At 49.6% G+C, this 125,705-nt stretch overlaps 1 protein-coding gene across 1 annotated transcript; it reads left to right on the forward strand.

Annotated features, from left to right (window-relative positions):
* Positions 1–19,717: 19,717 nt before the first annotated feature.
* On the forward strand, positions 19,718–97,178 carry DENND1B (DENN domain containing 1B; the record flags this gene model as incomplete). The annotated part of the gene is made up of 21 exons (XM_081114509.1): positions 19,718–19,740; positions 42,527–42,646; positions 42,966–43,022; positions 45,398–45,467; positions 47,661–47,741; positions 48,732–48,791; positions 50,264–50,317; positions 52,285–52,395; positions 60,173–60,273; positions 63,505–63,550; positions 66,329–66,430; positions 73,011–73,136; positions 73,720–73,821; positions 80,485–80,575; positions 84,451–84,491; positions 85,235–85,303; positions 86,028–86,084; positions 87,546–87,653; positions 93,817–93,899; positions 95,042–95,258; positions 96,009–97,178. 21 exons carry the CDS (start codon positions 19,718–19,720, stop codon positions 96,555–96,557), a joined length of 2,268 nt encoding a protein of 755 aa, XP_080970635.1. The 3' UTR covers positions 96,558–97,178.
* Between the last annotated feature and the right edge of the window lie 28,527 nt (positions 97,179–125,705).

Consider the following 125,705-nt stretch of genomic DNA (forward strand, 5'->3'; position numbering starts at 1 on the left):
TGTCTGGCACGTCCCAGGAGCAGGCAGCCCCAGCTCGGCTCCTCTCTCACTGCTGATAAGGTATCACTCCCCTGGCATTGCAGCGGGGCTCCTCGTGTTTAAAATACAGTCAGGATATATTTCATGTTTGCTTCCCTGTTTTCCTTCCTTCCTCCTCCTCTAAAGAAACATTTGTATAAAACTTCCAGCCCATAAAAGAAGCAGCAAGGATCTTCTTCCCTCTGGACCTCTGCCCACTCCCCCGGCCCCCAGGTCCCCCGGGAATGGAAGTCCCAGGCGCCCCATCCCGCCTCCACACGTTTTCTCAGCCCCGATGTCTAAAAGGTAAAAAATGATGAATGATCCCATGATTATTAACTCACCGAAATAATTACCAGTCATCCCTTCATGTCCCTGACCATCCATTCAGTCTTCAGAATGTCCCGTTGGTTAAAATGATTTTCACAGTTTGTTTGCATCAGAATCAAGGTCATGGTCTATACATCGCCACCGATGGACACACCTCCCCTCTCTCTTTCTTAGGCTGAGATGCCTGGTCCCTGTCTGTCCTCTTTCTTGGAATGTATAGGGTGTCCCCAAAATTCACGCAAGATTTGAATTTTGCATGAGTATTAACAACAACAACAACAAAAAATAAAAGCCTAATTTTACTTGGTTGATTGAATCAGATTCTCATATCTGTGGCCCTTTGATGTCAATCCCTTCCATTTGATCAGCATGACCAAGTCCCAATGCTGGCCCAGGAGCAGGGACAAGGAAGACCAATTAAGACCACGGCTTTGTGTCTGTGCCAGCAAAGCCGTGGAGGCCATGGACCCGCTGTGCTATTCCATACATAACCCTAGACTGTATATTTTATGAATCAATAAGAAATTTACAATTTTTAATTATAAACCTGTGTTTTCTATCAAAATTACTTCTTGCGTGAATTTTGGGACACCCTATATTTGATGAAAAAAACCCCGCACTCTAGATTTTGCTGCTTGCACCCCAGTGGCTCCCCCTACCATATTAATGTGTCCCCCGTTTTTCAGTCATTGGGAATCAGACCTAGGCAGTTAAGCAGATGCAAGTTCTCTTCTCCTAGCAGGAGATTTTCATGGGGGTCCCGCATATACGTCCACCAGGCGCACATGAGGTGGGATTGTCCTGCTTTTACGATTATTGCTCAGCTCATCACCTTCTCCTTCAAGAAAAAACGGTCCCACCCCGCCCCGGTCTCTCCCCTCCGGAGTCACGGCCATCCTGCACCTCGAGCTTCATGGTCACTCAGACCTTCACCCCTTCCCGATCTCTGCGTCTCTTTACCAGCCAGATTTTAAATGCATGTGTGGGTTTACACGCTGACACAGTCAGATGCAAACCGCTTGAAGGTGTCTGCAGCCTTCTCTGTGGGTTGATCTCTATTGAGCTAGGACAGTGGTCGGCAAACTGCGGCTCGCGAGCCACCTGCGGCTCTCTGGCCCCTTGAGTGTGGCTCTTCCTAAGCCTTAGGAGGACCCTAATTAAGTGAATAACAATGTACCTACCTATAGAGTTTCAGTTTAAAAAATTTGGCTCTCAAAAGAAATGTCAACCGTCGTCCTGTTGATATTGGGCTCTGTTGACGGATGAGTTTGCCGACCACTGATCCTAGGAGAACAATGTCGGGGACTGGTTTTCAGACACAGACGCTATTCATGACGACATGATGTGCACTTATAACAATAAATTATGTGACACACACAAGTACCAAATGCCGCACGTTCACCGCGTGCTAATTATCCGGCTGTGATTTACTGGGCCCTCACTGGACGCGCCACGGCTATCCGTGCCCCCGCGGGTTATTTATACCCGTGTTATCTCCACGGAGGAAACGCTGCCCAAGAGTGGGGTCCCCTTATCTCCTCTGGGCTCTGCGCCGAGCGGCACCACTCGGGCAGCGCGAAGCCAGCCGCGGGGGGAGCGCTCCCACCCCGAACCCGGGCACGACCACAAATCAGGCCTTAATTTATCGTTTGGTTCAAGGTCCTGACGAGGGGAAGGGAGGGGGAAAGAGTGTTGATAAGCAGAATAAAAGTGAATCCCGCGTACAGCCCCCAAAGGGAGGAGACAGCCTACAGTCACACACTGTGGCCCAAGAGTACACCCCAGGTCGCCCTCAACGGTCACATGGACATTCCTGGGAAGTGATGGTGGGACAAGGGGGAGGCCTAACCCACACCACACGCAACAGTAAATGCATTTCGGATGTAAGACCTCAATACGCAAGCAGTTTGCTTTTGAAGAATTTTAAAAAAAGGGGGTGCCTTTGGGACAAGAGGAGTCACCTGAGCCAGATGCCTTTTCAGGGAAGGAAGGTTGGTTAGTTATAAGCAGTTCGGAGAGCTGTCTGCCTCCAGTTGTTAGCTTTGTCTGCATTCAACTCAGCTTCTATTTTTGTTTGTTTGTTTATTTACTTTAAGGATAGGAGTTTTCTTCTTTATTTTTTTTTTCCAGTATCATTTTATTGATTTCAGAGAGGAAGGGAGAGGGAGAGAGAAATAGAAACATCCATGAGGAGAGAGAATCATGGCTCGGCGGCCTCCTGCGCGCCCCCAACTGGGGATCGAGCCCGCAACCCGGGCATGTGCCCTGACCAGGCATTGAACCTCAACCTCCTGGTGCATAGGTCGAAGCTCAACCACTGAGCCACACCGGCCAGGCTGGATTCAACTCAGCTTTAGTCCACTGTTCTCAGGGAGGCCATGGTTCGAGTCCCGGTCAGGGCACAGGCCCGGGTTGCGGGCTCAATCCCCCATGGGGGGTGTGCAGGAGGCAGCCTATCCATGATTCTCTTTCTCCCTCTCCCTTCCTCTCTGAAATCAATAAAAAAGAATATTATTTTTTTTTTTAAAAAAAGAGAGCTCAGCACACAGTGGGCTGGGTGTGGGCACAGGGTGGTTTTCTGTGTAACCTGCCAGGGCCGTGGTCTCGGAATTGAGTCTTTCCAAGCAGAGAAAAGACCGGATTGTTTCCCGTGTAGACCTATCCCACCCCTGGCAACGTCCCGGAAACTCTGTTTATTCTCTCGGGTCCCAGGCAAAGGAGAGAAGAGCTTTTCTCATGGTCCCTCGGAGGAAATGGAGTAAAAACCTTGGCAGCTGCAGTCCAAGAGGAAACAAACAGACAAACAAGCCCTCGAAGATTCAGACAGTGATGCCATGTGCCCTGGGCTCGTGTGGAATTTAAAGGGGAGAAGCCGGAGGAGGTGCACATGATGAAAGAGACCCTACACACCCTGGATTCATGTCGGTGCGTGTCGTCGAGCCTGGGATGGCCAGATGTCGGGAAGAAAGCGGGAACCCCGCAAAGCCTGGGGTTCGCAGCCGCTTCTGCGGGGCTTAGGGGAATGACTGGGGTGTGTTCTCCCACACCCAGGCTCGGCATCTGACAGTTTGGCCTGAAACCCTGACACGCCCAGGGCCCGCCCTTCCGACGCCCTCCACTCACCCTCCACCTCCCAAACCACAGTGCCTCCCCCCCCCCACCACCACTCCCGGAGACGAGCTATTTCGTGATCTCTCGCTTTGCAAAGTGAGTATTTTTCATCTATTTTAAGGAACACTTGCTTCACCTCTTGGTCTGAAAAACAGTGTCCCTCAGGGTGATGGCCCCCCCATCTGTAAGGGGCAGGGCGCCTTTCCGTCCTGGTGGCAAATGAGAGATAACGGCCCATTTCCGAGTAAGGAGGTTATGGGAAATCCAACCGCAATAATCGCATCAGCTCCCTTCGCCAGGACCCTCTCGTGGGCTTTGCGACGAGTCCTGCGTGTCCTGTCACCTTCATGAAAAGGCATGAAGATGAGCCTCATGGCACAGGTTAGAAAACAGACCGGAGACCCGAACGTGGGAGAAGTAAGGCCTTCCGGACGCGGGCCTAGCTGATTTCACACTCCATTCTCTTTCTTCCCTTTTTTTAAAGAATATTTTTATTGGCGTCAGAGAGGAAGGGAGAGGGAGAGATAGAAACATCCATGAGGAGAGAGACTCATTGACTGGCTGCCTCCTGCACGCCCCCCACTGGGGATGGAGCCTGCAACGCGGGCCTGTGCCCTGACCGGGAATTGAACCTGCGATCTCTTGGTTCATAGGTCAATGCTCAACCTCTGAGTCAGTCTGGCCGGGCTCTATTCTCTTTCCACTCTGTTTCATTTCCTCTCATGATAATCACAGTTGCCTCTCTGTACACAACTCTAATAATAATAATAATAATAATAATAATAACAAAACAGCATCATGATAATACAAAAGCCTGGCAGCTGTACACTCCATGTGTACTCACTTATTTAATACAACCTACCTATACAACAGGTACCATTGCCCGGCCGGTGTGGCTCAGTGGTTGAGCACCGACCTATGAACCAGGAGGTCAGGGTTCGATTCCCAGTCAGGGCACAGGCCCGGGTTGCAGGCTCGATCCCCAGTGTGGGGCGTGCAGGAGGCAGCTGATCCATGATTCTCTCTCCTCATGGATGTTTCTCTCTCTCTCTCCCTCTCCCTTCCTCTCTGACATCAATATAAATATATTTAAAGTAAAATAAAATGAAACAGGTACCATTCACCATGATCATTACCCTGACTTCACAGCGGAGGAGACGAAGCAGACGCATTGCCCAGGGGCCCTCAGCGTGTGGGGTGGCAGAGCCAGTGCTGTCCCAGGCACCCAGTGTGGCTGCAGAGTCTGGACTAACCCACCTGCTCCCCCACTAGGACTAGAGATGAACGATGAACAGGGAGGGACCTCTGCTCCCAGCAGGAGCTGGGGGCCCAGTGTCCTCAGGCCTGGCCGCCACTCACTCATCGCCTGGAGGAAGCGGACCTATTTATAGCGCCGTGTGGAATGTTTTCCCTGAGGCCCTAGACGCCTGATGTACAGAGCAGGCCTTTCGAAGGTTGCACAAGACATGTATACCCTGCCCCTCCCTCAGGGGGCTTTGTGGAAGTATCAGGATTTAGCCACAGGAGAAATGAAATGGTGCCCGGCCGGTGTGGCTCAGTGGTTGAGCGTCAACTGATGAACCAGGAGGTCACGGTTTGAGTCCCGGTCAGGGCACATGCCCGGGGTGCGGGCTCGATCCCCAGTATGGGGGCATGCAGGAGGCAGCCGGTCCATGATTCTCTCTCCTCATGGATGTTTCCATCTCTCTTTCCCTCTCCCTTCCTCTCTGAAATCAATAAAACTATATTTAAGAAAATTGAGAGATTTAGGATATCTTGTGTTACGGCAGTCACCTGTAAAATTAAGGAACCAAAACAGCTCAGCCGGCGTGGCTCAGTGGTTGAGCGTCGATCTATGAACCAGGAGGTCAGGGTTCAATTCCCGGTCAGGGCACAGGCCCGGGTTGCAGGCTCCATCCCCAGGGTGGGGCGTGCAGGAGGCAGCCGATCCACGATTCTCTCTCATCATGGATGTTTCCATCTCTCTCTTCCTCTCTAACATCAATAAAAATATATTTTAAAAAAGAAACCAAAACGAAGTAAAGAAGGAAGTTGCTTCCGGAGGGAAGCGTTATTAGTCAGATGTGAAGCCAGCACTACAGCTGTGTGGATCCGGCTGGCCCTGGTTTCAGGGAACAGTGGAGAGCTGAGGGGAAACGGCCAAAGGAAGACGGGGGTGGGAGTGGGAAGAAAACAGCAGCCCCTGGAGAACGAGGGGAAAATAAAGCTGAAATAGAAAAATCTGAAAAAGAGCACTTTGTTTCGCTCCTGTTCATTTAGAGTGGCTGACAATGCTTCGGCGAAAATTTCCATGAAAATCCAATCTTTGGGTGAGGTGTCCTTTTTGTTGTGTGTGTGTGTGTGTGTGTGCGCGTGTGTGTGTTTAAATGAAAATGCAAATTCTGATCAATCAAAAGTCCATCAGATCAGAACCTGGAAGGAGTCACTTCACAGGATGGAAAAGTAGAATCGAGACTCAAAAAATTGTACAGGTTGGAGAACTAGATCCAAACAAAGGATATAGAATGTAAAATCGATTGATTAAAAGGGGACATTCGGGGACTCAATCGAACGACCCAGGTCCTGCCCGACTTGGCACTTGGCTGCATTCAGAGCCCACGATGGCGACACCCACAGGCTCTGCTTACTCCCTAACTCCTCTCGGGTGTTAGGGTCGCCGAAGGAGGAACGCACGAGGCCAAAAGTGGTAAAGAATTATAAATGTACTCGTGGCCCGGTGCACAGATTCGTGCACATTGAAAGGAAACTAATTAGAAGGTGGCTGGTGGGGCGCAACTGGGAAAGATGGGCCAGACACGCCCTGGAGCCGACCTCCCATGGTCCCTCCCCAGCCGGCTGCACCTGGGGCAGCACCAGGGTTCAAAGGGTATCTGCGGAGTGAGTGGGGTCCCTCCGGCAGGTGGGGTCCCTCGGCCTGGCCAGCGGGGAATTGGGCCGAAACCGATATCCCCCGAGGGGTCCCAGGGTTCGAGAGGGCACTCTGCAAAGTTGCTGTCGCTTGGCAGCTCCTGCGTTGAGCGTCTGCCCCCTGGTGGTCAGTGCGCGTCATAGCGACTGGTTGAACGGTTGAACGGTCACTTAGGGTTTTATATATACAGATTAGGTCATCTGTAAACCAGATGGGTGGAGCCCCCAAAAGGCACCAACACCCAGGGACGGGGAGTCAGACATTTTAAAGGACCCTAGACAGGGGGAGGGGGGAATTCTCTGGGTGTTTCTGGACCCCAGGCAAGTCCGGAGGGGAAAGTTACTGGTTCTTGCAAATGGAATGTGGTCTAAGCGAAAGGGAATATCAGATGGGAAATGATCTAAAGGTCCTTTTGCCGGGGGGGAGGGGTTATCGATGGATTATTTGATCAGACCTGACGCCGGGCTAATGAAAACAGGACCTGTCCATGTACTGTAGCTCCCTCCTTACCACCTGAACTCAGCACAGGCCAACCTCCCCGGGGGAGAGAGCACGTTATCATCGTCAAGAGGGTGGGCTTCGTTGCTGAAAGGCCTTTTCTCTGAGCCCAGGCGCTCCAACCCGACCTTGGCTGTAAGACCTGGAGACGATCACTTCACCTGTCTGCGTTTCCGTTCCCGCGTCTAGAACGTGGGGACAATCACAGCAGCTCACTGAGAGGGCTGCTGGGAAGGTTCCGGGCGGCGACGTAGGACAGGACAGCCGCCGCCAGGCTTTGGGGCCAGGGGGCCTGCGTTGGAGTTCTGACCCTTGGAACTGAGGTCCAGGTCATTTCAGGTGAGCTGCCCACCTTCTCCGGGTAGGTTGGCTCCCATGCACGGCTGGGGGGATGGGCAGGATCCAGCTCGGACACAAGGAAGGCCCGGAGAACAGCGCCTGGCATGGAGAACGCATCCAGTAAGATACCACTAGCTATGGAATTGAGGAGTACACATTAGCTACTATCACGTGTCTTCACTTTTCATAGGGTTACAACATACACCCCCTCCCTGAGCTCTCCCAGAGACCCAGAGCCTGCTTGTCGATTGACCACTCGATGTAGCCGATCCCTAAAACTCTCGGCCTTGTTTCTGATTTAAATTCGGGTCGCTTCCGGCCCAGGAGCCTCGCTAAAAACCCCGGTGCCGTCTCTTCCCACGTGGCCATGTTCTGCTTCTGTTTTGCAGGAGGCGGCGAAGTTATCCCCGCAGGCCGGTTTTTGTCTTCGCCAGCAAGTTACTGAGCGCCGTTTCGCTGTGGGAATTCTAGTAATTTCACCAGCCAACGCCTGCAGAACGATCTATCTCTCTTCCTAACGCCAACTAGAGAGAGAACGGCCCCAAACAGACGACGGGTCAGTCGCACTACTGCTCCAGGCAGCGGGAGAGGGCGCCCTAGCTGGTGTGGCTCAGTGGATAGAGCATCGATCGGCCTGCGGACTGAAGGGTCTCGGGTTCGATTCCGGTCAAGGGCACAGGCCCGGGTTGTGGGCTAGGTCCCCAGTTGGGGGGCATGCAGGAGGCAGCCGATCCATGATTCTCTCTCATCATGGATGTTTCTATCTCAATATCCCTCTGCCTTCCTCTCTGAAATCAATAAAAATATATTTTAAAAAAAGAGAGAGAGGGGGGGGGGGAGGATGAAGTCCTAATTCAACAAAGGGGAAGGTTGGGAGGCACATTGACCAACCCGGGGCTGATTTCCAGCTGCCGGCACAGAAGTAAAAGTCCCCTGTTGCTAGGGCACGTTGCTAGGGAACGAAGACACCAGTGGTGGCTGGTGGGCGGGCTGAGGGGTGGTTTCCTCCCTGTGGTTTCTCACCTCTGTCTGCAAAGAGTCTCCCCGCTCAGACAGGAGCTAATGGCCCCCAGGGTCTCTTCGGAGAGCTTTTGGGGTGACCTCAGTGTCCCCTGGCCTAAACGAAACCCTTGAATGGCCCTCAAGACTCCATATTCACCATCTAACGGTCCCCTGGCCAGAGCTGCCTCCCTGTGTCCATATGCCCTTATGGGTCAGCACCTCCCATCCTCCCTCCTCCCCACCCCTTCAGGGCCCCTCAAGTAGCTGGGCTGCAGCCTGCTTGTTGAGGGCAGAAGATGACAAAGAAGATGCCTTCGGACAACTCACTTCCTTTTAAAATCAAACCAACTATCTTTTCGGGGGAGGGTGGCAGGGTTGGGGGAAGGGTCATAAAGAAGTAGGTTTAACTTCATTCACTTTCACAACTTGAGTGGGAACTGAAAAGCTGGACTCAGGCTCCCTTACACCCGCCCCGGCCTGGATACCCCTCGGAGAACGTTCCCGTAGAGAGACACGGCTCCTTAGGAGAGAAACTCTGCATTGAGACTTGTGTTCCCGCCCTGGCTGGGTTGGTTCAGTGGACAGAGCGTTGGCCTGCGGACTGAAGGGTCCCAGGTTCGATTCCCGGTCAGGGCACATGCCCGGGTTGCAGGCTCGATCCCCAGTGTGGGGCGTGCAGGAGGCCGCCGATCCATGATTCTCTCTCATCATGGATGTTTCTATCTCCCTTCCTCTCCGAAATCAATAAAATAATGATAATTTTTTAAAAAAAGACTTGTGTTCACGACGCACACGGTGGAAGCTACTCCCTAACTGGGGTCAGTTCTCAGGATTCTGAACTCTTCCATTTGCCCCTCACACCACTCCCTGCCCTCCCCCACCCTGCCCTGCTGTCTGCTGTGGGAGGCTGGGCTTCAGTGGGTTAAATCCATAAGCACCTCCATCCTCTGGCTTCTTGCGGGGTTTGGTCCATGGGAATCCCTTAGCAGAGACCAGGGGAGGAGCTGGGTGTGGATACCCTGACTCCTCCCCCGTGCGATACCTCGAGCTGCCTGGGTCCCTCTCCTGAAGGTCAAAGCTCTCTCTAGACACTCTCTCCTGAGTTCGGATCACCCCAGTCTTCATCCTTTGGGACCTAGAGGGGGGATAGTTTTTGCTGCCTCTCTCGTTGAGCTGTTTCATCTTGTAACTAGAGGCCCGGTGCACGAATTCTTGCACCGGTGGGGTCCTTTGATCTGGTCTGCACCCTCTCACAATCCAGGACCCCTCAGGGGATGTCAGAGAGCCAGTTGCAGCCCGATCCCTGCAGGCCAGGCTGAGGGACCCCACTGGTGCACGATTGGGGCCGGGGAGGGGCCGAGGGAAGTCTCCAGGGTGTGTCCAGCCCGTCTTGCCCAGTCCCGATCGGCCAGACCCCAGCAGCAAGCTATCCTACAGGTTGGAGCGTCTGCCCCCCGGTGGTCAGTGCGCGTCATAGCGACTGGTCGAACGGTCGGACACTTGGCATATTAGGCTTTTATTATATAGGATAGCTACCAACGTCTAAACATTAGGCTTTGCCTGACATTTCTGGATTTGCCTTTTAGAGTATGGAATTTTAGATTAGGAATCATTTCCTTGGAATTTTTCCCCCATGGTCTTCCAACTTCCAGGGACGCCGGCTGGAGGATCCTATTTTACGCGGTTTGATTTTGTTTGTTTGTTTTTGTTTGTCTGTTGATCCCTGAAAGCTTCCAGGCTCTTCACGGTAACCCGGGTGTTCCGAATCACCGTGACAACGTGGCACGCGTCTCTTTCCGCTCTGTGACTTGGGAGGGGCCCTTTCAGCTCTGAGCCTCTGAACCAGGTCCTTTCGTTCCAGGAAACCTCCTCTTGCTATTCCTTTGATGGTATCTTCTCTCTGCCCCTTTGCTCTCTCCTTCACAGGCTGCAGCTCCTGGCTTGACAGTCCAGTTTTTTTGGTCTATTCTCTTTCTCTTTTCATTTCTGACTCTTTATGCTAATTATACATGTTTTTTCAATATATTATATATTTAAATGTATTTGTGTTGATCTCAGAGAGGAAGGGAGAGGGAGAGAGAGAAACATCCATGATGAGAGAGAATCATGGATCGGCTGCCTCCTGCACGCCCCCCACTGGGGATCCAGCCTGCAACCCGGGCCTGTGCCCTTGACTGGAATCGACCGCGGGGACCCTTTGGTCCGCAGGCCGACGCTCTATCCCCTGAGCCAAACAGCCAGGGCACCTTCTCTGTTTCAATGACAGTCTCCCTCATGCCCCCCTTCCTTCCTTGCGAGGTGACAGTCGGAGGGAAAGAGTGGCGTCATGCTTTCAGCTCCAGGGACATTACAGAGAGAACCGTTTCCATGGAAGAGAGGGGGGCACCGAGGGCCGGAGGCCAGGCTGGGGACACAGTCCCATTGTCTCATTGTCACCCCGGAGGAGAGGAAGCGCGGAGAGCCGGGGGGCAGCCGGGCGTCTGGCCGGGGTGCTCTAGGTGAGTCAGATGGAGTGTGTGGGAGGCAGGGCTGCAGAAAGAGGAAGGACGGCCTCCCCCTCACCCAGGGGCGGCCCGGCAGGAGCAGCATGTGAGTCAGCACACACCAGGGTGTTCCGCCTTTTCATGTTGCCCCTCCAGGCCCGCCGTGAAGCCGAGGGGCAGAGGAGGGAGCCCAGGAAGTCACCGGGGGGTGGGGCGGGGGCTCCTGCTCCCCTGTGCCTGCTCCGAGTTTAGGACTGCTAGCTGGTCCGCTTGAAGGGGTCAGAGGGCGTGGAGCATGTTGCAAACACCCGAGGCACCAGGGGCTGAGTGTCCGTGTGGCTCCTTCAGGCCACGTGTCCGCCTTCCTCTCTGCTGTCTGCCCCCGGGGAGCCACGTGGACGGGCCGCACCAGCTCAGCCTCGGGGCCCGGCGGGCTTTGTGTGGTGACTCGAACCCTGGGTCCCGCAGCAGGAGGTGGAAGGAAGGAAGGAAGGAGAAGGAAATCGGGGTGTACCTGCCCCCGACTCCTCTTTGCAATAGGTTCCCCGGCCTCTCAGCAAAGGGGACTGGCTGGCCTCAGGCACCAACACGACGGGGGACTCTCTCTCCTGCCCACACGCCCCTCTTCCTGGATGTGCAATTGGGGTGCCCTCCTGCTCTGTCATTTGACAGGGGAGCACCGCCGTGACTAGCCCTGAACCTCCAAACAGAAGCATAATGTCGAAATTCTGAGCAGTTTTAACGACTTGAGCCGCACTGGGTGGTAAGGGCACAGGCTTTGCTTCCTGGGACTTCTTTGGTTCTTCTGGGTCCCTGGCTGACCAGGGCCCCAGTTGCGGCATATGTGGGTTCAGTGAGTGTCTTTTTTAAAAAAAAAATAGATGTTTTTATTGATTTCAGAGAGGAAGGGAGAGGGAGAGAGCGCGAGAGAGAAACATCAATGATGAGAGAGAATTATGGAATCAGCTGCCTCCTGCACGCCCCCCCCCACTGGGGATCGAGCCCATAACTCGGGCATGTGCCCTGAGCGGGACTCGAACTGTAACCTCCTTGTTCATCGGTTGACGCTCAACCACTGAGCCACGCCGGCAGGGCTACAAAGGACTTTTGAAGAAAGGGATGACTACAGAAATACCTAACACGATTGTAATTTGGATATTTTAAATATATCAACGAGGGAGAGGCCATATGACAATTAATCATTGGAATTGAAACAGGGACCCACTTTCAGTCCGCAGGCTGACGCTCTATCCACTGAGCCAAACCGGTTAGGGCTAAGGGACCCACTTGAGTCTTGTTCACATTTGTTGAGCGAGAAAGAGAGAGAGAGAGAAAGAGAGAGAGAGAGACACTCACTTAAGGGCTTTATGAAGATAATGGCTTTGATGTCTCAGTAGAATTTCGCAGGCTGACCTGTTCCCTAGGGCCTGTGGCACACACGGGGCTGGGGGTGGGGTGGGGGTGGGGGGCGTGTGCATTCTTGGGATAAGATATCCCTAGAGAATTAGCTTCCTGCTTTGCCAGGTATGGTACCTGTTTCACCTACTAATCTATACGTCACGGACGACGGAAACCCAGCTTATAAAACACGATCGTAAAGCGCTTGACAACATCGCGGCCACGAAAAGGCCACACGCCAACGAGGCCAGGCCTGTCTTTCTGGTTTGAACGTGAGGCCTGCGTGCATGGGTGACAGAGCGACGCAAACACTGAGACTCTTTCCTGTTCTCTGTGCTCACAGCCTGGCTTTGCCAGCTGGCTGGCTGGGGTCGGCTGTTTCACCCTCCAAGTAGCCCACTTGATTTAAAAACCTTCCTTCCACCCTGGCCGGTTCGGCTCAGTGGATAGAGCGTCGGCCTGCGGCCTGAAGGGTCCCGGGTTCGATTCCGGTCACGGGCACATACCTGGGTTGCAGGCTCCACTGAGCCACACCAGCCAGGCATCCCTCCAATACATTCTGACGTCACTGCGAATTGGACGTGATGACTCACTCTCCAGAGAGGATGGATGGGTGTGAGCCGAGCTGGCTTACCGTGGAGATGTTTTTAATTTACGGGAGTGTCTGGTGGGTGGGGTTGGGAGGTTCTGTCCCAGGCGGTGACACAGGGGACACACACACACACACTCCGCCCTGTGCCTGGGGCCCAGGTGAGCCTCCTCAAGGTGTCCGGGAAGAGAACCGGACTTCTCTGATACAGTCCGCCCGAGCTACTCTGCTTCTGACAGTTTTGTTTAACTCAGGACTGTCTTAAGCTTCCCGATGTCTGGCAGGTTGGGGAGCAGGGAGCAAGGCCGACCAGGAGATGCCGGTCAGAGGTAAGAGCTTTGATTCCTTAATTTTGGGGCAAGTCACCTGGAAAGGTGGGGGGTGGGGGTGGGGGGACAGGACATCGCGGCTGGGTTGTCTTTGAGAACTGGGCTATCCTTTTTCACGGAAAGTTTAGCAGCCAAAGACACAGATATTATTTCCCCTTGAATTTTAGAAAGAGTTGGATATATTCAGGGGAGAAAGATGTTGAGAGGGATCTCAGCCCTTTTGTCTTCAAACTGGAAGACTACCTTTTTAAACAGGTTTTATTGAATTTGAGAGAGAGAGAGAGAGAGAGAGAGAGAGAGAGAGAGAGAGAGAGAAAGAGAGAGAAACATCGATGTGAGAGGGAAACATGGATCGGCTGCCTCCTGCATGCCCCCTACTGGGGATCGAGCCCAAAACCCCGGCTTGTGCCCTGACCTGGAATCGAACTGTGACCTCCTGGTTCATAGGTTGACGCTCAGTGACTGAGCCTCACTGGCCGGGCCAGGCTAATTTTAAGTTGATAATTTGGTATGGCCCAGGAATGATGTTATAAATATGCAGATGGACTTTGGCAGAAAAAAGGTTCCCCACCCCTGGTATAAATAGACATGTCCCCAAGATCAGTGTCTACAGAATTCTCTTTTTCGGTAACGTTTAAGAAATCATGCAATTATGTCCTTAAATGTTTGTGTCCCTTTTATCTCAGTCATACCAGAATAGATAAAGGAATCTCGCGTATGGTCAGCTTCAACGCTGGTTTAAATAGATTTGTTTTGGGCCCAGCCGGCATGGCTCAGTGGTTGAGTGTTGACCTATGAACCAGGAGGTCAGGGTTCGATTCCCGGTCAGGGCACATCACATGCCTGGGTTGTGGGCTGGATCCTTTGTGTGGGGCGTGCAGGAGGCAGCTGATCCATGATTCTCTCTCATCATGGATGTTTCTATCTCTTGCTCCCTCTCCCTTTCTCTCTGAAATATATATAGGTTTGTTTGGTGTGTGCATATATAGTGTTTTCCTTTCATATACTTAAATAAATTTTAAAAAATAACCATGATTCTGCAGAGGTATAACTGTCGCTCACATCCCAGCACGCAGGCGGGAGAAACCTATATATTAACATTTCCGCACCATAGATAAAAAAAAAAAAAAACCCTCATGCAGGCATCCCAGGTAGGGTTCCGTCTTTGGGGAGGAGAATTCATTATAATGAAAGGAGAAGTTCTAGCCATTTAGTAACCCCGGGAGCAGAAGTGGTTTTTCAGTTCGCAGAATTTGTCTGCAGTACGGTAACTCTTTGGGTAGAAAGGAGTTTTATTTGGGGGGGAAATGTGTGCGGTACCGTTGGCCTAACTGAAACTGAAATCCACAGAATCGTTTCTGAAAAGATCAGATAAAATCGGCAGCCCTTTCTGACTCGCACGGCGCTGTGCGCGTGACAGACATGTCATTATTCCCTTTCTACCAGCGCAGGAACCGAGAAGCTGAAATGTCTGGGTGTGACGAGCTATGACAACATGTTAGGCTAATGTATACACCCCCCCCACACCCCCCAGCCCCCCGGTTCCTCATGATGTCCTACCCGCATTGTGGACGATTAAGTCCCTGGCGACACACTAGACTTGGTTGCCTTGCCCAAGGACCCCCCCACTTTGGGCAGGAACATTCAACGCGGGCGTAACCCAGTTTCCTTTCAGGCTCTTGAGCCTAAATTCTGCTGTGAGTTCCTGAGGGTTGGCCTTGGGCTTGGACCTGTCATGACTCACCCTTTTGCAAACCACATTCGGCTTCCTCCCCTCCTACCTTTTGTGAGAATCGAGTCGGAAGCAACTGCCCTGTCCGGGTGACAAACAGCAGCCAGGCGTCCTGGGTGGTAATCCCGGTGGGAGAAGCCTCCAGAAGGTGTCCGTACAGGTGTCCGGCCCCGAACAGTCCGTGGAAGGTTCTCCCGGACACGCTTCCTCGTGTCTTCTCCCCGGAGCCTGGGGAGGAAGGCGCAGAACAGAGAGAGGGGCCTGTGAGGTGGCCTCACTCGCCGGCACCAGGCGGGCCTGTCATGCCCCCCCCCCCGCACCCCCCTTGGCTGGCTTGCTGCCTCTCCATCTAGAAAGTGCTGGTCAGTGGCCATCACCTGGCATATGACAGGTCCCCAGGGTGCCATCACCCGCTCCCCTCCTGCCCCAGCTCTGACATGTTGGCCGTATCTCGTGGTCCCCAGGCCTCTGGCCTCGTGGCTCCCCAGGCCCCCCGTGCACCCGCTGCTGTGAGTGTGTCCAAAGCGTGGTCCTCGCCCTGGCTGGTGTGGCTCAGTGGATAGAGCGCCGGCCTGCTGACTGAAGGGCCCCGGGTTCGATTCTGGCCAATGGCACCTGCCCGGGTAGCGGGCTTGATCCCCAGCAGGGGGCGTGCAGGAGGCAGCCGACCCATGATCCTCTCTCCTCATTGATGTTTCTCTCTCTCTCTCCCTCTCCTTTCCTCTCTGACATCAATGAAAACAACAAAAACAAGCAGAGGCAGTAGCCTGAACACATTCAAAAACCAAAACCAAAAAACCCAAAATAACAACAAAACGCGGTCCTTGCTGGCGCTGCGCGTGCAGGCGGGCCTGCGAAGACACCCCGTGTGCACCCAGGGGCGCCCCCACCCGTGGGCCCTGGGTGGCCTACTTGGCAGGTGCACGTGGGTGAATGAGGAGGGGGCGCCCTGCGTTTCGCACTGGGGTCCCCAGGCCCTGGTCAGAGGCGCAGGGGTGGGGGGCCAGGCTGCCCAGGTGCGGCCTCCCACGGTTTCCACCTCCAGCTCCAAGCAAAGCACCTGCTTGGCCTAAAGGGTGAAGTGGGGACCCGCCCGGTGGAGGGGGCGCCCCCCAAAGGCGCGCGGGGGGTGAGGGGGGCGCAGCGCACGGGACCTCCGCCGCGGGGAGCCCGCTCCGCGCGCCCAACGCCTCCGATCTGGGGGCGCCGCTCGCTCGGAGGTCGCGCGGGGACGCGCCGGGGCGGCGGGCGGTCAGGTGCCAGGTGCGCCCCGGCCCCGCCCCCTCCCGAGGCCCCGCCCACTTCCTGGTCGGCGGCGGCGGCGGCGCAGGAACCGAGGCCGCGGGCGGGAGGGCGGCGGGGACACGGGCGGCGCCCGCTGCTGTCACAGAGGCCGCGGCCGGGCGGGCGGGCGCGCGCGGCGACACGGGCCCCCCGAGCGCCGCCGCCGCCGCCCCGCGCGCCCCCCGAGCGCGCCCGCGACATGTGAGCATGGACAGCAGGACGCGGTGAGTGCGCGCTAGGCCCGGGCCCGGCCTCGCCCCGGGGTCCCCGCGATCCGGCCGCCCCTCCCCCCCCCCACGCTCGGCTTCCCGGCGGCTCCCAGCGGGTCTTCTCCCCCAGGGGGTGCCCCTCCTCCCGCCGCTTCTGCGGGCGAACGCGCGCCCCCCCCCCACCATGATCGGGGCAGGGCGCCTGCAAACCGGCGTCCACTTGGGCAGGGTTTGCAGGCGTCGGGTCCCCCAGCCGCCCCGGGGGCGCTCCGGGACCTTCAGAACCTTCAGGAGGTCGGAGGCGACTTGCATGGATGCGGGGATTTGGTTTTCTCTCTCTCTCTCTCTCTCTCTCTCTCTCTCTCTCTCTCTCTCGCCCCCCATTCCTAAACTTACTTGGCAAAGAATTCCTTCTTGTTTCTCTCTCTCTCTCCACCCCCCTCTTTTTTAGCCACCCCCTCCTGTCCCAGACTTTAAAGCCATGAACATCGAGTGTATTTGTGCGGCTGGGAAAGGGTTCTTAAATGTCACAGGTGTCAGTAGCTGGGCCGATGTCAGGTCTGCCCCCAAGGGGCACAGGCAGGGATATTAGGGACGTTCTGCAGTTGAAATGGATTTTCTGCCCTCCTGGACAGCGGGCGGGGAAGGGGGGGGAGATGGGAAAAATCCCCTTTTTGCCATTTGGCTAGATGGTGCGGGATGAGGTCACCGGCTCGGAGTGTGACCATTGGAACCGGTGCACAGCGGCCGGACCGAGGGACTGTGCCTCTACTTGCAGGTGAATGGATGTGGCCGGTCACTTCCTGTTTCTGGCTTCTCGTCTTTGATCATAAAATTTGAAAAGAAAAAGAGTGTTTACCCGGGAGCCCAGCGGCGGAGTCTGGTCAGACGCGAAGGCCTCCTTGCCGGGGCCTTGCTGGGGCCTTGCCGGGGGAGCCTGACATGTATCTGAGCACTTTGGTCATGTGGCCACTGTGGTATCAGACTCGCATCTCTTATCTTCTGGCAGAAAGAGGTGAAAACAGGACCCTGTTTTGAAAAAAAAAAAGTGTCTGCCTAGATTGCAATTCAGTTTTTGAACCGAAGCCCATGAGTCGGTGGCATGTCTGAGAAGTTGGTACAGAAGGGAATGTCTGAGCGAGGCAGCTCCCCACTCCACCCCCACCCCCTGTCCAGCTCCTGGTGGGAAAGTGGAACCAGCAGGCAGGTGTGTCCTTCCCCCCGAGATAATGGACGGAAAGCGAGGCTGGTGGTGGTGGCCTTGCCGTCCGTGTGTGTGGTCTGCTGCTTCGAACGTGCCCAAGTCGAGTAATTACGTGTGGAGAGAAGTAGGGGCCACGCATGTCACTGAAGGAGCGTGATCCGTGGCTGCTGGTGGCCTGGAAGGGGCGGGCAGAGCTAGGTGGTTCATAATATTGCGAGGCCTGCTCTGTGCATAGGACCATGCGGCTTTCGTGTAGATTCTATACAATAAAGATGATGCATTTAAAAAATATATATTTAAAAATATATATTAAAAATTTATATTTAAAATACATTTTTTATTGATTTCAGAGAGGAAGGGAGAGGGAGAAAGAGAGAGAGAGAAACATCAGTGATGAGAGAGAATCATGGATGGGCTGCCTCCTGCACGCCCCCCCATTGGGGATCAAGCCTGCAACCCGGGCATGTGTCCTGACGGGGGATCGAACTTTAACCTCCTGGTTCCTAGGCCAGTGCTCAACCACTGAGCCACACCGGCCGGGCAAGATGATGCTTTTCATGGAGGCATCACTGAATTCTTTATAAGGTACTTCCAGATGTACTATTCAGTTTACCTAATCCTCACAATTTTATTTACTGGATCCTCACAATTGCACTGTGATGCGAAGTAGGCCCTTTACAGGGGGAAGCTCAGGGGTGAAATGTTTTGCCCGGCGTCTCAGGCCTCCTGGGCCTCCCCCTCGCTCTCAAGTTGCTGACGTGGGAAAATGGCAACAACAAAACTGTATTTGCGCCGCACTGCGGCCATGTCGTCCCCGGCACCAACTGAGACCAGCGCACGTTCCTTTTCTGAGCGATGAGAATACCGGCTTTTCGGAGATGCGTACGCATGTCACGGGACAGGAATATAACCACGCTCTTTTTTTTTCGTTTAGGGAAAACCCAGAAAGAACCTTTGACCTGGTATTGAACGTGAAATGTCACTCCTCTGAAGGCGAAGGTACGTGCGTTCTGTCCATTCCTCAGACGGCTGAGTCCGTCCCAGCGCGTGTCCGCGTGGAGGACGCGTGAGGGTTCTCGCTGCGTGACTCTCTGCGCCTCCTGCCGCCTCACGTTCGCTGCTGGGAATGAAATCGCTGCGGGTCTCGGCCCTGCGCTGGCAGGAACCGTGGATGTTGTCTGTGCAGCTTCGGTGTCAGGTGTGGGAGACACACAGCTTCCAGCGCGGCCGTCCCGTGGGGCCGTCACGTTTCACTTCCTTTCACTCCTCTTCGGAAAGGTGGCTCCTTTTCAAAACGCCAGTGAGGCCCGGCCGGTGTGGCTCAGTGGTCGGGCACCAACCTAGGAACCGGGAGGTCACGGCTCGATTCCCTGTCAGGGCACATGCCCGGGTTGGGGGCTCCATCCCCAGTGGGGGGCGTGCGGGAGGCAGCCGATCGATGATTCTCTCTCATCATGGATGTTTCTGTCTCTCTCTTCCTCTTTCTCTCAACTCAATAAAAAAAAATATAAAAAATAATAAATAGATCAAACACCAGTGAAATTCTCCGCCAGTCCAGGGGGAGCCACACCGGTTCCCTCCTGACGGTCCTGGAATTGCCCCTTCTGTTGGAATGACCTCGCTTGCCCCGCCCTGGTGGGGGGAGGGAGGCAGGGAAGGAGGAGGGAGGGAAGCAGGCGTGGGACATGCCTGGGAGGGGTTTCAGCTGTCAGTTCTGTGCGTTTTCCTGAAAAGACAGAGCCCTTTGCGAGGGTGGTTTTTGTTCGTTTTCCCCACTTTTGTTGTGTGTGTGTGTGTGTGTGTGTGTGTGTGTGTGTGTGTGTGTGTGAGAGAGAGAGAGAGAGAGAGAATGAGGGTTATCTTCCTGATTCTTTCCTTTTCAGCGTGTCCTGTGTGATGTTTTCACGGCTGTGGCTGGTGTGATTTCCCTGGTGGTGCGCTCGGACCCTGGTCACCTGATGCTTAGGTGTGGGTCTGGGGAGCTGAGGCCTCTATTCTTGGTGCAAAGGCGGCCGACACTCTCAGCGTCAGAAACTGGCCAGCAATTATATGCCTTCTTTTTTTAAAGCAATTATATGCCTTTATTTTTTTTAAAAAAAGCAATTCTATGCTCTTAAGCAATTTGGAGCTGCACACCTTAAAATAGAGGTGCCCACCCCGGCTGTGGCGACAGGGGCGTGGCTGACGTCGGCCAGGAAGTTGAAGTCGCACACGGTCCGAGCTCGGCCGGCCCTGGCTGCTGCACGCTGGCCGGCTGGGACCATGGCGGCGCTCTTTCTGCCATGGTTTGTACATTTTAATTTCTGGGCGTCTACAGACAGACATCAGAAGTGCAAAACTATGAATAGTTTTTTTAAACATAGTTTGAAACCTCAATGTTGAGAGGGAGGGCAGCCTCTTATAACCTATTGTTGATGGAAGACAGCCTCTTATAGTCATGAGTGCGTGCAGGCTAAAGTCATCGCGATGAAAGGACCAGGTCCCTGCCTGGGGCAGGCGGGCCGTGACCTTTCCCTGGAGACTTGCGAGTGGCCGGCTCCGTCCTCACTCCCTCTGCCCTCGCCCATCTTTTAGGAACTGGTCTGTCCAGTTGCTTTTCCCACTTTGGTCTTCTCTTCTTGCCCTTTGGCTGTTGCTGTGGAAACTGCTGCTTTTTAGAAACATCGTCACTTGTATTTTTTTTAAATATATTTTTATTGATGTCAGAGAGGAAGGGAGAGGGAGAGAGAGATGGAAACATCAATGATGAGAGAGAATCACGGATCGGCTGCCTCCTGCACGCCCCCCACTGGGGATGGAGTCCACAACCCAGGCATGTGCCCTTGACCGGAATCGAACCCGGACCCTTCAGTCCACAGGCCGACGCTCTATCCACTGAGCCAAACCAGCTAAGGCGGTCAGACGTTTAATGAACTCACCCCTGAGGCCTGGGCAGGGCCAGACCAGATGTTTTCCCGGGGCAGTTACGGCCCGAGGGCCGGACGTTCCCCACCCCTGGACGTTAAAGGCACCCGGAGGCCCTACTTATGTAGGAATTTACCTGAAAAACCACCCGTGTGAATCAGGATGCTTTAGGGCCCAGATTCCAAATCAGTTTGGATAATAAGGAAGCTTGCCGGTTGTTTCACAGAAGAGGAAGTGTAAAAGTAGGTCATGGGAGATCCGGCCAGGAACTTTCTTTCCCAGAATCCCCCAGCACCTCGGATCCCAGGGACCCACGCTGCCCTGGGGCCCAACCATCCCTAAAATAGTCATTGGTGGGTGTCAAGGCGGAGGGGGGAGTGGGAAGACGATTTACTAAGCACCTGGCAAGGAGTCAAAGTTGGAAAATCAATCAGAATGCTCTCTGCATGTCTGGGAATAGCGGTTTGTATTTCTGATGGCCACGGGATCCAGTAGAACGTAGGACGCCGGGGGTCAAGTGGGTGTTGGCGAAGGTTGGGGACATTACGGTAAGGTACTCGGCAGGCTTCCCTCGCCCACTTCTCCATGGGGACGTTTTAAATCCTTTCGTGCGTCCCCGGCAGTTCAGGTCGGAAACCTCTTTGGAGACACGTGATTGTTAACCGGGTTTTGGTTAGTGATCTGCCAGGGTCTTGCTCGTTGACGTAGAACTCAGTCACCTTCCTCGGATCCGAATTTGGACGCGCGTGTCGTGTCAGAGATGTTGCGTGGGAATTGGGGGAAAGGATTGCATAGAGCCCCATGGCCCTGGCCCGCGTGCCCGCCAGCTTCCTCTGCGATGTTTTGGCGATGGCTTCTCCGAAGCGGGTGTTTCTTTCCTGGACGGATCGGGGAGGAGATAGGAGCCGCCCGTCTCCCGTCTGGCAGGTGGAGAAGCCGGTGCGGCACAGAGACGCGAGGAAATGTGCCCCGAGGCCCAGCTCCTGCGTCTGGGTTGCTTGGCAAGCAGATCCGATCTGTTGTTTTAATCACCTGGCCCGTGGCCTCTCCTAACCTCGCAGGAGTTCACGGTCGGCTGCTCTGGGATCATGGGAGGCAATCTGAAAGAACAAGCTGAGGGGGGTACACGTATTTATTAATATTTATTTTTAATTTTTTTATTGATTGAGTTATTACATAAGTGTCCTTATCCCCATGTCATCCCCTATCCCCCCCACTCATGCCCTCACCCCCGTTGTCAGTGTCCATTGGTTAGGCCTGTATGCTTGCATATAAGTCCTTTGGTTGATCTCTCCCCCTATTTATTATTATTTATTATTATTTTTAAAAATGTTTTTATTGATTTCAGAGAGGAAGGGGAAGGGAGAGGGAGAGAGGGAGGGAGGGAGGGAGAGAGAGAAAGAGAGAGAGAGAGAGAGCAATGATGAAGAAGAATAATTATGGATCGGCTGCCTTCTGCACACCCCACACTGGGGATCGAGCCCATAATCCTGGCATGTGCCCTGACCGGGAATCGAACCGTGACCTCCTGGTTCCTAGGTCGACACTCAACCACTGAGCCACACCAGCTGGTCCCTCTGTCTCTTTTCTGACATCAGAAGCCGAGGCCAGCTGATCCTGACCCAGCCCGCGTCCCCACGCCCCGTGCACAAAGGCGTTCCCGAACCCACTTCGCCTGGGGTGCATCTCGCCTGTGGGGTTCCTGTTGGCCCAGGACGCGCCCGTACTTGGCACTCACTGTGTCCGGACAGGAATGGGGGTGAACATGCAGACGGAGACTGTGTCTGAGTGTCTGTTGGTCCTGCTTCAGGGAAGCTCCTGGGGGGCCTGCCCCGCTTCCTCCTTTGCGTCTGGAAGGAAGAGCTCAGCGAGGTCCGGCCCGCGTGGGGAGCGGGTCCCGGGTGGCTCCAGGTGATCGGACGAGGCTCCGTGCCCAGCCACGGGCATGTGAGCGCGGATCCGTCACTTCGGAGAGCTGCTGGTCACGGAAGCAACCTGGGGCGTGAGTCGCTGTGACTGGAGCAGGGACGTTCGACGTGTGGGACCGTGTGGGTCTCGGGCTAGGCTGGGTCGGGACGCCCTCTGCTCAGCCCTTCCCATTCAGGACCCGTGTCTTTCCTCTGAACCACAGACTCACCGGGACCCGCACTGTCTATATATTTCGTTGTTGTTATTGATCATCCTCACCCAAGGATATTTTTTCCTTTGATTTTTAGAGAGAGTGGAAGGGAGAGTGAGAGACAGAGAGAAACATCGATGTGAGAGAGACACACCAATTGGTTGCCTCCTGCACGCACCCAGACCAGGGCCGGGGAACCTGCAACCGAGGTGCGTGCCCTTGACCGAAATCGAACCCAGGGCCCTTCAGTCCACGGGCCGACGACGCTCTATCCACTGAGCCACACCGGCTAGGGGTAGATGTATGTTTTTTTGGAGGCCACTTTGAAACCTGTGTGCACCCACCCACACAGCCCCAAACCCAGGGGAACCCTGACATTTAGAAAGTAGGGCTTTGGTGAATCACACGTTGCAATGAAGTGGTTTAGGACACTTTGCATATCTCCCCACGTGGAAAAAAAAAAAAAAAACACCACCTGTGAGTGAAATGTGGTCACCAGGGTTTGCCTTTGGCGATGCGCTCATTCGAGAACTCTCTCTGGCTCCCTGTCCATCCGCACACACTGGATGGATTAGGGTCACGCGGACCCGAAAGGGTTCCCTTTATCCTCGGGTCGCTGACGTGAACCAAACTCCCCTTTTCTCCCACCTGCCAGCGGGGGCCACAGCGAGCCTGGCTCTGTAGAGCCGTGTCTGTGAGAGGCGCTGCCTTTGTTTCACGTAGAAGATCTTTGAGTCCAGCTGGACTTTTAGATGTGGCTTCGGTCAGCACATCCTCCTTCATAGAGCCGCCTCGCCTGCAGGTGTGAAAGCCTAACCCCATTTCAGCCTGGCCGGTGTGGCTCAGTGGTTGAGCATCGACCTAGGAACCAGGAGGTCACGGTTCGACTCCCGGTCAAGGGCACATGCCCGGGTTGCAGGCTCGATCCCCAGGGGTTGCCCATGCAGGAGGCAGCCAGTCCATGATTCTCTCTCATCATCGGTGTTTCTATATCTCTCTCCCTCCCCCTTCCTCTCTGAAATAAAAAAATATACGTATTTAAAAATCTCATGTCAACACTCAGTATCTGTTGGTTCTTACTTCGATAAGGATGCTGTGGAGTTTATGTAGGGCGTCCCCCCAAAATGTACACGCACGCTGTGAATAATTATAAAGGCGTTGTGTATTAACAGGCATTGCATTTGCAAAATGGAGCTCTCCGCTGTTCAAGTGTGTATACGTTCTTTTTTGGGACACCCTGTATTTTTTTTAACAGTTTGATTGTAACTGGTCTCGGTAGCTATGCCTGTGGGTCACCTGTTCTTTATTTTTGCTGCTGGCGTCCAATGTGACTTCTGGGTTTTTCGGGTGAATGATCTCACCCCTACCCCCTCCCTTTACCTGGGGGGTGGGGTGCCTGATTCCTGGCCAGGGCGCAGGCCCGGGTTGCTGGCTCGATCCCCAGTGGGGGGCGTGCAGGAGGCAGCCCATCCATGATTCTCTGTCATCATGGATGTTTCCACCTCTCCCCTCCTCGCTGACATCAATAAAAATATATTAAAAGTAAACGAAGTGAAGAAAAGGCGGTGCTGTATCTCCAACACCCGTATTTCGGATTTTAATAAAAACATGATCAAAAGCTTTCTTGCCAAGAGCCCTGAAAGGCTGTAGATTTTTATCATCACAAGCAAGGGTGCTTTCTTTAAAAAGAATTTTTTTTAAAAAAAAGAAGGACGTTGACGATGAACCACAGGCTCTGTCACTGAGTTGGCAGAACCGGTGAAGATCAGATAGGGCCCTTTCCTCTTTCACTTCCTCCTCCCTTATCGGTCGGATCTGGAAATACAGCGCCGAGCTATCGGTCTGGTGCATCTGAGCGTGTTCTGCAGCCGGGGAAGCGTCCAGAAATTAGTCATTTCAGAAACCGTTTCGTCTTGGTCCGGTGGCAGACGTGCAACGGAGGACGGGTGCCTTCGGCGTTCAAACGGAGCGTGCATTCACCTGAAGCAGCCCTTTCACATTGAACTCTGGTAAAAGTTAACCTCGCCGAGGATCGGAAGTAACGGACGATATATGTGCAGAAAACATTGGTTGAGACAGAACCGATGGCGTGAGGGCAGGGGTGCCTTCAGCCACGGGGACACGGGAAGGCCCCGGGGTCTGCGAATTTAAATATCTGTTGGTCGTTGAGTTTCTTTTGGATGTGGTGTTTAGAAGAGGGAGTTGCCGTACTTGGGGAATTTTCTTCAAGGTCTTGGGCACTGTTGTTCTTTTATATCCGTGGAAGCGGTCGTTTCTGTTTAATCATGACAGTCCATGGAGGAGGTTGATTTCCTTCTTTAGAAAAATGGTGTGTTCTCTCTTTGTATTTTGTCCTAGTTGCTCCAGGGGACTAGCCCTGTCTCAGAGTGGTCGCTTTGCTGTGAAATGTGTGGTTTTGGGGAGGAGTATCTCTGCAGGATAATCGTTGACAATAAGAGCAACACAGTTTCATGCAGATTACGTGTTGGCTGTGTTCACTGTGTCCAGGGTTAGACATGTTCTAGAAGAAACAGGAAGCGAAGACGTGTGTACAGAAACACTAGTTTGTGCCTTAGCCAGTTTGGCTCAGTGGCTAGAGCGTAGGCCTGCGGCCTGAAGGGTCCCAGCTTCTATTCCATTCAAGGGCACATGCCTGGGTTGTGGGCTCTATCCCTGGGGGTGCGGGAGGAGGTGTGCAGGAGGCAGCCAATCAATGATTCTCTCTCATCATGGATGTTTCCATCTTTCCCTTCCCTTCCTCTCTGAAATCAATAAAAAAGTATTTTTAAAAAAAGACATTATAAAACAATAACAAAAATCCCTCCCCCCAAAAAACAAGAATACTGGTTTCCAAGTGTTTCATACTAACTACAGGGCTGGGCACAAATCGGTTTGCAGTCATGAGGATGAGAAACACAGTTTATTCTTGTGTGATTATGTAGTGATTCTTGCGTTACTTGCCATACGAACAACTGTACACCTACTCTTGCCAACCCCTGTCTTGTGTTGATTAGTGACAACGCTTAACAAACTGACGTATTAAAAGGGAATGCGCGATGAAAATCACAATTTTCATTTGTAAATGTTTTTTTCCGTTGAAAGCTTACGTGCAATGGGAACTGTGAATATAAACGCAGTCCTTCGTATTTCATCGTATACTTGCAGAGAGAATACACACACTGAACAGTTTCCAATGCTAATCTGAGAGCTAATTTTTAAAAAATGTATTTTTGTTGATTTCAGAGAGGAAGGGAGAGGGAGAGAGAGAAACATCAATGATGAGAGAGAATCGTGGATCGGCCGCCTCCTGCACGTCCCCTGCTGGGGATCGAGCCTGCAACTCGGGCACGTGCCCTTGACCGGGAATCGAAACAGGGACCCTTCAGTCCACAATCCGAACTCTGTCCACTGAGCCAAACCAGCCAGGGCTCTGAGAGCTCATTTACAGCATAGCCTGTTGTCTGTTCGCCTTCTAAAAGGAATCATAAGAAAAGCTATTACTTTGGGACAGTGGTTCTCAACCTTCCGGCCCTTTCAATACAGTTCCTCATGTTGTGACCCAACCATACAATTATTTTCGTGGCTACGTCATCACTGTCATGTTGCTACTGTGATGAATTGTCATGTAAATATCTGATCTGCAGGATGGTCTTAGGCGACCCCTGTGAGAGGGTCGTTCGACCGCCAAAGGGGTCGCGACCCCCAGGTTGAGAACCGCTGCTTTAGGATATGATGAACAGCTCAGGTGACCAAAAAGTATTTCCTTTGAAAGACCATCTTTCTATAAGCAGCCCATTCACTCCCCCTCTCCATCCCCCGCCCCCCACCCCCCGTGTACTTGTAAAAAACTTTTGTGTTGGCTTTTAATGATTGGTATCTGAAAAACGTCAAAACATTGATTCTCAGTTGTAAGTTTCTTGTCATAGATTAATCAAGATTGAACATCTGTGGTTCAGTGTGGCTTTCTTTTTTTTTGTTGTTGTTGTTAATTTAAAATTAAAAAAAAAAACACAACACAAAAAAACGAACTCTCATGAATGGCCCTTGGGACAGATGGCCCCTCGCTGTTGATGGTTCGATGACCGCGGTCACCCACAGCTTCAGAGGAGTGCGAGAAAAGAAATTGCTTTCCCTGTCAAGGTGTTTTCAATTCAATTCTCACCCATTAGCCCCGTTGGGTTAAGTTTGGACTGACGCGATCGGCTCGGAATTACTCGATCAGGTGATTGATGAAGGTTTTCATTTTATGATAATAGGTCTTTGCTTTAAAGGGCCCGGAAGAAGCCAAGTGATACATTAACCTGCTACGAATTAAGAGTTTAAAGTTCTTTGACGTTCCATGGTCATTACCTGAGCTGGGATTCACTTACCTCTGAGCAAAAAGAGCCTGCGTTGTTTTGAGGCGGGAAGCTAATGTGAGATCATTCTGGGAGGAAACATCTAGAAAGGCCGGAGTTCTCGGTTACATTGCTTTTATGGTTTGAGAGTCTGAAGGACCAAAATAATTTGACAGTCGGAGTGGTTTGATTCTCTGAATGATTCTTCCCGGGGAAGACAGTCACAGAGGGGCCATTATAGTAGATGCGTTTGCACCCCTTGCTTGTATACGTTTTCAGAGGTGAAACTAACGGACAAAGTTTCCCAAATAGCCTGCCTTTTTGTTCTAAATGTGTGCATTTATGTAAAGTAGTCGGTAGACGTGCGCCTCTGCCATTTTGTAGCTGGATCTAAAGTAACACATCTTAAAATACTAATTTCACTTCCTTAAGGGTTTTGTATCTGTAAGTCAAACTCAAAGACGAATTATTTTATTTATTTTTAATATGTTTTTATTGATTTCGGAGAGGAAGAGAGAGGGAGAGAGAGAGAAACATCCATGATGAGAGAGAATCATGGGTCGGCTGCCTCCTGCACACCCCACACGGGGGATCGAGCCCATAACCCGGCCTGTGCCCTTGACCAGGAATCCAACCATGACCTCCTGGTTCCTAGGTCGACGCTCAACCCCTGAGCCACGCCGGCCGGGCAAATAAGAATGATTTTAGATCTAGAATGAGAGGGTAGTTGATTTGAACCTATGAGCAATTAATATCTTTTTCCAGGTTTCTTCACATACAAATGTCTAAGTATTGTTCAGAGCAAGTCTCTAAGCGTTTAGGCCGTTATTTACAAAAACAAAAAGTTACATAGTTGGTTATTCATGAATGTAGGAGGAGAACTTGAGCTGCCTCATCCCGTCATTCCAAATCCTCCATTTATTTATATGAGGCCTTATTTCTCAGCCCCGCGGTCTTCAGATGTCGGCGGCGGGTTGTCTACTCAGCATACGGTGCTCAAATGGTGTAGCACTGAGCAGTCATGGGTTGGAAGAAAAAAGTAACCTCACTCCCTTTGTATGAGCTTCAGATCAGCACACATTTCTGTTTAAATTCTCCTCCCATCACCCGTGACTGACAGCAACCTCCAACCCTGACGGGACTTGCCAGTGCTTTCCTGCTCCTCGGCGGTCGGACGGTCGGACGGTCGGGGGGAAATACCACAGCATGGCCATTCAGGGCTGGGCTGGGCATTTTTAAAAAGGCGCTTTGACCGTGTTCGGAGGATTTTTAATAACCGTGGCTGTAAAAGTGTTTTGTGTGTGTGTGTGTGTGTGTGTGTATGTGTGTGTGTTTGCCTCTGTTTAACACCATGTATCAATTCTTTACAGATCCCGTGGTTTTGTGGAAATTCCCAGAGGACTTTGGAGACCAGGTAGGAATCCTGACCCTTTTTTTAAAAAAAACACATTTAAAATCCGAGGACTGTGATTCTGATCTCGGTCTCGGCCGCCGCTAGGACCCATGCGTTGCTCTCAGTATTTCTCGGATTAACTCAGAACAAAGGCCATGAGGGCATGATGGACGGGGAACGTCTTGGAAAGTTACCCGGAGGTGGGTGAGGAAGAAGCCCTGAGCAGGAGGCAAATAGGACCAGAATATTCCGTGTTACCACAGTTTTACACTCTCTAAAAATCTAGCTATGGGAACGATACTTCGAACCACTTACAAATTTCCCCATCAGAAAAATGACACCACACCCTGTTGAACACCCTTCTATACTATGTCTGTCTACGTAGAAGTGAGTAGTGACTGCTATCACCAAGGGATCGGTTCGCTCCTGTTACAGTAATAGCCGAATCACTTACGTCTGTAAATGGAATTGCCAGTGTTTTCTCGTCCTGGCCCGTGCGGCTCAGTTGGTTGAGCATCTGAGGGTTGCCGGTGGAATTCCTGGTCAGGGCACATGTCCGGGTGGCGGGCTCCATCCCGTGGAGGGTGTGCAGGAGGCAGCCCATGGATGTTTCCCTCTCACATGGATGTTTCTCTCTCTCTCCCTCTCCTTTCCTTTCTCTCTCTACATCACTGGGAAGAAGAGTATTTTCTTACTGTTAAGGAATTCTCTTTTATAGCTTTGTTTTCTTAAAAGGAAACGAGAGGCTTCAGAATGCATTTTCTCCGTTTGTATTTCAGATCATGGCCTTCAGTAATTCCTTACGTGTTGTGTGTGACCAAACTGATGAATTACTTTGACGACGTGATGTGTGTAAATAGAAAGAACTTTTAAAATTTACAGTGTAGGTTGATCATTCTGAAATGAATCATATAATATGTGGTTAAAAATACAAATTTACACTTTGATAGAAATGAGCCCTTTTTACGGAAAATGAGGAGCAGGTTCCTTTTCATTATCTGCCAAGAAATGGGCTAAAATGTTCCTCGTCGCTATTAAAATGATAAAAGTGTAATACTGCCCATGTAACCGGAAGTGACATGCACAGATGTGATTTTCGTAGTTCTCATCATTGACAGACATGAACGCTGACACACGTCTCTGTCTGAAGCAGTTCATTCAGAAACGATTTTAGCGCTAGCCGCTTTGGCTCAGCGGATAGAGCATCGGCCTATAGACTGAAGGGTCCCGGGTTCGATTCCGGTCTATGGCACGGACCTGGGTTGCGGGCTCTATCCCTGGCTCTAGTCAGGGCATGTGCTGGAGTCAACCAATTGATGGGTCTCTCTCACATGGATGTTTCTCTCTCTGTGTCTCCCTCTCCCTTCTACTCTCTCTAAAAACCAATGGAAAAATGTCCTCTGTGAGGATTAACAACAACAACAAAAGAAACCATTATAGGCACGTGGTTTTGAGACCAGCATTTAAGACCAGGAAATTGCACTGAAAATGCAGGCACCTGGGCGTGCAGACGGTTAATCAGTCTAGAGCAATCCATGGCTGTTCTTTCACAAAACAAGAGGGTGTGCACCCTTAACTTGGGTTCAGCCCTTTAGAGAAACAACAGATTTGTCAATAGTTCACATCGGTGAAAAAAAGTCCTTACAGTGAGAACATGGTTGGACATAGAAAGTTAAATTGGGTTTGTCCCCAAGTCATGGGCAGTCATCTTAGAGCCTTCCTGACTCATTTTGCCATTTAAAAAATAATGTTCTCTCTTTTTAAAAATATATTTTCATTGATTTCAGAGAGGAAGGGAGAAGGAGAGAGAGATAGAAATAGCAATGATGAGAGAGAATCATGGATCGGCTGCCTTCTGCACGCCCCCCACTGGGGATGGAGCCCGCAACCCGGGCATGTGCCCTGCCCGGGAATCGAACCGTGACCTCCTGGTTCTTAGGTCGACGCTCAACCACCGAGCCACACCGGCCGGGTGGTTCTTCTCTTTGTCTTCTCAATTCTCTCTTGTCCACTGACCTCCTGTCCAGGTCTCTGGGGGGGGGGGGGGAGTGTGTGTGTGTGTTCCATCTTGTAAACCCCGAGAATTCTAGGGGATCCGAAGACCCCCTAACTTGGGTTTCCCGTCAGGGCGACCGTGTCCTTTCTCAGGGACACCCTTTTCATTCTGCTGACCCTCTCTGTGACCTCTCCACTGGTGACGGGGATTGCTCCGTCGGGCTGAACGGTTGCTTTGTGCTCCATACGTGTGAGGTCAGCCCTCACATACTCAGTAAAATACGAAGGCAGGCAGCTATGTAGTGGTGACGAACTTCATCGCCCCGGATCCCAGTCCACAGCCGTTCTTGGAGCCCTTTGCGAGGGCGGTTGGAGCGGAAAGAGGCCTTAGAATTCAGTGGTTCTCAACCTTCTGGCCCTTCAAATACAGTTCCTCATGCTGTGACCCAACCATACAATTATTTCCGTGGCTACTTCATCACTGTCATGTTGCTACTGTGATGAATCGTCATGGAAATATCTGATCTGCAGGATGGTCTTAGGCGACCCCTGTGCAAGGGTCGTTCGACCGCCAAAGGGGTCGCGACCCACAGGTTCAGAACCGCTGCCTTAGATACTGCTGCGTCTCATGACTTTGACTTTATGACTAAAGAAGCCCAAACTTGCCTGGTTGGTGTGGTCCACTGGTTAAGCGTCGACCTATGAACCAGGAGGTCGTGGTTCGATGCCCGGTCAGGGCACAGGCCTGGGTTGCCGGCTCGATCCCCAGTGTGGGGTGTGTACGGGGCAGGTGATCCACGATTCTCTCTCATCATGGATGTTTTCTATCTCTCCCTCTCCCTTCCTCTCTGATACCAATAACATTAAAAATAAATAAAAATAAAAGAAGCCCAAACTTTATATGGGAATCTGGCCAAGGGCCCTGGAGGCTGGGTTTTTGCTAAGTTCTTTCATAAAGAAGATCTAAACTATTTGAAAATAAGTGATTCAATTTTCATACTTTCATAAATATTTAAACAGTTGTTGGATATGTGTTTTTTAAAAGTGTTTTGCTTTTCTTTTGCTTGTTTGGACTCGGTTTTGTCATTTTTAACTCCAAGTTGATCCCATACACAGAAAAAAAATAATTTCGTTGCATCCTATACTGACTATTGTTTTTCTAAATGAAAGGAATTCAATGTCTTGAGCCAGTTTTTGAGGTGTGGTGGTTAATTTTCATTTCACTACCCCTGTGAGTATAGACATTACAAACCGTATTTGTAAGGCACATCGAGTTTTAATTTTTAACGAAATAAAATTGTGCAAAGAGAGATGATAGTATGAGAATTATAATCATCTCATGACATCATTCTTTGTTTCATACTTAAATATTGTATCAGTGATCTATCTTAGTCACCCTCCGATAGCCATTATTTCTTACCCCTGTTTTATGACACAGAATATTACCTGTTTTGTACATTTTTGTGTCTGCAAAAGAAGAATCAGAATAAAACAAAAGTGCTTACGATTAAATCTACGATTATTGTTATAATTATATTCTTTTCTCTAGCCACCTTTCTGCATAGAGGCAAGACTGGTTTCTCTTGTCGATGCAGTTTTATGAAGCTCAAGGCAAAATGTAGTTACATTCTGATTTTACCTGCCTGCTGCCTTATAGTTACTACTTTTAAATTTAAAAAATTTTCATTGCAGACAGGGAAACTAATTTGGGAAAAACAGCGATCTTTTAGAAGTTTTGCTGCATTTTAGACATTTTACTGGAAAAGAGGGCTGTGGAGTGTCGCAAACTCTCATTGCAAAGAAGATTCCCGCATACATTGCAGATCATAAAATGTGAGAGGCCCTGGAAAATTGACCTTGTTTTTCCTGCCGAAGGGGTGAACAGGTTTTATTTTAATAAGCTCTCAGAAGCGAGGCCTTTGTTTATTTTTATGGCAGTGACATTATAATAACTACGCAAATGCTCCCATCATTCCCAGAAGGTCTGGCATTGCTCAGTAGCCTATAGAAATCAAATGATAATAGATGCTGCGGATTTAAAGAGATAACTGCGGTTTCACAGAAAGTTACTTTCTGTTGAGCGGTGACTATTTGGCACGTAAATTTGCAAATTGGTCCTAGAAAGTTCTGAGTCCTTGAGAGAAAAAAATAAATTTTTTTCAAGGTGACATAACACGGGCCGATGAATCAGAAGCAGTTTCCCCCGAGTCAGGAGGGAAAAAAAATTAACTCGACGATTGGGCCCTAAAGTCTCTTCAAAAAAGAAGGGAACGTCAGTTCTCGATGAAACAGAGGGTGGAAACAAGAACGACATCGTCAGATGGCACGCGACGAAAACATTGACGTCTTTCAAAATGGGCATCGAGTCAGTAGGAAGTCCTAGGAAATACGCTCCTTTGGCATCATTTTACGTATTGTTTCTTTTTAGGAATAGGGGTGAGTCGGGTGAGGTTTGTGGGTGACCAGGATGAGGCGATGACCCAGAAAATGCCACCTCTCTGACCCTTCCCTTCGGTTATCCCCGTGAACATTGTTCAGGGGTGAGCCCTGTGAAAGCCACAGCGCCCGCTGTTTACTAAGGCAATTGGGGAGGATACGTAGCTGGGAAGGCGCTGCCCTCCTCACATTTTGAAGTTTAAAAAAACACATCCCCTGCGACCTGAGTGTGTTGAACTTGGTCAACATATGGTACCAGCTAGCCTCCTCCCCACCCGGTTCTTTTGTTGTCTTGCGATTGTTACCCGGCTTACTGGCCGTTGTAACACCCCCCCTCCCACCCCCCCCGCTCCGGAGGTGGGGGTCCCTCCACCCTGGGGAGGCCCCGAGGAAACAGCGGCGTGGATTATGGAAATATGGACGGATCTCAAAGGGGACCCCGGTGAAAGGACGGGGCTCAGAGGGGAGCCAGGCACACCCCTGAAAAGATGATGGAAGATGATGCCAAAGGGATCGTTTGAAATCTTTCAGGCCAGCTGCCGTGTCGTGGAGAAAGGCAGGGTGTGTGTGTGTGTGTGTGTGTGTGTGTGTGTGTGTGTGCAGGGAGAGCGCAAGGGGGCCAGATTAGCAGTATTATTTATTCGATCCGTTTTCATTTTTTTCAGGGAGGTAAGATATGTGCATTTTAATAGGCTGCGCCTCGGTGAGACTTGTTAAATCTCCAAGACGTGATCGTGTTGGGGGAGGAGACGTCACAGGACTCTTGCAAGAAGTACACGCGATGCGATGCGTGTTTAACCTTTACGCGGGCGTAATTTCAAAAATTAACTTCGTGTAGGTGGTCTGTTAAGTACTTTCTCGGGTACTGATGGGGGCTGTTATTATCTGTGAACTCCGCGTCGTTTTCTGTAGCTTTTAGGGGCCAGTTATTCGAACACATAGTGACAGGTTTATTCACGTGTGTTGTTCCAGACAAGCGATAAGATTGCAGCTTCTCTTGGTAAACTTACTAATTGGTAACGTGCATCTTTTTAAAAAATATATATTTTATTGATTTTTTACAGAGAGGAAGGGAGAGGGATAGAGAGTTAGAAACATCGATGAGAGAGAAACATCGATCAGCTGCCTCCTGTACACCCCCCACTGGGGATGTGCCCGTAACCAAGGTACATGCCCTTGACCGGAATCGAACCTGGGACCCTTCAGTCCACAGGCCGACGCTCTATCCACTGAGCCAAACCAGTTAGGACACGTACATCTTTTTAAAAATATATTTTTTTTATTGATTTCAGAGAGGAAGGAAGAGGGAGAGAGAGATAGAAGCATCCATGATGAGAGAGAATCACTGATCGGCTGCCTCCCACACCCCTCCTATTTGGGATCGAGCCTGCAACCTGGGCATGTGCCCTGACTGGGAATCGAACCCTGACCTCCTGGTTCATAGGTCGACATTCAGCCACCGAGCCACGCCGGCCGGGCAGCATATGTCTTTACCCTTAGCCTGTGCGGTCTCTAGTGGGCGTGCTCGCGATTGCAGACACAGGTGCAGACACGAGGCTCGGACTCCTTTCGGAGGCTCTTGTGTGCAATGCGAGTCCCTTGCCCGACTCTGAAGTTTGGAAAGAGCTTGGGAAAGAGTTAGCCTGACAGCCTGGCTGGCGTGGCTCAGTGCTCTCACATCCATGTTCCTCTCTCGCCCTCTCCCTTCCCCTCTCTCTCAAATCAATAAAAAGATATTTTTCTAAAAGGTAGAAATTCGAAATCACCGCAGACTGAGAAGACTCCAGAAGGGAGAGACTGGAAGGCCGGCCATCCCGTCAAAGTGTTTAGCGAAAGGAAGAACTATTTTGGTTTTACTTTGGAGCTGAACAAAGGTTGACTCTTTACAGGATTCCACCTAGTCTGCTGCTACACAGGAGTCGCCCCTGTTTTTAAAAATGACTCCCTGTTTTCCCATCTCTCCCAATAAAAGCACAGAAAGAATGAGCAGGGGGTAAGAGATGGTTTATTCAAGGGGAGTGTCCGCTCTTCCCTGAGAAAGTTTATCCACTCGCTGTCTAGACCTCCTTTCTGGTTTATGGCATGAAACCCTTCGCAAGAGGCCCCGTTGTGCTTTGTTCTTTAAGGTCATTCAGGCCAGAGCGGACGGACTAGAACGGGAGTGACACACGCCTGTCGCTATTCGGTGAGACCTGTTTGGTGGCTTTCTCGCTGTGAAAAGAACCAGTGTTTGCGGCTCAGGTTCTCAGAGAAAAGAGTTCGGCGTTACAAGAACCGAGACCCAAATCGGCACCTTTGTTTAGAGGCTCAGCCAGAGGCCCCAGGTGCCGTCAGCAGGGAGGGTGGGACTCCATGTGTAGTCCAGCAGGTGGAGGGCTGTCCTGCAGTGGGTGGGGCAGAAGACGTCTGTAAGATAATAGCTCCCAGTAGTTCTAGTTAGAATTTCCAGACACACTCCTTAAAAAAACCAAACAAAACACTGAGGACTTCAGATTTCATTGTCGTTGGACATTTTCAACGTCTTGGGCGTGGACACTTTTTTTATAAAAGGCGGAGCTTGTGTAATTTGAGAGAACCTCAAACAAAAAAACAGGAAGACCAGTGTCGATCGTCCACAGAAGTGGAGGGTGAAACCGTGGTCTCTCTGGTCGCTCTGTGCCTTTGACTCGGTGCCACGTCCTCTCTCTGTCTCCCCCGCGGCCAGAGCCGGTCCCTGGGGCGCCAGATGTGGAGCCGCCACCTCCTGGATGTCTCCGCGGTGACTCTCACATTTATCTTAGTCTTGTGCCCTCCTCGGCATTCCGGGAGCAGCTGTCACTGGTGACTCCAGGCCACCCGTCCCCTGGATTATTGCAGAAGCCTCCTGGCATCGGACTTCCCAGCCTTGAGTCTTACCCTGTGCAAATCCATGCTACACGTGAGACCAGGCGGATCTGTCTAAAATTCAAGTGCAGTCATGCCCTCTCTCCCCCGACTTTAAACCCTTCAAAGCTTCCCTATTTCTCTTAGGTAGGGTGACTTTAATTTATTATCCAAATGGGGATACTTATTAACTTACTAGAGGTCCGATGCATAAAATTTGTGCACTCGGGGGTGGGGGGAATCCCTCAGTGTGGCCTGCGCTCTCTCGCAGTCTGGGAGCCCTCGGGGAATGTCCGACTGACGGCTTAGGCCTGCTCCCCACCATCAGTCAGACATCCTTAGTGCTGCCGCGGAGGCGGAAGAGGCTGTGATCCCGGCTTCTGACTGAGCGGCGCTCCCCCTGAGGAGTGCACTGACCACCAGGGGGCAGCTCCTGCATTAAGCGTCTGCCCCCTGGTGGTCAGTGCATGTCATAGCGACCGGTCATTTCGTCACTTGGTCGATTTGCATATTAGCCTTTTATTATATAGGATATTTGACCAATGACTTTGATATGGTGCAGTGCCGATCCCAAGTGCACAGTGAAATGAGTTTTGACTGATGCCGACACCTGTGTAACCCACATTCCTTTAAAGATATAGACTGTTTCCTATCATTCCAGAAAGTTCCCTCGTGCTGATTCCTGGTTACTTCCTGTGCCCCCTACCCCACCCCTACAGCCCCAGACTACCACTGTTCTGAGTTCCTTCACAATAAATGATAACAGTCTATTTGTGGGTGTCGAACCATCCTTGCCTCCCTGGGGAATAAATCCCACTTGGTCGTGTTGAATGATCCTTTTCATGTATTGTTGAATTCAGTTGGCTAATATGATTTTTGCATCGGGGGTACTGGCCTGTAATTTTCTTTTTTTTGTGTTGCCTTTGTCTGGTTTTGGTACTAAGGTCAGTCATGCTGGCCTCATAAAATTCGTTTGGAAGCATTTGCTATTCATTTTTTGGGGGGGAAGAATTCGGGAAGGAATATTTGTAGACTGCAGGGTCTTATCGTGTAGGACTGATACACCCATGCAAGCAAAACTCTTGAAATTTACATGTCACCAGCACAGTTGTTTTTGTGGGTTTTTTTTTTTTTTTATAGCACAATGTGTTGGCTTCATGGCCGCTATTTGCATCTTCCAACCATAAAAAAATTCCCTTTAAAATGTCGATAGAGAGAAATACCTTGACCGAAGTCAGCAACCTCCACAGTTTCTCGTGTCGGCTTTCGCGGTGTCCTGCCGTGACCTCCCTAATTTAAGGGGGAAGGAGGAAAGAGAACTGTGTTTCCCCTGGGAAGATGACAGGAAAGTGAAAACCAAGAGAGAGGTCCCACCGTGGGCTCTGCATCTCCGACGGTCATTCTTTGGTTTAGGAGTGGCATTGACCTTCGGCGGATCAGACAGAATGAGAAAGCCAGCAGGGGGGTCCTGGAGAGGGTTCCCCCACCGATGAACACACTCCTGGCCAGAGATGCTTCTAGGGGCTCCGCTGTGACGGCAGGTCACGTGTGGAAGTCCGGCCGCTCATTTTGTGGCCCTGCGTCGAGGTAGCCGAGGGCACGGCCAACCCACTGGGGACAGCAGAGCAGGAGGACGAAGACTCCCGAGCCCTCAAGGAGGATGCGGGGTCAGTCCGTCCCCAAGAACAAGTCTGTCTGCCTTGTCATTGGGCCGACGTTGTGGAGTCCAGACCCTGATGGCTGTCCGGTGCTTATAGATGATACGGACGCTCAAGTGTGTTTTGAAAAACCCTCCCAATGGATGGTTATGCTTTCTTTTTATTTTATTTTTTAATTGACTTCAGAGAAGAAGGGAGAGGGAGAGACAGATTTAGGACCTTTGTCGTTATTGAGCTAGAATTAGGAGATACACTTGACATTTTCAGCTTAAAAAAAAAGTAGATTCTTAAATGCTTGTTTCCCCTGTCAGTGGATCGATTTATAATGCCGGATGGTAACCTCAGAGGAGAAAGATTGAATCCACCGGGGCCACGCCCACAGTTGACTCTCTTTTTCTCTCCCAAGATCCACTTGATCCTCATCCTGACGGGGACGGGGACGGGATTGAGGCCCCAAGAGGCAGCGTTTGCTTTTTGTCAGCCCTGGGCTCGCTTACCCGATCGTGGGGGTGTTGTTTGTGGGATGCATGCTGGTAGACGTGTTACTGCCCGTTCCATTTTGCTGTTCGTTCATAATGGACGTTCCCTTTCCTCCTTTTCGGTAGCTTGATTTTTCACGTCGTCCATGTGTTCTTTCCGCATAAAAATAAAATAGTCCAGAGAGCTAAGAGGATTTTGCAAACCCAAATCGTTTTTCTCGGTTAAGGAAATTGGGTGTATTGTAAAAAAACAAACAAACAAAACCAACAACAACCAAACAAAAACCTGTAGAAAACGGGGGGGAAACTAACGTTTGAAGAGTATTACCTTAAACCTTTACATCATCTGTGGGTGCCGGCCTGGAAGTGTGTGTGTGTGTGTGTGTGTGTGCGTGTGTGTGTGTGTGACCCAAAACACTGTGGGGTGGAAAGATCAGACTGTATGAACACTTCCAATCAACGCAGAAGTACAACTTTTAATTAACAGTATTGTTAAAAGCATCCCCCCAAAACGAATTGCATGTGTCTTATTTCTCCCTCCCTCTACCTTTTTCTCCCTCTCTCTCCTTCTCCCTTCCCCTCTCCCCCCCCTCGTTTTTTTTTTTAACTTCAGTGTGAATAGCACCTGTAATTAAGGCAGAAACAGGAGCCCAGGGAGCTAGGGAGGACTCCCATCTATTGATCTGTGTGAGCCTGGCTTCCCCTGTCAAGGGAGACACAGGCCACTGCTGGGCGGCTTTGTCACCGACAGAAGCCGAGAGGGGCTTTTTTTGTCTGGGCTGTTTATGCGCTGGGCCGGGGGCCTGCTGGCTGGTTGAATTTTAAAGAGCGCGGAGGTTTAAAGGCTTGTCCCCCGAGGCGCGCTTCTGCCAGTTGGGAAGCGAGCTGAGGCTGTGTTGCAGCAGGGCCTGCGTGTGTGTGCCTGTGTGTGCCTGTGTGCGTGTGTGTGCGTGTGTGTGTGTGTGAGAGAGAGAGAGAGAGTTGCTGGTGGAAGGAGGGGGGTGGGTGTGAAAGATGAAACCTCTAAGGGGAGAACCTTCTTAATTTGAGCCTTAAAATTGATGTGAAAAAAAAATGGATGTGAAATTGATTCCTAATTTTGGTATATTTAGAAGCAGACAATGAATTTGTATCTGTCATCTATCTATCTATCCATCCTCTATCTATCTATCCTCTATCTAACCTATCTTACCTATCTTATCTTATCTATCTATCGTCTATCTATTTTTCTATCTATCTATCTATCTATCTATTTTTCTATCTACCATCTATCTTTTTCTATCTATCTATTTTTCTATCTATACCTATCTATCATCTATCATCTATTTTTCTATCTACCGTCTGTCTGTCTATCTAACTATCTATAATCTAGCTATTTTTCTATCTATCTATCTATCATCTATCTATCTATTTTTCTATCTACCGTCTATTTTTCTATCAATCTATTTTTCTATCTATCATCTGTCATTATCTATTTTCTTTTTATCTATCTATCATCTATCTATCTATCTATCTATCTATCTATCTATCTATCTATCTCTCTATCTACCTACCTATCTTCACAGAAAGGATAGGGCCCTTTTGCAGGGAAGGGTCTCGATCGATGGTGTTAACGGGGCAGTAAGTGTGGTCAGTGGCTTCACTGTCACAGCACAAGCTGAGGATGCGCGAGGGCCCCCTGAACTGCTCTCATTGGCCACGATCCGGGTTCCGGCTCAGTCACTTAAATGGTTTCAGATTAGCCGCGCTTCTCATTGCACTTGGCAGAACGTTGCCAGGAGTAAAACCGTTCGCTTCCCCCAGATGCGGGTCCCGCTTTCCCAGGCCCACCTTCCTGCGAGGGCCAGGGGCCCCGCCCTGAGGAGAGAGGCTGATATTCTACCGGATGCTCTTCTCTCGGCCTCGGGGACCGGGGTGCTGGGAGCTCTCTTAGGCCCCAGCGTTGGGGTTTCACAATGTTTTGTTTCTCAGGGGAACCCGACCGCCCTCCACATTTTAACAGAACGTGAGAGGTTCTACTTTAGAACACGCTCTCCCCAGTTCGGTATAGGGTTTAGCTGCTGGGAGATCGATGGTTTCTCGGGGTGTAGGTTTTAAGGGTAAAGAGGTCACAGGGAAGGTATTTTTTTGGGGGTGCAGGGGCTGTGGCTACTGCATGAAGATATTGGCCCTTTTTTAACAGGAAAAGGCTCACGAATCTCTCGCAACAGCCCCTGGCTTCGAACTTGTCAGATGTTCTCTCTTCCATTCGGAAGTTTAAGCGAAGGACTCAGACTTCATCTGAAGCTGGTTTTCAGATGTGACAAAAACAGGCCTTTTTTCCTATTTGGGGCCGAACGGCCGAGCATTTAAATATTTGCATTCTGTCCTAACTGCGCGTGTGCGTGTATGATTTCTGAGCGCCTGGAACATTATTTTAGAACGAATGGAAGCTCACGGCAGGGTCCGGCCTGCATCAGGCTGCTCTCTACGCTTACTGAGAACATTGGTTTTCACAGGTGCCGCCTCGAAGCTGTGCTGCTTTAGGCGGAAAGGCTGGGTTTTAGACACGGGAGGGTTTCATTCGAGATATAACTCGGGGCGCCTGCCGCCCAGTTTCCCAGGGGTTGGGTCCCATCAGCGTGTTTCTTTGGCTGCAAAGTCTCTCTCTAAACCGCTCTCCTGTGGGACAGGCGGCCCTACCTCCCAGTAATTCATTCTGCTCCCCCCCCCCCCCGGCCCCGCCTGCATTTTAATTGAAACAACATTTCTATTTCTGCGCCAGGACCTGTCAGAAGTCCCCGTGGCTGGTCTGTGGGACCAGTAGCCTCCCCATATGGCGCGGGCGCTTCTTGTAAAATCCATATGGCCTTGTTGAGGGGACCGCAGCGGGGATGTGAAGGGTGTTAATACCCTTCAGCCCAGACCTCTCTGCCGCCGGGCCATTGTCCCTGCAATCTGCCCTCACACACCCCTCCCTCCTTCTTAATAATCAATTAGGTCGTCGCCCAACCTGTGCTGTTCTGCTTAAGAAATGAACCCTTTTATTTTACGTTTTTCCCCCTCCACTCCCCCCTCCCCTCGCGATGTCTCAGAAAAGGTTTAACTGCGTCTTTATACACATCCTAAAGCTTTTATTTTTTTTGTTTGTTTTTCCGATTGGCCTTCGCAGGAAGTCCTGAAGAGCGTGCCCAAATTCTGTTTCCCATTCGACGTCGAAAGGTACGTCTGAGCCATCGCTGAAGTCCCTTTACCCGTCTCAGCGAGGACGTAGAAACTATTACATTTAAAAATAAAAATGAAATGAAATGTCCTTTCTCTTTATCGCCTCCAACAACAGCAACGGACGGTTGGCTCCACATGAAGCCATACCTGGAAGGAGGAAGGCTTTCCATCCCCGAGACCTTTCGTCTCCCCCCCTGTGGCCGCTTAGGACACGTCTGAGGGTTCCATTTCTCCCTTTTGTGCCTCAGGGGCACAGTCTTAATCAGACCTTAGCAGAGCCTTAGAAGGGCGTCTTTTAAAACTGGACGGACACGTCCCGGCTTCTGTCTCTGCCCCCATGATTGAAAGGGCCGTCTGTGTGATGCTGTGAACCTGGCCGCGAGTTGTCTCTCCTGAGAAGAGCTCTGTAGAAACAGGGCCCCGTCCATGGGGTGCCACGGGGAGCTCTCCGGGCGCGTCTGAAAGTCTCACGCCGCGTGTATTGTGCTGGGTACATCCCTGGGTGCCGTGGGAATGTCGCAGGGTACCCGGCCCTTTGAGCACAGCAGCAGATCATTGATTGTTTTTCATGGGGGTTTCACACCCTATTATCAGTGGTATGCTTTTTTTTTTTTTTTTTTTAAGAACCTGGTAGGAGAGGATTCTAAATGAAAATGTATTTTAGGAAAATATTTCGCTCAGGATGAGTAAAAACCTAAAGTTTTACTATATATATATATATATATTTTAAATATGTTTTTATTGATGTCAGAGAGCAGAAAGGAGAGGCAGAGAGAGAGAGAAACATCCATGATGAGAGAGGATCAGGGATCGGCTGCCTCCTGCACGCCCCGCACTGGGGATGGAGCCCACAACCCGGGCCTGGGCCCTGACCGGGAATCGAACCCTGACCTCCTGGTTCATAGGTCGACGCTCAACCCCTGAGCCAGGCCGGCCGGGCCTTTGACAACACTGAAGACACGATTCGGAGAGATGGGCTAAGGGATGCTAATAATCGATGCTGGTGACAGCCTTGCGTTACCTCCTTTCGGGGGAACTAATGTGCCTGCCAACAGCACAGTTTTCACACGAATCGCCAGGACACGATCAGGAAGCGGACTGGGAGGGGTGCTGTGAGCCTTGGGCGTTTCTCCAGGGGCGAAAATTACTAAAAGCTGCCCACGCACACGTGTCCTGAGGCGTCCCTGGGAAGGCGTTGGCACGTGCGGGGTTGCTAGGCCTGGAAGGTGTCACGGCCGACTTGGATAGTTGGCGCACGATTCAGTTCAAGCGCACGCGTTTGACACTCATTTTGGTTCTGGCACGTGGTTCTGGCTCGAAGAACCAACTCATAGAACAGGAGAAGCCGACGCCACACACACCTATGCTCTTGCCCTGGCTTTTCTTTTTTCTTTCTTTCTTTTTTTTAATATATTTTATTGATTTTTTACAGAGAGGAAGGGAGAGGGATAGAGAGTTAGAAACATCGATGAGAGAGAAACGTCGATCAGCCGCCTCCCGCACACCCCCTACTGGGGATGTGCCCGCAACCAAGGTACATGCCCTTGACCGGAATCGAACCGGGGACCCTTCAGTCTGCAGGCCGACGCTCTAGCCACTGAGCCACACCAGCCAGGGCCTGCCCTTGCTTTTCTATGTGGCCGTTCTTGCCCAAGGCTGAGTTGCGGGCTGTGCTGTGTTCCAGGGTGTCTCAGAACCAAGTGGGGCAGCACTTCACCTTCGTGCTGACGGACATCGAGAGCAAGCAGAGATTTGGCTTCTGCAGACTCACCTCCGGAGGCAGGATCTGCTTATGCATCCTCAGGTGAGCACTTGGGGCGGGGAGAATGAATCTCTCTCATCATGGATGTTTCTCCCCCTCCCCCTCCCTTTCCCTCTCCCCCTCTCCCTCCCTCTCCCTCTCCCCCTCCCTCTCCCCCTCTCCCCTCCCCCTCTGCCTCTCCCTTTCTCGCTGAAATCAATAAAAATATATTTTAAAAAAAATATGGACATGGGCCAAACCAGAGTCTGTGGAAATGTGCATAGGAAAAGAAATAACGTTTAGTAACTAAAAATATTTGCGAAGGACATGTCGGCGCAGAGTCGATGTCCACCCTGTGAGTTTGCCTCCATGCCGTCTTTAGGCACCACATTCTCACCGGGATAACGATCCTCCGGAAAATGCATGTTTTAGCCAGAAGGTGCGATGCTGCCAACGGCGGGTCGGTGATTTGAAGCCAGTCAGTTGGGCGCTGGGGGTGGGCAGTGTCCGTGTGGGAGGCGGGTGGGGACGGCTCCTTCTATCATTTTGCTTCATGATGGAAGTTCAGAGGCTGGAGTTTGAAGGGGAGTCTTCCCTCAGGCGCTCTCCCGACCCAGGTGTGCCCTCGTAGAAAGACCAGAGATGTATGGGCTCCCAGATTTTCTTGTGCGAATTTTTAAATCTTTTCATTAAAAAAAAAATCAAATGCACAGAAAAGTTTGGACACGTGTACAATGGGCTCATATATACATCCTCTTGATTCACGTTTATAATCAAGTTTCTCTCTTTCCCCCCCCTCCCCCCCCCGCCCCACGTACACTCACATACATGCCTTATTCTGTTCCTTACATTTCTGAGCCAGAAAATGTGCACAAATGCTTTACAGCCTCTTTTCTCCATCCCTGGATGATGCTCTTCTAAGACGTAAAAGCAACTTGAATTCACCTTCGAGTTCCAAGCAAGAGAATTGGTCCACGATGCTGTAAAACGGAGGGTTTTTTTTTCTCTCTCTCTCTCCTGGATTTTATGTTATGATGGGACTTGAAAGTAAATCGAGGTGATTTGTTCACTTTTTAGCAGAAATATTAGGATTTCAGTTTATTTCTATAAACGTGGATATTGAATTTTGAGTTTTCGGCCCCAGTGGTATCTCCGGCTTTTTCTACGACACGTCTAACCCTCGTTGAACGAGATCTCAGAAATACCCTAAGATATGACTCATTTAAGTCTTCGCCCATTGTTTATAGCCATAATTGCTTTCATATGCCGGCCGGAAAAAAAAAAAAAAAAAGCCCGAAATGACATCTTTTCCTAACGGGATTAACATGCTTTTACGACTGTAAAATTGTCGCCAAGGTTCAGAGGGAAATGCCCTCGTCAGGAAGACGGATTGGTGCTGAGGCCTTTGTTACCGCCTACCCCCTCCCCCTCCCCGCCCCCGACCCTTAACTCATACCACACTTGGAGCTTTCACACTCTTCCTCTGGGCAAATCCCTTGGAAGCAGAATGTTCCAATTTTACACATTTTGTGTCAATTTCCCAGGTAGGAAAAAAGCAGCCCCTGGACATGAGACGTTCCGCTAGGAAAGGCCGTTTCCTCGGTTTTATTTGATGCCCCCGCGTCAGGTTCCTGCTGGTCCCTGCGACGCTTGGCGGTTCCCGGACCACTTGACACAAAACACTTCCTTCCCTTGATTTAGCCTTTGACCTGGGAATGTAAAAGTTTTATCAGCTCGGGAGTGGACGCCGAGTGTGTGTGTGTGTGTGTGTGTGTGTGTGTGTGTGTGTGTGTGTGTCGGGGGGGGGGTGGTCTTCCTCCGGCCGCAGACATGGACTCGGGGTTCTCTCTATACATCTGCCTTCTGCCGAGGCCTCTACGAAAAGTGAAGGAACTAATCTTATAACGAACTTTTGAAGCGTCTCCTGCCTTTTGTTTTATTTATTTATTTTTATTTTTATTTTTTTACAATATATTTTATTGATTTTTACAGAGAAGAAGGGAGAGGGATAGTTAGAAACATCGATGAGAGAGAAACATCGATCAGCTGCCTCCTGCACACCCCCTACTGGGGATGTGCCCGCAACCAAGGTCCATGCCCTTGACCGGAATCGAACCTGGGACCCTTCAGTCCACAGGCCGATGCTCTATCCACTGAGCCACACCGGCTAGGGCCTGCCTTTTGTTTTAAAAGAATTGGTCCTCAGGTGTTTGGTTTATGTCTGTAGACGTTACAAGGCTATGAGCGTCACGGATGTTCTGTTAAAGAAATGACATTTTTCGTCTTATAAAACCTTGAGTGAAATCCCTCGTTCAGTCCACATTAGATATGGAATACATTTAAAAACTTTTTTTTTCCCCTAGGATCTTTGTGGTTGGTGGCAAGAGCTAGGTTTTGATGGTGTTTGGGACTAAAATTTAGTGGGAAAGTATCTTAACTTACTGATAATCCGCTTAAGCGCTTAACCATGACGTACGGATGAATTGCGTGGAACGTGTATTGTTTGGAAATTTTCTAAGAGGCCACAAAAATAAAAGCGTGAGAATAACATTTCTTGCCCCAGCAAGGTGAGCTGATAGGAGTTACAAACAAAACTTTGGATTCTGACCATGTTATGAAAACGATTAACAGATAATATTCCGTTTCCCTGTAACAGTCAGGAGAACACAGGTTGAGTGCGTTCCTGCCTTCCGGGATTGAACGGTTTGAAATACTATCAATTTAATGTTCATTTGATCCTCTTGTTTCTTGATTCTAAATAACACAGACATTTTTCAGTTGTTATTATTATTATTATTATTATTATTATTGCAGCTACCTGCCGTGGTTTGAAGTCTATTACAAGCTTCTGAATACGCTGGCGGATTACTTGGCTAAGGAACAGGTAAGCAGTGTCCCCCCGCCCCCCCACTTTTTTATTGAGGTAAAATACATATAACATAAACTGCACTGTTTTAAACCAGTTTTCAGGGTACAGTTCTGTGTCATTAAGTGCATTCACACTGTTCTACAGCCACCCACCCTATCGTCTCTAAAACGTTTTTATCTTCCCAAATGGATGCTCGGTGCTCCCGTTAACCCATCACTTCCCATTCCCCTCCCCGACGCCCCTGGCAGCCGCCATTGCGTTTATGTCGCCCACGGCGAACACTCCACTGGGACACGCCAGGGGTCCCACTACCCACACGCCATCCTTCCTCCCCGGGCTCTACTGCCCACCCTCCACTGGGACATACGGCTCCCATGGGCCACATGTGACTCTGTGCCTCACATAACTAGACTCAGACAATCTTTGTCCTTCTGTGCCTGGCTTATGTCACTACTCACGTTTTCATGGTTCATCCAATGTTTAGCCTATGTCAGAATTTCTTTCCTTTTCTAAGAAAATGTATTTTTACTGATTTCAGAGATGAAGGGAGAGGGAGAGAGAGAAATATCCATGATGAGGGAGAATCATGGATCGGCTGCCTCTTGCACGCCCCCTACTAGGGATCGAGCGCTTAACCCGGGCCTGTGCCCTGACTGGGATTCGAACCGTGACCTCCTGGTTCATAGGTCGATGCTCAACCACGGAGCCATGCTGGCCAGGCAGAGTTTCTTTCCTTTTAATACTAAATACTATCCCACTGTACGCACAGACCACATTTTGCTTGTCCATTCATCTGTAGGTGACCAGTTGGGTTTGATCACCTGTTGGCTATGGTGAACAAGGCTGCTATGTGCATGGGTGTGCGAATACATGTTTGAGTCCCTGCATTCAGCTCTTTTGAGAATATACTCAGAAGTAGAACTGCTGAGTCATACGGAAATTCATATTTAATTTTTTTGAAGAATTGTGTAATCCGTATAATTTTGGTTTTCTGAGAAGAGGACATAAGACTACACTTGTGTTCTTTATGAGAGGAAAAATATTATCAGTTCAGGGTATGAGTAACCAGAGGAAATCTTTAATTTTTATTTTTAATCGAGTCCCATGGGTTATTTAGATGGATATTTAGATTTTATAATTCAAGTTATCCTTACGAAACTTACAGTAGGCAGGTACCAAGGATTTTTAAAAGCTGGACTTTTACAAAATTCATGTGGCCATAGGAACTTTATATAGCCAGAGCATCGATATCATCCGGAATATTCTGTGGTATATTTCACTGTTGAAATGGTAAAGGGATAAAGTCTTTGTTGTCTTCTTTTTCGGTCGTTCTAAAGAGAATTTCAGATAGGCAGTTGGGAGTGCACGCTTTTGCAGCCGTTCATAGTGATCCGAATTAAATTTGATGGCCAAGTTGAAAGAAACCCTGTGAGAAGTCGTGTCTCGTGTCCACATCCCTCAAAATTAGTTGTTACTGTCCTTGAAGAATTGCCTTTCCTTTCGTTTATTCTCCCACCCTAAACATTTTAAGAGAGAATAAAAATAACTATATATTTAAAAAGCTGCCTTCCTATATCTATTACTGGATTTGCATGAGTAATTCAGAAAGAGTAAGTGTGCACATCAAGATACATTTTAATTACAAAAATCTAGGAGGTAGATCTGTTATATAATTTATTTAATTCCATTTTTTTTTGTGGGTCGGGTAGTGACCAGTTGCTACTTAGAAAAGAAATATTTAGGATAACCTCTGTGTTGGATCTTAGTATGACATCTTACTTCAGTTATACTTAGTCCTTAAAAAATTAGGTTTGAGATTTTAAAATTAAAATAGGAGGTGGAAGCTTTTAATATCTGATGGATTGTATTGCTGTTTTTATGCCATTCCCTTGTTCTTGGATTTAATGCTTTAAATAATTTCTTTCCTTAGATAACAGTCTATTTTATAAGAATTAAATGCTGCCAAATATATATTTATACTAAATATAAGGATTGATGTTATTCTCTCTGGATAAAGCCATAGGAATGTCTTTTCCAGATTAGATTGAAATATTTGAATTTTGGGTATTTAGAGCATTTCTGCGGAAATCAGTTGTACAGAGCCAGCCCAACATGAGAAGGCACGGTGCCTGACTTTATCCAATCGTTTTCATCATATTTGCTCAATATATATTTGATTTATAAAATTTACCTCTTTGTTTACTGTAGGAAAATGATTTGAATGCAACTCTCACGGCGCTCTATAACCACCCAGTCCCCAAGGCAAACAGCCCTGTCAATCTGAGTGTGGTGAGTACGCAGTCAGTTAATTGATTTGTGGGCGATATAGATGCATCTCATTTAAGAACACACGCACCTTTAGGGAACTTCATCCTACACTCACCTCTGCTCCCAGGAAAGCGTCAGTGCTAGGACAAACATCACAGTGAGACTTACGACAGCGAGACTTTTGGACCTGCTCTAACTATCCTAACCTAATACGTTGGATGTGTATCTTGGTAGTTGTTAAATCAGTTTTGTTTTTTTGCCTTTTTGTAAAATTTTGAATCAGTAGTCTCTGATAGCTTTCAAATCTTGTGCACCTATTCTCAATACAATATCTTAAGTGTTGGTACACTCAGCAGGTGAATGAAATATGGCCTTACCTCTGTGTAAAGCTTATTTTGAAATTTCATTTGATTTCAGAGCAGGTGACGAGTCACGCGCCCAGTCCCGTGCTGTTAACGAGGGGCAAAAGTTGCGATTGAATCACTTACTTTGAACTACGGGTAGCCGTTCAAGTTTTATGAGTTAGGAATTTTGTTCCTCCCTCAAATGGAAAGAAATTTTTGTTTTGTTTCCAGAATTTCCGTTAGAAAAATGTGAGAACTCTTGAGGAGGCACTCTGATTCTCTTACAATCGCCTATTTCTTACAATCTCCATGTCCCAGCACATGGGTTCTTCAAGACTTGATGTTATGGCCACTAGAATATCGCAGCAAGGCTGTGAAAATGGAATATTTCATGTAAATGGTTATTTTGAAACCGTCTTTCAGAATCGTTACCTACCCCCAGCGTTCTCTACTCTCAGGGAGAATGAAAATACGTCCTTTCAGATTATCCTAACATACCATGAGCGCAGATCTGCATTTAAAATCACATTTATCATCAATGCCCTTCACATGTTTTCCGTGGACAGTGTGGCTACGCGGGTTTGTCTCAGCGAGACAGCCAGTGGTGGTGCAGACTTCCCCCTTGAAAGTAAAAATATTCATTTTTTTCTCTCTCATATATCATAAGAACCAAGAGATATTTATTGCCAGTGAGCAAGTTCTGAGAGATCAGCCCTCCCTAGCACCGGTGAGTTCCAAGGGCACCAACTTCTCACAATCACTATCAAATTGGGAAAAAAATCCTTCCACTGTGTCTTTACGATTCACTCCCGTCTGTGGGAAATGGGGAATGGGTCTCTCGGAAGGAAATTAATCACGTGGGATATATTTTCTGTTTATACTCCCTTTTAAAGCCCAGTTGTGTGAAATTCAGTTCTTTTGAAAACCCCTCCAAGTCAAAGCAGCGAATAGAGACCAAATCCACGCATATTCTCCGTCGTCAGAAGTCGTGATGTTGAAGTTCATTTTAGGAGTGAGAGTTCTGTCCCTTTTTTTTTTCCCTTTTTGTCACAAGGTCCCTGGAGGCCTTGCGGTCTCTCTCATCTTCTTCTCCTACCCTGGAAAATTATATATACATGGACTGTGGGAACTAGCCTTGTCTCGCTAGTTCAGCGGAGCTTAGTATTGGCTCGAATGGCTCCCCCCCACCCCCCATCTTTAATCCTAAAACGGTATTAAGCATGTCCTTCTGTGATGAAGACAGTAAAGTGATGTTGGAGATGGCTATGAACAGAAAATAAAACAATTCTGGTGATTCCCTGGGACTCTGATTCTGGGTGGTAGATGTGGGGTGGGGGACGGGCCGGCACACACGGTGTGTGTTTTATCCAGATCCGTCTGAGACCTGTGGTGTTGCTGCAGGTATCGAAGCTAATTCGTATTCGTTGAGGGGATGTATGAAGGCCACAACATTGTGAAACGAGTCACTGTATTTTTAAGAAGTTTTAAAGGCCGAAATATTGTTTGATTGCCGCGTTCTAAATCGTACAGCGACGGATATGTCCCAGAGATACCTGTTGTGGCTGTCCATAGGAAATCTTAGATTTTGATATCTTTTTGGGGGAAGCAAGCCTTCTTGTGCCGTCTCCCTAAACTAAACGTGTTTTTAAATACATAAATATATAGTATAAGTATACACAAAAATGAAGCGATGTCTACCTTACAGTGATATGCTTTTTGTTCTCAACTGTTTTTAGGACTTTGTAAAATTCAATATTTTCAACCAACACTTAATTTTTTAAAAAAATTTTATTGATTTCAGAGAGAAAGGGAGAGGGATAGAGAGTTAGAAACATTGATGAGAGAGAAACATCGATCAGCTGCCTCCTGCACGCCCCCTACTGGGGATGGAGCCCACAACCCGGGCATGTGCTCTAACCGGGAATCGAACCCAGGACCCTTCAGTCCGCAGGCCGACGCTCCATCCACTGAGCCACACCGGCTACTAGGGCCAACACTTAGTTCTTTATATGAGAAAGTGATTGCTGAAGCTCCTTTAAACCTCATGGACATAATCTCTCAAATTGAACAAATCCTGAGCATTGGTCCTCGGTATCTACAGACTCAGCTGCTGTAGTTTTTCTGCTTTTCACCCACGTGGCGTGCGATGCTGCCCAGTCGTAACCCTCCTCTCTCCGTGTGCTTCCTTCTACCCATTAGCACTCCTACTTCATCGCCCCCGATGTAACCGGACTCCCAACCATCCCCGAGAGTGTAAGTTGACTGCTGCTTATGTTTTTTATTCTATTCCCTGTGTGGGTTTCCTTTCCTTCGGTCTCCCTGTTGAAGGATCCCCGTGTAAAGACATAGAAGATATAGTAACTACCTGTGGTTCTGAGAAATAATGAAGAAATACGGAGTAACATGGCTCTCTCTCTCTCTCTCTCTCTCTCTCTCTCTCTCTCTCTCTCTTCTTTATGTTCCTGCTACTTTACCCCCTTCTGAATATCAGGGTGTGGCCAGGAGAATGGCGTGAGAACCAGTATTTCCATCCACTGAGATAGTAGTTCGGGGGATCATATATTCCAGTGAGGATCAGGGAGGGGAGGTTTCTCATGGGAGGACTTCTATGGGTGGGGCATGGCTACCGCCGTGGGAAATATTTCCACACAAATAGCCACCTCCGTGAACTGACCGGAGCAGCTGAGATCCCTGCTTCTATCTCCGTTCAGCTCTTAGGTGTCTCGTGCCTGAGTTCTGGATTCTCACTGAAGCGATAGCATTACTTTGTAAGGCCTGAGGGGTATTAACAAGAAATTATAAAAGTTGCTAAGTTTTGCATTTTGCTAAGTCCCAATTGGTTGTAGCCAATATTCGAAATATTCTTTTTTTAAAAAAATATATATTTTATTGATTTTTTACAGAGAGGAAGGGAGAAGGATAGAGAGTTAGAAACATCGATGAGAGAAAAACATCCATCAGCTGCCTCTTGCACACCCCCTACTGGGTATGTGCCCGCAACCAAGGTACATGCCCTTGACCGGAGTCGAACCTGGGACCCTTCAGTCCGCAGGCTGATGCTCTATCCACTGAGCCACACCGGTTAGGGCAATATTAGAAATGTTCTTAGTGCTTTAATATTTATTCCCAGTTAATACTGCGTAGGAAAGTGTACATGGGTAGGTGTCAGCGGAAAGATGCCTTTGGACGAGGCGTGGAACGGGAGTATTTTTCCTGCGTGATTTCTGGTCTGCTCCCCTTGGGAAGATAAAACGAACCAGGAGAAACAACTCGATCGCACCTGAGGGAAACCGCAATGGGAAAAAAACGCTTCCCGGAATATTTACTATTTCCTCGGAACTCCACTCCTCCTCCAAACATGTTTCCAAAGCTCCTGAGTGGTTTGTGTCCGAAAAGCACACGCGTGACGCGTGAATAAGCCCAAGAAATCAGTTGTGAATTTCCTCGTGTCGAACCCAGACGGTGTGTGGATGGTGCTGCCAGTGCAGACGCGTCCAGAGAGCTCCTGGGGCAGGTCTCCGCTCGCGGCTCTGACTGTGGGCCTGAGGGGGGCCACCCAGACGCTCAGGGCACCTCACAGGCCTCAAGTCCACGTGCTGCTCCCGCTGGGCGGGGCCACCCTGCTCTGTCCTCCTGGCAGCTGACCCCCCATGCCTTGACTGATATGACCCCGGACCCTTCCCTTCAGAGGTTTCATTTCATTTTATTTATTTTTTGTTAATCCTCGTCAGAGGATATATTTTTTCCCCCATTGATTTTTAGAGAGCGTGGAAGAGAGGGTGGGAGGGAGGAAGGGGGGGGGAGAGAAGGAGAGAGAGAGAAACATCTATGTGAGAGAGACACATGGACTGGTTGCCTCCTGCACACACCTTGACTGGGGCCCTGAATTGAACCTGCAACCCAGGTACGTGCCCAGCTGGTATAGCTCAGTGGTTGAGCATCGACCCATGAACCACCCCAGTCAGGGCACATGCCCGGGTTTCGGGCTCGATCCCCAGTAGGGGGTGCGTGCAGGAGGCAGCCGATAGATGACGCTTCTCTCTCAAATGATGTTTCTATCTCCCTCTCCCTTTCCCTCTCCCTGACCCTCTCTCTAAAAAAGTCAATGAAAAAAACACACATATATATATTTTTTAAAAAGACCATTAACTGTGTCAGACGTGTTCCTCGGTCATCCCCACGCGCCCTGACGCGCACACCGTGGTTTTTCTCGCGCACAGAGGAACCTCACCGAGTACTTCGTGGCCGTGGACGTGAGCAACATGCTGCAGCTGTACGCCAGCATGCTGCACGAGCGGCGCATCCTCATCACCTCCAGCAAGCTCAGCACCGTGAGTACCACCCCGTCTCCTAGGCAACCGCGTCGCGCGCATCACAAAGGGCCCCCCCTGCATCCCGCGCATCACAAAGAGGCCGCGCGCCTCTGCGGACTCGGACAGGTTCCCCGTGTCCCCGGAGACAATATCCCCGGCCCCCGTGTCTGATAAGTGGTTGTCCTGCGGCTCTTGAAGGACAAAAGTCTGATTTATGGGAGGCGGCCTGCGATGCATTAAGTCGGGTTAATTATTTTTTTTCTGATCCGGGAGATGAGAGTTGCGGTTTTGTTTTTTTTCTCTTTTCCTCCCCCCTCCGTTTTTCTTGTTAACTCTCCCGGGTTCATTTGACTGCCTTCTGCCAGAGAAAGAATTCTGAAGAGCTATTATGAGAGGGTGATTATTCACTTGTGGCTTGTTCCCCGGGCGCTTGCCTGAAAGGGACCCGGGGCCCAGGAGAATAGCTGCTCTCCCAACCAGGCAGTAGGTGGGTGCCTCTTTGTTGCCAAGCGCGGGTTTGCTGGAAGGTTCTATAGGAGTTGTGACTTGGAGGAGCTCTTCAGACGGATAATAACTTAAAAGTCAAAGCAGCATTTTTTTTTTTTTTTTTTATTAATCACACGTCGTCCGCCGCTCCCTGAAACGGGCTATGGAAGCTCTCGATCAACATGGCGAAGGCGGTGAGAATCGGAGTGTCTTTGGGCCATAGAAAAAGAGTCACAAGTCTTTTGCTACATTTCCTGGTTTTTTTTATTCCTGCTTTCGACATTGCAATTTTTAATATTTTTGATTGACTTAAAAAATTTAAATATCCACTTAAATAGATATTTAGCATAATATGTGAGATATTTATTAAATCCCATTATTTAAGATGGCACGGATTTGCTGTCTTAAGCATTTGGGTAGCTTGAAGGTAAAAAGGTAAAAAGAAGGTAACATATACATGTTTTGTTTGGTCGTAGAAATAGAAACGAAGTTTGGAATTTTCGAGTAGAGAGAGTTTCAGGATCTTTCTAGGAGGTCGGTTTCGTATTGAATGGCGGGAGAGGTGGTATCAGAGAGGTTCCATGCCCACCCATAGGCCCCAGAGCTCACTGGAGACAGGTCATGTGGCCCTGGGTTTTCTGCTTCTAATTTTGGGTTGTTCCCGTGACTCTATAATCGAAAAAACACGGTTTTCACATTTTTGAATTGAAATATCGATATGCTCACTTTTTCAAAAAAATTGGAGATATATTATTTTACATCTTGAAAGACACACCACTTGCACTTAAAGGAGGAAGCGTGGAGGATGCAACAGGCAGCGACAAAGGTGATATCTTGCATTTTCTTAAAGCGCTATCGAGCAATTCAATCTGAATCGTTATAAATTTGCTTTTCTGCCATTTTTTAAATTGACCACTGAGGTAAAACCAGTCTTCTTTCTTCTCCCTCTTCTCTTCATCCTCATCCTTCTTTGAACATGTACACACACACACACACACATATATACACACATGCCCATATGCACACACATATACATACACATATACACACATGCATATACATACATATGCATACATATCCATACAGGTGAAGTGCTAAGAATCCTATCTACATAAGACCCAATGATTCTTCAGTGATTGTCAGCTATAATTTTCTAAGGGACTAGATAAATGCAGTTTAGAGTAAAGAGTAACAGACCCGCCCTTTAACTTTATCTGAATTAAAAAAATAAATTGTTTTACTAAAGGCGTGGTCTCGCTCAGGGAGTTGTTCCCCATGTTCGAGGTACTAAACCCAATGCCGATGGTTTATGGCCGTTTGAGAAAGCTCCATGGCAGTGTCATCCCTAAGTTCCCTCTCTGGGGCGTAGGGCTGATCACAGACACACAGATCAAGTTCGTGGTCAGGATCGGCTACCGTCTTATGTGGGGGAAGCCGCTATACCTGGGTCTCTCTCTCTTGGAAATTCATGTCTAGATCCGCCACGAATCCTACGCACGGTAACCCTTAAGGTCAGAGACCAGGACCATACGTACATTAGGAAGGAACTGACTTTAGAAAGAATTGAGTGAGACCTCGGAGACATCCAAGGAAAGAGTAAAGTGTCCGTGAACTGATTTGCTGTAAAGCTTTTCATAGTCTTATATTTCTGTCTGTGCCATAAAGACTAGAATGCACTTCATCTTAACGCCGTGAATTGTTGCACTTGTTCTAAAAACCTACAGCCAAAATTTTAATTCTCGAAAGAACACATATGAGTTAAGGTGTATTTACATTCACTATCTGATTGTCGTTTGAGGAATTGTGTTTGCGTTTTTACCCTTTTGACGTTCATAATTTTATTCTAATCACGCTTGTCCGCCTTATAGCTTGCTGGGGGTTTTAGCGCTGCTGGGGGTTTTAGTAACTGAATTTAGAGAATTCGGTTACTCAAGGCTCTGCTTTCTTTACCTATTGTTTGTAGTTAAGATTGTACTTTTTCATCATCTTTATAGAGATGAACTTTAACATAAAAAAAACTAGTTCTGAGATATGGTAGCAAAAATATTAAGAGTGTTGTTATGGCCCGGCCGGCGTGGCTCAGTGGTTGAGCATCGACCTATGAACCAGGAGGCCACGGTTCGATTCCCGGTCAGGGCACAGGCCCGGGTTGTGGGCTCGATCCCCAGTGTGGGGCGTGCAGGAGGCAGCCGATCCATGATTCTCTCTCATCCTTGATGTTTCTCTCTCTCGCTTCCTCTCCCTTCCTCTCTGAAATCAATAAAAAGATACTTAAAATGAAATAAAAGTTTAATGTCCCCCCCCCCCCCACACACACACATATTACAAGTGTTTTGCTGGGACCCATTATTATATTTTTATGTGTTTGAGTCTCACGTACTAGGACATAGCACCTGTGTGTTTATTCTGTCGATACTTCCATTGTCAAGTACACACGGCTGGGGGGCGGGGCGTCCTGGAAACCCTGAAGGAGAACTTGGGTGTCATCCATGCAACAGACAGGCATGTCCCCTCCGGGGGGGGGGGTGAGGGGGGGTGCACCTCGGCGGGGCTTGCGGAACATCAGAGCAGAGGATCCATCATGATCGTACACGCGTAGATCCCTCGACTCCTTGCTGCTTTACGACCGGAGCCGGGAACATGGCTGTTGAAAGTCATGTCCCCGCGTCTCAAGGCGGTCGGGCGTGCAGCGCTGTCATCCGCGTCTGTCACGGTCGCTCAGACCTGCTCTGAGCAGCCGGCCGGGGCTGTGCGTCTTGTCTCGGCGCCGGCTCATCGGCCAGCCTCTGACAGGGCCTCCCCATCACACTGTCAGTCATCTGCTCACGAGGGCGGGCCTGCGTGGCCTGCAGCGGGGGAGCGGGGTGCCTCTCTCTGAAGCCGATCTCTAATCGGGGGCTCCCGTCCGGACCCACGTTCAGTTGGTAAACATCTCCCTCCCAAAGCCCGTAAGCACGTTAGTTCCAGAGATTGGAGCGAGGGCGCACGCCCCTCCGGGAGCACGCCCAGCGAGCAGTGTGCCGCGCGCGCTGGAATCGTGTTAATAAACTGTAATGTCTGCCTTTGTGGGAGATGCCCCCGGGCAGCCAGGCATATGCTTTCGCTCCTCCTCCCGCTAATTCCGTCCAGGGCATCTGCGAGCAGAAAGCTCTGTGATTCCTGGAAAATCGGCCGTGAAGGTGGGGCTGTCACAGGCTTCGCTGGGCTGCAGGGGAGTCGGGGGGACTTGACCCTCACCGTCTGGATCTTGAGGATCCGTGACTTATCTCTCACTGGGGGCACCTGTGTGGGCACTGAGCCCGAACCCCGAAGCTGGGAGCATCTTTCTGGAGATAAGGAACCGAACGGTTGGCGAGGGAACAGGCGTGACCCAGGCCCACTTCTTTGCGAAGATTATCCGAGCGCACGTCCCCCCTCGTGTTTGTCGAGCGGCAGCCGTGGGGGGCCGTTGCATGTCGTCATTGAGACTCCTCAGGGAGGGAGATGCTAGGAATTTTAGATTTTTCATTCTCCCCGAAGCCTGTAGCAACCAGTGATGTCAGCTGACGCGGTCCCTGCTAATTCTCCTTCCCAGGGTGTCGTGTGATGTGTATTTCCATTCAGAGCTAAGGGAGAGGGACAGGGGTCTGGAGATAGGACCGGGTGACAGAGAGTCCTGGGTCCGCTGCCTCCTGCACGCCCCACACTGGGGATCGAGACCACAACCCGGGCAGGTGCCCTTGACCGGGAATCGAACCGCGACCTCCTGGTTCAAGGTCACCACTGGGGTGGTCAGGTGGCACTTTGTTGGCAGGTACGGCTGGAGGTCCATCTGAGGGAACTTCTAAGACAGAAAAACTGTCCTCTCGTCTTTTGCTTGTCCGGCTGTCCATCCCAAAGACTCACGCTCCGTCATGTCGTTTGGATAAAATGTTTTCCGTCAGTAGATGTGACTCAGGGTCTCAGAAGGGTGGGCATTTCAGATCTTTGTATGTGGGAAGGCAGTCGGAAAGGAAGGTTCTCGATTGCGCCTGCCTGGGCTGGAGTCCTGGCTTGGCTGCTTGCGAGGTGTGTGATCTTGGGCAACTGGTCTACCTTTGCCATCGTGCCCTGGTCCGTCGGTGGGAATAGTGGTAACAGATGTGAGACTGTCAGGTTCTCAGAAGAGTGCGGGCACCTGGTCAGCGTCCTAGAGACGTTTGCTATTGTTGTTATCATCAGTGACATTCGACCTGGGGGCCTGGGACCGGAAGTTCCAGGTGCCTTTATCCCATGACCACGTTCACTGTCCCCCACCTTCGTTGTCAGGTTTCTCCCGTGGACTTCTCGTCTCTTCCCATTTCCACCTGTGCTGACTCTACAATCGCAGTGTGTGGGGAATCGGTATTCCCGGGGGTTTGATCTCGCATTAGTCAGCACTTTGAGGAAGCTTTGTGGGGTTACAGGTGCAGAGAGATACTCACTTGCCACTGGACCCAGATGGGGAGGAATGGTGGTGGTGGGTTTTTTTCTTCTCTTAAACCGTTACTTGGTGAATTTGTTCCTCTTTGAACTTCACGAGAAGCAGCAGGGATGATGAAAGAAGCAGCTGGAAGATACCAGAAAAGCACTGTGGCCTGGCCGGTGTGGCTCAGTGGTTGAGCGTCGACCTATGAACCAGGAGGTCACGGTTGGATTCCCGGTCAAGGGCACATGCCTAGGTTGTGGGCTTGATCCCCAGGAGGCAGCTGATCCATGATTCTCTCTCATCATGGATGTTTCTCTCTCTCCCTCTCCCTTCCTCTCTGAAATCAATAAAAATATATTTTTAAAAAAAGGAAAAGTAAGGTGGCTTCCTGGCCTCGTCACCAGCCAGGCAGAACCTCGGGTAATCTGGCCCCAAAATGTGATTGTTGCTACCCTTGAAGGTTCAGGATCCAGTAGGTCACGAATAACTAAAAAGCAAGAAACTTCTCCCTCTCCCTGGCTTTTAAACTGAGCTTATTTCCTGCTAGGACTTTGTTCTTCTAACCAAACTTCTAAAACGCGTTGTTTATTTCCCTTCGTTGGCTCGGCTCTCAGAGGGGTGGAGGGACAGGATTGGTCGGGAGAGTTAGCGCTGCCTTCGCGTCAGGGACAGAGCCCACGTGCCGACTGTCGTCAGAGGTGGTGACTGCTTAGCATTAGAAACTCATTCTTCCGGAAGCCAGTCCAGTGCTTGTGCTGCTCTTGTGCCTCATTCATAGCGTCCATGCAGGATGACCCCTGGGGGCGTCGGGGATGGATCTGGGTGACGTGTGCCAGCGGACTTTGGGTTCTGGGTGTGGCCTGGAAGATAAGTGACCCTGAGTACATTCCCCACCTTGAGAATGTGTGTCTTCCTCCGTTACCCTGTTCATGGTGTTTGTGTACCACACACACCCGGGCCACGGTCCTTCTCAAGGGGTCAAAGGAGGGCTTTTCAAAGCCATGTCTGGAGAAATGGAGGAAGTGAGCAAAAGAGCTGCCTTTCCTTAACTCTTCCCATGGGAGGAGGGTTCGCACCGTCGGGCGGATGCCTGCTTTACACCCAGGGAGTGCCCGAAAGCTCTCGGGGAGGGCGCCGCTGGCTAGGTGAACCCCACTTTTATTATCCTCTGGCTCAGATATGGGAGATAAGGAAGTCCATGGTCCGCAATCGCTACATGGAAGCATTTGCATGCCTCCTAGTGGCCTATTGCGCATTCGGATGAAGGAATTTGGAGCGAGTGTTGATTGAAAGACGGCTGTCGGTGAGCTGTGAAGGCTTGCACGGGTGAAGCGCTAAAACCCGTCAATGGCATTTATTCTAAATGGAACCAAAATCGATCGTTTTCCACATGTCACTAATGAAAAATCTAATTGGCAAAAGACAGAACACACGTGATAAAGAGGAATATGCTTTTAATCAAAATGTGTATGTTTTTGGTTCCCGATGAGGTTATCTTAATTGATTTTTTTAATTCTGTAGAACTCCTTGGCACTTGAATATAGACAGTGCTGCTATTGAGATTGAATTGAGAGGGGACGGAGATGGGGGAGGGAGCAGAGGGAAAAGGGGGGGGATCAATGGTGATGGAAGGAGACTCGACTTGGGGATGGTGAACACACGATACAATACACAGATGATGATGTAGATTTGTACCCCGGCGACCTAGATGATCTTATTAACCAGTGTCACCCCGGTATATTCAATAATAAGAAAATACTGAACTGCTTTGTATGCATTTAATTTTTAAATTAATTTGATGACTGTGTGTAAAATTTTCATTCCCTCTATAATGAAAGAGAAATGATGCCTAATAGAAAGTCTGTTTTCAGGCCCGTTTTCGGGTGGTTTTATTTCTCAAATCTGATTTTCAAGCCGGGCAAAATGATTTCCTCCGTAGCCTTGAAAGGCAGACCCTAGCAACCCTTTAAAACGATGATGCATGCTGATTCACTTATTGCCGTAAACACTGGGGGAGAAAGACGACTCCCCGCTTGCAGGAATGGAATTTAAAAAGCACAGAAAATCACGGGGGAAGAATTCTGCGGCGGGTCCATAGGACGGAAGAAGGGGGGACTGGAGAGGGGAGGTATCTTTACGTGAGGCGTTGAAAAGATTTAATTAGCCACTCGCCAAATCAAAACAATTAAAATGGCAATTCCCTTTGCAACCGCAGCCACGTCCGGGCAGCTGTCTTGATCCGCAGCTGGGCCCCCAAACGGGCGTCGGGAAGGAGGGAATGATGATGTTCCTGGCTTCCTGCGGCCCAGCTGTCAGGCGCGGCCGGCGCTGGTCAATAGTGACATCCCATGTGTCAGCGAGCAGCGTCTCTGGGTACCGCGCCCCGCGGTCCACTGTCGAGCAGCCCGGTCCCCCGGCGCTCGGGCGGCGCAGCCCCGGCTGTCGGACCCGTGTTTCACGCTTTGGCAATTTGCCCTAACGATCTCCCTCCGGAGCCTCCCCCCTCTCCCTCTCCACGTCTCATCGCGGAGCACGAGTCCCAGCCATGCCCAGCCGTCGGGTCCCACCGTCTCCCCTACGGTGCCCACCTGATCTTTGTGACCATGGGCTTCGTGTTGACCCCCAGACACTGTATGTTCAGACACCGGTCTCCCTGAGACCCCCAAGAACCTCCTGGAGCTGCTGATAGGCGGTGTTTTCAGGGAGGGGGCGCTTCCGAAATGGAAGGCGTGTTGCGTGCGGAATTGGTAGAGGCATAGGGTGGAGGTCACGAGAGCAGTGGGATGTGCGATCGTTTTGGGGAACTGGGGTGTGTGTGGGGGGATGGTGTTGTGTTTGTAGGGAGCCTGCTCCTCACTGTGGCTGTCCCTTTCCATCTCGCAGTTGACTGCCTGCCTGCACGGATCGGCCGCGCTGCTCTACCCCATGTTCTGGCAGCACATCTACATCCCCGTGCTGCCGCCGCACCTGCTGGACTACTGCTGGTGAGCGCCCCCGCCGGCTCCCGGCGGCTCCCGGCGGCTCCCGGACCCGGGGTCACCGTGGGAGAAAGCCCGGTTCTTCTTCCTCTTCCTCCTCCTCTTCCTTTCCTTATTCTCCTTCTCCTCCTCCTCCTCCTCCTCCTCCTCCTCCTCCTCCTCCTCCTCCTGTAAATATAATTTTATTGATTTCAGAGAGGGAGAGAGAGAAACATCCATGATGAGAGAGAGTCATGGATCGGCTGCCTCCTGTACACCCCTTACTGGGGATCGAGCTGGCACCTCTGGCCTGTGCCCTTGACCGGGAATCAAACAGTGACCTCCTGGTTCCTAGGTTGACACTCGCCCACTGAGCCACGGGAAGCTTGATGTGCACACGCGTGCCCGGACGTGCCGGAACCTGCTTTGGGGATTAGCGATGAGTGTGGAACATGCTTTTAAGAAGGGGCCAAGCGGTGCTTTCCTGGGGGGCCATCCCGGTCCTCACTTAGCCAGCCCCCCAGTCCTTCTTCCTGCTGTTTCCATGGTAACAGAGAAAGCTTGTTTCCTGGCTTCATCTCTGGAGTTTTCTGACTGGGTTCCAGCCCCTTCAGGAGCCTCTGGGACAAGTTCTCACGCCAGACTGTCCCCTGGCCCGGGGGGTGCAGGGGAGATGACCAGCACGTCCGAGCGTCCAGGCCACGAGGATGGGCTCAGGGGGTGGGGCAGGAGGACATAGCCGTGTATTGAGGACCAGCCCTCGAAGACGCGAGCTGTCTTCCATGTCAGAGAATTCTATGGACCCAGCTACTTTCTGGGGAGCACGACTTCCCCCTCTCTGCGTCCTTGCGGACGGTTCTAGTCAGACAGGTCGGCATGCGGAAGGGAGACGGATGTCAGAGGCCACGCCTGCCAGTCCATGGTTTAGATTCCACTTCAGAAATAGCAGCAGGAAGCCTGGAGAGCGGTGGGGTGTGTGCGCCCACTGTCCCAACCCCAGGGCCCCCCTCGCGCCTGGAAGGGCCTTTGCTTTTACGCTGGGGGTCTCTGATGGCATGGCCTGTGAGGGCCAGGATGCCACCCCGTGGCCGCAGGGGAACCTCGCCTCGGGGTCCGCCGGTAAAGGCTCCCCAGGGTGCTGGCGCCTCCATTCACTCCCTCGCCCAGTTGTACGTCCACCGTGTAGCGAGCACCCGTTTGCCAAGCCGTGAGTCTGTCATGTCAGGAATAAGACTTAGCATCTGCCCTTGCGGGGTTTCCAGATGGGAAGGAATTTACACCAACGTGCACACGCACGCACGCACATGCACATGCACACACACATGCACACACATGCACATGCACATGCACACACACGCAGGGCACAGAGTAACACTGTAATTCTGCGAGGTGAATGTCAGAGGTGTACAAAGGGGACATGGATGGGGACACCTAGGAGTCACATAGGAGGAAGAGGTCCCCGTGGCCTACCCGGATGGCGAGGGGCTCCTAGGGTCCTGTGACACCATCTGCCTCTTCCCATCGATCTCCCAGTATGAGGAGAAAATGGGGAGTTTCTGTTTTTCTTTGTTGTTCGTCCTCACCCGAGGATATTTTCCCATTCAATTTGAGAGAGAGTGGAAGGGAGGGGGAGAGACACAGAGAGAGAGACATCGATGTGAGAGAGACACATCCATTGGTTGCCTACCGCACATGCCCAACCCAGGTACTTGCCCTTGACTGGAATCGAACCCGGGACTGAAGGGGTCTAGGGCTGGTGCTCCATCCACTGAGCCCAACCGGCCAGGGCTGGGAGTTGCTAGTCCACGGGCATCAGTTCTGCAAGGTTCTCGCGATCTATTGAACGACCTCCTGTGGTTGGTTAGCAGGTTAACAGTTCGGTACGTATACACGGGGTGCATGTCATGTCTCGACAGAGAGTATTGAACCCGGGCGAGTCTGCGATGTTGGCGGAAGGGCTTCAGCTGTGTGAGTCCTTACACACCCAGGAGGCGGGGTGACTCCAGCACCAAGAAAATGATAGTTGTTCTTCCTCGTTCACCGATGGCTGGTTCACCTTTGAATCCAGGCAATGTGCCCGGTCTTCTTCTCCCAAAAGGGGCCGATTTCGCCAGCTCAGTGGTTGACCGTTGACCCATAAACCAAGAGGTCACCGGTTCAGTCCCCAGTAGGGGGCGTGCAGGAGGCAGCCGATCCATGCTTCTCTCTCATCATGGATGTTTCTCTCTCTCTCTCCCTCTCCCTTCCTCTCTCTGAAGTCAGTACGGACATATTGAAAAGTGTTTTATTTTTAAGTAGCTGTGTATTTGGATATTTCCTGTCACCTTTGTAGACATCTGCCCATTCTCATGGTTTCTTGTCAAGTAGCATTTTAATTTTGCAATGTCAAGTTGAATAATTTCCTTCTTCTGTTTCATGAGAACTGTTTTTGAGTTAGTGGTGAGTCTGATGGTATGTGCTACAAAAATTATTGAATGACTCTATTCTCTGCTAGAGTATGAGACCCCCCGGGGAGTATATTCGGTCCATAGTGTTTACTGTCGGACCCAAGGCCCTAGACCGGGGCACCTGGTGGGCTTTCCATATTTTAATTAATTTAATATAATATTATTCTTAAACTTATTTGCATATTTTCTAATTTGTTAAAATTATTCTATTAATAAACATGAATGTGGGATAAAAAGGAAAGTATGATATTTGAATGAAAAGACAGGGTACATGAGCAGAAGGACAGGATAGAAATAGGATGATGGCAGTGAGGAGGAACTTTGCCCGGCGCACAGTAGGGCTCCATAAGTATTTGGTACTGACTGACAAAAAACGTTGCCAATGTAGGAGGGGGGAAATAATGATATATTAAGAAAATCATAGGAATGAGGATCTAATTGGATAAAAAGATGTACAAAAGAAATATGAATACATTTGATGATTATTTGTGATATATTTGACATGAAGTATATGGAAAAGGTTCAACTTAGGTTATCACCTTGACCCTAATACTCTCAATCGGTAAAGTTTTTTAAAGCATTCCGTTTCTTGATTTACTTAGAAATGATTTTGTGATTTTTTTTTATATAAATCAACCTTAACTTGAATCTATTAATGGCCTTTCGATTTGAATTGTATATAGAAAATAATTTAAAATACCTAAGCTATGCTACGTTAGAACTGTGCATTTAAGTAATAGTTTAAGCATGCAGAACTACGTATGTTGTTTCAGTTTTAATGAACCATGAATGTACCGTTTTTTAAATTCAGCGCTCCGATGCCGTACCTGATTGGAGTACACTCCAGCCTCATAGAGGTGAGTATCCGTCAGACGATAGTGATCAATTCACTCATAAAAATCATAGTTAACACAGTTGTGCTTTGGAAGAATATCAGTTGACTAGTACAGAGCACTAACTAGTTTTATGTCATACTCACATGGCCATTTTTAAAAAGGTAACATTGAAATAACGTCATTTTAATTTTTATACCAAATGAGCATCTTCAATGGCAGGAACCCCATGAAAATAGGTTACCTATGGGAGAAATCACATGGTAAGTTTTAAATCCAGAAAACTTTTAGTTCTTAATGAACCATTATTTGGTTTCATCGTGAGTGAGACAGTACAACAGGAACGGTAGGTATGTTTTAAACTAGTTGGGCACCGTTTAGTAACTTTCTCCTTAATCTATTAGGAGATGGTATGCAAGCTCCAATTCCATTCTTATCATGTCATTATTGGCAGATTTTTTTTCCACCAAAATTTTAAATTTTATATAAATGTCATTATAATTAAAACGTAGGCATATCTACTTACATGTTTTATAGGGGAGGCTGAAGTGCGTAATTTTCCGCATCTTAATTGGCTGCGGTTACAACAAATTTTTTTTTAAGGGAGAATCACATATTCTCTTATTCTCTCTCAGTCAAGGCAGTTCAGGACTTGTAAACATAGTCGTTCAAAGCCATGAGATGAATGACCTTTTAAATCTCCCTTTCAATTCTTTTTATGCAATCCTGGGTATAAAAGATGGCTAGCAGTCTCTTTTGACAGTGGAGCTCTCTTTCCAAAATTAAGGATAAGGACATTTTGTTCTGCCTGGAAAACTAGACTTGAGGGACGAACCCAAGGCTGGCGAAGGCCTGTGGGCGATTAGAAATAAACGAGTCGAGGCGGCCAAGGGGAGGGTCATGTGGACCGTGTGCGCGCGCAGAGGATTCTGTAGGACATGCTTACCCTGTGGCATCTTCCTGCATCGATGCTCCTGTCCATCCACTCTAGCCTCATTGCCCGGAAGCGTCCTCTCGCGAGGATGGGAGGCAGGCTGACCACCTTCAACACCTTGTGCTCTATTTTTATTATATATTTTTTGATTTCAGAAAAGAAGGGACAGGGAGAGAGAGAGAAGCATCAATGATGAGAGAGAGTCATGGATGGGCTGCCTCCTGCACGCCCCCTACTGGGAATGGAGCCCATAACCCAGGCATGTGCCCTGACCGGCAATCGAACTGTGACCTTTTGGTTCCTGGGTTGGGTTGATGCAGAGATTTGAAATTCTAAACGAGTCAGAGAAATTTTAGTCCTGCCCAACTTTAAAACAAAGTAATTAATCTGGCCAATTTAAAATTTGCAGTATTTCATATTTCTCAAAAATGGCTATTATTCTAGAATGTCAGTTTAAAAATACGATGCTGAAGTTAATTGACCTATTGCTAGTTGACCTATACAATTATGGAGTTCTGAGTTGGTGGATAAATTTTATTAATGAACACCTTATTTGCATTAGGGAATAAGATTAGGTGCTATCATTTATTATAAAGACCAATAGAATTATATGATTTAAGTATACATATTAAATTAAATAGGAAACATAAACTGTAAATATTTTCTTTCTTTAAGGATGAAAAATTTGATGAAATTCTAATTCACAATTATTTGTACACATATTGAGATAATTTGGCCAATTGACTAAGCTTTCAAACAAACAGTCAACTAGTTAATCTGATAGGCTATGAAATCTGATCTTTTATGTTGAAATTCATGTGATAAATACTAAGAATGACTTCCATATTACTTCCCTCTCTGTCTTTTTCTTTTATTTGACTTTGTTGTCATCATAAACTTACACCAAATCGAAATGGAAATATAGAGAAAACATTGACTGCTATGAACTTTGGTTGGCTTATCTTAGACCTACATTATGATTTATACTAAAAAAAAAATAGGTTTAGGACAGTGATGGCGAACCTTTTGAGCTCGGCGTGCCAGCATTTTGAAAAACCCTAACTTAACTCTGGTGCCGTGTCACATATAGAAATTTTTTGATATTTGCAACCATAGTAAAACAATGACTTACATTTTTGATATTTATTTTATATATTTAAATGCCATTTAACACAGAAAAATCAACCACAAAAGTGAGTTCGCGTGTCACCTCTGACACGCGTGTCATAGGTGCGCCATCACTGGCCTAGGACCTGACCCACGTTCCTGTATCAAAGATCACAATTCAGCTGATCAAATTGAAAGAAGATAACTTTTCACAGTTCAACATAAGCATGCCCACTTTGTAAGTCTTCGTCGGGAGATATCTGTGGCAGATAATCATAGTCATTATCTCCAAACCGCATCAGTATGTTGAGAGAGCAAACGTGCTAGTTAAGCGTTTTCAACCCACCCTTTTCGAATGGTCGGATAGGAACTATTTTTCCTCATAACGCAAAGTTGTTTGCATTCTTTTTATGATGCAGGACTTTTCCCTTAATTCTTCCCCCCAGACCCGTGGTCGGCAAACCGCAGCTCTCGAGCCACATGCGGCTCTTTGGCCCCTTGGGTGTGGCTCTTCCTAAGCCTTAGGAGGACCCTAATGAAGTTAATAACAACGGACCTCCCTATATAGTTTAAGTTCAAAAAAATTGGCTCTCGAAAGACATTTCAGTCGTTGTCCTGTTGATATTTGGCTCTGGTGACTAATGAGTGTGCCGACCCCAGACTCATGCCTTCAGACACTTCTCCCTACATTTCCAAGCTCGGCGGGTTTTGGAGGGCCGAGGCCCTGAGCCGTCTCATTGATCACGGTGTGTTTCCGACAGAGAGTGAGGAACAGATCGCTGGAGGACGTGGTGATGTTAAACGTGGACACGAACACTTTGGAGTCCCCGTTTCACGACTTGGACAACCTCCCCAGTGACGTGGTGAGTCCGGGAGGGCCCTTGGGGGCGCCCCTGGATCCGTACACCCACGGCTTCTCCTGCGCCCCGACTTCCCGAGAGCGAGTCCCCCCACTTTCATAAACTGGGGGAGAGAGAGGGGCCGCGCGCGTGTGCGAGGCACCCGTGCGGGTCTGCGTGTCCTGTGCCTCCCTCCTTGGCAGCTGGGGGGACGTGGGACCGTAATTAAAAAGCCGGGCGCCTTCATTAGGCAGCGTTTCCTGAAACGGGCGCCTCTCCCTCTCATCTTCATCATTATCTTACAAAGTAGGCATTTCTGTCTGCCTGGTGGCATGTCTTGCCAAAGAGCGAGAGAGAGAGAGTTTTTGAAGGAAAGAGAAGGGAGCCAATTACCGGCGGCGCGTCCCCGCCACCTGCCAGCGCCGCTCCTTTTAATTAATGATCCGATGGCCCCGGTCAATCTCATCAGAAATGCGGGGCCCGGCGGGGTCAGCAAACGCTGCCTTTGATCCCCCTCGACGTTCCTGAAACATTTATTTGTTTTCCCTAAATTATTTCGGTTTGCGTGTTTCATCTTCCCGGGCCTGCTGGGGGCGGTGGGGAGGGAAACGCACGCCGTGCGAGGCTGGCCGGCTTGGGATTCTGTTTTGTAAATTAAACTGCAGGCCCGGCTTGTCATGAAAGACATCTGAGCCTTTTGAAATGACGAAAACTGTCTCTGGTTCGGGGAAGGCTGATGAATTAAGTGCCGGCTCTCTCCGGGTCTTTGATCTCGCAAAGGGCGTGTGTGTGTGTGTGTGTGTGTGTGTGTGTGTGTGTGTGTACACGCACACGTGTGTGTCTACAGCTTCTAACAGGGTAGATTCTGTATTCCATGTTAAATAGCCTCTAAAAGTACATTTTATGGCCTTGGTATTTCTGATGACAGGGCCAAAAAAATGCAGGCTGGGATTGTTTCTGAATGGTGGTTGAAAAATATCTTTATAACACAGTCCTAGGTTAAAAAAAAAAAAATACTGCGCTCCCTCCCCCCCCCCTTTTTTTTTTAAATTCATTCTTTTCAGAGGTATTAAAATTGGAGAATAAACAAAACCTCCAGAATATATATTTTTTTTCCCCGTCATATGGCAAGTATTTTGAAATCATGATTAGGGAGTTTGAAAGATGGAATTTAAAAAATTTCGTACTCAGAAAAAATACAGTGAAGCTAAACCTGATTGTGTTTATGGCTAGTGATAGGAAAATAGGATATTTTAAGCCCACATCAGGTTATTTATGGGTATAAATAAATAACCTCGAATGCTTGCTGACCTTGAAGCAAATGAAATTGAACCTCTTTATCTTGCCATTAAGGCTACGTACGAACAAATCCACACACCCCCGCTCAGTGCAGAATTTTATTATGTTTTGAGCTCATTATAACTAGATTGCCTCATTATAAAAATTTTGCAGAAGCTGCTAGAAATGATTAGAGTTATTCATTTGGAAATCCATCAAAGTATCCTTCGCCAGATAGAGAAATAATTACGATAACAAAGCCCCAACTTTTAAGAATGTTTTCCTTAGGTGCATGTATTCCCTGCTCTTAATAGTCTAAGGAGAAAGGATTGTTTATTTTTTTTAAAAAAAGGAGGAAGAGGAAGAAAAATAAGAAATCAATGTGTTGTTTTTTTTTGTGTGTGTGTCACAATAAAATTTTTAGTCACTTTAACGACGCCTCGTTCTTTCTTTGAGGAAAAGAATCTTTAACGGTCATTGTTTTGATGGGCGATTCTTTTTTAAGTAAAGAAGTAGTACTTCCCTAGTAGAATTAGCTTGATGTGAAAACACTGAGTTAAATACGAGGGGTTAACCAATATTCACACAATGTACAAGGACACGAGGGACCATCTTATAGCCGCAGTTAACGAGGCATAAGTGAAACAGTGAAAATATTGCTAAGAAGGCCGTTGCGAGGTGGTGTAGACAGAAATGTGTGTGTGTGCGTGTGTGTGAAGCTAAGGGCCAGGGACTTACAAATATGAAGAAAGAAGAAATTGAAATAGCTCCCAGGTAGCGCCAGGGCTATGACCGAGAGCCTGCGGTGTTTGAGGCCCTACCCATTGTCTTAAAAACATTTCCGAGGACTGCTTAACCATCTCTCGCCCATGTAGCTGTATCGTCCGCTTTCAGGATGACAGGATCACGTATCCAGTCCTATGTCCTGTCACTGTCTGTGTTTTCAGTGATGTCAAGAATCATCCTGACTTCCGTGTGCGATGGGAGCTCGTAAACTAGTCCCGAAGCCTGGAACACAGGACTACTGGCCTTGTTTGGTTGCTTAATAAATTAACTGATGGTTCAACGGGGGCCTTTTAAACCCGTGCAGCGGGCCCTTAAATTGCGCTCCGAGTCCGGAAGGCCCCCGGGCCCATGTGCTCCCGATTAGGTGCCCGCCTGCCCAGTGGCCGCGCTGGCCCCGGGTCAGTGGTCACAGTTGTCCTGAATTACCCGTCTCTCTTCCCGGGGACCCTCTGCTGCGTCGCACGCTGTAATCTTCCTAATGGCTTCATTCCAATATTCACACATAATATCGGAGATTTATGGACTGTGAGAAATACGACCCTGCCAGTAGCAGTTCCGTTACTCAAGAAATTCAAAATTGGAGAAATAAATCAGGGCCAGGCGTCCGGCGACCCTTTGTGCCCCTTAAGGGGGTGGGGGTGGGGGTGGGGGGGTGGGGGGTGGGGGGAGAAACTCCCGTTCTGTCTTCTGACACGAACACTTGTTTTTAGATTTCATCATTTCACTACAGGTTCGGGGCGCTCAAAGGAAACGGAGCGCAGGTTGGATTGGGAGTGATTTTAACGATATGGATGATTACGCGGGGTCGCTTTTAAAAGCTGGGGGTCCATTCAGAGCGGCCGTCGCCGTGTTGGCCTGTGAGGACATTGTGATTTTAGTTTTTTTTTAATTTTTGTGTGTGGTTTTATTTTTTTATTGGCTGTGCCAAATATGGAGACTTCCAAACAGATGTTGTTTGAGTGTTTGGAGATTTTTAAAAAAGGCCATGTTAGGGCTAGAAACAATACCAGTTGAAGTTCGCGTTATTGTGTTATGTTCTGAAGAACCAGTCTGATTAAACAGAACATGTGAAATCTCAAATGAGGTCACTTTCGTTTAAGAAAATGCACTATGGAGACACCCCCCCCCCCCAATTCCAAATATCAACACTCATTTTGTGTCAATTATGCACCCACTTAAAATACTGTATTTCTAAGCTATTACTGCGCGTTTTAATTTTTACTGTCATTGACACTTGGACAAGTACCTGAACCGTGGTTATTATTTCAGAAATAAATAGGGCGACCCGCTTGCTGGGAAATGAAGCGAATTAGAATCATGACGAGATTCAGGAAATCCGTCTCCAGGGGACTGTTAGGATAAAACCACGGTCAGCTCGCTCTTCTACCTGAAAGCAGGTTAGAGTGGGCATCTGACAGTTACGTGCGTCGGAATGTCCATTTGGACCTATATTGCTTCCCTGTCTTTCATTTTAACTCAGTAAATCATAAATAATAATAACAATAATAATAATAATAATAATATAGTCTGAGACAGGTGACCTGTCTCAGGTCTCCTGTTTTGAAGATGAAGGCGCAGAGACGGTGCCGTTAATGGTGTTTTTAGAGATTTAGGTGACAGGGGTTTTGACCCTCGGATTCATGCCCCACACCCGAGACCGCGGTCCCTCTCCCGTAACCGTGACTCCCGGAGCCATGAGCTAACTCTTCTAAGATTCCACATCCAAGCTTCTCTCCCTTCCAATCTTGTTACGGAAACGTCCTGATGGCCTACTGGATGTGAATTCGGATTTTCTGCACTGTCTGAACCACTCATTCTCACCTGGCCTGTAACCCTATTGGGAAATGATTTTCCGTGTCATATAAGGAGGGTGTGGAGAAAATAGGTAAGTGTCAGAGTCCTCGTGCAGTTCGCTGGGAACCCCGGTGCGTTCTGTTCCGTACAGGACGGTACCTGTGTGTGAAGTGCCTGTCGGAAACACTGAGGAGGCCTTGACATACAATGAGTCGTGTAAAATCCCGGGCATCTCCCCTCCAGGCTCTCAGCTGCCCCTGAAGGACCAAGTTGATGTTTTTATTGTGATACAAAAAAAAAAAGGCACCCTCCCGGTGTGGCTCAGTGCATTGACCTCTGAACCGGTTTGATTCCCGCTCAAGGGCACCTGTCCAGGTTTCCAGCCTGGTCCCCAATAGGGGGCGTATAGGAGGCAGCCGGTCAGTGATTCTCTCTCATCATGGATGTTTCTATCTCTCTCTCCCTCTTCCTTCCTCTCTGAAAGTAATAAAAAAAATATTTAAAAAAAGAAAGACATGAGTTGTTCTCAGGCACCAAAAACCATGAAAAGACTAAAGAGCTAGAAACAACAACGCTGACTTTAAATAAATTGTTTAGATAGTTGCATTCGAGCGAGTTAATTAATTTGGGAATAAGTTTGGGGAAAAAATGGGCTTTTTCAAAGAGTGTTTTAAATGAGCTTTTTTTTTTAAAAAAAAACAATAAGTAGATAAACAAACGGCAGTCTCACAGCTGAAGATAGTCAACAGACTTGGTGAACAGTCTTTGGCTCTTTCCTCTAATCCAACATGAAGGTTTAATAGGTTACGTTGTCATCAAGAAAAAAAAAAGGGCCCCAGAGAATATTCCATTCGTCCCAGGTTTGCCACGGTTCAGTTCTGCTGACGTCCTCATTGTGTCTCACAGTCCATGGAGGCCCCTGAAATTTCTAGGGGAAGCCCAGACGAAATCAGCACAAATTAAGCAGTGATGCCTGGCTGGCGTGGCTCAGTGGTTGGGCATCAATCTATGAACCTGGAGGTCAGGGTTCGATTCCCTGATCAGGGCACATGCCTGGGTTGGGGGCTGGATCCCCAGTGTGGGGCGTGCAGGAGGCAGCCGATCCATGATTCTCTCTCATCATGGATGTTTCTCTCTCTCTCCCTCTTCCTTTCCCTCCGTAATCAATACAAGTATATTTTAAACAAGTAAAATAAAATGTTAATCACATCCCATCCCCACCCTGTTCAAATTCACATGTGAAATAAAAGGCAGATTCCTTAAAAAAAAAATAAACTTCCATCTGCATCTAGGGGGCTTGGGTAGAAATGGGGAAGATCAGCTATTGGGAGGCAGCCCGCACGACACAGGCCTTGCCGCCTAGATGATGAATATCCCGACTCAATCATTTTCTCCAGACTGTGGGCATAATTGGACCCAGTGGGGGTCCCTCCCTTTGATCAGATCAGAGTCACTGTGACTTTTCCCTGGAAAATGTCACTCCTGTGAAGGTTTGTCACCTGTAGAGCTGGTCTTTCCTCAGACGCTGTGTTCCTCTCTCATTAGCATTATTCAAAGTTGAGTTGTTAATTAGGTTGACCCTTCCGTGACAACCATCATCGACAAGAGGAGTCAGGACCGCTTGCGTCAGGAAATAAAAATATTCCTTCTTGCCCGGCCGCTGTGGCTCAGTGGTTGAGCATCGACCTAGGAACCAGGAGGTCACAGTTCGATTCCAGGTCAGGGCTCGATCCCCAGTGTGGGGCGTGTGCAGGAGGCAGCTGATCCGTGATGCTCTCTCATCGTTGATGTTCTCTCTCTCTCTCTCCTTCTCCCTTCCTCTCTGACATCAATAAAAACATATTTAAACGAGACCGGGTATACCATTTGCACAACACAGTTCTTTACTCACCATAGGTTCTCAATAACTTTACCTTCATTCCCCTTTCTTATGTCATAACTAGAGGCCCGGTGCACGAAATTCTGCCGTGGCAGAATTTGTCTGGAAGGAAGGACGCCCGGAAGGATGTCTGGTCTAATTAGCATATGGCGCTTTGATTATTATAGATGCTCAGAACTATTCAGCAAGGGATCCGCAAATCCCATATGCAGGCGAGGCTTCCAAAAATAAGATTCAATGGGAAGGGACCCCGGAGGACCTGGAACCAGGAGCCTGTTAGGGCAGAAATGGAGGGTAGACACCTGTTGTGATGGCTAAAAAAATGGGCATAGAAATGGCTCCCGAGCAGTTTCCTGTAAAACAATTAAAGGTCGTTGATGTCAAGAGCCCTCGGGAGAGAGGAGAAGGGAGAGTGTGGAGCCATTTGCATCAGCACGTGACTCTGGGTCCCAGCTTTCCCTTCAGTTAACGGGCCAGCAGACGCTCCCCGCCGTTCAGGGGAGAAGCTGTGGGGAGGAGGTCGAGCCGGGGGGAGGTCGGGGGGGGGGACCCGCAGGGTCTGGAGTCGGCCTGCCTGCCAGTGGGGCCCATGCCTCCCCGGACCAGTTCCCGAGGTGTTCATGTAACGCAGCGGTTCTCAACCTGCGGGTCGCGACCCCTTTGGCGGTCGAACGACCCTTTCACAGGGTTCGCCTAAGACCCTCCTGCATCTCAGATATTTCCATGACGATTCATCACAGTGGCAACATGACAGTGATGACGTCGCCACGAAAATAATTGTATGGTTGGGTCACAGCGTGAGGAACTGTATTGAAAGGGCCAGAAGGCTGAGAACCGCTGATGTAACGGCTCCTCTCCATCCCGCAGGTCTCGGCCCTGAAGACGAAGCTGAAGAAGCAGTCCACGGCCACGGGGGACGGGGTGGCCCGGGCCTTCCTCAGGGCGCAGGCCGCTCTGTTCGGATGCTACCGAGACGCGCTGAGATACAAACCCGTGAGCCTGCCTTGCGTCGCGATTTCAATTTGCATTTGCTTTTCTTTAAAAAAAAAAATACATTTTTCAAATGATTTCAGAGAGGAAGGGAGAGGGAGCGAGAGATAGAAACATCCACGATGAGAGAGAATCACGGATCGGCTGCCTCCCGCACGCCCCACACTGGGGATCAAGCCCGCAACCTGGGCCTGTGCCCTGACCGGGATTCGAACCCTGACCTCCATACCAGCAGGTCATCCACAAAAATCTGCTCTGCAGTCCCCCCTAGCCAGCTGCCTCTGTAGGGTAGGAGGACAAAGATGACACGGGGACGCAGGGATCACAGGCATGGGGAACGGTAGTGCGGGCTGGGGTGGGGCTCCATTGTTTGGCAGTGAGGCCGTAGCGAGTCCCCAGTAGGCTGTGTTGCCCCTAAACTTTTCCGACGGCGGCTCTCCCAGGCTGCTGGCTTTATTGGAATGAACGCTCATCTGTGGAGGATTCAGCCTTGAGCTGAGTTGGCTCACGTAGCGACAGGCAGCCCGGACCCCCTGGTTGTCTGGTTTCCCGTCTACGGACGCCCCGACCTCCTCTCTCCCTCCAGGGGGAGCCCGTCACCTTCTGTGAGGAGAGCTTTGTGAGGCACCGCTCCAGCCCGATGAAGCAGTTCCTGGAGACGGCCGTGAACCTGCAGCTGTTCAAGCAGGTGAGGGTGGGCCCCCTCGCGTGGAGTATTAGTGCCCTTCTGTGCCTTTATCTGTCAAGGTGAGACCGTGCCGCCTGTCTGTGTCCTAAGTGAGTTGCGAAGGTCGAATTCTGGGGGGGTCAAGGGTGGAGTGGGCGGGGAGAAGATCTCACTCAAGCATGTCAAACGCAAAGGCTAACACAGGCCAAATCAGCAAGGTGTAAGTGTACGTGGGCAGCAAAAAACACACAAAAGCTTCCATGTTCATAATAACGTAGGTTTGTTTCAATAGAGACGTGCTGAATACAAAGGGCTGAAATAAATGAGCCATCGCTAACATAAAGTAATAGAACATTCTAGTAAAAATGAATATTTGTTCTTGAACATTAACTTACCGGACACTGAATAACTACACAAATGAATAAGCGTCACGCAAATAAACCTATTTTTCTCGTTCTCCGAAAGCGAACTATTTCCTGTTGCGCACACCAAACAAGTCAGTCCGAGACGAATGACGTGGCCATCAGCTGCTAAAATATTCGCCGCTGGTATTCGTGGAGAGAAATGGTGCGCCTGTGCGTAAGGCGCATAGGGAAATGAATGCAACACGATGATAGTCATCAGTCATTAACAAATGTTGTAGTTCGTTATTCATAATGATGTATAACAGGATGTTGTAAAAATTAAGTTAGGAAATTTTTATTAAAACGTTTCTTGCGTACCGTTATCTGGGCTGGGCCGCAAAAATCTTCATTGTGGGCCGTATTCTGCCCGAGGTCCGCGAGTTTGACATGCTTGATCAGTTAGAACTCCACCATCAGAACTCTGACTATCTGCTGAAACCGGTTTGGCTCAGTGGATAGAGCGTCGGCCTGCGGACTGAAAGGTCCCAGGTTCGATTCCGGTCAAGGGCATGTACCTGGGTTGCGGGCACATCCCCAGTGGGAAGTGTGCAGGAGGCAGCTGGTCGATGTTTCCCTCTCATCCATGTTTCTAACTCTCTATCCCTCTCCCTTCCTCTCTGTAAAAAATCAATAATATACATATATATATATGTGTGTGTATATATATATATATATATATATATATGACACCATATTTGCAATACATATGAACCACCCAAGACTTTAGAATCTAGAATATAAAAAAACAAACTTCTATGTGTCAGTTAAGAATCATATCCAATCTAATTGTGCAAAAGACTCGAATGAGCACATGCAAATGGAGGAACCTTCTGAATATAAATATATTCCATAGAAATATATATATATATTTTTTTTTAAAAAAAAAGGAAAAAAAACCCCTGGTTTTGAACGTTTCTAGATTCGCCAGTCACGGGCTGTGTTTTTCTTGACTGTCCACGCCTTAACCTCCTGGGGCCCCTGTAACATGAGTCAGCCTGCAGCGCCACCGCGTCCGAGATACCTTCCGGCGCGAACATTCCCCGATACCGTGAAATAAACAGAACGTTGGCGGGTGATAGCGGCTCCATTTGGATCGGCTCCTCGTCAGATAATGGACTTGGAAGGCGTCCCAGAAACCGCTTCCTAAGCCCCGGCCCTGACAGCTCCATCTTTCTTTAGCCGCCGCCTCCTGAAGGCTCGAGCCTTTCTTTCCAGACCTCTTACCTGGGGTCCCTCAGCAGCCTCGCACCTGTGTTGGCTTCTTGCCCTTTTTTACTTTTTAAATATATTTTTATTGATTTCAAAGAGGAAGGGAGAGGGGGAGAGAGAGAGAGAAGCATCCATGATGAGAGGGAATCATGGATCGGCTGCCTCCTGCACGCCCTACACTGGGGATCGAGCCCCCAACCCGGGCCTGTGCCCCGACCGGGAATCGAACCCCGACCTCCTGGTTCATAGGTTGACGCTCAGCCACTGAGCCACACCGGCCGGGCTTGGTGTCCGTCATGTTAAACCTGGAGTCGTCGCATGAGGTCGTGCTGTGCAGAGTGGGAATTCTCTGAGATCCAGAGCCTTTATGTTTTGTGCTCTGACCCACTTTCGCCGACTTGAATAAGATCCTGGATCAGAGAGACGGGTCAGAAGCCAAACGTGCCCCTTTTATGTTCGCTGGAGATTTGGGGAGATTTTAGAAAGCTTTTAACATAACAATAAATTCTGATAAATCTCCACACCTTCCTATTCATCTTTTTTTTTTTTTAAAGAAACACATAGTTCGTTATGTACGGCAGGTAATTTATAGCCGAGATCAGCACATGCATTAGTGGAGCTGGAGATCGCGCCGTTCGGGGTGTGAGAACACATCTGCCGCGTGAACGGAGGCGAGGCGAGGCGGCAACGGCACCCGACACATATTTCACGACCTGAAAAAGGAGTGAACGTGTAATGTGACCCAGGCGGGCGATGGAGACCCTGCAGCCGCCAGAATAGCAGCACGAGGATGCATTTTCGCATTTTTTTATGTTTTATTTATTTTTATTGATTTCAGAGAGGAAGGGAGAGGGGAGAGAGAGAGAGATAGAAGCATCCGTGATGAGCGAGAATCATGGATCGGCGGCCTCCCGCACGCCCCACACTGGGGATCGAGCCTGCAACCCGGGCCTGTGCCCTTGATCTGAATCGAACTCGGGACCCTTCAGTCCGCAGGCCGATGCTCTATCTACTGAGCCACACCGGCCAGGGCCCAGCCTCACTATTTGAAATGGAAAGTGCCTGCCCCACAGTCCCAGCCTCCCTCACACAATCTTGAGTTTATTTCCCAACACTCAGCACCTTCTCACGTACTATTTAATGGATCGCATTATTTCTTGCTACTTCTCTCTCCCCCTCCATCCCACCCCCACCAGCTGTTGTAGCATCACCAAGACTTGGATTTGGGTCTGTTTTATTCATTTTCAGTATTTCAGGCGCTTAGAAAAGTGCCCGGTGTGTAGCAGACATGCAATTACGTGTTTATTGAATGATTGAATTCATGGATCCTTCGGGCCGATGGTCGTGAAGTTCAACAGACTTCGTGCTGGAGAAAATTATTTCATGTCTGTCTGTTGATATTCCTGGGGGGCGCTATTGTCCCATCGATGCTGCTTTTAAATTATTAGGTCTAATAATAAGTAGCACTGAAAGGGCTTCTTATACTCTTCATATGCTTTTCGGGTCATTATGCCTGGCAGGCTAATTTAGCATGTGAGAGGTTAACTGTCACGTGACCACTGAATCTTGGCGAGGAAATAAAAATAACAATATATTTCTACTCCTTCACGTACTCCGTTCTCTGGATTTAAGCTCGAGACTGGCCCGGCGTGTTCCCACTTGTTACAACAGGCCGTGTGTGTACATATACAGCGACTGGCTGAGCGTCTCGCCATTAGCAGGTGCCCATAAGTAGCTGATGACTTAATTTATTATAACACTTGAGCTAGTTTTCACTAAGCTGTCAAGGTTTACGGAGCATTTATAAGGTGAAATATTTAAATCAGACTACCTGGTTCTTTTTTAGCCCCGAAGAAAGGGAAATGTAGAGACCCCTAAGAAATGAATATATTTTAAAAGTAGTTTGGTTTTTAGAATGTTTTTTTTAAATTGTCAATGATCTCTGGTTCACTTACAATGTCTTTTTCTCCAGCCCTCGAGGCTTGGATTTTTTAAAAAAATATATTTTATTGATTTTTTTACAGTGAGGAAGGGAGAGGGATAGTTAGAAACATTGATGAGAGAGAAACATTGATCAGCTGCCTCCTGCACTCTCCCTACTGGGGATGTGCCCGCAACCAAGTTACATGCCCTTGACCGGTATCGAACCTGGGACCCTTGAGTCCGCAGGCCGACGCTCTATCCACTGAGCCAAACTGGCCAGGGCGAGGCTTGGATTTTATTAGCTTCGTTATCTTCGTGTCCAAGAGGGGCTGCTCATAGATCATTTTTTGCAACACGGTCATTTTTCCTCCGAACTGAAAACGCGTTTGGGTGTGCGGTTGTGTCTAGTGTGTCGCTTCTGGGAGTTGGCTTCTGTGCTTTAGGTTAGCACACAAAATAGCACCCCGACTTCCTGTTCCCCAGCCGGCAAAGAGGTGCTCCACTGACCCGCTCTGCCCCGAACCATCTTTCTGAGCGTTTATTATTACTAGTTTTAATTCTCACCCGAAGATATTTTTTCTCTGTTGATTTTTAGAGAGAGAGGGAGGGAGGAAGGGAGAGAGAGTGAGAGAGACACATCGATTGGTTGCCTCCCACATGCGCCCGCAACCCGGGTACGTGCCCTTGACCGGGGATCAAACCAGCGTGCGACCGTTCAGTGCTGGGGCTGATGCTCTGGACTAAAAAGCCGAATAGGAAGATTGACGTAAACGCCATCATCTTAGCGCACTCCTGCCTTCCTTTAAAAACCTGCTGCCGTCTCGTTTTCTGCGCTGTCTCTGGCACTTTCGTTGTTATTCGCAGTGTTTCTTGTCATTCCTCTCAATACCAAGTCACTCTTTCAAAACTCACGTCTTCCAATGACCTAGGCCAGTGGTCGGCAACCTCATTAGCCAACAGAGCCAAACAGCCACAGGACAAGGATTGAAATTTCTTCTGAGAGCCAAATTTTTTAGACTTAAACTCTATAGGTAGGTACATTGTTATTCACTGAATTAGGGTCCTCCTAAGGCTTAGGAAGAGCCACACTCAAGGGGCCAAAGAGCCGCCTGTGGCTCTCGAGCCACGGTTTGCCGACCACGGAGCGAGGGATGTGTGTTTCCTAACCGTTACCCAAGGTGAAGGCCCTTATAAAACCATCGCTTTCCAACACAGGCTGTTTTCTCGTTCACAGTTTGTGTCTGTGCCACGGTAGCCAAACCTGCCCTTATCTTTTTCTTTTTTTTCTTCTTTTTCTCACTGTGAAATGCGAGGGAGTTATTGGGGGGGAGGTGTGGCCGGGAACCAACTCCACTTGGACGGGAAAAGAAGCTGTTGTTGAGGCAAAAATAGAAAAAGGGAGTTGGGAGAACTCTTGCCCTTCAGCATTCCCGCCGTGAGTCCCACGGCCCAGCTCCCCCCGGGGGTGCCTGTGTTTGTGTGGGCGCTCATACGACGTGGGGGTGCGCGCCCCCAGACCCATCCTCATGAAGCCTGCGGCTGAGCCGTGTCCGGCTGTCCCTGGCGGGCTTGGCGGGCTTGGCGGCCCGGTCGGCGATAACACGAGGCATTTAGGCGGGTGATGGATGGCCCTTGGGTCGCACGGCAGGGCCGTCACCCCCAGCACTCACTCACTCACCCCCAGAAACGCACCATCAGGGCATGGTCGGGGATTTATCTCTCTCCAGACCTGAGCCGTCCCACTCCAAGTAAAAGGGGGGGATTATTTCCAGTAAACACAGAAATGGAAACCTTTTAGAAAGTCCCGCCGTCTTAATCTCTTCGGGCGAGTGGAGGCCTTTAAAAGGATGCCTTCCCTGGGCCCGATCGTCACTTCGGATGGCTTTAAATTTATCTCTCTGCCTCACCTTGCTTTTTTTTTTTCTTTTTTTTTCAAAAGGATGCTTTGCCCGTCACATTTGATCCCTCTGGCTTGATGGATAATGCTGGGCAGGGAATGGGTGCAGGCCGAATGTTGCAATCACTTTCAACCGCTTTTCTTACGAATTAGCTGTTTATTCTGTGGAGCAGGGATCCCCGCGTTAGAAGTGACTGCCTCTGACCTAAGGGAGGATGGAATGAATAATTCTACACATGACAGCCTGGCCATGATGGTGAGCGTCGACCTAGGAACCAGGAGGTCAGGGTTTGATTCCCGGTCAGGGCACAGGCCCGGGTTGCGGGCTCCATCCCCAGTGTGGGGCGTGCGGGAGGCAGCCGATCGATGAGTCTCTCTCACCATGGATGTTTCTATGTGTCTCTCTCCCTTCCTCTCTGAAATCGATACAAGTATATTTTTAAAAAAGAGAGGTGTGCTTACTTGTTGGTAAGAGGTTCGAATCACCTCTGCTGTGTTATACTTCGGGACAGGACGGGTTAGATGAGGGTGCTGAATTTTGCTGGAGGAACTTGATCTCCATGGTACAGGGGTCTGACACTCCTTGGATGCTGCCTGTGTCAGTGACTGTGCAATGAAGCGCATCCATCAGGTTAAGTTCATGTAAGGTTTGCAGCTACGCCCTGAGCGGATACTGTGGCCACGGAGGCCGGAAGGGGCCAGCAGGCCTCCATGCAGACTCCTGTGCACTGAGCGCTGCCCAGAGCCTGGATCGTTCTTCCCGCACTTTCCATATGTATATACATTGAATGATTGATTGATTTCAGAGAGGGGGAGAGAGAGAGATAAAAACATCAATGATGAGAGAGAATCATGGACCGGCTGCCTCCTGCACGCCCCCCACTGGGGATGGAGCCTGCACCCTGAGCATGTGCCCCGGCCGGGAGTGGAACTGTGATCTGGTTCATAGGTCGACGCTCAACCACTGAGCCACGCCCGCCAGGCCCTCCTGCAGTTTCCGATTCCCATTCGTGAAGTTCGTCTTTGCATTTATATTTAAATAATGAGCTGCTGTTCCTGAGTCCTGGCTATTGCAATTCTGGGAGCATTTTCTCGTCCTGTGTCTGTGTGTGTGTGCATATATATGTGTGTGTGTGCGTGTGCGTAATTGATGTTTCTGTGAGTGTCTGCTGCTCATGTCGTTGATATACGTGAGCCTTTACTCTGAGGAGAGCCGTGACGATGAACCCATCCGACTCTCTTCCATTTCAGTTCATCGACGGGCGGCTGGCGAAACTGAACGCAGGAAAGGGCTTCTCCGACGCCTTCGAGGAGGAGATCACCTCCGGGGGCTTTTCTGGAGGTAAAGACGACATCCCGGGCAAGGATCCGTCTTCCAGGGGATCCTCTCCCCTGTGTCTGGCAGCAGCGGCTTGAAGCCCCGCTGTTTCCCCCTAAACGGGTGACGTGTCAGAGGCATCTTCTCGTGTCAGAGGGGCCGCCCCATCCATCCACTTCCTTTGCCTGTTCCCGTGACTCGCGGCCTTGGGGTGGAGGGGCTCCCCAAGGGGTGATGGTTTGGGTCACCGCCCGCTATTTCTGGACATAAACACACAGAGAGGCAGGCGCTGGCCTCTCCCCGCCCGTCCTCCCGGCCAGCGCTGTCTGCTCGGACGTACGAGGGATGCTGCTGCCCAGGGGGCAGGCCACAGACAGGGCACAAGGCCGTGCCCTCTGAAAAGAGAGGGTGGAACGCCCTGTGGCTTCTGGATGCTCAGTGAGTCAGTTTTGTAGAGGCTTTGACCTTCTTTTGTTGTTGTTCATCCTCACCCAAGGATCTTTTCCCGTGGATTTTTTTTTTTTTTTCAGAGAGAGTGGAAGGGAAGGGGAGAGAGACAGAGAGAGAAACGTCGATGTGAGAGATGTCACCATCGATGGGTTGCCTCCCGCGCACATCCATCCTGACCAGGGCCAGGGATGGAGCCTGCCACCTAGGGACGTGCTCTTGACCGGACTTGAACCCGGGACCCTTCCGTCCGCAGGCTGACGCTCTATGCACTGAGCCACACCGGCCAGGGCTCACCATGGATGTCTCTCGCTCTCTGTCCCTCTCCCTTCCTCTCTGAAATCGATGCAAATATATTTTTAAAGAAGACGTGAAAAGACAAATAGCACTCTTCTAAAAATGCCCCCATGTTGAATTTTACTCTTAAATGAGATCTGTTTATGCAGCATGGAAACAGAAAAGCCATCGCCTTCAACTGTCCGTTCGTTAAAGACGTACAAGGGAGCCCAGCGCGGTGGGCCTTGGCCCGAAGGAAGCACAGAATTTTCCTGGAAGCGCTTATTTTTGGGGGAAAAACTTAATGGACTTGACTCTGCAGTTGCCGAACCCCGAGTCCCCCCCACCTCCCGGCTCCCCTCAGCTCACTGGGAGGAATTTAGCTTCAATGGGACTTTTGTGTTAAAATAAGACTTTTTTTTTTTTTTTTTATACTTTTCACCTCAGACAAGCAAAGCATTGTCAGCTCCTGGACAAATTGCTGGAGGCATCGATTGGGTATTTACATAACTGCTGTCTCATTATCTCTGTGACCCGTGGGGCTGGCGGCACCCCTGGGAGGGAAGGTGACATGGGTGACAGTAATAGGGCGTGAGCCTTTCATGTGGATGGATTGTGAGTCGGTCCCCATTCCGAGGTGATGGAGCGGGGCCAGGTGGCTTTGGGGGCTTTTCCGAGGGGCGGTCCCTACCGATGTCACTGTCGGTCTTATTGTTTGAAAAAAGGGTGGGGGGATAGCGGTCCCCAGCGGGCACCTGACTTGGGGACTGCATTTTCAGTACGACTCCGTGCCAACCACTTCGTTGTTCTTGAAAAATGCAGAAGGTTTTGGATTCTTCTTTTTTTGATCTATTTTTTTTTTTTAATTGATGTCAGAGAGGAAGGGAAAGGGAGAGAGAGAGAGAAACATCAGTGATGAGAGAGAATCATGGACCGGCTGCCTCCTGCTCGCCCCCCACACAGGGGATCGGCCCGCAACCCGGGCCTGCGCCCTTGACCGGGAATCGAACCCTGACCTCCCGGTTCCTAGGTCGACGCTCACCACTGAGCCACACCGGCCGGGCTGTCCTGTTTCCCTTCCTACTGGCGAAGGGAGCGGAGGAATTCGAAGGGGCAGTAACTCATCATCCGTTTTAGTGTCATGTTTCTGGCCGCACCGAGCAATGTAGACCGATGTACATGTTTGGGGATAAGACGCTACAAATGACTGGAATTTAAACAAATGCGTTAGGAGAGACGGGCTTGGCGCAGACCAGGGGGGAGTCTGTCCCTGAGTGTGAGAAAAATCGCTGTTTTGATGAACAAGAACAATGTGAAGAATTTTCTCAAAAAATGCTGATTCTTCCCATAATCCTGTTACTCGAACAGAAGGTCTTGGGGTGTTTTTTTTTTTCCCCCTCCTTTTTTTTTTTTTCATTTTTGGCATTCAGATGCATTTTTTAAGGAGAAAAACAGCCTTTAAAAAAAGAACATTTTCAAAGAATAATGTGCTTGTCTCTTCAATTTTGTGCTAATAGGAGCCTTGGTTCTTAAAAGCACGAAATTTAAAGAGACAAACATCCTTTAGACATTTTTTTTTTTTTTAAACACACAGGTTTCTACCTAAATTATACAGCATGTTTTCTTATCATCTTAGGCAGTTTTCTTAGGGACTTCTAGTTTGCCCTGCGCCACATCATTCCAGATTCTTTTTTTAAAAAAAATATATTTTTATTGATTTCAGAGAGGAAGGGAGAGGCAGAGAGAGAGAGAGAGAAACATCAGTGATGAGAGAGAATCATGGATCGGCTGCCTCCTGCACGCCCCACACAGGGGACCGAGCCGGCAACCCGGGCAGGTGCCCCAACCAGGGAATTGAACGGTGACCCCCTGGTTCATAGGTCGACGCTCAACCCACTGAGCCACACCGGCTGGGCCCAATTTTAGAGTTGAAAAGCACAACTCCAATAATGTCATGGAGGTAAAAAACAAAATTTGAGAACAAAATTGGAAAGGGCTGAATGTGAGCTATAGATATAATGTTATTTGTGTCAATTATGTCTCAATTTTAAAAAGATGGGCTGTTTTAGCGATTCTGTGTACCAGATACTCGCTGGGTAGCCGTTGGAACGTTGCTTTCTTAAGCATTTAAACAACCAGGAAGGCAGCCTGGCCAGTGTGGCTCAGTGGATTGAGCGGCGACCTATGAACCAGGAGGTCACGGTTCAATTCCCGGTCAGGGCACAGGCCCGGGTTGTGGGCTCCATCCCCAGTAGGGAGCGTGCAGGAGGCAGCCCATCCATGATTCTCTCTCATCATGGATGTTTTTCACTCTCCCTCTTCCTCTCTGAAATCAATAAAAAATATATTTGAAAAAAATTAAACAACCAGGAAGGCCGATGAAACCTGACTCAGTCAGTTGCTATAGGGCATGCCTTCCGGGGAGCTGTGGGGCTTCGGATATGCTTTTACCGACTAAATGGCCATCTTTGGAGCCGGATATGCGGTCACTGGTGTTATTAGCACTGGATTTGTCTGCCTCTGAGCTTTCCAGTGACTGTGATGACCATTCCTGGCACGAATCTCTCACACTTGGGTTCTCAACCAGAGACTTTTCCAACGGGAGCCGCAGTTGAATTGCATTGAAATCAAATTTGTTGTCCATGAAAATTAATATCGAACATCCATAGAGAATCTTTTTTGTCCTCAAGGTCCTCTGCATATCTCAATTTGCTTCTAGTTGCTGTTTTTTTTTTTATCTTATCCACTTGAAATATTATCTTAAAACGAACCTGATTGTGTTAAAGGGGCAAAAAAAAAAAAAAAAAAAAGGTAAAAGAGACACGAAACATTGAATAATCGGTTTTTAAAAGATGCGGACATCTTGGCTTTCGAAAGAGAGATTGTATTTTTCCCCCTCTGAAGACACTATTAAAAAACGAAAGACGACAGCATATTTTAACGTCTTGGCTTCGTCTGTGAGCGAAGAAAAAGTGTCTGCTTAAACATGGTGATGACTGTTCGAAGAATTAGAACAGTTTATTCTTTCTCATGGTGTTTCCTTGCTGCTTCCACCGCGTTGCAGAAAAGTACAAGTTGCTTGCTAAATTCCTGGCAGTACTCGCTCTTGATAGATTTTGGTCTGTGGATTTATTTCTGGTCAAATATCCCTGACATCTTACTTTTGCCTCTCCCAGGGAGCCCGAGGTCGTATCAGCAGTGGGTACACACGGTCAAGGTAATGACAGCCTTCCAGAATTTCTTCTCCTTCCACTCTCTATCTATGGGCGAGGTTCAGCCAAAGTATGCAGTGTCTTGGCGGTCTTTTCAATGTGTTTGTTCTCACATTTCAACATCTTTGTTTCATGCTGATCGCTTGCTTGTATTTATGAATACGATTTCCAATGGAAAGCTTTTGTCCGGAGAGAGATGGCTTCTTTTGAAAAAGCAAGATTTCACTGCTACTTTGAATTCTATTCCAAAACAGGGAATTGAGTGGAATAGTGAGATTTGGGGAGGGGGGGACTTTTTCCTTTCCGGTACAGTTTTTTTTGTTAATACAGTTTTTTTCAAATATATAAAGCCCCTCTTCCACAAATCGAGTCTTTATTACCCAACGTGAAAATAGTCGTATTTCTTTATGACGCTTTAAATATACACCTGTTACTGGCCGTGTCGCTGCAGTAGGCTTCACCTTCCAGGGTGAGCCCAGCTGGTGTGGCTCAGTGGTTGAGCGTCAACCTATGAACCAGGAGGTCACGGTTTGATTCCCAGCCAAGGGCACAGGCCTGGATTGCGGGCTCCATCGCAGTGGGGGGTGTGCAGGAGGCAGCCGGTCCATGAGCCTCTCTCATTGTTGCTGTTTTGTAGGCCTTCGTTGAACCTATGATGAAAGCTTTTTTTCTACCCTATCACCCGTGCTTGTTTCCAGGGCATCTGGTCGACCGTATTTGGAAATGAGTGTCTGTGTTTCCTTTGCAGAAAGGAGGCGCCCTGTTCAACTCTGCGATGACCAGAGCGACCCCCGCGGTGCGGACAGCATATAAATACGTGAGTCTTCATTGGATACTTAAAAACCCCACCGGTAAAATTTTACGGCATGGTTTTAGCCGAGAGACCTGTCAGTCTCGAATGTTCCCTCCTTTCCTTTGAAATACGATGGTCAAAAATCAGAAATAACACTGACCAAAAGAAATCCAAGTGCTCGAATGGTGTCATTATATAGAGAGGATATCTATAATAATAAAAGGGTAATATGCTAATTAGACCGGACGTCTTCCGGATGTCCTTCCTGACGAAGCTGGGGCTGGAGGGAAGCCAGCCGGGTTCCAGGTGCCTACAGATAGCCCGGGGGAAGCCAGCCTGGATCCTGGGTGCTGGAGGGAAGCCGGTGCCAGCAGCCGGGGGAAGAAGCCCTACTCTTGCATGAATTTTCCTGCATCGGACCTCTAGTTTTATTTATAAAAGCTAGCAATGGCTCCTCATTGTTTTATTTTTAAGCATATTTGTATTGATTTCAGAGAGGCAGGGAGAGGGAGAGAGAGAGAGAGAAACATCAGTGGTGACAGAGAATCATGGATCGGCTGCCTCCTGCACGCCCCACACTGGGGATCGAGCCCACAACCCACCCAGGCATGTGCCCTGCCCGGGAATCGACCCCAGTCTGCAGGCCGACGCTCTACCCACTGAGCCAAACCGGCCAGGGCTTGGGGACTCGTTCTTCACGTGGCAAAAGGAGCGTTCTGAGCCTGACAATCGGATTCTTGTTTTCCAGGCAAAAAGCCACGCCAAGCAGGGCATCAAGGAAGTGAAGAGCAAGCTGAAACACAAGGTGGGCCTCCTCCTCCCGCTCGCGAAGGGTTGGCGCTCAGACCTCTCAGACCACTCGGATGTGTGCGTTTAATGACTTTTGAAGTGTGCTTAGCCCTGTGCTTGGGAACGGCTTTTTCCTAACAAGCCCCCTGGAAACCGCCTGCCGGGCTGCGTGCGCCCACGGAGCCATCTCTTGATCGCTTGCATATTTTATCGCAGGGCTCCCGAGATCTTCAAAGATACTCTTCTAACAGGAGGTGTTGTTCCCGTAAAGTTCATGGCCTTGATATAGCTACCCCTCCCAAAATGCTTTGCTGCAAGCCGATCATTGTTTATGTATTTAAGAAAAAAAAATTGTTTTAGGTAGGTATTTTTATTGATTTCAGAGAGGAAGGGACAGGCAGAGAGGGAGAGAAACATGAGTGATGAGAGGGAGTCATGGATCGGCTGCCTCCTGCTCGCCCCCTACTGGGGATCGAGCCTGCAACCCGGGCATGTGCCTTGACCGGGAATCGAACCCTGACCTCCTGGTTCCTAGGTCGACGCTCAGCCACTGAGCCACGCCGGCCGGGTGAAGCTAATGATTTTTTAAAAGAAGATGATTTGGAGTGCAGAATTAAGCCATGAATGCCCTCCTTTGGTCTATGACAGCAGTTCTCAACCTGTGGGTCGCGACCCCTTTGGGGGTCGAACGACCCTTTCACAGGGGTCGCCTAAGACCATTCGGAAAACACATATTGAATATATCATTACATATTGTTTTTGTGATTCATCACTATGCTTTAATTACGTTCAATTTGTAACAATGAAAATACATCCTGCATATCAGATATTTGCGTTACGATTCATAACAGTAGCAACATTACAGTGACGAAGTAGCCACGAAAATAATTTTATGGTTGGGGGTCCCCACAACATGAGGAACTGTATGTATTAAAGGGTCGCGGCATTAGGAAGGTTGAGAACCACTGGTCGGTCTATGAGCTCTTTCCAGCAGTAGCTGCTTTACACTACGCTTGTCCTTCATTGACAAAGGTTTGTGTGTGAGGGTGTGTACTGGACTCTGCGAACATCGCATATATATGCATATTTATGCGTCTGTGTGTATGTCTGTTTGATTTGATTACATATTACATCTCCGCAGTTTTTTTTTTTATCGGTTATTCTGTTTTGAAATTGTGCCTTCGGAGACCAATAATCCCACTCAAAACTTCCATGGTCGCGACGGAGGGTGAATGATCCTCGTATGCGTTTGACTCAAATTACTCAAAATAGAGATTATTCTGGAAATTGTTCATTCACGACACAGAACAATGCAGGGGGACCTATTTTTCTAAATAGAGCCTTTAGGCGTGCAGCCTGGGTGTTCCTTTGTTATTTATGTCTGTGTCGGACGGATGCTTGGTTGAGGAACCCAAGAGCGTCCGTCAGTCATCCAGGCAGCGTTCTGACACCACTCCTCGTCTCTCTCCACCTGCAGGAGACTGAGGACGAGTGTGGGGCCTACTCCGGTTTTGTGCAGTACACCCCGGTCTACACCTTACACAACGACAAGGGGGCAAGCCGGGAGAAGCGCAGGCTCACCCAGGTACGGCTGCCCACCCGCGGGCCTCCGGGAGGGGGCGTGCGGGAGGCAGCAATCCATGTTTCTTCTCTTTGCTTCTTCCTTCCTCTCTCTCTAAAAAACAACAAAAAACGTAAAAATTATAAACTATATTTAAATAACTAGTTAACAATGTTAAATAATGATGATGATGATTCCGTCAGTGAGGCAACCTCTTCTACCCACTGCCATCAGCTGGGAAACATTTACAGTGGGGCCTTGACTTACGAGTTTAATTCGTTCCGAGACCGAGCTCGTTAAGGAGCTCGTTAACTCAAATTACTCTGTCAACTCAATACAAAAAAATCGGAGGAGAGACAGCTGGTATCTCAAAAAACTCATTAGCCGGGACCCTCGTAAGTCAAGGCCCCACTGTACTCGCTTGTAAATGACTGATGGGTTTGTAATCGGCGTCTCAGTCTTGCTCCCAGGACGTTCAGTTCCTATCCGTCTCGGGCTCTCGCCTCTTAGAAAGTTAACTTTCGCAGAAGGTGGGCTGCCTCGATCTGGGAGCCTGTGCGTTGTCTTTACCGCGGGGAGCGGGTTTCTATGTGAAGAGGAGGGGTTCTCTTACCCCCGTCTCCCCGAGTGGAATAGCACCAGGGTCTGGGCACGTTGAGATCTTCGGGGAGGTAGGGGAGCATTTCTCGGGACAGTTGCAGGTGGCGAAAGGCGGGATCTAGAATCAGCAAACTCTCAGGGAGGGAGGGGTCCCGCTGCCCACAGGTCTGCAGGTGGTACACAGAGCAGCAGGGGTGGAACGGGGGACAGACTGACTCTGGGACCCCGGTTCTGAAGCCGCTGCCTGGCCTTCGCGTTGGGGGGTGTCAGGCGGGGCCCTGAGGGACCAGGGGGTGGGGTTCTGAGCCAGACACCCCTGACTTTGAAGAAGGTCCCAGCCTTTGGCACTGAGCAGAGCACAGCATCCCCGAGCCTCGCTTCGGGCGCCTGGGAGACGGGGATGACAACCCCTGTCATTCCCCAGGGTGCCGCAGGCATTAGAGAGAGCGTGTGTGCGAGGTGGCGGCCACAGGCGCTCCCGACTCGGCAGCCGTCTGTGTACACAGACACACGCGTCCTTAGCTTCTGGCCGCGCGTAGCCACGCATCTGCTCGCTGCCTTCCCTCCCCGGAGCTGCTTCCCGGGGTCACACAATCACCCTCCAGTCACTGACGTCACGGGGCCCTAACGGTGTCTGTTTCCATTTAAGTAGGAATGACTTGAAGACCCCAGGTTATGATTTGAAAAGACATATACAGCTCGTGCCCGGCCGGCATGGCTCCATGGTTGAGCATCAGCCTATGAACCAGGAGGTCAGGGTTCGATTCCCGGTCAGGGCACATGCCCAGGTTTGGGGCTCGATCCCCAGTGTGGGGCGTGTAGGAGGCAGCTAGTCCATGACTCTCTCTCATCATGGATGTTTCTATCTCTCTCTCTCTCTCTCTCTCTCTCCCTCTCCCTCTCTGAAATCAATACAAACACATTGAGACCAAAAAAATATATATCTATATACAGCTCTTGTACCAAGAAACATCTTGGCCTAGCAGACCTTGAGGATGTGTTTTGTTGTCAGTGAAATTATCGAAATAAAGGATCTGGACTCCGTTGGCCTGTCCCCGTACGCCCTGGGCCTCAGCTCCGGAAAGAGCCTTCCACCCCCAGTTTGCAGCCGGACTCGTGTCGCTGAAACACTTTATTTTCATCTGTTCTGCAAAGGATGTGAACGAGATGGTGGTGATTGTTGGCATTCCCAGAGTGTGCTTAGAGGCGAAAAAGGCACGTTTCCCCACCTGGGTCCCGTGGACGAGAATGGACCGACCCCCGGACTGTGTGTGCTCCGAGCCCGCGTGCGTGACCCGCGCATCCCCTACCCCCCGGCCCGCGGGAACCGCGTGGGGAGGTGCCGATGAGCCTGGCTGGTTCCCGTTTCATTGATGAGGCTGCACGGCATGTCCGGGGGACAGCTCCCAATTAGGCGCTGCATCTGTACAGCCCAGGCCTGGCCCCTTCGGTGCGGGGTTGGCCGTGGCCTCAGGCTAACGAGGCCCCGGGGAGGGGGTCCCCCGTGTCATGGCAGCCACCGGCGGGTGGGTCCGGTGAGGATCCGAGCTGCACGTCAGTTTTGATCTCGGCCACACACGGGCCTTCTCTCGTCCATGTGATGGCAGAACAAGACCCTGTAGGCTTCGCGGGCGATGTTTGGACGACGTCTGTCCTCTAGGATGCTGCCTTACATGCTGCCCCGCAGAAACCGAGGGGCATTTTCCAAGGATGAGAAATCCCTTGAAAGGATACATCGAATGTGTGTGCATCTAAGAAACGGCTGCATTTGTAATCATAGTAGCCTGTCTTAGTCCAGTAATTGTGTGTGTGTGTGTGTGTGTCTGCATCTCCCTCCCTCCCTCTCTCTCTCTCTCTCTCCCTCTCTCTCTCTCACACACACACACACACACACACACACACACAGCAGCAGCAGCAGGACGGGTGCACCGTAGGCGGGAGCTTAGCTGTGCTGCACGTCAACATTAGCAGATGGATGGCCCCAAGCAAACCAAACACGCACCCCCATCCCCTGCGAGGGCAGGGCTGGGCTCTTTGTTGTGAGGCCTTTGGAAACCCTGGCAGGCGTCGCTCTTAACTCCTTCACGGCTGGGCCCGGTTCCTTTCCAACCTGTCCAGCTAATTGTGCCGAAGCTGCACAGACCATGTAGAGGAAGGCTATTTCTCCGCCTGAACCATGACAGAAAGGGGGGTGTCCCTGTGGGTGAACAACGCCCCCCCTTGGAATGCAGTCAAGACTCTCACCCACACGCAGTGTGTACAAGTGGACGTGTGTTTAATAGCCGTAGTTTCTACGAATAACACCACGTACTGTTCCACGTGTGGTCATTCTATTTTTTAAAAATATATTTATTGATTTCAGAGAGGAAGGGAGAGGGAGAGAGAGAGAGAGATAGAAAATCAATGATGAGAGAGAATCATTGATCGGCTGCCTCCTGCACAGCCCCCACTGGGGATCGAGCCCATAACCCAGGCATGTGCCCTTGACCGGAATCGAACCTGGGACCCTTCAGTCCGCAGGCCGACGCTCTATCCACTGAGCCAAACTGGCCGGGGCATTTGTTCTGTTTTTAAGGGTCTTTACGTAGAGGCTCCTGGTTTGAGATACGAGTAGTTTTCTCTCCAGTGTATACAGAGGGAGGTGTGTGCACTAGCAGATACCATTTGGGGATGTTCCCTGTTCTACCCATCGTGCGAGGTGTTATGCACACCTCAGAGGAAACTTGGCTACCTTTTTGGGTCCTTCTGACTTGATTGGTGGATGCATCCTGCTCCTCGATTGGCGGGAAATGGCACACGCTCATTTGATAGCGGATGAGCCGTGATTTCACCTGTAAGGAAGGTGCGTGGAGGTCCCGTGTGCCTGTTTGGCAAGGAAACACTTGCAAGTCGGGCATTTCAAAGCCCCCTTCTTGGTTGAAGGGGGACCAGAAAGAATCCCAGGACGGAAGCCTGTCTTTAAAAATAGAAGCAAGCAGGTGGCTGACGTCGCACAGATAATGAATCTCGTATGTTAATGCGCGACACAGTGGACAGTAACTTCCTGTGAAATTTCTAGGAAAACACAGGCGCATGCTCCCAATTATCGAGCCCCCACAGGGCGGCCCACTCGCGCCTCGCAGGCCGTGGATGACAGTCTCGTATTTAGGACACACGTTCCTTCATTGGAATTCAGCGAACCGCGGGCATAAAGTGAATGTGATTATAGGTTGCGTTTCCCGCTCAGGTGACTCAGTAGGTTCCAGAACATGGCAAGCAGGGCCCGTTGCACAGCATTGCTTTATTGGTCGAGAAAGAAGTGGCTCGGCCATTGGTTTGGAAGTGGCCAGTCGCTCTTCCGACCAAGGAAAAGCGATTGTCCGTCACCAGGAGAAAGATCGCCATGGCCTGGGGGTGGGGCCTGTGTGTAGGAAGGAGGAGGCACAGGTCATTGGAACGAATACTTCACATACATTTTGCAAAGTTAAAAGAAAAAAAATGTTTAACCGAATCGTGATAAGGAAAAACAAACCAACAAACCTGTTGTTGTTGTTTTTTTAATTTAAATGTTTAGCACTTCGTTTAATTGGACTCGGTAGTGAGCGTCCTGCTATTACGATCAAGCTGAAATGTTGAGTGAAGGTGATAAGGAAATCTATTCGCAAGTTCTAAATGATAAAAAAAAAATTTTTGAAATGTTTTATGTGAGTATGATCCCGTTTAAAGACGCCCAAGAAAAATTGTCTGAATTTTCTAAACACCTTTTAGCATCTCTGTCCCAAAATCACTCTTTCCGTAGCATATATTTAGTCTAACTTATGCTAATGTCGCTAATTTTTAAATTTGATCTTTTAAGGCCAATATTGAACAGTATTGGTGCCACATTGTTAATTTTAAAGAAAGCTATTTTCTCCTGTTTTTTTTTTAATTGTTGAAATAATATTAATTTCCAGCATGTCACATACTTGTAGTCCAACTTGTGCTCCATAGCTCCCTCCCCAACATCCAGTAATGGGCTACAAGGCTGCCCTCTAGTGGGCTTGAGATAATACTTCCTTTTCTTGAAAGATGATGGTTGTGCAAGACAAAATTCATGATAAAATTTACCTTTCGGGGTAGTCTTTTTAAAACATTTTTAATTTATTATTTTTCTAAATATTGATGTCAGAAAGGAAGGGAGAGGGAGAGAAATATAGAAACATCAACGATGAGAGAGAATCGTTCATCGGCCGCTTCCGGCACGCCCCACACTGGGGATCGAGCCCCCAACCCGGGCATGTGCCCTGACGGGGAATCGAACCGTGACCTCCTGGTTCCTAGGTCGACGCTCACGCCACGCCGGCCAGGCTAATAGAATCTTATCATCATCTGAACTGGATTGATGTCTCCTGTACCTTGCTATAGTCCCACCTACAAAAATGACGACAAGCGTGCTTTTAAAGCTCTTTTCCAATTCCGAACCCCATGCGTTTTTTTAGGGTGGTTGCCATTATAATTCCGTAGAGTTCTAAAGTTTATTCTCACGTTATTTCATGCAAGTCCGAGCATCCAGAATGCATAAGCTCAGGGGTTTGCTGTGGAGTCTGGGTAGGCAAGGTAACACGTCAGAGCCTCAGTCACTCCCAACTCTAAAATGCGGACGGTAGCACAGAGGAGCTGCCTTCAAACACATCACATGTCACAGCATCTTAATTTTATAAAGTCCAAAAAACCGTATTTGCCCATTCCTCTGCCTATATCCCTCACCCCCCCTTCGCCCTCCTCCCCCCTTCCCCCCCACACACCCCCTAACCCCCTTTTGAATTGCAATGGACTCAGCCCTTTGCCTGATTGGGGTCCGCCTGCCATCTAGCGGCAGAAATGGTAACTGCAGGAGGAGCAGGGGGTGGTCAGGGCAGGAAGTTGGGTGGTTCTGTGACTTGGGCCTGCTGCCTCCCAGAAACCATTGCACCCAAGTCCCGGGCCAACGGAACCGGTAATGCAGACACCACCTGGGATGCTTGTGTTGAATAAGCTGCCATTTTTGTCTCTCTTGAGCGTTGACCAAATCAATTGTAAGCCAAGTATTCCCAGAACAAACAGGGACCGACCAACCGACCGACCGACCGACCGACCAGGTGGGTGGGCTATGTATACACCTGTTCAGTCCTCTCGTTCGTTCTTGGTTTTGAGTGTGAGGTGGAGTACGTGTTGAGATAAATGGCCCCTTACTCTCTCCTCTCTTCCTGCCCAGCTCACCAAGTTATTGGGTAACGTTGAAAACCCTGAGTGCATATTGCTTACAAAAGTGTTTCTGACTGCCCAGCCGGCGTGGCTCAGTGGTTGAGCGTCGACCTATGAACCAGGAGGTCACGGTTCGATTCCCAATCAGGCCACCTGCCCGGGGTGCGGGCTCCATCCCCAGTGGGGGGCATGCAGGAGGCGGTCGATCTATAATTCTCTGTCATCATGGATGGTTCTATCTCTCTCTCTCTCGCTCGCTCTCCCTTCCTCTCTGAAATCTGTCTTTTAAAAAAAACGTTCCTTTGCAAATCAAGTTGTTCCTTGACACGTGACTGGGAAGGAGGCGTGCTGTCCTCCTAATGCCGTCTGTCCGTCCGTCCCGCAGGCACGCTTACACAGGCCCCTCAAGAGCCTCGACGACGGCGCGCCGTGTGAGGACGAGGACGAGGACGTGGACCGGGCCAGCAAGTCAGTAATGGGGTGGGATGGCCTCCCAGCCGCGGGGCTTGGGCAGAGGTCGTAGGTCACACAGGATAGTTGAGAGTGCGCACCCCCAGGCATCGGATGTCACCCCCTTGTGATGCTCTTCACCCGTCTTGTGGGGGGTGAATCTTGAGACGGGAGAGCAGGGTGGGCCTGGGCTGGCTGGTTCTTGGGGAGCAAGGATGCTGCGGATGTGGGGGACGTCGGGGATGCGGGGGGCAGGGGAAGTAGGAAGCCACCCACGTTATACCCTGGCCCCCCCCACCCCCCTGGGAGGGGGCAGGTTCAGCATCAGAAACAGGGAAAGTCCCTGGAAACAGACTGAGCCGGGGGATCGGAGAGACTTACGTCTACGGTGCAACCCACAGTGGTGAAGAGGAATTTTACCATAAAATAAGGGAAATAACAATCATAATAGTGTCTGTTTGACTTCTCAATGTTAACCTACAAGGGCGTGACCAATGAACATGCCTTCTCGCTGTTCAATCTTGGTCTGTACAAGGGAATATGCGTTCTTCCCTAAGACAGGCGACTAAATAAGTACAAGGATAAACCATATAAAAATATCGAACATGAACTTGACCCCAGCACATGGTGCAAGCGCTCGATCTACCATTTCGAAGGCCAAAGTCCCAAGTCCCACAGAATCAGACTGGGTGACATCCCGGCTTTTCTGCTTCCTGGTGAAGGCGCCGTAGACTTGACGGCTGTACGTTCTTTTTTAAAAAAAAATATGTTTTTGTTGATTTTTAGAGAGAGAGGATGAGAGAGGGATGGAGAGACAGAAACGTCGATGAGAAACATCATCGATCGGCTGCCTCCTGCACGCCCCCTACTGGGGATCGAGTGCACAACCCGGGCGTGTGCTCTGACCTCTTGGTTCTTGAGTGGACGCTCAACCACTGAGCCACACGGGCCGGGCCCGGCTGCATGTTCTTAATGCAGCTGCTCGGAACTCCCTGTATGTGGCTGGGCTAGACATCCTCCCCAGGGTGAACTTGGCCATGGACCAGCCTCCGTCTTCTCGCTGTTCCCCCGAGCGGGCCCTGGAAGGGAGGTGGCGAGAGGCGGGGCACAGCAGCCCGTGTGGTCGCCCGGCCCCCAGAGCGCGTCTCGTTTCCCCGCAGGCTGTCCTCGGAGGATGGAGAGGAGGCCGGGGCTTATTCCTACGAAAGCGATGACTCGGTGGAGACGCGAGGGAAGACGCTGTATTCGGGGGAGATGGACCTGCTGGGCGAGATCCTGGACACGCTGAGCACCCACAGCTCCGACCCGGGCAAGCTGGCGGCCGCCAAGAGCCTGGACTTCTTCCGCTCCATGGACAACATCGACTACCAGCCTGCGGTGAGTGGTGCTCCGGCCACGGAGTTCAAGGCCCCGTCCCTCCCGTGGCTGCGACGGCCCCAGGCTGTCCTCTTAGCGCATACAAGTGTCGGACCTCTAATGGACACGTGCCCCAACTTCAAAAATACTCTAACGTGGAATCGTGAAGAATTAATTCTAGTAAAAACATATTCAGTGTTTTCCCTTTTATTCAGCCAACTCTGGTTGTCAGGAATTGAAATTCTTTGGCCAAGTAGTAGCATTTCCTGACAACCTAATTCTATAGTTGTCTTTTTTGGGGGGACTTTTATAAAACATGAAATGTCCCCACTATATTTTCTAAAGTTCCTTGATCTTAGACTAAATTTTTGTCGTCTTGCCTCAAAACGGAGCTGTAGTTTTAAACAAATTGACCTGAATGCTTTAAAAACACTAGAGCTAGCCCGGCTTTCGTGGCTCAGTGGTTGAGCATCGACCTAGGAACCAGGGGGTCGCAGTTTGATTCCTGGTCAGGCCACATGCCCGGGTTGCAGGCTCGATCCCCAGTGTGGGGCGTGCAGGAGGCATCGATCCATGATTCTCTCTCATCACTGATGTTTCTCTCCTCTCTTTCTCTCCCTTCCTCTCTGAAATCAATGGAAATATATATATTTTTAAAAAATATCCTTGGATGAGGATTAAAAAAAGAACTAAATAAAATCATGGACAGTCGCTCAAGTGATGCTCTCATGGTATCAAAGACGTTCCTGAATGGGCTGTTTCCTCTTCCAGAATAAATCCAACGCCCCAAGCGAGGACAACCTGGCGGCCCTCTGTGGCGGGTCCGGGGACCAAGGCGACTGGCACCGGGGCCAGGATGACAGCGCCCTCCACGGCCGACACCTGCCCCCGTCCCCCAGGAAGCGGGCCAGCTCCAGCTGTGCCACGGGCTCGCTCTTCAGCCTGAAGGAGGAGAACAGTGCCAGGCCCCTCGACGGGGCCCCCGGGGGCGGCCCTCATGGGGCCGACCAGCCAGCCTCCCCCTCTGAGCTGGGTGTCCCGCGGGCTCCACCGGACGCTGCCCGGACTGAGGAAGGAAAAGCAGACAAGGAGGAAACACTAAGCCAGGCCCCAGATGATCTGCTGATCCCCAGCCTCGAGCGCCGGCCGTCCTCCTCGGTCCCATGGGAGAAGGAAGGGAACGGCGTCCAGGGGGTTCCGGGAGACCCTGGGCCGCTCCACGAAGCCGCGTCGCTGTGCGCCGTGGTGCCCGCCTTCCAGCCCGACGGGAACGTTCCGGGGGGAAGCACGAGTGGAAACCAGGCCTCTGTCAAGAACTGAGGGCCAGCCTCAGGCGTCCACGCGTCTCGGGAGACACTGGAGGGTCCCACGGGACTGTGCAGTAAACAGTTACTTGTAGGCATGGCAACGCTCACTGTTGTCTAGACATTTTCGTTTTCATGGGAGACATCACCCGCGGATCTGGTGGGTCCATGCGACCCATTGATCTTTCGGGGTGAAAGCTACTTCTTCTACTGTGCTCTTCAGTCAGGTACTAGTGTGTGTGTGTGTGTGTGTGTGTGTGGAGATTATCATTGGACACGTGACTTCCCAGGATTGGTGCTTACCGCCCTGCATTTTATTTAAATGGAGGAGGCGTACGGAAGCCTTGCACGTGACCGGCGCTACTCCAGGAACCGATCCAGTTAGCTAAACGTATCCGAACTCCCCTCCAACTGCTGAAACTCTTGACCCACGATTGCCTTAATCTTCCGTCGCTAGTAAGCAAATGTAGCCACTCATGGAATCGCCTGTCAACCCTCCCAGAGACGTTAGACGTGGCCTGCGGAGCAATAATGCCTTTCTAGTCATTGAGTCCAGGACAAAAATCTCTCTTTTTTGTGTTTTTTTTGTTTTTGTTTTTAATGAAAAGCTCTTGTGGACGCTGCAGCCACGTCTTCCAAAAAACAAGTCTCCGGGTCCATGCCTTTCACACAGGGAGCTTCTTGCACGACAGCGTGAAGGGAATGCCTCCTGTTTACACACAAGACACTTTCCACGCCTCCCCCCAGCCTCTCGGGGAGGCCCTCCCCCCTCCTCCCTCACCCTCCCTCTCCTCCCTCCCCTCAGAGAGCCAAAGGCCACCCACACTGTCCTGACTTTTTAAGTTCTGATCTTTTTCTTTCCTTAACTAATACTTCTCTAAATTGCTTATATCTTCAAATTGGGCTTTAAAGTAACTGACTTTACATGTTAGACGTTTTAAACTTCCAGGAAAATTGTCAAGGAGGTCCTGAGCTCCGGTCCATCCCTACCCACCGTTCCCCTGTTCTAATAGCCCAGGTCAGTATGGATGGTCCGTTCATCACAATCAATGAATCAGTATTTATTTTTAAATATATTTTTTATTGATTTCACAGGAAGGGAGAGGGAGGGAGAGAGAGAAACATCAATGAGGAGAGAGTATCACGGATCGGCTGCCTCCTGCACGCCCCCTTCCGGGGATCGAGCCTGCAACCCGGGCCTGTGCCCTGACCGGGAATCGAACCGTGACCTTCTGGTTCATAGATCGATGCTCAACCACTGAGCCACACCGGCCGGGCTTCGTGAGTCAGTATTGATGGTCCACGCCCCTTTCAGACGCCCTGAGTCTTCCCTGCTGTCCTTTCTCGGTCCTAGGCCCATGGGGCTGTCATGTCTCCTTAGGTCCCCCCTTGGCTGGGAGAGCTGCCCGGCCCTTCACAGGTACCATTTCCCTCGAGGTCCTTTCAGCTGGATCCGTGCCTTACTGACCACGCGGAGTCAGCTTTTTCGCATCCACGTTAGGAACAAAAGCCAAACCAAACACTCGCCGCGCTATGCCGGGAAGCCATCCGAAAGACCAGCAGCGAGGATCCCTGTTTCAGCCCATGGAACCGTTGGGTATTCAGCGTCTGCTCTTCAGCTGGACGCCCCAGTGCCCCGGTGGACGTGGGGGGAAGGAAGTGAAATTCACGTGAGGTCTGCCGTGGACAGAAGTGTCCTTTGCTACTCGGCTCCTCTCATCTGTTCCCATGAAGCCAGCTATTTGCAGATTCCCCTGCTGCTGGGATTTTACGTGTTTGAAGACCTAACACCTGTTTGTCCGACGAGGAGACTTGTGTAGATGAGGGAGACGGGCCCTCCACAGAGCCCGGGTTCTCCCCGAAATCCCCTCCCCACCCCCCCACCCCCAGCCTGCATCCTTCGCCCTTAGCGGGGGTCCCCGTGGCATTGCAGGGGGAGGAAGAGCAGCGTGTGAACTCCAGGGCTCTTGCTCTGTTAAGGGAGAGTGTTAGGAAGTAGCATGAGGAGTGTTGGTAGCAGGGTGGCGACCTCCTTTCGCATGTTTTAGGAAAGCACCCGCTGATAGCATGATCGCCATTCTGTTAAAAACGAACAGCCCTCTCATTTAGAAAGCAGTCACGGACTCTTCGTCCCGGACAAACGCAAGGAGCCGTATCTGCGGACGGAGGGAAAGAAAACGGTGGGCATTGTCCCTGCTGCGAAGGGACCCGTTAAAAGGGATTGCAGATATCAATAATAGTGATGATGATGATGGTAATAATAATAATAATAATAATAATAATAATAAATTCTGCTTAGATGTTATTAACCCAAGATTCTAATACCAAAAAAGCCTCTCAAAGCTGCTTCATCTGATACTTGCTCTCAGTCAGAACCACAGTGCCACGTCCAAGCTCATGACCTTTCTCTGTAATTATATGAAGAATCTAGAATAATGCTGCTACCCGAGGTACCTACTTTTATTTTTATTTTTTTAAATATATTTTTATTGATGTCAGAGAGGAAGGGAGAGGGAGAGAGAGAGAGAAACGTCAATGATGAGAGAGAATCATGGGTCGGCTGCCTCCTGCACGCCCCACACTGGGGATGGAGCCCGCAACCCGGGCATGTGCTCTGACCGGGAATCGAACCGTGACCTCCTGGTTCCTAGATCAATGCTCAACCACCAAGCCACGCCAGCCCGGCTCTAATCCCCTCCCTTTTGAATGAAGACTGTATGTGACAGTTCTGTCGCTAACTCCCTAATAGGATCCAGGGTTTGAATGAGTCAGTTGTGTCTTAAACAGGGTGAGGAAGTTCGGCTCCTGTGCCAGAGGAGAAAACTGTGAATATTCTCAACATCAGTAGCTCTTCCTTCTCTTCTAGAAAAATCTGGATTTTTTTTTTTTGGGGGGGGGGGGTGGAATTACTCTCATGAATACATTTTTGGATGTGATTGCCATTTTGTTTAGCATAAGACACCTTGATTCTGGGCCGAGATTTGTCCATGGGAACACAAGTTTAAGAATGTCACGTGAAGAAAAAAAAAAAAAAGAATGTCAGCTGAGTCCCCAAATCTAATTTCTCCAAAGCGCCTCATGACATAGCAAGGGGTTCTTTCCAATGGGGTCAGTAGTGGGGTCTGTCTGACGCGGAGCCCGCCCTCTGGTCAATGTCTGTGTCTTCAAGCCTGTTTGAGAGAGAGGATGGTTTTGACCAAACCGGTCGGCATCTTGATTTGTTCTAGAGAATTCTGTGTGTTTAGAAAGAAGGATGTTTCATGTTGAAAACGATAGGATTTTTGTGCAATATCATTTCTTGCATCATTTCGTTCAGATACATATGCAAACCTGCTTTGGTAGCAGACGCCTTAAGGTGTTGTTGTTCGGTATTTGTGTAAAACTGTATGTAGTAATGCCCCCGGTGATGTTTTTAGGGGGAAAAAAAATGTATAGTGTTTCTGTGGTTGGCAGGAGAAGTGTGTTTGTTTATTTAAAATAATTGTGGACTGTGCATCCTCGCGAACTGCCTCAGCAACAATAAATATGCAAGAGGAATCCGCAGCCTTAGGTGAGGGTTGGCCATGCTGTGTTTTTAAAGGACACGGGCACGGGGCAGCGTCTGGATGCTACATGCCCATTGAACAATGCCCAGCCTGCGCCACGCCAATCGAAGGGGCATTTGTCGGGCGACGCCCGCAGCTGGGCACCGCCTGTGAATGAAGTTCATTTCTTTGTGTGTGTTGTACAGTCTGTTGCACCTCCCAGCTTCTCGAGGTTTCTACCTTTACGATACTTGAATCCAGCAGAAAAGCACCGTGGGAGTTCTGTAACCAGGATACCATATGCAAATCTACCAAAAAGCAAGCAAAACAAAGTGAAGGTACCAATTCAGAGGTACTGAGCGGCGGCGTCCGCCGGATGCTGTGCTCGCTCCGTGCGTGGAGTGAAGGAATCGCGAGCCGCACAATCGTTTGTCTTCAAAGGCTGCAGAACCACAAAAGGTTACCTCGTTGATGTGAGACACCCCTCAGTCTCTCGGTCCGGGGAACTCCCGTTCTCCGTGGGGTCACCTGTTTGTGTCCCTCAAGAAGGGACAACGCGGGACACGAACAAATCGGCCTCTGGTTGGTCCCGTGACGTCGAGGATGGGACCCAGGAGGCTGGGTGCGTCCTCCAGGGACCACACCCCTCCATCGGCCTCCTTCAGGGAACACACCCCGCCTTCTACACGCTTGACTTGCAACCCATTTCACCATCGGACGCCAAACACGAGCTTTCTTGCATCGGCTGTGGTTTCGGTGCTGACACCGCAGGCGGGCAAGACGTGGGCGAGACCCCCCAGCTTCCCGTGCACCCGGCTTTCCTGCAGACGCGGCTCGCGAGGGGTTCCGAGTTCACCTTGCCCCTCGTGTGTTTCTTTTGCTTTAACGCAGTAGCTGTTTAGAAGGCCTGAGCCCTCTGGAGACACGGGGCATGGAGACGGGCTCCACTGTGCTTGCGTCCTGGAGGCTGCAGTAGGAATCATCTCAAAGGCTGACTACTACTGAGAGAACATTGTGTAGAAAAGGATTGTTGGGGGAATTTTAAAAATAAATATGCAGATATGAATATTGGATGAACTACGCATTCCCATAAAGTGCCCGACAATGCAGTTATGAAATAAAATCGATTTGTAACCCAAACTTCCCATGGCGGTGTGGCTCTTCTCTTATAACCGGGCAGGTAACCCCTTCGTTTCTCTAGGTGACCGATGGGGGGGCCCTACCATCCCTGCCTCAGCTTTACCTCATTGCAGACTCCAGCCTACATCATCCCGGTGGGTGTGGTCCCCTCACTTTGTTCGGGTCTACGATCGTGGGACAGGCACACAGAGTGTTACTAAGCGTATCAGGCCCAACTGGCGTGGCTCAGCGGTTAAGTGTCGACCTAGGAACCAGGAGGTCAGGGTTCGATTCCTGGTCAGGGCACATGCCCGGGTTGCGGGCTGGATCCCCAGTGTGGGGCGTGCAGGAGGCAGCCGATCCATGATTCTCTCGCATCGTGGATGTTTCTATCTCTCTCGCCCTCCCTCTCCCTTCCTCTCTCTGAAAGCAATAAAAATATATTTTTAAAAAAGAAAAAAGAAACATCAATGATGAGAGTGAGTCATGGATCAGCTGCCTCCCCCCGCCACCCCCCGCATGCCTCACACTGGGGATCAAGCCCGCAACCCGACCATGACCAGGAATCGAACTGTGACCTCCTGGTTCATAGGTTGATGCTCAACCCCTGAGCCGCGCCAGCCGGGCTCAGTCCTGTGGTTGTAACACCCCCGCGTGCCCGTGGAGAAATAAAACAACTAAACGAGGCAGCAGGTCCCCGGGGCTTTGCTTGCGGGAGTTGGCCGCGCGCTTCCCTCCGGATCTAACACCACGTATCAGGCGACGACCAGGAAGGAGCCGGTTCCCAGCTTCCGTGTCGGGAAACGCGGTATCGAGCCAACAGCACCTTGTCCGGTGCAACAGTGAAATCGCAGCACGTGTCTCGTCCAACTGTCAGTATCAGCGACGAGAGCTCCTCGTTGGCGCGCGGCCGCCTGAGCTCAGCACATTCTGGCGTGACTTGCTGAGACGCGGGTAATTGTCCTTGTCGTTACCCGGTTGCCATGGATTCCTTTCTACTCCATCAGCAGGTTCTTTGAATCGATGCGGCGATGTGGTTTGACTGCCATCAGCACAATCGGACTTGGATGGGAAGTTTGAAATGTATTGGGAACGAAGCCCATCCGTTCACGTGCTCATTTCCAAGTGCAGCAGCCAATCCTCCCGGGAGGCCTTGCCACTGCGGGCCTGCTTGTTCCCAAAACACACTGGGGGGCCTGGGCCTCTGACGAGGCGAAGGTGTGCAGAAAAATGTAGGCTTCAGAACCGTGTCTTATGTGAGCGCTATGTTTTTTGGGGTTTTTTCCAATATATATTTCATTGACTTTTTACAGAGAGGAAGGGAGAGGGATAGAGAGTTAGAAACATCCATGAGAGAGAAACATCGATCAGCTGCCTCCTGCACACCCCCTACTGGGGATGTGCCCGCAACCCAGGCACATGCCCTTGGCTGGAATCGAACCTGGGACCCTTGAGTCCGCAGGCCAATGCTCTATCCACTGAGCCAAACCGGTCAGGACGAGCGCTGTGTTATTTCTTCCCCGACACTAATTAGCGGAAAGAAACTCGGGTGGTGAGTGACGGTATTTCTCCAAATTGTAATTTGAGGAGACTGCCATTTGGGTGCATCTTTCCTGGGGGCCACATGGAGAGCAGGGGGAGATTGCGGAGGGAGGAAGACTCCGGGCCATTGGCCAGGGCTCTGTCCTTCGCAGAAGCCTGGATGGAGATGTGGGCCATTGGGATTAAGCACAATTCCCAGAGTCCATTTGTGACTCTGTCATTCACGAATGCCTCCAAGCCTTTGCCCAGGGGGGTATAGGGGACGGGGAGGAAATGGGTTTTTAATTTAGAGGTCATTCAACTATCGACCTCTGCTACATTGTCAATCATGAGATGTCTCTGGTTTTCGTCAGAAAACTACCTTTTTATCTTTAAAGCTAGAATAGGTTGGTTGATAGACCTTTGAAGGGCTAGTGATGTGCTTGAACTAGTCCTTGAATTTATTTTAAACTTGAAGAATGGTGGGTGTGTGTTTTGTTGTTTTTAATAATATATTTTTATTGATTTCAGAGAGGAAGGGAGAGAGAAATATTAATGATGAGAGAGAATCATGGATTGGCTGCCTCCTGCATGCCCCCTACTGGGGATCGAGCCCACAACCTGGGCATGTGGCCTTGAATGGAATCGAACCCGAGACCCTTCGGTCTACAGGCCAATGCTCTATCCACTGAGCCAAACCGGCTATGTCTAAAATTTGCCTCGTCTGCCTGGAATGGTACAGCTTTATTTCCCAAGCCCCACACAATGCATGCATGCTTAATCATGGGGGAAATGACTCTCCATATTCCTTAGCGAATTTGGGGTGTAATGGACGTTATTTGTACACATACACACACACACACCCATTAGAATGGAAAACAGGTTAAATATTTGGAAACCAAGATAAAACTGAGCCAGGAAGTAACCGATTTCTCCAAGAGGATTGGTCTCTCTGCCACCCAATAAAACAGCGGTTCTCAGCCTTGGCTGCCCGTTAGAATCACCTGGGAATCTGTTTAAAATCCTGGTTTCTGGGCCTCCTCCTCCGGGAATTCTGTTTCTCTGTGATGGGGTGGGGGCCACAACATGAGTAACAGAGAAACAGAATTTCCGGAGGAGGAGGCCCAGAAATGAGGATTTTAAAAAGATTCCCAGGTGATTCTAATGGGCAGCCAAGGTTGAGAACCACTGGGATAAAAGGTCCGTGTATAGGGGGTGCCAAGGAGTCCTGGGACGCGGGCTGTAAGTCGCCAACCTGCAATGTGCCCTTAGGCCCATGGTCGGCAAACCGTGGCTCGCGAGCCACATGCGGCTCTTTGGCCCCTTGAGTGTGGCTCTTCCCCAAAATACCACGTGCGGGCGCGCACGTACAGCGCGATTGAAACTTCGTGGCCCGTGCGCAGAAGTCGGTATTTTGTGGAAGAGCCACACTCAAGGGGCCAAAGAGCCGCATGTGGCTCAGGAGCCGTGGTCTGCCCAGCCGCAGTGTGCCGACCACGGCCTTAGGCGAAGGCAAACAAGAATGTAGCTGATGAGTGTGAATTCTTCTTTTCCTTCGGACGCCCATGTTTCAACCCAAAGCAAAAGGAGATCAAGGGAAGGTCTCCGAGGCTCAACAAGCCGGTGGTTCCCCGCTCAGTACAGCTTTGGAACGTCCAGGTAGGATGACTTGCGAAAGCCAGATTTTCCAAAACAAGTGATAACAACTCGACGGTGATCGGAAAATGTCCTCTTCCCTCTGCAGACCAGCGGCCTGGGTGTCAGAAACATTTCCTCCCCCACCTCCCAGAAGGTGAACGTTGCTTGTTGCTTGCAGGGGCCGCTGGCTGATGGCTGGGCTCAGACGGGAAGGGGACGGGTGGTGGCTGGGGCAGGGCCGAGATAAAGAGGAAAAAGGAGGTTTCCTCCCAGAAAAACAGCTTCTTATCCCCCGGGAGACAGAGCATAGCTGAGGCTTTTCGTTTCCTTTTTTGACTCAGGCTTCTGGGCGGGGAGGGGAGTCCTCGGATTAGATCTGCGAGGAGCCGGACCAGGGAGGGAGCCTGCCAAGCGCGCAGAGCCCTGGGTGGGCCGGAGGGCTCGGACCATCCATCATCCCACGGGCCGGGTGGTGGGGTTCACCGCACGGCAGGGAGGCCACTTGCTCGGGGCAGCTGTCATTAGGTTTGGATGTGACGGACGTTGGGGGGTGGCCCAGTGTTTTCTAGTCTCCTCGAGCTAGTCTTTCTCAATGTCTTATCTAGGTCTCTCTTTTTTAAATATATATTTTTATTGATTTCAGAGAGGAAGGGAGAGGGAGAGAGAGAGAAACACCCATGATGAGAGAGAATCACGGATCGGCTCCCTCCCTGCACGCCCCACACTGGGGATGGAGCCTACAACCCGGGCATGTGCCCTGACCAGGAATCGAACCGTGATCTCCTGGTTCAAAGGTCGATGCTCAACCACTGAGCCACACCAGCCAGGCTGAAAACAGTATTTTCTTTCTTTTTTATTTTTCTTTATTTGTTTTTGGTTAATCCTCACTAGAGGATATTTTTCCATTGACTTTTAGGGAGAGTGAGAGAGACAGAGAGAAACATCGATGTGAGAGAAACACATCGATGGGTTGCCTCCTGTATGAGCCCTGGCCAGGGCCCAGGTCGGGGAGGAGCCTGCCACCGAGGTACGCGCCCTTGGCCAGAATCGAACCCAGGTCCATTTGGTCCGTAGGCTGGTGCTCTCTCCACTGAGCCACACCGGCTAGGGTTGGAAACAGTATTTCCAATCCACGGTCCAGAGTCTGTGGATGTGGAGGGCCAGCTGTACGAATAGTCTACTATGGACTGGACTATTTTGTATATTATATACTGTATTCTTACCCTAAAATAAGCTAGCGAAAAGAAAATGTTATTGAGAAAATCCTAAGGAAGAAAAAGCACCATGACTGTACTTACTGAAAAAAACCTGCAGATAAGTGCACTGCGCGTTTCCACCCAGGTGGCTCGTAGGTCAACTGCGGATCCCTTTAGGGTTCTAGGCGGTTCTGTGAGGCAACCTGTTAGGCCTATTTCGCTCTACGTCAACCGCCACCATCTCTGCCTCGTGCGTTCGAGTTAGTGGGAAAGAAGCGTGAAGCCAGGGGTGCTGATAAGCAAGAACAAGATCCCGTTTTGCATTTTCCAAAACCGCGCTTCCCTCTGTGAAGTCTGGGCTCACGAAGTGCTCTCTCCCCTTGGACCCGAACGGTCATTTTTCTTCGTTTTTGTGGGTGGACTCTGTCTGGACCTGTATTTCAGCAGAGACTTTTCTATGGGAACTGAGATAAGAAGTGAGAGGAGACGTACACTTTGACTCCTCCCACTGTTCTTCAGACCAGAACCGCCCCCCTCCCGCCTCCCTCCCCTTGAGACACCCGGCCGGCAGGCGCATTGCCATCCCCATGGAGCTATGTGATACCGTCTTCTCATTCCCACAGGCTGTCGAGGGGAATCGGGGTGTCTGGGGAGAGAACGGGGACGGCCAACCTGAAGAACAAGCTGTTCATCTTCTTGATGGCGCGCAAGAACCCTGTTGGGGAAAAGTTCATGGATGCCTGGGGTCAGTGCCAAACTCATTAACCCCCCGGGGCGGGCTGAAGGACCAATGCTTCTTCCTGAAGAGTCACTTTCTCGGGGAAGCGCTAGGGGGCGCTGTGACCAGACGGCTGCACATCTTCCATCTCTACAGGGTCCACTGGTGAGATTCAGATCGATGCCCTGGGTGGCAGTAAGAGCTGTGAGGGCTGCTCCTTTGGTGATAAATCAACACGGGCCCCAGCAAAACGGCAGCTCTTACAAAGGCCGGGAGAGCAAGGCCCGCGCGCTGGTGGCCGAGTGCTCACGTGACTTCTGCTGGCTTTCAGGGCTGACCTGCAGCTGCCTGGTCATCACTCAGAGCTTAGCTGACCGCCAGCCCAGGCTGCCCCGCAGGTTCCCATATAGGACTCAGGGTGAGGCCCTTGTCTAGCAAAGACGCCTGTATTAATGAATCCTTGTAAAAGACAGGACAGATTGTTAGAAGCTAAGCAGCACTTTATTGTGAGATGAAGGGGTTGTGCCCTAGCCAGTTTGGCTCAGTGGATAGAGCCTCGGCCTGCAGATCGAAGGGTCCCGGGTTGGATTCGGGTCAAGGGCACGGACCTCCGTTGCAGGCTCCTCCCCGGCCTGGGCCCTGGTCCGGGCGCATGCAGGAAGCAATCAATCGATGTGTTTCTCTCTCATTGATATTTCTCTGTCTTTCCCTCTCTCTTCCACTCTCTCTAAAAATCAATGGAAAAAATATCCTCAGGTGAGGATTTAAAAGAAAGAAAAAAAGGGGGGGGGTTTAAGAGTGGTGTTCAGATGGAATCTGATTCATAGTTAATATTCAGGAAATATAAGAGGAGTCGAATCCATTGTTGTGGGCACTGCAGCTGATATGGAGGAGCCGTACGATGGCGAAGTGTGTCTCTTCCCATAAGACAAATCAATTCCGCTTTACAGTGAACCGATCAGGAGCACTTTTCATAAAAAAAAGCCAAAAATGTCAACTGGCTTTGAAAGAGGTCAGTTAGCAATGCAAATAGGAGGCTCTGTATACATCTGACATTTAACGGGCGAAGTTTGAATCTCATTAGGAAGTGCTTTGGGGGACGTTCATCTTTGACAACTTGACTTGGATGCATCAGGCAGGAGAAAACAACAGCCAGACAGAGCTAGTGGCTGGGGCGCATGTGTTTACTGAGCTCATCGTGAGAGGCCCTGGCAACCCTCCTCATTTTGATCCTGAATGCCTTTGGCTTTTTTTTTTAAAAAAAGTTAAACATATTTTTATTCATTTCAGGGAAGAAGGGAGAAGGAGAGAGAAAGAGAGAGACAGCAATACATCCGGGAACTACGCTTTGGGAAACCCTTCTCCACACTCGCCTTGCTGAGACACCTGATGATGTGACGGTCGGCTTGAAAAGAGAGCGAGACCCCGCATCTTCCCTGTCTACTCAGCTGACTGCGTTCTCCATCCGCAGTGGGTACCATGATTGGGGAACATGGAGCCAAGATCATGATGGGGCGGGGGAGAGCTTGCCTTTGCCCTTTTTAGTCCGTCTCCTCCCTCTTGGATGGACATGGACCAGGCCAGAAAGATGCCATTTTCTCATTATGGCCCATAAGTATATATCCTATAAAATAAAAGGCCAATATGCAAATTGACTGAATGGCGGAATGACGGGCCGCTATGATGCACACCGACCACCAGGGGGCAGATGCTCAATGCAGGAGGTACCCCCTGGTGGTCAGTGCGCTCCCACAGGGAGCCCAGCAGTGGTGGTGGGAGCCTCTCCCGCATCAGCGGCAGCACCAAGGATGTCTGACTACTGGCACTAAGCCATCAGTCAGACATCCCCTGAGGGCCCCCAGACTGGGAGAGGGCACAGGCCGGGTTGAGGGACCCCTCCCTGCCTCAAGTGCATGAATTTCATGCACAGGGCCTCTAGTAGATATATAGTTTTCATTGATTTCAAAGAGGAAGGAAGAGGAAGAGAGATAGAAACCTCAGAGATGAGAGAGGTTCATGGATCGGCTGCCTCCTGCACGCCCCCTGCCGGGGATGGAGCCCACAACCTGGGCATGTGCCCTGACCGGGAACCAAACCTTGACCTCCTGGTTCCTAGGTCCACGCTCAACCACGGAGCCACGCCAGCCGGCGGCATCTTCTTATAATGGGAATAACCTCCCAGCAAACATTCCTCATAGGAACAGCAAATGCAGAATATTTTCATCTGATGACGAAGAAGGGATACGCAAAATAGAATTTCCCTTGAATGTGTGCCGCGAATTTTCGGAAAGAGATGATCTTACAGATAGCTTTTGAAGTCCCAGATTGTTCATGAGGGTTAAGCAGTTTCTAGTCGTGTGGGGGAATAAGGAAAGGGGTGGGGGTTGGGGGGTTGGGGAGAAGTGGGGGGTCAGTCACTGACTGAGGAAACTTGGTTTAAAAACTTCATGAACTTCCAAGTTGGGGTGGGGGGTGTGGAGAAACGAAAGGAAAGCACAAGCCCGCTGGAGTGGCATCTTTCGAATGTAATTAGCAGGCGGCTGGCATCACCATGGCCCGTCGGAACCGCACGGGTCGCTGCCTTCGGACGCCCGTCAAAACGAGTCAACATCTGTTTGCTATTTTGACGCTGTAGTCCCAGGATTGCCTTGGGTCAGTTACAATTTTCTTCAAAAAGCGAGCGTGGCCTCGCCATCGTTTCCCGGGTTCTCCTTGAAAGAGAAATCATCAAACGGCTTGCCACTCCGTGTGAAATATGACATGGAGGCGGCGGTGTCATAGCTCAGTGTCACCCGGGCCGCGATGCGGAATGAGCGCTGTGGTCGGCGGGGAGGCCGGAGCCGCTCCCAGGCCCTCTCAGCCACTGGGACGTGGCGGCGGCGATGGGCTGAGACTGGTTTTAATTTCACTTTCATGGGAAACAGAGATGACCACGTACCAGATGGTTGTCTCACTTCAGGTTCCGCCAACATCTCGGGGTAAATTGCAGCGAGACTTCAAACAGAGATCTCGGAAAGCTTGTTGGGAGTTAGGGATTTTGAAAGACGTTTCAAGCTGTGATCGGCTAGGGCAGTGGTTCTCAACCTTCTGGCCCTTTCAATACAGCTCCTCATGTTGTGACCCAACCATAACATTATTTTCGTTGCTACTTCATCACTGTCATGTGGCTACTGCGATGAATCGTCATGGAAATAGCTGATAGGCAGGATGGTCTTATGCGACCCCTGTGAAAGGGTCGTTCAACCGCCAAAGGGGTCACGACCCACAGGTTGAGAACCTCTGGGCTAGAGAAATGAGATCAATTAGTTTATGGCATCTACCAAGTTTCACTGTCCTCCCTCCCTCCCTCCCTTCCTTCCTTCCTTCCTTCCTTCCTTCCTTCCTTCCTTCCTTCCTTCCTCTCTTTCTTTCCCTCTCTCTCTCTTCCTTCCTTCCTTCCTTCCTTCCTTCCTTCCTTCCTTCCTTCCTTCCTTCCTTCCTTCCTTCCTCTCTTTCTTTCCCTCTCTCTCTCTTCCTTCCTTCCTTTCTTGATTTTTATTTGAGTGATGTGGGGAGGGGGGTTCGCCCTCCAGGGTGATGGGAGTGGAGCCAACCTGAACACCTGGGAAGGCCTCGGAAGGAAGGCTGGAGGGGAGATCACAGATGGCAGGCGGAGCAGCTCCGTGGCCGGTCGCATCCACGGGGAAACCACCCAAGGAGTTTGGTGCCGCGCACCCCCATGGACGAGTGGCCGCGCGGGGCTCCGGGCACGCGCCGTCCGGCAGAGCCAGGCTGGCCCTCTCTGTAGCTTTGTGTTTCGGCTCTAGGTTTCCACCTGATTTGTGCCTTCACCACTGCCCCTTGGAAGCTCAGTGGGTCAGGAAAGCGGTCTGGGGCTGTGTTACGGGCGATCGGGGAGAAAAGACAGCGTCGCGGAGGCGCACTCGTGTCTTTGCTTTGAAAAGTCATTTCGGAGAAACTCAATCCAGTTCAGACGCAACGACTGTAATTGGCTTCGATCGGTAAATCATCGGACAGGGTTCTGCTCTTGCTCAAACACCCCCCCCCCCCCCGCTCCCCCTTCCTGTCAAGAGTGAGTGATGGCCGCGGAGCTGGGCGGTGATGAAACCCTGCGAGGCCTCCTCGGGTGGGACGGGTTGCTGTTCTCAGTCACGTTTGCTCTCTCTGCCAAGGTGGGCGTTGGCTTTCCACGCGTTGGGAGTGGTGAGGTCGTTTCTCACCGATTTATTCGTATTTCTGTTGTGCACAGCCACCCAGATCATCTCCAGGTAGATGACGGGCCTGGTAAGAGCTGACATTCCACAGTCTGGCTTTTATTTCTCTCCCCTCCCCCTCCCCCAGTGACTTTCGTGGCCCACAACATATATGATCTGTGCCGAACACTTCGGGGGGATAGAAATGAAAGCCTCTTCGAGGCCTGTCCCTCTCTCTGCTTAGTCAAAATCCAGAGGAGACCTGGGAATTCTTTAAAGAGGAAAAGAAAAAGGGGGTTTTAGAATCACAACCTAACTTTTTTTTGGGGGGGAGGAGGGTTTAATCCTCACCCCAGGATAGTTTCCCATTGATTTTTTTTTTTTTTTTAGGGAGAATGGAAGAGAGAGGGGAAGACAGGGAGAAACATCGATGTGAGAGAAACACATCGATGGGTTGCCTCCAGCACGCACTCTGACCAGGGCCCGGGCCGGGGAGAAGCCTGTAACCAAGGTCCATGCCCTTGACCGGAATCGAACCCGGGACCCTTCAGGTAGAGCAGGCCGAGGCTCTATCCACTGAGCCACACCGGTGAGGACACAACCTACCATTTTTATACAGCATTTCTCTCGTGTTCCAACGTGTCTATTTCCAGGTTGTCTTCTCTGTTAACGTTTATAGTTCTTCAGTGAATATAATGTGATCGTTCATCTAAGCGCGCCCCGAAGGGGGGAGTATAGATAGTTCTGGCTTCTGAGTAATTTCTCGCCCGCGCCTGCAGACCAGCGCAGAGTTTCAAGTGGTTTCAGACATAACGGACTTGACTTGGGTCGGGAGACACCCGCTCTAGGAAGTTCTTTGACTCAGCTATCGCTTTGAACAATGTTGGGATGTATCCCATTCACTAGGTCAGTGGTGGGCAAATGGCTGCTCGGCAAATCGTGGCTCGCGAGCCACATGCAGCTCTTTGGCCCCTTGAGTGTGGCTCTTCCACAAAATACCGACTTCTGCGCATGGGCCACGAAGTTTCAATCGCACTGTACGTGCGTGCCCACACGTGGTATTTTGTGGAAGAGCCACAATGAAGGGGCCAAAGAGCTGCATGTGGCTCGCGAGCCGCGGTTTGCGGACCACGGCACCAGGTCGTTCTCCTGGAGGGAGTTGGACTCGGATGACCTCTAGCTTTTCTGCTGCACGTGGTCTGGAGACATCTGTTGGCGCTTCTGCTCCCATCCTAGCTTTCTGTGGACACCGTCCCTTCAGGCAAGTTTCTCAGCCTCTGAGGCCCGCCCTCCCTTCTCTCTGCCGGTGGATAATGGCAGCTACACCCCCGGGGTTGAGAGGGAAAGCCACGGTGAGAACAAGGCTCCTCGATTGCTGCCTCTGCCTTGTGGGAGTTATTTATTCCTCTCGTTGCCTTAGGAACTAGCCGAGGCACAGAACACAGGGCGGGGACCCGTGGGCGCCCCTCTCCCTGGAGCACAGCTACTGTGGGTGCTGCCCCGGCAGAAGGCGGGGTTTCTGCCAGCGGCCTGGCCTCCCTCCCGAATGGAAACGCTGCCAGCACATCCGGAGGAATGGAATCTGACAGCTTGTCCTGTCACACAGCAAAGGGGTCCCTGCATGGAAAGGGGCTGTCCTCAGACAGGAGTCCAGGGAGTCCTTGGACAGGAACTGAGGTTCCTCACATGTGTGACAAAGTCAGTGATAACCTATATGAATCGTCAATGTCATTGTAATGTATACAATGATAGAAGTATAGAATTATCATTTGTGTTATTCATTGGTGCAAACCAAGTGCTTTTATAATATCTATAATGCCTAGGTATGATATATACTGAGTGGCCAGATTATTATGACCGGCCAGATTATTATGACCACCCCATCAGTACTTCATTGACACTTCCAAAAATACTGAATATTGAAAACTTCCTAAGCAACTACTCTCAAGGTTTTATTATTATTATTATTTGCATAACTAATTCACTTCATTGTACTGATGGGGTAGTCATAATAATCTGGCCGGTCATAATAATCTGGCCACTCAGTATGTGTGTGTGTGTATATATATATATATATATATATATATATAGAGAGAGAGAGAGAGAGAGAGAGAGAGAGAGAGTGTCCCCCAAAATATATACACACTTTAACAGCTGATAGCTCAATTAATGTTTCTTTCTTTTCAGATTTGAGCCACTGGAATTAATAATTACTCAAAGCATATATACATTTTGGGGGGACAGCCCTTATCTACATAAAATACCACCCCAAACTTGATCAATTTTATGGGGATTTTCGGAAAGGATGCCTAAACACTATCTATCTATAGGAAGGTGTTTGAAATTGGTCTTGAGACCATTTTGTTGCAGTTTTGAAGGAAAACTATTTCAACAGAAGTGTCCTTGATTGCCGTATGGTCGCCTGTCTTTATTCGATTTTTCCAAGGCTTATTTAAGTGCATTTTGTGGAGTGAAGCAGTTTGGGGGGAAAATGCAGTAAAAGAACAGACTGACGCGACTTAGCCTTCATAACAATTCCATTCCTGCGAACGGGGGTCGGGTTTTTAGAGCGCTGTGATTGGAATAACATGTCATACCCCAAACACTTTCAGTTCCACCGGGCGAAACGTGATCTGTGGCCATACTTTGTACTCCTCGGGCAACACTTTCCTTGTAAGCGCTTGGTTCCTTAAATGCTCTAAGTCCTTAGGCCTTTTCTAGTAAAATAATAGTATTTTCCCCCATGGCTTTCACCTCTTTAATAAAGAATTGTTATCCTTTGGGAAAAAATGATCTCTCTTCAAGCGATTGGCGCTGCTGAGGGTACCGGGTGCATTCGTCTGAGATTGTCAGAGGGAAATTGAGAACAGCCCAGCTTTTCGCTGCAAATATTCGCTGCGGAGCAGCCCTGGCCACGCTTCTCTCGCAGTGGTGTCGCTGCGGGTTCTTTACCAGCCCATCCTACGGGTCGGGATCCCAAGGCTATATTTTTAAAAAGATATATATTTTTTTATTGATGTCAGAGAGGAAGGGAGAGGGAGAGACAGATAGAAACATCCATGATGAGAGAGAATCATGCATCGGCCGCCTCCTGCAGGCCCCACACTGGGGATCGAGCCTGCAACCCGGGCCTGTGCCCTGACCGGGAATCGAACCATGACCTCCTGGTTCTTAGGTCAACGCTCAACCACTGAGCCACACCACCGGTCGAGCAGGATCCTGAGGCTATTAATTTGGCAGCAGGAAACCCAGCGGAAGAAACAGTGGTTTGTTAGTTCCACGGCTCCTCCTAGGCAGCAAGAGAACACCTGGAACCATGTGCTGTTTTGTCTTGTTGGTCCAGGCCCAGCCCTCCGCCCCGGGGGCCCTGCAATTTCAGTCTACACCCTCCTCCCCTGGCTCCATCCCTACGTCCTCATAGCTTGCCCCAAACTCTAGCCAGTGGTTCTCAACCTGTGGGTCGCGACCCCTTTGGGGGTCAAACGACCCTTTCACAGGGGTCGCCTAAGACCATCGGAAAACACATCTATCATGACAGATTGTTTTTGTGATGAATCACTATGCTTTCATGATGTTCAATGTGTAGCAATGACATTGGGGGTCGCCACAACATGAGGAGCTGTATGAAAGGGTCGCGGCGTGAGGAAGGTTGAGAACCGCTGCAAAAGCAGATCCCCGTGACACACAGACCTGGACCCTCTCAGCCACCCAAGACTTGAACTTAACTTGTGACCTGGTGTATATCCCAGGATATACGTGGGAGGGTCTACTGCTTCCTGCCTGCCATTCTTCTTGATTCTCATCTGTTCCACGCCCCCCCTCCCGCCCCCATCCGACTCCCCAACACGCTCCTGGGAATGGTTACCGCGGCCTGCAATCTGCAAAGAGCGGCCGCTGGATGGGCAGACCCCAGAGTGGGATTTGTGAGAGAGTCTCGGGCTGCGGCTCTCGGAAGCTCAGATGCTGCCCAGGGCCGGGTTATCGATGATGCCCACCCGGCTTGTTAGCCGGGAAGCGGCGAGGCGCCCACACTCATTCGTTTCCACTTGAACTTCTCCGGCTGCCATCATCCTCCATTACAGTGACACCCGCACGGCAGAAGTCGGCGCGGCTGTTCTCCCAGCTTCGAAATGACGCCATTAAACGCCCCTTCGGAAGGGATCCGAGGAAACCGCGAGAATTTATGAGGCTCCGGCCGGCTGTGGACCCCGTGGCCTTCCATCAGAGTTGGGCGAAGTGAGCCAGCGGGATCAATCGTTATTATGAGAGGTGGATGGGCCAACCAGGCAGATGATTCTAGAAGGTTTCTCTCCTGGGCCGGCCGCACTAAAATCAAATTCGTTCTCACCCCAGCGACCTCGGCCGGGGGCCTTCAGACGTGAGCGGTTTGATGGATCCCACTGTGGGGACCAATCGGGCTGCCCGCCTGGTGCCGTAAAAGGAATTGTGTTTCTGGTCTCCAAGTGACTTCTCTCCTCGTTCTAATTGCATTTGGCAGGGAATGCCTGTGCCGTCCGCTGGGAAGCCGCCTCTGCCTGCAGCTCTTGCCCGGGGAAGCATTTCAACAATTCCCAGGAATTCCAGGCAAAAACTGTGCTCTAAAATATATAAAATATATAAATCCGCCATGTGTGACTCTGCGTGCATCGCCTTGCTGGTCAGTCCTGTCGCTGCATATTCTGAGAGACCACGGGCTAGAAAATGATAGTTTTCACAGGAAATGTGTTGATAGAAAAAAGACATCGGGTCACCGAGAATGAAGGAGAGACTCTGGTGGGGTGTCTTTTTTCATGAGAAAGAAAGGGGGAGAGGGGATGGAATATTTTAATTAGCCCATTTCCACCCCCCTCCCAACTTCATTGAGATATAAATGACCCATAACCTTGTGTAAGTTTAAGGTATACACGTATTGATGCGATACATGTACAGATTGTGTGTTGATGTGATACATGTACAGATTGTGTGTTGATGTGATACATGTACATGTTGTGCGTTGATGTGATACATGTACAGATTGTGTGTTGATGTGATACATGTACAGATTGTGTGTTATGTGATACATGTACAGATTGTGTGTTGATGTGATACATGTACATGTTGTGCGTTGATGTGATACATGTACATGTTGTGCGTTGATGTGATACATGTACAGATTGTGTGTTGATGCGATACATGTACAGATTGTGTGTTGATGTGATACATGTACATGTTGTGTGTTGATGTGATACATGTACAGATTGTGTGTTGATGTGATACATGTACAGATTGTGTGTTGATGTGATACATGTACATGTTGTGCGTTGATGTGATACATGTACAGGTTGTGTGTTGATGTGATACATGTACAGATTGTGTGTTATGTGATACATGTACAGATTGTGTGTTGATGCGATACATGTACAGATTGTGTGTTGATGTGATACATGTACATGTTGTGTGTTTATGTGATACATGTACATGTTGTGTGTTGATGTGATACATGTACAGATTGTGTGTTGGTGTGATACATGTACATGTTGTGTGTTGATGTGATACATGTACATGTTGTGAAATGATGACAAAAAACAAAAGTTGTGTTGACACACCCATCACCTCTCATGCTGGCTTTTGAATGTGGCGAGAACTTTTCAGATCTCCCTCCTCTCTTAGCAGCATTCACGTGTACGATACAGTATTGCCACCTAAAGTCACATGAAGTACGTTAGAGCCCAAGGACTTATTCGTCTTATAACTGAACGTTTGTACCTTTTGACCACCTTCACTCAATCCAGGATTAAAGCTTGCCTAAAAATGTATCATAGTGAAAAAGAATACTAGTAATTGCAATGGCACATTTACAATAGGATAGAATGTTAATTTATAAATATTAATAGATCAGAGAAGTTTTAATATCAACATAGTGGTACGCTGTATGAATATTAATGCTATATCTAGAATATGTAGCATATTCTAACATATTATTATTATTATTACTATTATAAATAACCTATTGAACTTGAAGAGTTGGGGTGATTTAGGGACAAAGACTAAAGAAAGAAGAGAAACCTGAAAATTTGCTTCTTCCTTCACAATTATTATGACCTACGACACAGACGTATGCTTTCAGGATGGAATAACAAAGAAAATAGCAAAGAGCAGTTTCAAAAATTGCCGCATGTATCTATTTACCTTTTTTTTAAAAAAAAAAAAAAACAACCATTGCTTTGGGGGAAACAATCGTTGGTTGCCTTTTTAAGTTTAAATGACAATTTAGGACTCAGTACTAATTTTAACAGACCGTGCTGTACAATTACAGCTCATTCAACGCATTCACAATAGCGGGGTGTCCCTGTGACATTGGAAATGACAAGACAGACACCCCAGGTCGGCCCCCAGCAGCATTTCCCAGGAAAATTCCCCTTGGGAAACCAGTTACCTGAATGAATGAGCTTAGCCCAGGCGCTGGCCAAATCAGACCCTCCCCCCCACAATCCCCCCCCACCCCCCAAAGATCCTTGGATGAGAAAATCCTTCAAAGGTCCCTGCTTATCCTCCGAAGCTCAGAGCGAGCCCCGTCTGATTAAAAGCCTCTCCGCCTTTCATGAAGATTAGTTTTACTTTGATTTTTTTGGCAAAGGAGCAGACGCAGGCGCAGGCGGTCATTCCGGTCCTCAGCGTCCGGACACGCTAGGCAATGGAGTGTGAGATGCTTTGGGGGATCATGGAGGGGAGACTGCGGGTCGGTGTTGGCTTATCTGCCCCTCCGATTGTCAACACCGAGGGCTGATGATCAGGAAGCAGCCAGGCCTGCGGGACTCGTGGGTGTGGATGAGCTGCAAGCAAAGACAGCAGATTCATTGAGGATGCCCTCATGCAACCCTTACAACCACTCTGCAAATTAGGCTGCTGGCGGTCTCCCTGTTTCGTAAGTGAGGAAACAGGGACGCAGAATCACGTGCCTTCACACCAAGGACGTCTGGCCCCACCATCCACCCTTCACTCACCATCACGGTGTCAGTCCTGCGGCTTGAAAAGGGAGCGCCCAGTGCCGCCTGGGCACACTGTGGGGTCATGCAAATTCCACGTGGAGTCAGGCCTCCCGCCCATCACCGAGTGCGGGACGTTGGAGGTTCCACTATCTCGCTGGTTGGTCTGTCGTCTGCGTTGTTGCCAGTCGGCGGGGACGTGTCTGAGATGTCTCGTGGGGTCTCAGTGGCTGTGGAATGTCCTTCTCATTGAAGATGGGGACAGCGCTCATGGTGACCATTGCGATGAGTGATGAGCCACGTGACACAGGAAGGCTGGGTGCCCACACTTCGCCTTTAATCATTTTCTTTTTAAATATATTTTTATTGATTTCAGAGAGGGAGGGAGGGAGAGGGAAAGAGATAGAAACATCCATGATGAGAGAGAACCATGGATTGGCTGCCTCCTGCATGCCCCCTTCTGGGGATCGAGCCCCCAACCTGGGCATATGTCCTGACTGGGAATCGAACCCGCGACCTCCTGGTTCATAGGTTGACGCTCAAGCCCTGAGCCACGCCGGCCGGGCTTTAATCATTTCCTACAGGTGCTCAGTGTGATTGAATCAATTTTATAACATTACAGCTACAGAATTTATTACAAAGGACACACACGGAAAATAATTGTTAGTGAGGAAGCACTTTTAGTTACAAATACACAAATTAAATTGATGTATGAGTCTCCCTGGAGAAAACCTTTGTAAGACATCCCCGTACGGCTCTACAGAAAATTAATTACTTATTCTGTGCCACTGAACGTAGAACGCTCCATTGCTCTATTTCCTCAGCATGTTTGCCAGGATCTGAAGTTGCCTGTGAACTATGGGGTCAATGGGTGTTAGACAGACAATCTGAGTGACTCAAACATAGTCATAACGGCCCGACCTGCATGGCTCAGTGGTTGAGCGTCGACCTTTGAACCAGGAGGTCATGGTTTGATTCCCAGTCAGGGCACAGGCCTGGGTTGCAGGCTTGATCCCCAGTGTGGGGCATGCAGGCGGCAGCTGATCCATGATTCTCTCTCATCATTGATGTTTCTTTCTCTCTCTCCCTCTCCCTATCTCTCTGAAATCAATAAAAAATATGTATGTATATGAATATATATCTATATAGCCATAATGTCTTGTTTGTCTATTATAATATACTAGAGGCCCGGTGCACAAAAATCCGTGTGCAGGTATGGTCACAAGGCCGGGCCTGAGATCAGGGCCATCTTCCCCAGCTGCCGGCACCTGGCCCTGCCACCCACCCCGGTTCCCTGTTTGCCATCTGGCAATCGGACCCTGCCGGCTGGAGGGAAGGGATCCACATGTTGGCCAGCAGGCCCCAATCAGTGTCTGTGTTGAGTGTCTGCCCCCTGGTGGTCAGTGTGTATCATAGTGACCAGTATTTCCTCCGTTGGTCCATTTGCATGTTACCCTTTTATTATATAGGATTCCTTGCACCTAGTGAAAAAATTTTTCTATATATTTCTCCAATATGCATTGCCTAAATAGGCTAAAATATTAAAGGGAGGGAGTGAGAGGAAACCAGAACGGGAGACCCATTTGTCGGAAGCCCACAAAATGCAGGTCCTGTGAGGCGTTGCTTACGTGAAGAGCTGATATTAACCGATGACCTCCCGGGACCTAGGAGTAGTAATTCGAATGGGAATGGTTGTCAGAGGACATCCTGGGGTCATGGAGGGAAATGTATCTTTCACTAGAAACAGGGAGAACCTGAGGGACCCCTCCCCTTTTCCTGCTGCTTTTAGGGGCCTGATCTGCGTCCTACAATCCCTCCCCACCAGGACAATCCAGCGAGGACGGACGCCAGACACACCCTGGCGCTGGCTCCTGGGCCCTGGGGTCCCGCTGGGCTGCATGGTGGAATCTGATGTGGGGATGTGTCCAGACAGGAAGCATCAAAGTGAGGATGCAAAAGGAGGCCCAAAAGACTGCTGACGACCTGGAAAGCGGCCGGGTGTAAGGCCGCCCTGCATTTTAACTGCTCACAGCGTTTCTACCTTCGGGGGCTTTGCAGAATCTCACGCTGGTTGCAGTTACATTGCTCGGCCGGGTGCCCGCTTCTATCATTTTTGTTTTCCCGATGAAGGCACCATCCGGAATTGGATTATCGTCCTTGAATCTTCCTACCTAGTTGTCTAAGCTGCTCAAAGCTTTTCAGTGGAACGAATTCGCCTGGCTTCCTCCTGCTTCTGTGGGGAGAGGAGAGGCAGGGATGCCCTTTGCCGCGAGATAAGGCCGGCTCCCTACGTGAGAGGCCACAGCTGGACGGCTGCTGCGAGCGGTCTTGGGAAAGTGGGTTAAGACAAGAAATATGGGGCCTTATTAAAATCTCAAGGGCGCTGGAGACAGGCAGGCTATAATGAATGGTATTGGAGTGTGGCCAGGTCGATGGTGTTAAACCTCATGCAAAGGACTAGATAAATCCGAGGCCCTGGCCTCTGTGGAACCCTCCCCGTCCAAAAACTGGTTCCTCCTGGCCCAGAGTTTTGATGATGTTCCAGAATCGCTGTTTCATAGGTGACCCCGAAGGAATGCTGTCTTCGTTTTAATCACCCCGGGCTCCGCGAAAGCCAGGTGTTAACCAGCAAACACAGACAACCCTTATCTTTATGTGCCTTTTTGAAATGTATTAAGTCATCGAAGCAGGTTGTATTCGAAGACGTTTAAATCACAAGACGAAATGGCCACGTGTGGAAGAGTATTCCTCATTAAAAAATAAGTGCAGAAGAATGAGATCTTAGTTGTGATGTTGAACGTGGGGTGCACGGTTTCAAAAGAATTTTATTGCCCTCATCTAGGCAACACCTTTGTGTTAAAATAAAATGCTGTTAGCTTTAAGAAGAAGAGATGTAAATTTTCACTATTTGACAAAATTCACCCATTACTCGTTCATCCTATGCAGCTTACTCTAACCTTCCACCCCAGACTTCATTGAAGGTATTCTTCACTGAGAATAAAATATTCTATAAACATGGGAAATGGAAACCCCACACCATTACTCTTTTAATGTACATACTGGGTTGGAAAACAATTTTTCAGGAGCTTCTCAATATCATCTTCACTGATAAATTAGAAAATAAAATTTCTTTGCACACGTTTGTAATTGCCTGGATGCTACCACTAGCACATTCATCTTCAGTTGGTTTTTGTATATTTTCTTGGAATTGAAAGGAAGCAAAGATGTCATCCCATTCAACCTACCACTCGATTCAGGGTCTTATCTCTCCTGTCCATGAACCATATAGAACCTCAATTCATCACAAGTGGTAGATGCTTTAATTATTCAAAAGTCACTCCTTTTATTAAACTGAATTTTATCTCTTCTCCTATCCACGCCAGTTCTGAATCCCTCCTCCCAAAGAAAGGAGCATCCCTTTCATCATTATCTTGACCTGAGCACTTGATACCTGTGTGTTCCCTTCATAACAAATTGATTGAGCTGTAAATGTTGGACAAGCACACTTTTCTTTGCTTGTGCGTTATACTTCATTCAAATGTTTACAAGAAACAAAACCAAAATGGTAGAGGGGTCGCCGTATTTGGTTCACTATGGTTTTTTCAATAGACTGTAAAGTATAATTCTGAGAGGGATGTTTTTAAAGAACTCCTTGAAGAAGGCAATCAACCTTAGCTTTAGCAAGAGAGTGCCTGTGACTCTTATGAAAAGTTGCACTCAGACCTTCCGTGTTGGGGTCCGACTACCATGAGAGGAGCTGAAAAAGAGGCTGGAGTTTACACAGCTGCAGCTCTTTCCTCTCTGGTCAGGAAGAGTTGGCGGAGTTTTGGATTGAAAAATCCTTCTTTAAGGAAATTTTTAGGAGCCATGATCATTGAAAGAGCGAGAGAGGAGGGGGAAGGATTAGGATGGGAATAAATCAGGTGGATGGATCTGGGTCTATCAAATAGCTCTATAGCTGCCTGGAAATTTCAAGTCATAAACAGGCCTTGAGATCCAAGCTGTGAATCACATGGACGTAAAAATTGGCTTCTTTGTGGCCGCCATTTTGCTTGGTTGGAGTTCTAACATCTTAAACGCTTGGCTACATCTGCCTCATTGTGTGGGAAACTTGGAAAGTCCTGAAGTCTCCCATGTGCCAACAGTGGCCAACCCACACCCAGCCTTCATTTATTCTTTTTTTTTAAAAAAACAACTTCACACACTATGGGAGATAAATACAAGGAGGTCAAACTGGAAAACAACAACAACAAAAACACACAAAAACACCAGAAAACATTGTCATGTGTCAACAAAACCTTGTGGGTTTGCCTTGGGAAACCAACTCACCAAGGACACCACTACTAAAGCATCTAACAGGTAAACTTACGTTTGTCACCAACCAATGGAATAAAAATACTCACTTGACTCAAAGATAATGCCCAGGGAAACCAGACACAGAACTTGGGCAACCTTGCCTTAGGCCCGTGGTCGGCAAACTGCGGCTCTCGAGCCACACGCGACTCTTTGGCGCCTTGAGTGTGGCTCTTCCTAAGCCTTAGGAGTACCCTAATGAAGTTAATAACAATGTACCTACCTCTATAGTTTAAGTTTAAAAAATTTGGCTCTCAAAAGAAATTTCAATCGTTGTACTGTTGATATTTGGCTCTGTTGATGAATGAGTTTGCCGACCACTGCCTTAGGTTATGAAGTGCCCCCCATGATGGCATCCATTCCCAATAACAGCTCCTACTGGTCCATCCACGTCCATCCACCAACACAGGAAGTCATGAAATCATCAAAGAAAGGGTTGAGGATTTAAGTTTTAAAGGAAGGATTTCTCACCAAAATACAAGCTCTCACAATGCATTTGCGCTTTTCTCTGTGAATCTTTCAATCCTTGAGAAGAAGAAAGTTGGAACTGAGGAACCCAATAAAACTTGTCCCTGAATTGAACGTGTGATGAAAGGAAGGGAGGAGTGATATGCCTTTTAGATTTGCGCCCTGACACAAACTGGGTGATTGCGTTGTTAGCCTCGCTGAGACGGGAAAGAGAAATTGGTCTGTCGTTAGCATGGTTTTGTGGTTGTTAGTTCTGTTTTAGTTTCTTTGCTCGCTTTGGTTTGATTTTGGAACGCACGGAGGTAGAGAATGCCCAGAGGTAGACATAAAGATTTCTTTTGGAGGTACGCTATGTCAGAAAATCGTTTCAGTCCTCTAAATGGAAAAGTCAAGGGGAGTTCAGGAGCTGGAGATAAAAATGTTGATGACATCAACATTTCCATGCAATTTAACGTCAGGAGAGGCCGTGAGATTTCCCAGGGAGTCGGTGCGCGTGGAGTTAGAGATGAGGAAACAGAGAGAACGAGTTTGTTGTGTGTCTCTAATATCCGTTCAAGTTACTTAGGATCTAGACTCTCTAATTTGACATCGTAATTAAAAGGGGGAAAAAATGCATCTCGAAGAACAATGAACCTGAAACATAAAGTCAGCAAGTGCACACCTTCTACTGAGACAGTCTCTTAGGCACAGCTATTGACTGTCCCATATGCCTGGTGGCCTCATTAATATATGACACTCCCCACGCCTCCTGCTTGGCCCTCTGTGGCTATGCCAGTTGGATTTTAGGTGAAGTGGCTGGACTTAATGCTTAAGGGTAAGGGAACATGTTTAGCAATGTTGTGCCTGAAACACATGAACCAGAGACCAGGAGCTCCGGGTGTAGTCACCTCGCCAGGTGGCCCTCACCAGGGTGTTTGTTGCTAGGACCCCGCTATTTCTGCCCCAGGTGGGAAGGCCGGACTTCAGGGGATCCCCGCAGAGAGCAGATGGGGAAGCAGACCAAAATGTAGCCTTTGAGATGACCACAGAGCGATCCAGAGCCCCTCGAGGGGGCTGCCCACAGTCGGAGCCAATGCTAATTGGGGTTGGTGAGTGAACATTGGACTTGGACATTGGACTTGGCTTAGGAGGCGGTTGGGGAGGTTGGGCAAGGTTTTCTCACGCCCGTATTCTGATAAACAGAAACAAACTGTGAACATTAGAAACCGTGAGCCAGTTGTTTCCAATTTAGCCGCTGGGTTAGAACAGGCTGCTTCAAGCAGGAGCACACAGGTCATGGGAGCCTGCCTCACGTTTCAGAAGAAACATGGTCATTTGTGTAAACACACACACACACACACACACACACACACACACACACACGTTAACTAATCAAGTTGTCGGGATTCTTATAATTTCCACTAAATTCTACTTGGTGTCCATAGCACTGACAGGTCCTCTTTCCGAATGGGTCTGACTACCTTTTTATGGCTTCACTGTGGCCGTTACCATATTTTTAGGCGTCTTTTCTCCATGCTCTTCTAGTGACCTTTGGGCAAAGACCCTGTATTTTCCTCATTCTATCCCAGAACTGAGTGCAGTGCCCCAAACGGGACAGCTAGGACATAACAGCAAGAAGCGGCCAACATTCCTTCCACTAGCGGTCAAGGATGGTCGTGCAAAATAAAGATAATTTACTGACTTTGGACTGGACTGGACAGTGTTATCCAGCGCCAGGCCTTCTCCAAGTACAGAGCTGCTGAGCTTCCCCTTCCAGTTATGTGAATACGTGGGCTTCGGGGGAGGCAGAGACCTTTAAATCAAGTGTTGAGGCATCAGTCTTGCACGGCATTGCAGCTGTGAGCAGAAGGGGGTCGTGCCAGTATGTGAGGATATCTTGCTAAAGAAAAAATGTTCATGAGTTTAGGCACTGAGACAACAGTAACCATTATTGCCCTAGACACACGCATTTCTGAGTGTCGGTTCTAATAGTTAAAATACCCCAGTGGAGTCCGGCTGGTATGGCTCAGTGGTTGAGCATTGACCTGTTGAACCAAGAGGTGCCTAGTTTGATCCCTGGTCAAGGGCACATGCCTGGGTTGCGGGCTTGATTCCCAGTAGGGGGAGAGCAGGAGGCAGCAGATCAATGATTCTCTCTCATCATTGATGCTTCTATCTCTCTCTCCTTCTACCTTCCTCTGTGAAATCAATAAAATAAATATATATAAAAATACCCCAGTGGATCTTCAGGTTTTCTCAATGATTTCACTGAAGGAGATATGGCTTCTCTGGGTCATGAACACTTGCTTCACCGGCCGGAAATCCCAGGAGAAACCCGGATAAAAGCTGGAGTCCTTCAGGGAAGCCTGTTCCTCTCCCCAGGATGTCCCGCCTCCTCAGGCCCATGTTCTCACCATTCTCACCGTGTCTCCCTTTCCCGGCCTCAGGTTCTTAATTCTCTCTTCCTGGGGATTGTCTCCTGACTCTCAGAGAATGCTCGTGTGGGACTGTTTCACTTTTAGGTACACAACGTTAGAAGAATTAAGCTACATCCGCGGCCATTCTCAATATAGGAAGGAACCATACACGTGAAGAGTCATACACACATTCTTAGTTATAATAAAACCGAATCGTTTGCAGCTATATTTACCTACTTCAATGCTTTCTTTGAATGGCGCTCATGAAATGCATTACACGCCATGATCTCTATGATCGTGATGCACATTTTATTTTAATCCGGCAAGTGATAGAAATACACATATGTCTAGCATGTAAAAAAGTAAAACGTGTCATGTCTATCATCAGCAGAGACCAGTGAGAGCCCCCATGGCCTTGAGAGACGAAGCAAACAAAAAAAGAACACTGTAAAGTCTTGGAAAATTAGCTGATTATGTGACCCAGAGCCCACAAAAGTGAGCCAGGACTTGTTTGCCAAACCTAAGTAGGTGGCTGCCTGATAAAATGTAAACAATAATCAAATGGAATTCTGCGTTTCTGAACCTAATATCTCAAGTGTCCAGGATATAATTTAAAATCACCCATCATCCCCAAAACCAGGAAAATGACAACTTGAATGAGAAAAGAAAATGAATGGATGTCAATTCAATGAATTGAATCAGATGTTGCATTTATCTAACAAAGATTTCGAAGTCAGCACCATAGAAGTGATTTAATAAGAAATGACAAATTCTGTTGACATGAAAGTAAAAAATGGAAAATATCAGCAAAGAAATAGATGTTACGAAAAAAAAAAATCACGCAAGTGACAAACACAACAGGAGAAGTAACAGTGACCTGGGTGGGCTCAATCGTAGAGATGAGATGAAAGAGGATGAAGTGAGTGAATTTGAAGTCAGATCAATGGAATTTACCTAAACTAACCGACTGAGAGAAAATAGACTGAAAAAAAAAAAAGAATAGAGCCTCAGGAACCTGAGAAAAAATAATAGCCCAAGGCCCATAATTTGTATGGCCAGAGTCCCAGACGTAG

This window comes from Myotis nattereri, assembly GCF_964212035.1.
Source record: "Myotis nattereri genome assembly, chromosome: 20".
Lineage (NCBI taxonomy): Eukaryota > Metazoa > Chordata > Mammalia > Chiroptera > Vespertilionidae > Myotis > Myotis nattereri.